The 144,179-nt window shown below is 36.3% G+C and overlaps 1 protein-coding gene across 4 annotated transcripts; it reads left to right on the forward strand.

Annotated features, from left to right (window-relative positions):
- Positions 1–58,129: 58,129 nt before the first annotated feature.
- IBTK (inhibitor of Bruton tyrosine kinase) lies at positions 58,130–116,463 on the forward strand (the record flags this gene model as incomplete). Of its 4 annotated transcripts, none has more annotated exons than XM_084228593.1 (28): positions 58,130–58,450; positions 63,797–63,893; positions 64,918–65,042; positions 66,570–66,680; positions 68,646–68,816; positions 70,840–70,957; positions 71,050–71,230; positions 75,246–75,369; positions 77,690–77,867; positions 80,980–81,157; positions 82,338–82,937; positions 83,719–83,805; positions 84,800–84,882; positions 84,966–85,003; positions 85,380–85,476; positions 90,334–90,435; positions 91,757–91,874; positions 94,364–94,424; positions 94,969–95,090; positions 96,345–96,457; positions 100,033–100,181; positions 101,946–102,109; positions 103,457–103,549; positions 104,045–104,185; positions 109,762–109,905; positions 114,696–114,767; positions 115,153–115,279; positions 116,332–116,463. In XM_084228593.1, the coding sequence occupies 28 exons, from the start codon at positions 58,130–58,132 to the stop codon at positions 116,461–116,463; spliced, it is 4,047 nt and encodes a 1,348-aa protein (XP_084084719.1). The 4 variants fall into 4 exon arrangements, with proteins under 4 accessions (XP_084084719.1, XP_084084718.1, XP_084084720.1 ...); XM_084228592.1 differs by having other exon boundaries at positions 80,983–81,157; positions 104,045–104,212; XM_084228594.1 differs by having other exon boundaries at positions 80,983–81,157.
- Between the last annotated feature and the right edge of the window lie 27,716 nt (positions 116,464–144,179).

Here is a 144,179-nt window from a genome sequence, read left to right on the forward strand (position 1 = left end):
AAGAGTTTTAGTTCAAAGAAAACAGATTATTAATCACATAGTGTTTGGTTGTAGCCTATGCTATGTATGTGCAGATTCTTATACCACATATGGTGCCCTTTCCTTTCTCTCTAGCCCCTATTAGATATTACTTCTTTGCTGCTTGTTTTATGGTAACTTATATGCAATGCTCTTCTCCCCTACTTGATTGTACGTAAGAGACTGAGTTTTACTCTCCTTTTTGTAAGTCATATCATTTTTTACAGGCATTATGTAATCAATGTCCTTTGAATATTAAATTGTTAATTTGTCTAAATTCAAGTATAGAATTATGATGCCAAAGGCAATAATCAGAGAAAATTTTTACTTCAGCATGATTACAAGCATCCGTAATACAATAACAAACTTGCTGTGTAGATCAATTTATCAGCAAATGTCTTGGTCTTCCTTTAGTTCATTTTCTTGAATAGGCAGCAATTCATTGAAGTACTTCCTGTTAGAAGGCTCTTTGATGTTTTAGCACCCTCCAGGGGCCTCCACAGTTTCCTGAAACATGTCTTTGGAGAATATGCAAATGTACTGCTGGCAGAAACCCACAATGTTACATTGGAGACACCAGGCATGTCATTGTGGGATTGAGGCAGCCTTTGTCAGAGTATATCTCAGCAGCCCAAGGACCTGCTGCTAGTTGCCTGCTCTAGGGAAACTTTAGAGATGCTGTCTCCTCAGAGATGTACAAGATGACCTTCAAGATGTGAAAAGAAAATATTTAGAATTTCCATTTACAGATTTTGCCTAAAATGTGTGGGAAAAATAATGCTTTTTTAGTGGTACTTATTACATAGATTGCCAAAATCTGTTCCTCATTATATCCTCACAAAAGAATGGGAGAAATGGATGCTGGTGCTCTTTGTTTGCCTCAATTTATCAGGGTTTATTGACCTCAATTCCAATCCTAACCATCGCCAGGTGTCGCACTGTAGTAACCATCCTCATGCTTGCTGGTTCTGCCTGAGTTCATTGTAGGTGACTTGAACAGTTTGCAACATGCTACAATTTCCCACCTTTAATACCAGCATCTCTCGGGGCCTCCCCGGTGGCGCAGCGGTTGAGCGCTGGGTTGCGAACCTGCCCGCGGCCTCAGCGGCGCCGGTTCGATCCCCGGCTGCTCCCCGGCCACCAAAGGAGGGTCCCACATGGCGCGCAGACCTCTCCTGCCGCCCGCTGCTCCCCTCAGCAGTGTACCTTGGTCCTTCTGCCTGCTCTGCTCCCCGCTCTGGCTCTGGTGAATTCTCTCACCCTCCCGCGCTTCTGACTGTACCCAGTGCATGTATAAACAAAACAAACAAATAAATAAAACATGCCTCTATTAAAAAAAAAAATTAAATAAAAAAAAATACCAGCATCTCTCCTTTCCAGATTCTCCAGCACCATGGAAATTTGTTCTACAAAAAGCGGCTGTACCCAGCAGTGAAGGGAGTTAAAGCTGCTGGGGACAACCATTAACCAATAGGGGATGAGAGCTGGACAGGGCCCCCAGTCACCCATCATCTAGATAAGGATGATACTGAGGTAAGTCATACATGGCTTCTCAGAAGGCTGCTATTTAGGACTGGCCCTCCAGCAGCCATGTGCTTGTTGTTGTTGTTTTTTTAAGATTTTTCTATGCATACGAGAACTGAGGTGTAGGCTAGAGATGTGAGGAGTGAGAGGATTCACCAGAGACAGAGTGGGGAGCAGAACAGGTGGATCTACTGAAATACTCTGCTGAGGGGAGTAGCAGGCAAAACAGAAGAGGTCTGCTGAGCCAGGTGGGTTAGCTTCCTGGCTGGGGATCAAACTCACGCTTCAGTGGCTGGCGATAGCGTGATAACACTGAGAATTTAACCCCACACCCTGCATTTCCCTGTGCCTACCTTTTGCTTGTGCTTCCTGGTGTCACCTTCCATGAAGATGACTTGCATTAAATCCTTCTCTCCAGGGCTGCTATTAATGTAACATAAGAAATTAGTTGAGGTGGATTTATGTGCTATATTATCTGCTTAACCAAAGCACTCATAATAGATATATTTTCAAAAGATTTCTGCAAAGAAACTTCATAATGAAAATAACAGTGATACATAAGAATGCGTGAACAAGAAACTGACATTGCTGACACTTCACTGAATCCAAGAAAGAGTTCTTTGCTAGTCAAACTGCAAAATAAATGTAATGAACAGCTAGTCATATCTAACAAGAAGTGGGGGGAAATCAAAATTGTGAAGGACTATTTGAAACAGGCTGTAGGGTAAGGTAGAAGGTATCAGGCTTTTCTGCCTTCCCGCCATTAGGATAGATGACGAAACCCTGTGGTCCTGAATGCATGCCTGATGGCAGGCACCAGGAGTAGGGTGTGGGCATGCGTAGGTGGGTACACTTGAGCTAAGAGACTGGTTTATAAGGGTGGTGCAGCAGAGTGCGGTGTGGTGGTAGTGTGGTGTCGAGAGTGGAGGAGTGGAGTGTACGGAGGAGTACAGCAACTACAAACAACAGCGAAGAGCATGTGGCTGCTAGAATCGTTCATAAACCTACCCGGAATGGGTTGGTTGCTTTACACAGGCGTTTATATCCAATAAATGACAAAGCTCACCCCACCTATATGTTGTTGCTTGAGATACTAGTTAATGATACTATATCACAATTGACAAGATTTTTAACCATATTATTTAATTTTGTTTAATCTTTATTTAATTACTTTTCTATTTTTCTGTTTCATAACATACTAAATAGTAAAGTGGTACATATACAAATTTATGCATTTATAAATAATTGATAAACTTGTCCTTGTATTACTTTCCTAAATGGGGGTGCTGGCTCAAATTTCTTTACTAAAAAGATTAGACATTAACACCACTGGGTAAAGAACACTAGACATTATAACTACGTAATTATCAGAAGTCACCATATTGAAATCTATATTTACAGATTAAAAAAAAGTGAGCTCCACATGGTTTAAGTAGCTTTTTCCAGGAGCACACTTCCACCTGATGGTAATACTAAATTATAATACAGGTCTTCTGACGCACAATTCAAAAAATCTTTCTCCTCTCACAGAGTATAAGATATCTTAAATGACTTTACCTTGTTTTGGAAGGCACACATTCTCTTCTGTCATCTCTGGCCTTCTTTCATCCATGACCCACCTTTACTCTCAATTTCTTTGTATTCTCTACCTTTTTATGTTTATTGCCATTAACCTATTCTTCCATGTGTGTCTCTCTCTTTTATCTTCGCTCACCAGGTCTGGACTATCTGTTTACCTTTCCTAAATGCAACTCCAAGACAAACTCCATTTGTTGTGTCTTAAGCTTTGTATTTCCAACTCAATGCTAACTGTGATTTAATGTGACAAGCTAATACTAGGAGGTCCAAATCTTGCCCCCAAGATCTAATTTTGCTTTGAGTTATAGGAGCAAAGGTGGTTTTTGGCATTTCATGTGTGGTTGGTCAGTGGACCCTTCTCTAATCTCCAGTTTCCCTTCAAGCTCTGAATTAATTTTGATTCTGAATTGCTCTAAGATTAGATGAAGTGTTGGAGCTATGAATATGAATTAATTTCTAAATCTACATCTATAAGCTTGGGAGATTGGTAACCATTATATTTTCATAGCTGTAATAGAAAAATAATTAGGACATCAGTATAATGCATAGAAATAGAGCAAAAGACAACCTACAGAAATTCAATTGTTAAAAGTATGAATTTTAAGTTAAACTGTGATATAAGCCAAGCCTTACTATGTTTTAGCTGTATAAATTTGGGTGAGTTCACTTTTCTATGTCCATCTTCCCATCTATAAAATAGAACTAATACTTGTTCTCTCTTCAAAAGAAATTTATGAACATTAAATAAAGTAATATAACAAAAAGTTTTAGAATATGTTTGTGCTATATAAGTTTTAGATAATAGAGTAACCATGAAAGACAAGTGATTGGGAGAAATTCATCTATTTACTCTCAACAAATTTCTAATGGCCTATTTCTATATACAAAATTGGAGAGGTGATTGCAGTGTCAATAATAAGATACAATACACAATGCTTGAGCTGCAAAGGGATAAGATAGAATGGGGGTCTGAGGTAAATCAACAGAAATGGTAATAGATATGAGCGTACATAAATTTAAATTTAAAATATTGAATACACAGGATATAGCAGCTAATTAAATGTGGGAATAAAAGATGTAAAAAAAAAATCCCTTTTTCTTCATCCTTCAGCTTGTATGTTTATATAACCTATGTTTTAGAATTAAGTAGGAAATGCAAAAGGAGGAACAGACTTTGAATGAAAGATAATGAGGTTGATTTAGATATTTCTAGCTTGTGATGCCTGTAAATAGAGAAGAACCTGGAGCTCAGGAGAAAGGGATGCTAGAATTAGAAATGAGACGATAGTTGAGTACATAGGAGTCCTTGAGCTTACCCAGGGAACACATTTATAGGAAGAAGAAACTTCAGATTAGGGCAACATCTAAGAAAACAGGATAAATCAGCAAAGTAGGAAAGAATAGTTAGAAATGTGGAAGCAGGGCCTCCCTGGTGATGCAAGAGGTTAAGCGTCAGCACTCTGAAGTGAGTTGGATCTCGTGCCAAGGAGCTGACCCACATGGAGACCCACATGGAGTGCAGCAGAACTGTCCTGTCTCGTCCGCTACTCCCCTCAGCAGTGTATTTCAGTCAGTCCATCTGTTCTCCCCCACTCTGACTCTGGTGATTCCTCTCCCTGCACCTCTGGCCTACACCCCAGCTCTTGTATGCAGAAATAAATAAATCTTCAAAAAAAAAAAAAGTGGGAGCAACAACATGGTATAATATTGTGGAAATGAAAGATGGAGAAAGATCCAAGAATCCAACTGCTCCAAGAAGACTAAGATACATCTTAAAAATAAACCTTTAGATATTCTAATTAGGCAATAACTGGTTACAGTGCATTGGTGGAGACAGTACACACTGTGAATAATAGCATGGGTTAGACAGGCCTACAGGACAAGACTGGAGTTTCTATGTTGCCACCCTCTCTGTTGGACAACATATAACATTCTTTAAATCTCAGTGTTCTCATTTGTATAAATAGGGCTACCAAAGATACCCACTTCATTGGATTCTTGAAAGATTTAAATGAGCTAATACATGTAAGCTGCATATTGTCTGACACACATTATTCTCTCTGCAAATATGAGGTATTATTGTTGATAATGATATTATTAAATTGGTAAGGAGCACATGAGAGTTTAGAAACTATAGACCTCTCAAGGAGTCCACAGAAGAGGAGACACGAAATATTTACTTGAATGGGAAAGTGGTCTAGACGGGATTTTTTTTAAATTCCAGGATGGAGAGCTTGCGCATGTTTTTAGGCAGAGTAAGAGCCAGTGACTGAATAAAACAATACTAGCATAATAATGGAGGGTTCTTTCTATAGAGAAAATTTTCTCATAACAAATGAATTTCACAGATAATGTGATAAGCCCAATACATAATAAAAGAGAGCAATATTTGAATTGAAATTTCTATAGGTGAATCTACTTTGAAACACCTACAATTTGCTGGCTATTCTCAAACATAAGTGTTTCCCCTATGGAGTGCTTTCAATTTATAGTTCTTTACTGCTTCAGGATGAATGTGCCTTCCCCAAAGATGTGGCTAAAAGTTCAGGCAGGTTTACCTAGATGGAACATCATTCTTTCCAACAATGTTTCTAATTATGTGAGAATTGGAAAGATGGGGGCAGGGAAGTGGGCAGACAGGGAGAGAGAGAAAAAGGGGTAGAGTTAAGAGAAAGAGAATGACAGAAAAAGCTCAACAAACCAGGCAGCCATTACCCCAAGCAGATCTCAGACTGTAGAGTATGAAACTACGTTGTTGACCTTATAATATTCAGCAAAGAAGTCAAATAGACTTCCAACAGAGCTCGAGACTAGTGACTTTCATAACGATCCCAGAAAGTGGAAAACAGAGGACAGAGTACTTTCATCCCAGTAAGGAACTTGGTTCAACACTAGGCTCTTCCAATATTGTGTGTGTAAGATTGTGATAAACCACTTTTGACCACCAGGGACCATTTTGAGCTTTGCCAGAATCATCTTTACACGTGTCATGCTAAAAGCTTAGAAGGCCTTAATAGATACCTCTCCAAGATTTTGCCTAGAGTTGATCTTACAGGTAAGGAAAAAAAAAAATTTTTGAGTTCAATTCTCTACATGGCTCAAGTCCCAGTACTTCCTCCATTTAAGGAAGCTCTGCTTTCTTATTCTGTGGGAAGAGTGAAGGAGAAATGTTCCTCAGATTTTCACTCTCCAGGCAACAGTAATAGCTCACAGCTCACGGTTGGTTCTCACTTTCTTCTTCACCATCTACTGTTAGTAAGGAAAGAAACTAATAGACCAATTCATGCTGAGTTGCTGATGACTGATAATGGTTTATTATGATAACCCTTCAGGCTATTTACATTTGAGTAAGAAGCAGCATAGACTATGAAGGTAGGAATTTTAAGTACTTTGGAATGCTCTAGGGAAGATGTGTGAACACTTAGGACTCTTCTTAGCACTTCACCCATTATATCACATAAACAACATCCTACTCTTAGCTTTGACAATTCTTGGCAGGCAATAGGACTGAGGATACTAAGAATAATAGCCGTGTGACCGAGGTCTCAATTCTAAACTCTGCCTAGAAAGAAGTCTTTACAACCCAGGAAGACATTGTGAAATTACCTCCTTCCTTTAGCTCTCATCGTGGGTTGGCTAGGACAATTACAAGAATCTTGTATTTAAGTTTTCTCATAGATTGGTTAAAAATCATCCCCAATAGTTCATCAAATCTGAAAAAGGAGAAAGAATATGTACTGTATAAAAGTAAATCCTAAGGCCACCTTCAGGACATAAAGAATTTTCCTTGATGAAAACTTTAGTATACAAAAGCACTGAATATATCAGTCACATAGTAACATTGTAGAAAAGACATATATGCTAACTGTTGTAAGTAAATATAAAGGAGGAGACAGCAAGAAACTATTAAATACATGGAAACAAATGTGAAAATAGATATATAACCCAGTGCAAGAGAGAGAGAGAGAGAGAGAGACTCTGTTAGAATGAGGATGAGGGCATATGGAGTTATCAAACATTGCTTTAAGACAAAGACAGTAGCAGTGTTGTCTTTTTGTAGGGAGATCACTTTTCCAATATATTTTTTTATCTGATCTTTACAGCCACCCTAAGAACTTAATTATTAAAACCCTAAAATCTCAAGTGCAGCAGAGATCCAGAAAAGAGACTTGTCTAAAAGGTCAGGTAACAGGTTACAGTTGGGAGAGGGATGGGAGTGAGGACAAAGTCTTGCCATTTAGAAATTTAAGATTATAAAAGTCACAATAATTTTTCACTTGTTCTATACAAAACATATTATTTCAATTAAAGTATTCACCACTCCTTTATATTTAATCCAGGATAATCTCACACATATGTGAAATGACACATGCACATATCATTTATACATTATTTTTAATGGCACATGTTTGAAAACAACCTAAATATCTATCTATAGAAGACTGGGTGTGTGTGTGTGTGTGTGTATTTATTATATATAAATAGAATGAAAAGTCTATAGCTATGGAAAGATTTCTGATATTGTTTGATAGGGTTACTGGAAAAAAAGTACCACAAACTGTGTGTCTAAAGCAATAGCTATTTACTGTATCACAGTTCTAGAAGTCTAGAAATCTATAATGAAGGTGTTGACATGGCCATTTTCTTCTGTAACTTCTGTTGGAGAATACTTCCTTGCCTCTCCCTAACCTCTGGTGATTTGCCAGCCAGCCTTGGCATTCCTTGACTTGCAGCTGCATTATTTTAATCCCTGCCTGTTGTCTACTGTCACATGACATTTTCTCTGTGTATCCCTGTGTGCTCTTCTTATAAGGATACCAGTCACATTGGATTAAAGGTCCATCCTATTCTAGTATGAGCTCATCTAACTAATTACATCTATGATAATCTTATTTCCAAATAAGGTCACCTTCTGAAATACTGGGGTTAGAACTTCAACATATCTTTGGGGGAGGGGGGTAGATACAATTCAATCTCTAACAATCTCAAAAATAAATTAGGTGAAAAAAGCCAAGGTACCTAGCAGAGTATATTATCATGATACCTTTGTGTAAAAGATAAATGCACAGGGCCTCCCCAGTGGTGCCGCGGTTGAGCGCTGGGTTGCAAAGCTGCCCTCAGACTCTGCAGCGCCTGTTCAATCCCCCGCCACCAGGCGAGGGTCCCACATGGTGCGCACATGCACATGGACCTCTCCTGCCACGCCCACTGCTCCCCTCAGCAGTGTATTTCTTCATCAGTCTGCCTGTTCTGTTCCCCGCTCCGGCTCTGGTGAATTCTCTCACCCTTCCGTGCTTCTGACTGTAACCAGTGCTTGTATAAATAAATAAAATCTTAAAAAAAAAAAGATATATGCACATACATATTACATAAATGTTTATAAATGCATTAGAATATCTCCAGAAGGACTCACAAAATGCTAGTGGCTTCTTCTTAACAGGGAAACTGTATTGCTGGTAGAAACATTATAGAAGAATCATATGTTTTAGCTTTTGTTTAATTACAGTTTTAAAATTGTGTGTTAAATAATTTTCAATCCCCTTCTACAACTATTCTTTAGTTTCCTTGGATCTATTTAAGATTCAGTTCCTCAAACATTAGGAAAAGGTATTCAGATCTTTTCTTCTAAACTGCTCCGGCAGATAAATTTGAGAGCATTTACTCACTTTAATGCCAGTCCAAAATATTAACAAGTAGAGAGAGAGAGAAACAGAACCAAGATGAGAGACTGGGCTCTGCAATATACAATCAGAATCTGAAGCAAAGCTAATAGGGCAAAAAGTGAGTTCAGAGTCTCCAAAAGGATTATCATGCACGTGAAAGCAAAGTGGAGGTCATGCTCAAAAGTGACCAGGGGAGCCCCACAGTTGTGACTTAAAGTACAGTATCTCCTAAGCCCGCCAATCCTAAGAATCATCTTTTCTTTTCTTTTTTTTTTTATAGAGGCATTTTTTTTTAATTTATTTATTTTTATTTGTTCGTTTTGTTTTTGTTTATACATGCACTGGGTACAGTCAGAAGCTCGGGAGGGTGAGAGAATTCACCTGAGCCAGAGCGGGGAGCAGAGCAGGCAGAAGGACCGAAGTACACTGCTGAGGGGAGCAGCGGGTGTCAGGAGAGGTCTGCGAGCCATGCGGGACCCTCCTCCGGTGGCCGGGGAGTAGCCGGGAATCGAACCAGCACTGCAGAGGCCGCGGGCAGCTTCGCAACCCAGCGCTCAACCTCTGCGCCACCGGGGAGGCCCAAGAATCATCTTTTCTTCATAAAGATTCCTAAGCACCTCCTCTGGTTCAATTACAAGGCTCTGGCCATTAAATCTGACGTTTAGCACATGCAGAGAAAAAATCTGGACAACACTAATGAGCAGAGAGAGCACTCAGTGAGTGACCTTGGTGTTATCTCCCACTGCTGACTCTGCCTTACAATGACTCCTGCTTCTAGGGCATCAGCAAGACATTCAGTTCAGGACTGTTTGGATGGCCACCACCTCCCACTGTTATCTTTTATTCATTTCTGCTTTCCCCCAATAACTATAATATATAAAGTTCTCTGACACAGGATTTATTTCCCCCTGCATCATTTAGATCTGGTATTTAGCTTGGTATTCCAGAAGTTTTCAAGAGAGACTAATTCTGAAAGATCAAGATTTAAAATGCAATTGGTAATGAGAGATATGAAGTTATCTTTTAGGACAAAAATGAGGCCTTTTATAGATATTGAAATAGGAAATATAGTGTTGATAAAAAAACTTTCCAAACTGTTTTGTTACACATGTTTTGTAAGAAATAAATAGTACCCTACTAAACAGGATTGATAGTAAAGCAGATTTGAAAATGCTAATAAAAAATTATTCCATTTTAAAGATTCATGATACATATTAACATAGACAAGGCTCTAAGAATTTCTTAATGTGGATGGAAATTAGACTTGAGGGGGTAATCATCAGGTAGTATATGCAATTGTCTGACTATAATGGTGGACACCAGAAACTTACACGATGCTATAAATCAGTGTTACCTCAATTTAAAAAAGGAAATTCATGATATAAAGAAGTTTTTTAAGTTCATTGAACTAGGGTTTATAAAATTTACTTAAATATAAATTCTTGCATTTTACTTATTAAAGTAAATCTTGAAAACCTGAGGTTCCTAGGAACACAGTTTGGGAAACATTAATGTAAAAATCTTAACATCTTCTTTTGACAAGAGTTTGGAGAGTAGTATGGGAAAGAAAATATTTTCATAAATGTGAAGTCAGCTGAGTATATGAGATAAGACTATGGGAGCATTTGTTTATTCAACATTTATTGAACACCATTTAGAAGAATAAACAAGACATGAAACCTAGAACCATAGGAATTTTTTACAAGCACCTTTACATACATAATTTCAAAAATTTTGGTTTTTTAAATTGCAAACATTTTCTGATTTATCCTACTGCACAATATATTCACAGATTAATATGAAAATAAATCAAATTGTTAGGCCAACAAACAATGACTTATTGGCTCAAAAAAATAGTGGGTTATGAGAACATTAAGGCATTAATTTTTAAAATGTAGTACAACAACTGTTTGTTTTTGTAATGCATTCATTTAAATGCCATTAAAATATTGGAGTTAAAGATAAACATAAAAAATGTCAAAGGACAAGATGACACTTCCAATCAAGCATGGCAAATTGAGCCTGACTGTTTATTTCTGTGCTCTCCTAAAAGCCCTCATAAGTGGCAGCAAAGAATTTTTTTAAAAAAGATATAAACCCATTATGACAAAGAGGACAGTGTAAGTAATAATAGCAGCTAAGAGATATACAAAAGATTTTACACAATGGAAAGTAGATGGATAAGTGGTTAAGCTTCAGAAAATAACTGATGTCTACCTGCCTGCAATGAGAAAAGCCCTCAACAAGTGTGCTAGTTGAACTATAAATGCCATTTAAAGACATTGGCTACCCCTGATGAAGCAAAAAGGAAGAGAATTAACTGAGAGGCTATCTGTAGGAGTTAAGGCACCCAAGATCATCTCTTTAGCCAAAAAGTGAAGCACACCCTTACAGTACCTAGAAGGCAAGATAAAGAGCCAGTTACCAGAGCCTCCGGTTCCCCTCTTACACAGATCCCTTCCAATGCCCTGTATTTAACCTTGCTTCATAATTTTTATCTAGAAGGAAATCCCCAAATCATTTAAGTTCTAGGATCTACAAAACCTAGATCCACTCAAGACAAGGTAGAAAGTGTGGACCAGGAGACACCGCATTAAAAGGAAGGAAGATGTGGGAGAGTCTGCGTGAAAAACACCTGCCACGCCTGCCATAGTTCAGCTCCCAAAACACTGGTGACCAGGCTGATTTTCCCAGACAAGAGACTGGAAAGAAAAACTGAGCAGTTCAAATCAAACATCCACAGAAACTGACAGTTCGAGGAACCTATCAGTCTCTTCAGGGAATCCTCACCATTACCTGCTACCTAACCTCTCTACAGCAAGGTTTACCAGCTGACAAAGTCTCAGAGCTTAACAGCCTCGATTTATTTTATTTTATGTATTTTTTACATCATTTTTCATTTTTGCACAATGTATGCATTTTCATTTTGGTTATATTCCCCATACAATTGCACCCCGCCCCCCCCTTTTTTTAAAATAAATTTCATTTTTATATTCCCCATACAATTGCAACCCCCTTATTTTGACCCCAATCCTTCCTCTCCCCGCCCCCCCTCCCGGTAGTATGTCTCTGGTTTATAGTTGCTTGTTGATTTTGATTTTTACTTTGTATTAATTAGTCTTTTTCCTGGTCCCTTTATTTAGATTTTCTAAATTCCTGCTATGAGTGAGACCATCCAGTATTTTTCTTTTTCTTTCTGACTTATTTTGCTGAGTATGATCCCTTCTAGCTCCATCTATGTTGCTGCAAACTGCATGAAATTCAATATGAATAGACAGTCAAGAATCACCTGATAAGAATCATTAGAGAAAAGTCTCAAATGTAAAAGATAGGGAAAAAGCCAAAGAAAACTTCAACAACAATAACAAACCTTATAATAAACATCTTAAAGAAAAATACTGCATCCATTAAAAAACAATTATGTGTATATAAATACATAATTTTATGCATAAGTATACATTCAGAAAAAATAAAAACAAAAATGCAGACTATTTAAAATATCAGAGTATATGGATCGAAATATAACATTGAGGAAGTTTCATTAATTACAAGGAGTCCAGAAAAAAAAAGTATGGAAAAAATTATCCAAGAAACAGCACAAGCACATGCTCCAGCTGTGATAATCTGAGTTTCCAGTGAGAGTCTACTAAATGCCCAGCACAATAAATAATAATAATATTAGCAATAATAATGATGATAGTGTTTACAGATGGCTTGTTTGTTATGTGCTTGACACCTTTCTAAGCATTTTTAAGTATTATTACAATCCTCCTTAACGCCCCATGCTGTGAGTACTAATATTATCCTTATTTTATAGTCAAAAGAAGCACAGAGAAGTACAATAAACTGTCCACTGATAGACCCAGTGGTCTGGCTCTAGAATCTGTGTTCTTAATCATCACATATTTCTGCCTTTCCAGAAAAAAAAATCCATGAAAACCAAATTATTTTTTAAAAATTAGAACCCTAAGGCTTTCAGTGGGAAAAAAATTGGTCACATACCAAGAACTGGAAACAAGAATGGCATCAGAATTCTTAATAGTGCTCCTGAAAGCAAGAAGGCGATAGAGCAGTGCTTCCACATTTCTGAGTAAAATTAATTTCCAATCTAGAATACATATGCAGACTAGCTATCAAAGGTGAGAGTAAAATCAACAAAACATTTTCAAATTGCGTATTTGCAAAGAGAATCTGTTTCCTGTGCACTCTTTCTCCAGAAGTTACTGGAAGGCTAAATCAAGAAAGAGGAAGATGTGGTAGCCAGGAATGGAGATCTCCCAAGGAGGGACAGAGGGAATTCCTAGGAAGATATGAAGGGGACATTGTAGCTGTGCTGCAAACTTTGAAAGCTACTACCCTAGACTGGAGCAAGAGGACAGAGGTCTCCAGAAGAAATAATAAAAGAGAAACTGAGAGACTAGCTGTCGTGTTTGACCATATTGAGAAAAGTCTTAGAGCTCCAGCAGTGTGTGAGGAATGAATTAGTTCTCAGGACATGGAAAACTAAACAAAGGCGAAAACATGGCAATTATAGACTCAGATAAAATAAATAGTTGTATAATAAATGAAAGGTAATCATAGTACAATTTATGCTTTTGGGTTGAGTAATATTTATCTAATCATACCAATGAAAACATCAAAAATGTTATAACTATATTGGGTGAAGGAAGGGAGTATGTGTCCTTCCCTTTTCTATTTTTTTTTCCATATCATGGGTTCTTTCTGGAATTATATTATTCAACTCTTTGTCTACTTATCTATTTTTTTTTTGACTTTTTGCACCAGAATGAAAGTTTACAGGTTTGAGAACTTTGTCTTGTCCACCAGTATCTCCACAATTATATCCAGGAAGGAAAAAAGCAGAGAGTTTAAGTGGGCTAAATCCACATCTGTTAGAGTAAAAAATCAGCAGGCAATGTTTAGTATTGAAAAAAAATCTCAAAATAACAGTACCATTTCAAATAATATCAGAGAAATTTAGTTGGGAGTGATTTCCTCTAGGGAGCATAAATTGGGAACATGAAGGGAGAAAGCAGGCATGAGTTGGGTTTCATTATAGGCCTTGTAATATATTTTATTCTTAAAATGTGTATGTGGATGACTTTGATAATAAACTTCTGAGAAGAGAAAAATATAAATGGAAGCTATATAACTATGTATCCCCAAATGAAGTTTTATTTTACATTAAATCATATTACAATAATATTTTAGAATGACTAATCAAAAGTTACGAGATTAGAGGGGGGGAAAGCAGAAGGAAATTTCAAGATGATTCAAATGATAGGTGATGAGACCCTGAACTAGATAAGTATCCTGCATATTAGACAATGTTTGGGAAGTTAAAAAATATTTAAAAACATATCCAAGAAACCCACATACTCCATAACCCTCATTTGTAGCCAGACTCATGTACTTTTTCAGAATTGTGGAACTGAGTACAATTCTGTAATTTAAACACTTAAGTTAAAAGAAATCAAAGGTTACCCTTATTTATTGCAATAATTCTTCAGGGCATTTTGTAGTTCTAGTGTCCATAAGGAGCCAAGTTTTTACAATTCTTTGGTACACAAGGTAGTCCCCAAATTATAAGCTGGAATTTTAGTATCCGTATCATATTATTGTCCACAACCCCATAAGTACAGTACTCACTAGCTTCCAGAAGTCAACACCCTCTGATTTTAAAGTGTCAACTGCCATATTCCTGCTACAGATGTTACTTCTTAGCCTTTCAAAGTATTAAAATACCTTGTATTTTTCTTCATATAGCATTTACCTTATTCTGCCTTGAATAATTTTGAATTATTTTCATCCCTCTTATGAGCTGATAAGGCCATTTGGACCAGGAATTATGCCATACTTGTATGTGCTCAATAGTCTTTCTGAGTTAGGTATTCATATATTTGTACATGAATAGAAATTATAGGAAATTAATTATTCTCTTTAAAACAAGCTCAGTTTCCTCACTGAATAAGGAATTAAACTAAATGAACTATCTGCACATTAGAAACATCTGAGGAATATTTTTTTTAATTATGGTACCTAATCAACAAAGTCTGGGTAATTATTTTTAATTCCCTTGTTGACTCTAACAGAGACTGAAAATTACAGGATTAGTTGTATAGCTTTGATTCCCAAACTTGTTTAAGTATCAGAATTACCTTAAAAAGTCCCCTAAAAATGCATCCCTTCCAGCTGTAAACTCTATGATTATGTCTAAGTGGCCCTCAGTCCACTACTAATGATTTTCTCATTCAGTGAACTAGACTTGACAACTTACAGAAGTAAATAGACTTAAGTTTGGACTTGTGTACAGGAATTGATGAACTGGCAGGGAGAGTGTCACTATCATTTACCTCTACTCACATCCTCCTTCTGGACAGAATGTCTCTCTCCTCCTTCCATTTGGCCTATGTGCAATGGAGGTTTGGAGGTTGGAGCAAGTAGCACCTATAGACTTGTTCCAAGGCCCTGAGGAAGCAAACTGAATAGTATTCCTGAGATGCTTTATGTAATGCTATGCTTGCAAACTATTTACAAATGTTATTCTTTCACCGGAAATAGGTATTATTTATTGGTAAATAATGGTTGTGTAAAAATTACCTTTTTGTATAATGTGGTAAGCTATCCTTAATACTATTTTCACTACAAATAAATATATCAATTACTAAGTAATAATACTGATTTTACTCAATAATTTCATAATACATGCTCATTATGACAATCTGTTAGATAGGTTTGGGTATCACCCCCCATTTTGTACATCAACAAATTGAAGTTAAAACTAGTTATATAACAGCCAACAGGATTTTTGTCACCTGGTTCTAATCTTTGTGATCTTTCTACTCTAATATATTCACTGTCTTTTGTGAAGAGGGTAGAAATTTTTTAGACTCTCAGACCCCCAGTTCCCTTTTGAGGAATACTCGCCTTCCAAGAAGAAAGCAATTAGGCAATCAGGTACTGGATATCCCAAGCAATCAGGCCAGTACAATTTGTACAATAATTTTATATGTTGTGCATATTTGTCTTTTTTCCACGTGGAAATAAATAGCATATTTAAAAGCTGTAAATTTCCAGTAAAACTGTACAACTTAGATACACGTTTTTATTCTATAAAGACAAAGAAGAATGTGATAAGCATCAAAGGACTCTTTTCCCAGGTTGGTGAGGTAGGTATTTAATATCCGGTTCTGGAAAACAATCACCCTCTCTGGTTCTGGAAAACAATCACCCTCTCTGGTTCCAGTGTTCAGGATGCATGCACCTTGCTCATCCTGCATGTATCAGAAGACACATTTGACCTTGTTGTGCAGAAAAAAGGAAAGATTGTATGTGGAAGAGCCAAAAGGAGACTAGAGTGGTTATACAGAGAGGTCTAATTACAGGTATTTAAAACATAAAATCATTGTTTAGAATCTCTTCACAGAGAAAAGCTTGTCCTCTACCAGCTGTATTTTTCCTTGCTCTTTTCTGCTTTTATGGAAATCAAGTCCTTTGTTACCCTTCCAAAATGTTTAAATAGACCGGAGCTATATTTTGAGAGACAATTAGAAACTCTAGAGCCCTACAAAAGGTTAAAAAAACAAAAAGAGCTTTTCTAATTAATGCTCATAATTTTACTTCATTTTAGAGTGTAAAACTGGGCAAAGAAAACCTGAATGGGGAGTTGAGACCTTATTTCTAGCCCTGATTCTGCCACAAGCTTGTTATAATACCCTTGGGCACATCATCTAACTTCTTAAAGTCAGTATTTCCTCATCTGTGAAATGAAGGCATTAGACTAGAATGATCTTTGTTCCCAGCCTGAACATTTGTAATGCTAAGTTTTACAATTCTCAAGTTTAATCTTCTTTCTACATTGAACATATCTGAAATGTAAAATGTTTTATAGATCCTCTCTTCAGAAATTTTGCAGTCACTAACACTGTTTTTCAAATTATGGTCCTCAAACTTCCTCCTAGCAGAGTCACCTGGAAAGATTAGGACCCTGACCATGCTCACTAAATCAAGACCTTTAGGATGGGATCTAAAGTGGAGCAGCAGGACTGTGTTAATAAATGCTGTATTTTATACTTGAAAGTTTCTAAGAAAATAAAAAAAATAAAAAAGAAAGTTTCTAAGAAAATATATTTTATAACTTACACACACACACACACACACACACACACTATCGGCAACTCTGTGAAGGGATTATCTGCTATCTGCCTTACTGAGGACATTGTTCACTATATATATGTATATCTCAAATTACTCTTTACCTCTTATACTTAGGCAATGTTATATGTCAATTGTATCTCAACAAACCTAAGGGAAATTTTTAATTTAAATTTAATTTAAATTTAAATCATGTTCCTGAAAAAAAAAAAATCTTTAGCATAGGAGGAGGGAAACCCTAATATATGTATCTAGTGAGCACTGTAATAATCCTTATTACCCCTAAAGGCTGAGAATAACCGAGAAACCAGGAATACAACATGAAAGTGGGAAGGGAAGAGTGATGATGAAATAGTGATAACTGCTACCTAGATTTGGAAGGGGAAGAAAGAAGCATAGAGGACAAGAGGGCGCATCGGGATGGAGAGGCTGCTCAGCGCCCCGCCCCCGCCAGAGATGGTGGCTCTGCTAACTTGGCTCACATTGGCCTCGTGTTTGAATTGACTGAAGTCAAGTCTTGTTGGTGAGAAGTGGTTGTGTGACCTCACAGTCATAGCATCGACTGATACAAAGCGTCCCTAGCTTTGGTTTTCCATGATACTCAAAACCATACAAGTAGCTTGTGATCAGAATATACCCTTGACTACAGAAAATAAAGGGCCCACTTTTTGGACAATAAAACATGGCAACATTATAATAAGTATTGTTAAATATTTTGTTAAAGATTTATTTATTTATGCATACAGGAACTGGGGTACAGACCAGAGGTGCTAGGGGTGAGAGGATTCACCGGAGACAGAGTGGGAAGCAGAACAGTTTCACTGAAATGCACTGCTGAGGGGAGCAGCAGGTGAGACAAGACTCATGCTGCAGTGGCTGCTTATAGCTTCATAGTGCTGTGCTTAACCCCTTACGCCACAAGGGAGGCCCTATTATTAAATATTTTGATTTGGAACTATCAAATCATTTGTCTGTTTTACTGCAATTATCTGTTAAGAAGTAAATTACTTTTGGATTTTTCTCATTTGAAACAATAAACACATGCAGCAATTATTTTGTTCCAGGTACTATTCTAAGCACTTGGAAAAAGTTCCCATGTGGCAGTGTAAATGAAAATTTTTCAAACTCAGAAACAAACTTTCATAGATAATGTTATTATTTTTATTTGTTCTGACCATGACATAAACTGTACATGGCCATTTTCCTGCCTTCTGGTGTTAACAGTGAACATTCATCACAATAGGCTTCCGTGTAACTGAACAGCAGAATGCAAAATGCAACCTGACTGTTATAGCCAAGATTATCCTCCAGTTCGCCAACCTTCTGAGGCTGTTTCATTTCATATCCCTCAAAATGAGTCAAGTCTTGTCTCTATTCTTCAATGTCTCTTTTTTGAGGACATCATTTTCCTTAGGTTTCCTAGCTTTCCAGGCTCCACACTTATTTCCACCTAACATTCTTCTCAGTACAAACAGGCTGCCCTTCTCTTGGAAGTGCTCCACCTGGATCCTCCACTGCTTTTCTTTCATGCCTCCCAGAGCACTGTTTTCACAAAGCTGTTACCTGTAGTCAATTTTTATTGATGTTTCAAGGGAGGGATGCCAAAGTGGGGGATGAGGTGAAAAGAACACAGTAGCGGTAACTTCAACACAGAACAGAAAATAATCTTAAACAATTTTGACATCACTCTTTCTGGCATTTATAGCCATTTTCCTCCATTAGAATTCTCGCTGCCTGTTTTTTGCTGCATCTTGAATTTCCTCTCTTCCATGATCCTCCTTGCCTTTTCACCCTTCTCCCTGTTTCCCAGGCCCTTTACTCATTTGCTCATTTGCCCATTCCTCTTTTCAAGGTTTTTTCCCAGAAAGCAATTTCCTCTCTTCCTCTCTCTCTCTCTCTCTCTCTCTCTCTCTCTCTCTCTCTCTCCTTTTTCAACCAAGATAACTATGCCATTATGATCCTTTTCAATTGAAAGGGCACTGAGAAAACTTATCATGAAATTGTGTGGGCAAAGCAAACAAATTTTTTAAAGTAATGATGCATCAGAATCCTGGCAAGAACCAAAATTCCACTCCAAAAAAAATTTAATTAAGGGACTGAGGTGTGAGGCAGCTTTGAGAAACCAGCAAGAAGCATTGAGGCACCCAGGGAGCAGCAGCCACCCAAAAGGAAACTTAATACTTCTAAGTCTGAAAGAGCAAGAGAAGGAAATAGTGTCTCTGAGCCTGGTGAGAGTAAGAACTGCAGAAGAATGAGTGAGAGTTGTTATTTTAGGGGTCAGCACACCAAAGCAGGGAGAGAGTAGAGGAAGAAATACCCTGATCTCTCGTAGCTCTAGCCCACCAAGCTCCTGCAGTCACTCCCTATGGGCTGAACCAAACCAGAAGTGAAAGGGCAGGGGAGCCTGGTGAAGTAGGCTGCAGAGATGGTCCAGAGCAGATTGGGTGAGGCTGGGTAATGGCAAATAACCAGAACAGATTGTTTATTTACTTAGGGTAATACTGAAAGCAGAAACTGGAAGGTCAGCCACTGCTGGAAGGCAGAAGCAACTGCAATCAAACTGTTGCACTCAGAAATTTTGCACTTCTCATACACTGGAAAGCTTTTGTGGAGACCAAGGTTAGAACTCACCTTCTTCCCTAGTTCTGGAAAAGTGTCTAAGTTAGAGGCAGAGCAAGCACAAGGAAATGTTCAAGCAATATTCCCTGTGTTTATATTGTCAAGAGTCCTACCTCCTTTTCTCCTACCACAGGTATGCTCTATAAGAAAAAGGAAAGCACTTTTTGAAGCATAAAAAAAATCTGTAATGACCAATCTAGAAATTTAATTAAGTACCAGGAGAAGCCAAACACAACTGAGGATGTATACTTTTTTTTTTAGATTTATTTATCTATTTATTTATACAAGCACTGGGTACAGTCAGAAGTGCGGGAGGGTGAGAGAATTTACCAGAGCCAGAGTGGGGAGCAGAATGGGCAGACCAACCAAACACACTGCTGAGGGGAGCAACGGGTGGCAGGAGAGGTCTGCACACCATGTGGGACCCTGCCCGGTGGCCAAGGATCGAACTGGCGCTGCAGTGTCTGCAGGCAGCTTCGCAGCCCAGCGCTCAATCGCTGTGCCACTGGGGAGGCCCTGAGGATGTATACTTTTGAACTCTAAATTCTTTATTTTATTTAAACTTAAGCTCTTAACCACCCATGAGAAGAGTTGACATAATTCTTTGAAATCAGTGAGGCAAAAACAGATTATCAAAAACTGGAGAGGGGATATAGGGTTGTACAGGGTTGATTCTTTCCTGAAGGCTGAATACTAATTTGAAGGGATGGGGTGTGTGTGTGTGTTACAGAGAATGGATGCTGCAATATAAAACCCTGGGTACTCTCCCAGCCAACTTGGACTTCTACTTGGAGCTCCTTCATCTGATGGTATTGCAATTTCCAAAGGAATGATGAAATAATTTCTGGAGGAGGCTTCAGTTCAGCCCAACTCTGATATGCCTCTGACCTCAATGTACCTAGATAACTATGCCATTATGATCCTTTTCAATTGAAAGGGCATTGAGAAAACTTGTCATGAAATTGTGTGGGCAAAGCAAAAACTGTGGTGTCAAAGAATGAATTCTATAAAATTTTTAAGAAGAGAGTATTGTCCTCCATAAAGATTACTCTTTTCTGACTTGAGGAATAAAAGAGTGTTGTCCTTAGACATACATATATTCTCCTTCACATTTTGGTGAAGCCTGTAGAAGAGGGGCTAAAATGACTAATGAGATAATCATTATGTTAAACTCTAAAATCTAGTAAGGACTAGTGCTTTACATCACCTCAAAATAAATCTGGAAAATACACACAAAAATATCCCTATTTTAGAAAGAAACCAGGTTTAAAGAACTGTGTTTGCACATAAACACACAACTTGTACAAGGTGTAGATGATATTAGAGCACAGTTCAAAGATTTTGCTCCTAACAACCACACGACACAGAATGAATACGTCAGGGAACTTGGAAAGAGGGCAGTGAGATGGTGAAGCAGAGAGATGGTCACAGTTGTCTTCAGGATTTTGAATCTATATACCGTAATGATTTAATTAGCCAGGAATCTGGTTAGAATTGATAGAAACAATTCAAACCAGTATAAGCCAGGGTTTGGGAAGGAAGGAATTTATTATTTTTTTTAACCTAAAAGTCCAAGAGCTGGTAGGTTCCAGTATAAAACCAGGGGCTTAAATGGAGTTTCAAAACAATCCTCTGCATATATTCATCTACTAATCTTACTTTTTTTGGTATTGGCTTTAATTTGTAGATTGGTGGTATCTATGTAATAGAGAAGTTAAGTACTGACAGAACTAGACTTACATAGCTCATGACCTCATAGATCATAACCTCAGATCAGTAACTAACATTTTCTCCCTAATCATCTATATCAATCCTTGAAAAACACTGTTTTCACTTGGATCACATGCCCATCCTTGGTCCAATCACTGCATCTGAGAGAAGTAAAATATTCTTGCTGGCCAGCCTGAGTTATAGGCTCACTCCTAGTAGGACACTAAGGCTTCCCAAATGACAGAGTTTCCAACACAAATGAAAGAAGGCTGAAGAGGAAAAAAATACAAGGAAATAAAAATGGGCTCAAAAAATTACTAAACAAACAGTTCGGTCTCTGTTTGTAGGTGACTAAATGAAGTTTGTGAGCAGAGACGAGCATATATAAAAAATATTGCTTGTTCCTTCATTGAACAAGAGATACACTGTGTTAAAAATAGCTCACTTTATCAGTGCACATTGCTCGAACAAAGATAGATGTTTTCTTGTTCTTAAAATGTAGACCTATACAACTGAGATAAGAATAAATTTTATTCCTGAAACTTGTTTTTTTCCTAATAAGGAAGTCTCCATAGATACTGAGTCGCTTATCACCCTGAGGAGTATATTAAGTATATTGAGGAGTATATTAAGTTTATTTTAGAAGAGAGAAGGGGGAAGGGGAGAGAAAGATCCAGAGATCATCCAAAGTCAATGCCTGAACACTAGCATTCTTGCATCTAGAACTCTCCAGGCAGAACAGCATTCTGAGGTGTACTTCTGAACTCCCTAAAGCTCAACCTACCTCCAGATTCAGTTTTCTAACAGCCCATCTTAGCTATCACCCTTTGGATTCTTCTTACCAGCCTTTGTCCCCTGACTGGTCAGTGTTCAAGAGGTCTTGGACTAAGAATTTGAGTTAGTTTATCGATTAACCTAGGGAATCCTCTTCCTTCTCTACTCTCCTCCCTCCTTTCTTCAGCTACTTGAGTAACTGCATTTTTAGACTGTTCAACCAGCATCCCTTTTGTGCTCACTTCTATTACAAAACTTATTTTGTTGTCTATTTGTTTATATATGACTCTTTCTCCATTTCCTCCTAACCCTCCGTCACTCACAAGATGATGAAGCTCATGTTAATTCATGTTTGTCTTTATAGCAGTTTTTATACTACCTGACATATAGTAAGTACTCAATAAATGTTGGGAGAATAGTCATTTGAGTTTTTCTATTAATAAAATGGGATCCTTGTAAAAATTAAAAAGTTATGTGCAAAACAATTAGTTTGCAGTAAATGCTAAAATGTTCTCTTTAATGTTGAAAGAAAATATATAGCAAAGGGCCTCCCCGGTGGTGCAGCGGTTGAGCGCTGGGTTGCAAGGCTGCCCGCAGCCTCTGAAGCGCAGGTTCGATCCCCGGCTGCTCCCCGGCCACCGGAGGAGGGTCCCACATGGCGCACAGACTTCTCCTGCCGCCCGCTGCTCCCCTCAGCAGTGTACTTCGGTCCTTCTGCCTGCTCTGCTCCCCGCTCTGGCTCTGGTGAATTCTCTCACCCTCCCGTGCTTCTGACTGTACCCAGTGCTTGTATAAATAAATAAAAATAAATCTTAAAAAAAAAAAAAAGAAAATATATAGCAAAAACCCTTAAAACTAAGAGAATGATATCTAATAATTATATTAGCCTAAAAATTGAGGAAAGACTAGTACTCTTTTTTTTCTATAGGAATTCCTTATGGAATACCAGTATTTCATAAGAACATAATTTAAAATGCATTATGTTCTAACAATTTTTTTACATAGTCATTGCGAGTTCCAATCAACTGACTCAAATATGAGCCTTTGGAACCCAATCCATTTGTTTGTAACTGAAAAGTTTTCCATATGTGTGCATGTAAATACACAGACATTTCCTTCATCAGATTTAGTTTTATTATTTGTGGTCATCCTTATTTAATTTTAAACTAGTGCTATACAATAATCTTGTTATCCCTTAAAGCTTCAAAAGGAAAAAAATCAGAAAAATATCCATCAGTCTTAAATTACATGATTTTGAATTATGCTAAGAAATAAGAGGTGACTGATGGTTGATCTTCATTTAACACAAAAGCAGGAACTTTAAAGACTATCAGAGCCTTTGCTGAAATAGCACATTCATTCAATAGCTAGAAACATAATTAGTAAAGAATAGGAAAATCATGGGTGAAGACAATCATCCTTGTAATCAATCTTTTATAAATTTCCCTGTGGGTAATTTATTTAATATAATACTACCAAGTATTGTAATTCCCCCCAACTATCAGGTGTTAAAATTTCCCCAAACCCAGACATATCTGAAATTCAATTCAATAACTCAAGCCACAGAATTATATCAAAAGATTTAATTAACAGAAAATTCTGCATAGCATATCTATCAAATACAAAGAGATTGTTCTCCACAGAGATGGTAGGGATTCCTGAGCCACCTCTGTCTATGAAGCCCACTCAGTTAAATCACATTCTGTCCTGAGAATCTGTGACAGACATTAGTTTGCAATCACTTTTATATTCAGTTTCCCAGGGCTTTCTGGAAAGAGTTTGTGTAATAAATCTTGAGAGTAACCAAGAATTCCCTTTTGACTCTTGGCTTGTAGAATCTTCTCTCCACTCTAGAAGTCCTTGCTCCTTTCCCCTGGCTGTTACTTATTTGTCAGTCACCTTGCCAGAAGCCATTCAACAAAAGAAGCAGTTGCCTGTGGACCCTAGAGAGATGAGGATTCTCTATGCTGTTGCAAAATGGAAATGAGCATATACTCTTGGCTAGAGATCACTACGTTATTTCTCTCTTTTTATTTTTTTTTTGGCAGGGAAGAAGTGGGGTATAGGCCAGAGGTGTGTGTGGGGGGGGTGAGAGGATTCACCAGAGACATAGTGGGGAGCAGAACAGGTGTATTTACTGAAATATATAGCTAAGGTAAGCAGCTAGTGAAACAGGAGAGGTCTGCTGCTATATGTGGGTTTGCTCCCTGGCTGGGGATATAGAACTCAGGCCTTAGCAGTGGTAGGGCTGAGACTTAACCCCTAGGTCACCAGAGAGGCCCCATGATAACTTTCTTATCTTAATAATATCTCCTACCCCTATCCACTGAATCTTCCAATGGTTTTACTATCTTCTTATTTTTGCAATACTTCCTTTAAGGCATACCTGCATGACAACCTTATTTTCATTGGTGTGCTGGAACATACCCAAATGGGAGGGAGAAAGCCAGCTTGCATAATAATGACCTAACATCAGTGAAGAGAGAAACAGTGTAATCTAGTCAATGTTGAATATTAATGAGGAATAAATTAACCAACATCCAAACCAACAGCCAAACTCTGTTCTCAACTCTCCTAGAAAAATATGTATTGCTGTCTTAGTATTGTTTTTTCTCCTTTCAGATATGCTGTTTTTCTTCTCTCTTTGTTGACTAAGAGTTAACTCAGTGATTTAGGGGGCAAAACTCCTTTCCTGCCCCCTTCCTAACAAAATATTTCCTTCCATATTCATTTCCTTCATCAGATTTAGTTTTATTATTTGAAGATATCCTTATTTAACATGTAAAATGTATATATATTTAAAGATACAGAGATAATGATTTTAGATAGATGATAGATAGATAGATAGAGCAATAGATAAAAAATCAGAGACAGGTGGATTAAAAGTATTGGGTATTATTTTAGTGAGGGTATATTAACAGAATTAGATTTTCTGATAAATCCAAGATTTCCTAGGATTTGAAATGTTGCTAGTTGATGGGCTCAGAATTGAAATACTGAATTTTTTTTTTTTGAAACACTGAATATTTCGATGGGATAGTTTTGGTAAGTCAGCCAGTTCTCTAGAGATCATATGCTGCAGCAAATCAGCATGTGGCAAGATTTCACTCATTTCCAAGGCTACATCATATTCCATTGTATACCTATACCATGTTTTGTTTATCTATTCATCCATCAATGGACATTGAGTTGTTTCTACCTCATGACTATCAATAATGATGACATAAGCATGAGTCTCATTGAGTCCCTTCTTTCAATTCTTTTAGATTTATACACAGTAGCGGGATTGCTGCATTTTATGGTACTTCTATTAAGAATGTTTTCAAGAACTGCCATTCTTTTTTCCTTATCTGTACCAGTTTATAATGCCACAAACAGAACATGAGGGTTTTATCTTGCCATATCCTCACAAACACATTATTTTCTGTTTTTTTTTTCCCCCCACTAATAGCCACTATAATTAGTGTGGGATTTCATTATGGTTTTGATATACAGTTTTCTAATAATTAGTGATGTTGAGCATTTTTATATTCTAATTGGTCATTTGTATATCATCTTTGTAGACATGCCTGTTCAAGTCCTTTGCCTAGTTTTTAATGGGAGTTATTTGTTTTTTGTTGTTGTCATTGAATTATAGGAACTTTTTATATATTGTGATTATTAATCCCTTACAAATAGATTTTTTCAAATATTTTCTCCCATTTTCAATGTTGCCTTTTGCTCTGTTGATTCTGTCTTTTGATGCACAGAAGTTTTAAAATTTGATATAATCTTATTTGCTTATTTTTGCTTTTGTTTACCAGTGCTTTTATGGAAATTATTGTCAAATTCATTATGAAGTTTTTCCCATTCTAAGAGTTTTATGGTTCCGGGTATTACACTTAGATACTTAATTTACTTTGGGTGAGTTTTTTTTTCTTATTTAGCATAAGAGTCCAGTTTCATTCAATTCCATGTGGATATCCAGTTTTCCCAGCACCATTTATTTTTTTGTTGCTGTTGTTAAAGATTTATTTATTTATGCATACAAGAACTGGTGTACAGGCCAGAGGTGTGGAGGGAGAGAGGATTCACCAGAGACAGAGCAGGGAAAAGAACTGACAGATTGACTGAAATACACTGCTGAGAGGAGCAACAGGCGAGTCAGGAGAGGTCTGCGGTACCATGTGGGTAGCTCCCTGGCCAGGGATCTAATTCGTGTTGCAGTGGCTGCAGATAGCTTCATGGGTTGTGTCTTAACCCCTTGCACCACCAGGGAGGGCCCCCAGCACCATTTGTTGAAGAAAGAATATTCCAATGGATGTTCTTGATACCTCATATTAAAGATTATTTGGCCATGAATACAAAGGTTTTTTTTTTTTCACTCCAGCTTATTTTGAATAAACTCAATCCTACTAAAATTAGGTGCCTCTGACTCTGTACAGAGATTTAAATGCGTCTCTTGTATAAGTCAGCATGAGTGTAAGTTCTCCATCATTTACCAACAATATGATGTTAGATAATTTACCTTTTTCTGGTCTTATTTTCCTTATCTGTAAAACAGGAATAATGATATTACCTTTCTTAGAATAGGATTGTGAAGATTAAATACAAATAAAATTTGTTAGAAAGCGCCTGATACAGAGAATACTCAACAAATCTTGGCTTTTATTATTGCTGAAATTCACCTCTCACAATTTTCCTGGAACACATTCAACATAATTATACCTCTCTAAGGATTTTCAAATCCTAGTACTTCTCAATTCTAGATGCCAACATGATTCATTCCTATCATGCACTCTCCATTATGTTTCAACACTTCAGGGGGAGGATATTATTTACTTTATCTTAACTCCATAAGAACACTTGGATTGCAGATTTCTAACCATCCTGTACTTTCTCTGAATGCAAGAAATGGAGAATGATCAATATTTGAAAAATATAAAGAGAGTAAAGGTGTCTGTAGTTTCTCAAAGTTGGTGCTCACTATGTATTGATCTGAGGACCTAAAATAGATTTGAAAAGGATCAGAATCTCTGCCCACCCCAGTCCCCATTATTGTGTTCTATTGTGAAGTGAGCGGTGTCAGGTAGGGAGCTCACTAAAGTTCTCTTTATAGCATACTAGAAATTGACAGGCAGCTACCACAAAAATATACCTGATTCTTATACTGCTGCACTGCCCAATTCCTTACCAACTGACACAGCTGGTTGAATAAGAATAAAATAAAATTATGTTAAATAAAAATGAACATATTCAGTATACTAGCTGCAGAGTAAGTCAGAGCAACCAAGGAATTTGCATAAATCTAAGCAAAGGTGAAAGTTAGTATTTGTTGCATCCACCTGGGGTTAGTCCCATCTCTGTGCTTTGAGTCCTTGGATAATTTTTTTTTTGCTAGAACACAAGTTCTTTCCCTTATTATTTGATCACTATCTTTTTCCATATTAAAAGGTATGATTCAGAGGTATAGGGTTACACCCTTTCAGATTTATGTTACCATACCACACCCACCACCAGGGTCCTCCACCCTATTCCATTGGGACCCCTACACATTTTGTTTTGCAGGTCTCCTCTGATCCCTCTGGTAGCCTTGAGCCTACAGTCAAGTTTCTAGGGTGTGTGGTTGGTTTAATTTTGTCTGACCATTTGTTCTGCTTCTCCACATTCCACATATAAGTAAACCACCCAGTATTTTTTTCCCTTCTGACTTATTTTGCTAAGCATTATCTCCTCTAGTCCCACCCATGTTGTCACAAATGGCAAGATTTCATCTCTGTCTATAGCTGAGAAGTATTCCATCGTGCGTGTATACTATTGTCTGAATCTTCTCATCTGTCACTGGGTACTTCTCATCTGTCACTGGGTACTTAGGTTGTTTGCATAACTTTGCTATTGAAAATAGGGCTGCAATGAACATGGTGTGCAGATATCCCTTCAAATTAGTGCTTTTACATTCTTTGTTAGATATTTAGCAGTAGAATTGCAGGGTCATATGGTAGGTCTATTTTAATATTTTGAGAAATCTCTATACTGTTTTCCTTAGGTGCTGGACAAGTCTATATTCCTACTGACAGTGTCCAAGTGTTCCTTTTTCTCCACATCCTTGTGAACACTTATTGTTTCTGGTCTTTTTGTTATGAGCCATTCTCGTAGGTGTAAGATGTTATCTCATTGTTTTTGTCCTTTTCACTAGGAACCTGACTTCCTGGGACTACCCCAGCTTCTCCACATGTATGTCCCCTCAGTCAAAAGTGTGTTTCATGCTACTCAGCTCTCCTCTTCCCAGGGCCACATGCTGAACGCAGCAGCTCCAAGGTTTGCACCATCGCCTCCTAACCCTGGACTGAAGCCTCCAAACTTCCCTTCCCATGAACCTTTTCTTGAGTGGAGGTGAATCTCATCAGTGTCCAATCTGGTTCAGTCTGGACTGGTCTCTCAGGGCAAAGAGGTATTCCAGTTTTGCTCCAAGTCACAGGACCCTCTGGATTTATTTAGCACCCTTCTGGATAACATTCAGATTATCCTCCTAGTTGTGAAGCAGGAAATCTTCTCCGATGCCATCTTGGCAGGAACCTACACATCACTTTCTATTAAAATGAGGCTGTAAGTCCTTGGAATCTTTATAAACTTTTTTTCTTCTTCTGAGTGTATTCCTTTTCATAGGTAGAATTCCTCCAGGAATATTTATCTTAGACTTGATAGTCAGCAAAAATTCAATGAAATACTAGATGGATAAAGACATTGGGAACCCCCATTAAGAGAAATGAATTTAGCAAATGGGGAATAGATTACATTGAATGCTTAGGAAGACCCTAGCAACGTCACCATAGTACATGTGAAGTTATACCTGGAGTTGTATGGAGATTAGGTGATTAAATGTTTTTGAGTATATGAAAAGATAATTCTGACAAAATCTTAGCCTGCAAGAAGCTTATTGCTCAATAAAAGATAAAGCTGTATATACAAACCAAGATAAAGAAAGCTGGAGAATAACATGAAACTGGATCTGAAGTTTGGATAAGGAGTGTCTTAGAGGGTCAGGGACTTCCTGGGATGACAGTGTGGAAGAAGAAAGAGAATCACAGAGAAGCAAGAAGTTCTCTACAGAAGCAAAGTGAAAAATTCACCTGATATCTTAGGCCCTGGCTCAACAATTGAAATTGTGGCACAGAGACTCAATTCTAAGCTTGGCTTTCTCTCCCTCAAAATTTCACTCCCACAGAGAGTTCCCAGGACCTTCAAAAAATGTGCTCGCTTGGAGGTAGTTGGACCACAATTAAACCTTTTTTTTTAAGATTGATTTATTTATGCATACAAGAACTGGGGTATAGGCCAGAGGTATGGGGGGTGAGAGGATTCACCAGAGAGAGAGTGGGGAACAGAACAGGCAGATTGATTGAAGTACACTGCTGAGAGGAGCAGTGGGTGAGTCAGGAGAGGTCTGCTGAGCCATGTGGTCTGCTCCCTGGCCAGCTGGGGATCGAACTCGTGCTGCAATGGCTGCAGACAGCTTCATAGGTTGTGTCTTAACCCCTTGCGCCACCAGGGAGGCCTCTAAACTTTTTATTTTTTAATGGAGTCAATATACCAATATTTTCTCACTTGAAAAACTTCTTTGTGTTGCCAAAAGGGGGATAGTTGAGCTAGCTGTGGATTCTTTAGTAACTAGCCCAGTGTGGTTATTAATGCAGTTTTATTTTCAAAATGGATCTGAATCATAATTGATAACAAATTCTAACTTCATGATTTCTCTTTTCCAACTGCTGGTGACACCCACTTTCTGGCTCTGAACTCCCTAAACTCAACCATATCGTTTATCCTTGTTCCTCTTCTGCTCCCTCCTCCAGTATTGCTACCGTAAAATGCAGTGTTCACATCTCATTTCTCAGCAAAATTATGAGATGTGTTGAATGACTTTACATTAACAATATTTTTGCTAGCAATACTGAAGCGTCTACACACCATTTACCAAGGAAACTAAATTATTTCAAATACATGTGTCAAAATAAATGAACCAAGGCTTTAATGATGTAGTAGCCTTTCATTTCATTGTGCGTATAAACACAACTCACTAATCGCCAAAACTCAGCAATCTTTTTTTTTAAACATTCTTTCTTCATTAGTGGGAGTAAAAAATGATCTGCTATAGATTTTTCTCTAACTTTAAGTGGTGGAATAAGGTATTTCTTCCCCAAAGTAATTCAAACTAATATGAAACTCTTTTCTAATATAAAAGTATCTTTAGGACATCTTAGAGTTATTGCAAACAATAAATAGAATTTATTAAGGTTATGAATCAAGGAGAAAGAAATGCTCTGTGATCTTGTCATTAAAAAAATTTAGAGGTTAATTTTTTCTCCATTTTTTTGCTTAGCAATGGCTATTTTTTTTCCTCTCTCTCTAATAGGTTCTTTTTGGTTCTAAGGTATCCCCAGCTGCTGAAAGCCACAAATTCTGTCTGAATAGCGTGGTGACCTTTTACAGAGAGGAGCAATATTTGTAAGCTAAAATACAAAGGTAGAAAAAACATGTACCATATGACTGTGAAGAAGAAATCTCATTCAGACTGTCCTGTCTCAACCCCACTCCCACATCCACTTGAGTATTCCAACTTCTTCACCTATCCATTTTTCCCTGACCTTGCTGGACAACTAGAACTGCCAGCTCCAGGGACATGGGAGTCCACTCATGCTCTTCAATGTCTTTAAATTTCTGCCTCAGTGCCCTTTGTCTCTTGCCAGGAGGAAGCAGCATCTGGCACCTGAGTTCCATAGAACATAGCTGACTGCTCCTGGGAAGGGGAATTACCAAGCTGCCTACCTGCCTTACAAAGACAGGTGACCTGAGGTAACCCTGCTCACTACCAGTCACACATGATGTTCTATCTGGACCAGATGGCCTCAGGTCCCTAGACCTGAATACACTTAACTTTGATTCTCCAAACTGCTTTGCTTTCTTTACCTCCTCCCTTATCCCCTTCATTTGTAGCTCTAAAAAAAAAAAATCACAGACACTGCAGTTACCATACATCTTCTGCCATATCTTTGCATACCTTTTTCAAATGTTCTCTTTTCTCTCTCTCGCTTATTTTTAACCTCACAATTCTGCTTTTTGTCAACCAACCAAAGATATCTCTGTGTTACTTAAAAGAAATATTATGAGACAAACCCTTTCCTGGTACAATAGCTACAGAATTATTTGCATTTATAATGTCTTCCTCTGCCTCCTGCTACATGGGCCTTTATGTCTCCAATCCTCATGGTGTAACAAAAGAATAAATTATGGTACTGCTGATAGAACATTAAACTGACAATCTTCTGAGGCTCTGGCAGTTTCCGGGCAGTTTTAATGGAAACCAAAGAAAATTCAAAATTATACATTTTCTTGTAAATGTATTTCTTTTTCCTGTCTGCTGCCTCACATATTATCAATTTTCTTGCCTTCTTATTCCTCAGTTTCTTATAGTCCAAATAACAAACCTAAAGCTACTTTGTAGTCAATCTCTCATCACTGAAACTGAATTTTATGATAGACAGTTAAGGCAAATCAATTAAAAGATATTTAAGCTTATAATTTAAAAATTAGTTGAATCAATTAATGATAGCAATTTCAGAAGGACTAAATAGATTACTTAATATTTTGCCACCTTTGCGACTACTTTGGAAAGACAGGAAAAGTAAAAATAAAGGTGTTTATATAGTGCCATCTAGTGGCTAATATGTTTTAAAACTGTTTCATTTAGTTGTGTGTGTTTTTTTTTTTAATTGTGGTGATAACATTGGTTTTCAACAATGTTTGTGATCCAGAGGCTTAGGATCACACCTTCTCAAATGCATGTCACCTCACCACACCCACCCACCAGAAGCACATCCAGAGTCCTCCACTATAGTCCACTGGGTCCCCTCTATAGTTTTTTCTCTATCTTTCCCCTTTCTCTGATAATTTTAATTCTAGAGAAAGATTTCTAGTGTCTGTTATTGAATTGGCTTTGATTGACCCTTTGTTTTATTTACTTATATTCCACATGTCAGTGAAAGCATGTGATATTTGTCTCTTTCCTTCTCACTTATCTTGCTTAATATTATCCCCTCCAGTTCTACCCATGTTGTTGGAAGTGGTAAGAATTCTTCCTTTTTTTTTTTTTTAATCACTGAGTAGTGTTTCATTGTGTACATATACCACATTTTCTTAATCCACTATCTGTCATTGGGAACTTAAGATTATGTCCATAACTTGGCTATTGTAAATAGGGCTGCAATGAATATAGAAGTGCAAAAATCCTTTTGAATTAATGTTTTTTGCATTCTTTGGGTAAATATCTAGGAGTGGTATTGCTGTTTCATATGTACTCTTATATTTTTCTAAAACCTTACTTTCAATAACTAAGTTATGAAAATAGCCTAAGTGCCCAAGGACAGATGAGTTCATTAGAAAAATGTGGTATATACATATGACAGAATACTACTCAGCTATATAAAAGGAAAACTCTTGCCATTTTTGATAACATAGATAGAAATGGTGAGGATAATGCTAAGCAAAATAAGTCAGAACAAAAAAAAAACCAGATTATCTCACTCATATATGAAATATAGAGAAACATAACAAAGGGTCAGTCAAAACCAAACCAATAATAAACTCTAGAGAGTTTATTATTATTAGGAGAAGGGTGACAGTGTATGTGAGAGGAAAAAAAGGGCCCAGTTTTACATGGTAGAGAATTTTTGGGGCTCTGGTAGATGGCAGCATGTGAAAACATACACCTGTATGGGGTTTAAACCTATCACTCCCAAAGCAGATACAACAATCTAAAACTACTTTTCCTCAGTAAACATATTCTTTTTAATTAAAGAACAACACTAGCAAAATCAGAAATGACTGTCCAATATAATGTATTTCCAAGGATCTTCTTGCCCTTTCAAAGAGTGATCACTAAATTGTACTTGTGCCTGACTTTGTTTTGAGTGAGGTACTTAACAGCAGCAAGTCTATCCTAGCTCATACTTTCCAGCTATTATTTCCAAAGCACTTCTGCCTTTTTCAGCATGGCTCTCCTGCACTGAGAGGCTGAGGGAATCTTCATTTGACAATCATCACCCTCTCTCAAAAGGTGACAAAGGTAAATTCTTACCTTGCTTACTCCAGAGGCTTCAAGTTTTTCAAGATCTCTTCTTGTGTATTCTTTCAGTCTGCCATGGTCTTGCGAATAAACCAACAGTTGTGAAAGCAAATTGAAATATAAAACATGCTTAGCAAGTAAAAGATGCTTTGAATATAAAGAGATAGTTGGGTCCTCCCTGGTGGCACAAGGGGTTAAGCACTACACTATGAAGCAATCCGCAGCCTCTGCAGCACAAGTTTGATGCCTGGTCGGCCAGGGAGCAACCAATACGGCGCAGCAGACCTCTCCTGTCTTGCCTGCTATTCCCCCCAGCAGTGTATTTCAGTCAGTCTGCCTGTTCTGTTCCCCACTCTGTCTTTGGTGAATCCTCTCACCCCCTGCATCTCTGGCCTGTTCCCCAGCTCTTGTATAAATAAAAAAATAAATCTTCTTTTAAAAAAAAGAAAGAGATAGTTGAATGAATAATTCTCAGACCACATGAGATATATCTGTTGAATCAGGGGGCTAAATACTAACTTCACAAAACAACTTGAAGCATGGAAATTTCTCCTTAAATTAATAGGTCACCGTCTCATGTTTCCTTAACACAAAAGAATTTCTTTGGTTTTAATGTTTTATTCATTAAAATACTACCAACTATGAAAACAAACATTAATTTCCAGAATGCTGGATTTTAGGACATTGTAATTTTATAATGTTAATTAGAATGACAGTAACTGAAGGAGGTATACTTGTCTAAAGCAGTCTCAATTAAAAAGAACTCAAAATCTCTGTTCTTAACTTCAGTTAACTACAGAATTTTTTTCTTTCACAAACAGAATAGTAATCTCTTTATCTCTCTGGTTTCAGTGTCCTTCACCCCCCAACTCAAATGCTTCCATTTTATTGATATCATTAGCAGGGATTTCATAATTGGTAGTTAGAATTAATATGCAGTGAAGTGTAAGTGGTTGTTAGGATCTTTGTTGCTTAAAGATTTTTTAATTAAATACCAGTTTAGTTTCTGGTGTTGTTTGAAAGGCCAATCTTCCTCAGCAGGAATTTTAGTGGAAGAATGCCAAGCAATGCTCTTAGTTATGTCTCACTTTCAAACCTCTTTAGTGGTGCCAAGTTTGTTATGGGTTAGAAACCGAATAGGATCAAGCAGTCCATTTCTAAAATGTCATTATTTACTTTTCATATTTTTTTATGAAGGCAGTTTAATTATTTCATAGTTACATAACCAGAACATGATATGATGCAAGGATTTGATAAGTGCACTATTTGAGACCATAAGTTAGGAAGAAAATGTTAATTAAGTCATATACAGAGATTCAAATAAAGTAATACATAATCTGTATTAGCATCTCTTTCCTTTCCAGATGGGCATTAATCCAGTTTTCATGGGGCTATGTAATATAAGCCTTCCTTCTCTGTTATTCTGGTTTCTCTTAGCCCTTAAGCTTTCTGATAACTCTTAAGACCCTGTCTATATCACTCTGAAAAGTGGAATAAAAAGATCCAATAGTGGGCCTCCCCGGTGGCGCAGCAGTTGAGCGCTGGGTTGCGAACCTGCCCGCAGCCTCTGCGGCGCGCCGGTTTGATCCCCAGCTGCTCCCCAGCCACCGGAGGAGGGTCCCACATGGTGCACAGACCTCTCCTGCCGCCCGCTGCTCCCCTCAGCAGTGTACTTCGGTCCTTCTGCCTGCTTTGCTCCCCGCTCTGGCTCTGGTGAATTCTCTCACCCTCCCGCGCTTCTGACTGTACCCAGTGCATGTATAAACAAAACAAACAAACAAATAAATAAACATGCCTCTATAAAATTTAAAAAAAAAAAAAAAAGATCCAATAGTAAGAAAGAGGAGCAACGATTTATTAGAGGACCCTCTTCCTGGAACTGGTTTTTTTTAAAGATTTATTTATTCATGCATACAAGAACTGGGGTACAGGCCAGAAGCACGGGAGGGTGAGCAGATTCACCAGAGACAGAGTGGGGAACAGAACAGGCAGATTCAATGAAATACACTGCTGAGGGGAGCAGCGGGCAAGACAGGAGAAATCTGCTGCTCCATATGGGTATCTCGCTGGCCGGCCGGGCTCGAACCCGCACTGCAAGAGGCCACAGACAGTCTCACAGCGCTGTGCTCAACTGCCTGTGCCATCAGGGGAGGTCTTCCAGGAACTGTTTATCTCTGCTCAACTTTTGTCAGTAACATGCAAATAGAGCTGGAGGGAGGGATTAAGCTCACAGCACACCTCAAAATAACTACAAAAACAGGCATGTTTGAGCTGTCCAAAAATATTTCTAGATTATTTAGATCTGATTGAAATTTCATGGGTGTTATGGACATAATTAAGTGGCAAAATGATGCTTGTTCTGAGACAAACTCAATCTGAGAATTCTAAGGTCACAATAATCCGTTTTACTAGTTTTCCTTATCCTAGGAAGGATTTTTATATATCAGGTACTAAAGAAAAGAATGAACGCAAACAAATATTTGTATTTCATGGTCTAGAAATATTTGTATTTCATGGCCTAGAATTTATAGTTGTGAATATGTTGTCAATGTTCTGGAAATGACCTTTCCCTGGTCTAGCAGACAAGGAACAAAGCCATCTGCATAGACTTGAAGTGAAGCAGAAATGTAAATCTGCTGCCCATGGACAAAGCCAGCCTTTGCAACCTCTACTAAAGATTGAGGAGCCAACTAAAGAAAATTTAAACAATGGATTTCCAGTCTTTGTAACTTAACAGTACATTTCCTTAGAAACCAAGATTAAAAACTCCACTATTTGCCTTCCTCTGTGCGTAGATAGCATCAACATATCTTTAAGTCAAAATAACTTAGGATCAGAAGCCCATCTCTGAAGAATAATTACATTTTTGATGTCCATGATTCACTGTTCCTATCTACATAGGAATCAAGCTTGTGATTACCGGGACAGTTCTCACAGAGTAAAATCTGTCAGATTGCTTCCTGGGATTGAAGTGTCACTGTGATTATCTAATAAAGTCTGTCTAACTATTGTTGATACTTTTATCCCAGTTAATAAGTCTATACTTATATTATCTAAAGAGACTCTATCACTGTATATTTTTTAAAAAGAGACAGGGTGATTCTGATACTAAGCAGAACCACAGGGAACCAAAACTGATACCAAGTGAAACTGCAGGGAACCAAATCAATACTGATGAAACAAATGAGTGTCCAGGTACCCCAAAGTGTTAAGGGGAAAAACCCATGTTGCCTGTCCTAGAGGTTCAAACCACCCACACACATAAAGACAGGTAATTAGACTCTAGTGTACTCAAGGATTTTTAACAGAGAGAGGGGAAAGGAGTAGGGGAGAAAAGGATTTCAAATAACAGAACCCCATCAATCTCCAGAATCACCCATCCCTTCATGGGCAAATGCCCAGGAAAACAGGCAGGGTCCAGAGCTGAGCAGCAAGTCTCTAGGAAAATGAGTACAAGGCACTCATTCCGGCAGGAGAAAATAAGAATAGATTGGTCAGGGCCTCCCCGGTGGCGTAGCGGTTGAGTGCTGGGTTGCGAAGCTGCCTGCAGCCTCTGCAGTGCCGGTTCAATCCCCAGCTGCTCCCGGCCACCAGAGGAGGGTCCCACATGGTGCGCAGACCTCTTCTGCCGCCCGCTGCTCCCCTCAGCAGCGTACTTCGGTCCTTCTGCCTGCTCTGCTCCCTGCTCTGGCTCTGGTGAATTCTCTCACCCTCCTGCGCTTCTGACTGTACCCAGTGCTTATATAAATAAATAAATAAATAAATAAATCTTAAAAAAAAAAAAAAAGAATAGATTGGTCAGAGCTCACGGGTCAGGGAGAAAAGGAAAAACCTGATGTTCAAAATGTACCAGCTAAGCTGGAGGACCATCATAGGGTCAAGGTAACAGCTGCTATTGTCTCTGCAAAGAGCCAGATCCAAATTGCTAAAAGCACAAGAAGCAAGGACCAGGAGTAGCCTGCTTAGTGTTTCTTCTGTTTTTCCCTAGTTCCCCACACAAAGTCCATGACCCTCCTTTCTCCTTCCCAGCAGACTTCCATTCACAGCATGCTGGGAGTGCTAGAGTCAGAAGTTAGTGGCACAATGACAAGGACAAAATTTATAGTGTCACTCTGTTTCTGAGTTTGCAAAACCCAGCCTACTTCTAACAATTCCTATATGTGAGGGTAAGAGTACGAGGAAGGTGTGTGTGGAGGAAATGGGAAGGACAGATGTTACACACCCACATTAGGAAAGAGGCCTAGGTCCTTTAGGACATCCTATTCTGTAAGAAGAGACTTCAGTGGAGTGGGAGAGGTAATGACCTGATGTTGATAACTTGAGCACCAGGGTTGTGGCACCAGGAGTCTACTTGAGGTTTCTGGATGAGTCCTCAGTTGTGGGCAGGACTAGACTGCTAACAGAGAACTGCATATCTATGAGCAAGAGTTATTTGCATTGCTGTCAGTTATCTCCAGTTTATAGGGTTGTAAAATAGTTCAAAGACAGTGGAAAAACCCAGCCACCCCATAGAATTAGCTGATTCAACTAGTTTTCCATGAAATTATTTGTAATTTTTTTGAACCATTTCAGATTCTTTCACAATTTTTCCCTTTGTTGGCAAGCATGGAAATAAGAGATTGTTTTCAGATGCTCCACAAAATCCTACTCACCTCTAAATCTTTCACAAATGACTCTACTTTGAAGTTTTGCTGATTCCCACATCTGATTGTGATCTCTTGTTTTTATATTTCCACAATTCTATTGTCTCTAATGCCAGTATTTCTTTTTACCATCAGTAATAGATATGTCTATTTTAATTCCTATGATGAATTTTTAGTAGCTTTTTAAAAATCCTCTATTAGAGGGTCTATATATGTTATATGTTCAAAAGATAAGTTTTAATGAATTAAATATGATTCTTACATCCATTTTAGCTTGTCCTGATTAGATTTGCTTATAGGTAAAGAATGGTAGTTCCTGCAAAGTATATCTCAGGACTCAGTCTTCATCTCCTCTCTCTCTCTCTCTCTCTCTCTCTCTCTCTCTCTCTCTCTCTCTCTCTCTCTTTCTCTTTCTCTCTTACTGTTATGAGTACCTAAAACATTTTCACCACAAGATTTAATAATGAATAAAGGCATGATCTCTAAAGAGCTATTTCAGTGTCCCACTAAACATTTGCTCCCATTAATAGATCAACATGGTATAATTTATCAATTTGATTGGTCCCACAAAACTGGTAAAGAAGAGGAAATTTTCCCCTCTGATAGTAAATGAGAAAATAAAACATTTGGAGTTGGGGAATCCTGGGTCATAATTATTGAAGATGAACAGAAGTTCTTCATGGCCATCTTCATAAGAAAACTTTACTGCTCCTTTCTTCAGTGAAATTAGAAACTCAGAAATATATTTCCATGGGAAGTATGAATTAAAAATTTTAAATATTTTTAAGGCTTCCTCTTATTTTTTGTAGTACAAGCTAGATCACGATCATCATATAATATGTACAATATGATAATATTATACCTTGAATTCTTCTTTATGTCACTGAATATGTGAAAACATTAAGAAAGTCTAAATCTTGCCTTCAAAACTAAAAGTTATTCCTCTGGGATAACCCAGAAACTATTAGCATCCTTGCATAAATGACACTTGGTAACAAATATCAGACACTACATTGGTCTAGAATTCCAGATTAAATTATCCACAGTTTTGATTCAATTAGCCTTTGATTCAGTGCCTTTGTCCTTATTAACAAAGTCATTCCAGGAGAAGTTGAGCCCTGTTAAAGTTTTACCTAGCTAAGATTCTCCTGAAGGGAAGATGTGAGTTACAGAGTACTTGCACTGGCAAATAAAACCACAGTGCAAGTCTGCTCCCTGTGGATTTTAATTTGCAGCAACAATAAACTGCAAGTAATGGGCCTTAGGTTGGATGGTTTAATGCAAAGTTCAAATCAGAATTAGGAGATCTTGTCTTGAAAAAGGTGAGGTAAATGTCACAGGCCAAATGGTCTGAGAGTTTTATAAAATGCTCCCTTTCTCATATCTACATAGACTGGTTTTACATCCCTCCCCAGATAACTTTATATAATTCTTTTCACTTGAATTTGTTCTTTCGACTCAGGTTGCACTTTGCACTTTTAACCCCAGGGGAAAGGGATAGCAAATCTGACCAGGAGAAAATTTTAGGCTGTCAAAACATTAATCTCCCAATTGATACCTGCCCTTTTTATATACTTTTATCTCTAATTGTAATGTGCATGCTGCTTTCTCCCTCTATATTAATTCATTAATTTATCCTTTTATTTTTATATTATTTTACTTATTCATTGATGTTCATTTATTCTTTCCTTCAATAAACCAACATCTATTGAGAGTCTACGGTGTTTCTTAATGGAGATGCTATTTGGCATTTTGGGGAAAATAATTCTTTAAGATAATTATTTGTATAAGATGGTCTAGTATATTGCAAAACATTTATTATATCTGGGTTCCATCCACAAAGCACTTCTTATTCCCTAAGCAACCTAGCCTTACTCTTTACTTCCATTTCTAAACATCACAGAAAAGAACCTGGGTATAATCTACTGTCAGAGGCTATCAGGATGAATAAGACAAAATTGTGGAACCACAAGAAGTTGTTATCCTCACAGGAAAAACAAATAAGTAAATAATATAAAGTGTGATATATGCTGTGAGAGAAATAAAAACAAACTGGTGACTTTCCGCCAAGACTTCTCAACGAAGGAAATGCTTGAGTAAAAATGACATATATTTTGATGATATATTTCTAGGCATCAGAAGAGGTCCAAAGGCTATGCCAGAGTTCAGAAAAAAATGTTTTGGAAGAACTGCAAGCAAATTCATCAGGGCTGGTGCATGGTGGTTTTCCTGGCGAGGCGGTGACTAGTAAGACAGGAGGTGTGATTGAGAGGAAGGTGTCCCAGGCCAGGCTAAAGTATTTAGACTTTATTCTTAGGAATATGGGGGCATGAAAATGAGCTGTTCAGGAGTTTTAAAAAAAATCACTCTGGAAAGGACTCTGGGATCTTGATTAAAGGAAATAAGAATGAGAACAAAGCATCCTATTGACTATGTTAGACTATTTTATATCTGAAAGTTTGTATCTTCTGACTCTCTTCACCCATTTTGACCACCCCTCACCCCCTGCTTCTGGCAACCACCAATCTATTCTCTATTATCTATGAGTGTTTGTTTAATTCCACATGTAAGCATAAAGTATTTCTTTTTCTCTGACTTATTTCACTTAACATAATGCCCTCAAGGTCCATCCATATTGTCAAAATGGCAATATTTCCTTCTTTTCATAACTGAATGATATTCCTTTGTATACTCATATACACATTTTCTTTATCCATTCATCCATTTTTGGACACTTACAGTCTTTCTATATCTTGTCTATTGTAAATAATACTGCAGTGAACATGAGAGTGCATATATCATTTCAAGTTAATGTTTTCATTTTTTCTGGATGAATACCCAGAAGTGGAATTGCTGGATAATATGATAGTTCTATTATTTTGGGGGGTTTCTCTATTTTTGCCTCTTCTCTTATTCACTCCATACTGTTTTCCATAGTATCTGCACCAATTTCATTTCTACCAATTGTACAAAGGACTTCCCTTTTCTTCAGATTCTCACTAACACTTGTTTTTTCTTATCTATTTAGAATTAGCCATTTTAACGGTAATATCTCATAGTGGTTTTGAGGTAATATCTCATAGTGGTTTCGATTTGCATTTCCCTGATGCTTACTGATGTGGAACGCCTTTTCTTTTACCACTTCACCATCCATGTGTGTTTCTCCTTTGGAAAAATGTCTGTTCTGATCCTCTGCCTAGTTTTTAATGATTTTTTGCTAATAAGGTGTATGAACTTTTACATTTTCTGAATATTTAACCCTTATCAGATATATCACTTACAAATATTTTTCCCCATTCCATGGATCCCTTTTCATTTTGTTGATGATTTTTCTTTTTACTATGCAGAGCTTTTTAGTTTAATGTAGTCCCACTTGTTTATTTTTGTTTTTGTTAATGTTTGTTTCTTATGTTAAATCCAAGAAAATCATGGCCAAGACTAGTTAAGAAACTTAACATCTATTTTTATTCTAGGAGGGTTTTTTTTTTGTTGTTGTTTCACCTTTTTACACTCAAGTTTGTAACCATTTTAAGTTCATTTTCGCATATGGTGTTAGATAATGGTCTAGTTTCATTCTTTTGCATGTAACTTTTCAGTTTCCCCAGCACCACAAGAGATTGTGCTTTAGTTTTGTAATATAGTTTGAAACCTAGGATCATGGGCCTTCCAGTTTGATAATATAGGTTTAAATAAAGGATTATGATGCCTCTAGGTTTTTTCCTTTTCAAGATTGTTTTGACTGTTGAAGGTCTTTTGTGTTCCAGAAACATTTTAGGATTGTTGTTTGTATTTCTTTGGAAAATGCCATTGGAATTTTGATACAGATTGTATTAAATTTGTAGATTACTTAGGGTAATATGGACATTTTAACAGGATAAATTTTTCCAATCCATGAACACAGAAAATCTTTCCATTTATTTGTGTCTTCAATTTCTGTCATCAATGTTTCAGAGTTTTCAGTGTACAGATCTTTCATCTCCTTGATTAAATTTATTCCTAGGTATTTTATTCTTTTTAATTCAATTGTAAATGGGGGTATTTTCTTGATTTATCTAATTTCTCATTAATAGTGTATAAAATGCAACTGATTTTTGTATATTGACTCTGTGTCTTATAATTACTAAATTCATTTATTCTAATTATTTTATTTTTGTTGTAGTCTTTAAGGTTTTCTGTATATAATATTATGTCATCTGCAAACAGTAACAGCTTTATTTTTTCCTTTCTCATTAGGATACCTTTTATTTCTTTTCCTTGCCTAACTTTCTCACCAGGACCTCAAAAACTATGTTGCATTAAATTTGGTAACAGAAGGTATTTTTGTCTTATTGTTTATCATGAAAGAAAAGCTTTCAGCTTTCCATGAGTCAGTGTTTGATCTCTTTTATTACTATTTATCAGCAGATATAAAGGAAAGTAGAGGGCATGAGTTAGTTATTTCTGTAATATCTATTTCCCTTTTTCCATTTGGCTACTAATTTCCATTTTGGAGCCATGTGATTCTACGGAAATTTATTCCACTTCCAGCTCCAATATGAAACACATAACTGAATTTAAGCTTATTAATTTATCCCATTTATCTGGCTAGAGTGATTGGTTCAATGATGGTAGAGATGGTCACACAATAGAAACTAGAAACAAACCGTACTGAAAACTAGGATACAGTGGAACAATTCCTGGCCTCAGAATGAGGCCAACTCTGGGAAAGGTAAAAAGAAAAAAAAAAAGAAGGGGCCTCCCTGGTGGCTCAGGTGGTTGAGCGCCACACTGTGAAGCTGTCTGCAGCCTCTGTATCTCAGGTCTGATCCCAGCCATCCCAGGAGAAACCCACATGGCACAGTAGACCTCTCCCATCTCGCCCTGTCTTGCCCACTGCTCCCCTCAGCAGTGTATTTCTTCAGTCTGCCTGTTCTGTTCCCTGCTCTGTCTCTGGTGAATCCTCTCACCCTCCCACACATCTGGCCTATACCCCAGTTCTTGTATAAATAAATAAATCTTAAACAAAAAAAAAGAAAGTTGGACTTATTCACATCATTTGCCTTGCAAGATCAAACCTCACTGGAAGCCAATTTTTTTTTTTTTAATCTTTGGACCTTTTAGTTCAAATACCATTTATTATTTATGCAAGTGTATGTCAATCTTTCTGTTGTTTGTAACCTTGTCACAAACTTAGCCAATGTAAGGAATGAAGAAAAATTACTTGAAGATTGATACAGGAATATAACTGAAGTGAGCAGGTGCAACAAGGTAAAAGGAATTAAATGTGTTGGTGAAAAATGGTTAAAATGATGGTGATGGGCTCAATAGGCATGAGTCTACTTCCACCAAAATTGTTCTTTCTCTCATCATCTAAGGACCAAAATCTGTTTTTTCATGATATTATCTAATCTAATTAAATTCAAACAAAAAATTAACTGTAAACATTGCACTGTGCTAAATTTTGTGAGAATGCAAAAGTCAGGTTCCAGTTTCTAAAATTTAAATCATATAGAGTGCACACACATACCATACCATTCACCCCCTCGCTTATTAAATTCCTAAAAGCAAGATGAGACAAAACAGGAGGAAGAACTCAAGTGAATTGTACAGATGGCAAGTGCAATAGGATTTGAGAGAAAGTGGAAGGCAGTCTGTGCTATTCAGTTAATGTGGGGTGATTAGAGGAAATTCCCCAAGGCTCTCTTTTCTCTCAGTTAATATGTTAGCATTAAAGAGGGTAGCAGGCTTACTCTCTTTCTCTGCTGAAAGAGATGAGGGATCTTTTTACAAGTTCTGTGACCTTGAGCAAGTCACTGAGCCCCATAATGCATCATTTTTTTTTCATTTTATACACTTAATGATAATGTAAGACCCTACTTTTTTTTTCTTACAGTTATTGTAGAGGATCAAAATCATAATGGGAAATAATGTTACAGTACTCTGTAAACCAGAAAGCATTAAAGAAAAGTAGAAAATAACAATAATTGTAGAGGTGGCCTTGACAGACTCAGAACAGTCCCAACTTCTCTAGCTTTTATTTAGTTTTGCTTTTTGTGAAATCTAATAATGAGGTGGAAAATTTTGAAAATGTAGAGGATACCTCTGAGGCTCATCATTGTCATTTCCATTTTGGAGCAGTCCTGTTGGGCAATTATGTAAAAATTTTATAAGTACCTATCTAGCTACATTGTACTCACAAATATAAAACTGACTACAATGAAGTCAATCATTTCTATTTTGGACCAAAAAATATCCCACTCAAATGAAGTTATTCATGTAACTCTGCTTTTGTAAACTTTGCAAATTAAATCCTTTATATTACAACATAAGTACATTATGTGCTAGTCCAAGGAGCCCACAAATTTAATATAAAGCAGTAATTGAAGGAAATACTGACTATGGGGTCCTAAAAGATCCTGCATCTCTTCCATTTTCTTTTATTTAGAACAAAACAATTTCTATAAATCTTATTCATTTTCTCTTAACTACATGCTTTATTCTTTTCTCTTGCTTTCTTCTCTGGTCCTTTGCCTGTCCTCTGTCCACTCCTGATCTTCTTAAATGCAGGATCATGATAGATTTCCCTTCAACATCCTTCTTTCAGAGCTCTTATTGAAGTTGTACTTAAGAGCAATAAGATTTTCCAGGCATCATCTTCTTCCCTCTAAGAACTAGTATGGGCCACTCTTAAGAGAATTTGAGAGAGGGCAGAGCTGAGTATTAGCAATGAGGTATAGAAGAGAATCTATGCTCAGTCATTCTTGGTGGCACAGGGGTTAAAGTTTCAGCACTATAAAGGTATGGCCAGCCCCTGCAAGACTAGTTTGAAGACTAGCTCCTCCTGGCCAGGGAGCTAACCCACATGGTGCAGCAGACCTCTCCTGGCTCACCTGCGGCTCAGCAGTATATTTCAGTGAATCCACCTGTTCTGCTCCCCACTCTGACTCTGATGAATCCTCTCACCCTCTGCACTTCTGGCCTACACTGCAGTTCTTGTATGCATAAATAAATAAATAAATAAATAAATAAATAAATAAATAAATAAATGTCTTTTAAAAAAGAGAATCTATGTTCTAGACATAGAATTACATACAAACCATGTTCTGGTTTCCTAGGGATTTCAGAGCAACAAAACCCCTCAGAAAATAAAAGCCATCAATAATAGTAAGGCAAAGTAGACTCTGGTTCTTTCTGCTTCTAGAGTTATAATCAAGCAGCTATAATCATGCTCTTAACAAAGAAATTCTTGGGGAGTATTTTATATCCATTTATTACTTTCTAGCCTGATATCAATTTCATCAATGGTTTCAGTGTGTAGGTGTACCTTTTAGCTAAAAGTTAAATTTATCACTGCTCAAAATTCCTCAGTAAATAGATAGGCTATTGGAATAATCAGAATAAGAATCAGCCATTATTCAAAGCTGCAAACAACAGAGCCCGCATTGTCTAGTTAAGCAGAAAAGGAATTTATTAAGATGTTGGGCAGCTTACCAAATCTCTGTATAAGTGGGCCTTAATCCAGATTTACAGGCTTCACGGCTTGTAATAATTAGGCTACTGGGCTTCTCAGTGAAGATTCTACCCCTCCTGCTTCTGGATGCAGGACTAGGTGCTTGCACATTTGCACTGTCATTACTGGATGTGGGATTCAACTGCTGGGGCCTCTACCTTAGCTGCCTGGATGAGTTTTTTAAAAACTTTATTTCTATATTATCACTTATTAGAAAACCTTTTTTATTCTGAAATAATTATTAATTACCCAAAAACTGTTCAGAGATGTCCCTTCTATCTTCACCCACTTTCTCTTACTAGCTATATCTTGTATAATTATAGCATAAATTCAAACCAAGGAAAATGACATTGGTACAATTCATAGACCAGGAGTTAGTATTGCACTGATTCAAATAAAATGTGAAGACCTTGGTATTATATTGATTGATTTACATCCCCCAGCTTTGTTCTTTGGGCTACAGTTGTCATTTATAGTGTCTATATGTAGAACCACAGGCAATATCATGGCATATGCTTTGAAGTTATAGGTATTCAAAGGCATTAATAGGAAAATATAAGCCTTTGTATTTATTGGATCTTATTTGCAGTAGTTTTATGTTTTATAAAGTTGTCACAAACACAGAATTAATGTATACTGACCCATCGCTTCAAGGAGATCACACTAGGTTCCTGGGAACCTCTGATCACAATGTATTTATGAACTGATCATTACATAACCTTGTTTTAGGTATGTTTCTGTTTAAAGAGATCTTATGTTCATCATTGAACTAATTGGTATAACAGCACTGTAAGTCATGCTTGAAGGAAGCTTATCTAAGAAGAAGATGTGAATGTGCTGATGAGAATGTGCTGGGAATAAGTATACTGGGCAACTCATCATTTTTGCTTTCCTGCATATGTCCTTGAATGACTGAAAACACTATATATTGATTTGGGGGTGACAATTTTTAGCTAGTAGGTGAATTCACAGATGTGGAATCTGTGAATAATGAAGACTGAATATATTTCCTTGAGTATTTCCCATTTCTCATGTTCTTTCTTTATTCCCCAAATTTTGAGTTTATGGCAGTATGGCAGTCACCTCTAGATGTGGAAAACTTTCTGTGCTGCTACTATCTTAGTAGGCCTGTCTTGTTGCTTGGGATTGTTACTCTTCTGTCCAATCTAGCTTCCTGTCCATTATTCAGAGGCTCTTCATAGGTCCTGACATCAACAGATACTTTTTTCTTTCCAAAGCACATATCAATATAGCCATTTAAAATATTCCTTTCCTGCCAGAATTAGGGGTTGTCACATGAAAGAACCCTGTAGAAAATAGCCAGTCTGCCTTTTTTAATTAAACTTCATTTCAATCTTTTTCTTTCTTTTTTTTTTTAAAGGAAGCAGTGGTGATAATAGCTTGATTTAATTATTTAGCTAGGAAAAGAAGGAACATAAATTATTCTAATTTAGAAGGGTTAAGAGAGGGTATACTACAAACCTTAGACTTACCAAAGAAGAGAGATTTTAGGGAGTTCATATTGTTCTGATTATAAAAGAATACTAAGCTTATGAAGTTTGTAGGTTTGATTTCTCACTTGTTTCATATGGGCTTTGAATTTACCTTGAATTTTTCTAGTCTTTGCCTTACATTTCTTAAGATTTCTTGACCTACTCTAAGTATCCCAGGCTTGTAGAGTTCTAAATTTACATACAAACACTGCCACCTTGTGGGCCATTTCTTGTGTCTCCCATTCCTCCCCCAAATGCAAAAATATTCATCTAGCAAGGTCAACTTTTGTTAAGGGCTAAGGGCTGTACTAAGACCTTTACGTATATCAGCTCATTTAAACTTCACAAGAACTTTATGAAGGAAGTACAGTATTACTACTTCTGTGTTAGAACTGAGGAAGTTGAGATCTAGAGGGGTTATGTAACTTACCTGAGGTCTCACAGCTAGTAAGAACAGGAGTAAAATTTCCTGTGTGTAGTTTGCCTCATGAGTCCTTGTTTTTACTGCATCCATGCGTGAAACTAATAAGTTAAAAAAATAATACCATGTGACACAATAACTTGTAGAACTCGTAGAGAAGAGAGAATGACTGTTCTGAGTACAGTCAGAAGCGCGGGAGGTGAGAGGATTCACCAGAGCCAGAGTGGGTAACAGAACAGGCAGAGTGATGAAATACACTGCTGAGGTGAGCAGCGGGTGTGGCAGGAGAGGTCTGTCGCGCCATGCGGGACCCTCGCTGGCGGTGGGGGATGGAACCGGCGCTGAAGAAGCTGCCGGCAGCTTCACAACCGCTGAGCCACCAGGGGAGGCCCGGATTTACCATTTTTTGAGAATGTGGTCTCCTCTGAATGTTTGGAGGATAGTCTTCACATAAGAATGCAGCTGGGACCATATTCCCCCAGATCTAATTGTATAGAAATACCTTATCGTTGTTTACTTTTTGTCTGCCCTGAACCTTTTAGTCTTGGGAAGAACTACTTACTTTTCGTCAAATATGAGATTCTAGCAGAGATAGTCAATCATGATATTCTTAACTCTTCACCTAGTCTGAGCTAATATGATTACATCAGGGGTCCCTGGAATTTTTGCACTTCAGAAAGAGGGTTCAGTAATATCTTCTTTAATGGTAAATTTGAGGTGTGTCTGAGAAAGTTGCTTTCAGCCAAGCATTTACACATTATAAGATAATCTTTTCTTTTAAGTCTACTTTAGAAATTCCGGTCAACTATTTTTCTATACTTTTATGCTCTTGATTTAAATAGATCAGTTAACATTTTGTAAGAGAGCCCCCAGTCTCATGGCTGCACCCTCTGACTTCCCTCATGAAGGCAACTGGGCGAAAGTTGGAAGAAAATAATGAGTTTGCTGCTCCACACGCTGGTGTCTTCAACTGGGACAGGTCGGTTCATTGTCAGTTCAGGCAACTTAAAAGAGAAACTTGGAGCCAGCACTTGGCATCTTCCCCACAGGTGTTTTTATAGTACAAAGGGGAAACAAGACAGCAGGAAGAAAGCAAGTTGGGCCCCCTGCAAATCTTTATATGCTTTTTCCTCTGGGCTTTCTCTGGCGTTCTCTCCGGTTCTCTTCCTCTCTTTCTCTCGTGCTCCTCCTCTCTTAGTGATGCTGCCTTCATAGCCTCAGCCTCCAGACTCAGGTGTGCACACTCACTCATGCCCACACCATACTCCAGGTGTCCACCATCAGGCATGTGTGCCCTGAGCCCATGCTCCCAAGCATCTCCATATCAGCACAATCAAAGGCACAGGTGAGGGCCTCCCTGGTGGACAGGCAGTTGAGAGCTGTGCTGCAAAGCTGTCTGTGGCCTCCGCAGTGCGGGTTCCATACCTGCCAGCCTCCGAGCAACCCACATGGCAAGCAGACCTCTCCTTTCTTGCCTGCTGCTCCCCTCAGCAGTGTATTTTGTCCGTCTGCCTGTTCTGCTCCCCACTCTGTCTCTGGTGAATCCTCTCACCCTCCCGTGCATCTGGCCTGTAGCCCAAATCTTGTATAAATAAAATCTTTTAAAAAAAGTCACAGGTGAGAGCTACAGAGGCCAGCAGTGTAGAAGCCTGACCAATTCACTTACTTTAGAGGGCCCCTGGGTACCTCTTGTTTAAAAAAAAAAAAAGCCTAATTTTGATTTTTACCTCCCCTAACTGCTTCTACCACACATTTTTCATTCAACTGTACTTCATTTATACTATTCCTAGTCATCCCGACATTCTGTCTGGCAGATAACCAGTATCTTTGAAGGTACCTGAGTTTCCAGGGAAGTGGAGAATTATTCTATGATCTTGCTTTATCTAGTTGTTTCCTAATCATTTTTCAGATTTTAATTCAATTATTACTTCTTTGGGAAGTTAGATTAAATTTATCATTGCATTATTTGCATTACTAACAAAGCTGCAATCTATTATGAGTGGGAATATCATTTTTGCTCACTTTTGGTTTCCCAGTGCTTATTACAAGTATCTGTCATTTGGCAATTGTTAAAATGAATGACTGCTTGGAATAATTCTACTGTAAAGGAAATATTTATAAGGAGTAACACTTTTACAAAGGCTATTGTGTGCTTGGCTATATATATATCTATATTGTTGGAGGGGGCAGCAACCACCCCATCTAGGTTGTTCTAAGACTTGATTGATGAGCAAAATAACATCAGATTAGTAAGAGAACAAGTCAAAATTCAATAACATACATATGGAGACTTTACCAGGTGGTAAATGCTAAGAAATAATGGAAGTGACTGGGGATTTAGGGACTTGAGAGCACCAAGGAAAGGTCAGTTACATAACAAATGAGAAGGGTTATCTCATCCTTACTCTGAGAGTAAAGATGGGATTCTTAGGACATGTTCACTGGTAAACCTGCAAGTGTTTGAGACCCCTCCTCACACAAACTATATTCTCCTAGTTTATAAAGGGGAGCAGGGATTTCCTTTTTGATTAGGAAAATAGCAACAGCTTAGTCCTGATGCTCTGTCCTTTAATTAGGGAAAGGTGAAAGGTCTGGGTAAGGACAGAAGCTTCTCTACCTCAAAGGATTTCATTGCTTTTTGCTCAAAATACAGTGCATGCCAGAGCCAGGGTTTTGAGGAGACCAGTTCTGACAATTTTGGGGTGGTTAGAGTTGGGCATCTTCAATTTCATTACATTTCACAACCCTAAGCATTATTGTTTTTATTTTACAACGAGGCGTCAGGAAAGCTAATTAGCTTACCCAGAAAAACAGAAAAAGACAAACGGTTTGAACTCAGGTGAATACCTTTATTTATATTATTGGTTTCACTTGCTACTACTGGCTTCTTTATCCATGCATTTAAAAAGTCGTTACAGTTTATTTTCCAAATCAGTTTTTACATTGCACAGTGCCTTTTGTTAGGTGTCAAAGTAAGAAACGGCAAGAATAAGGGGCAAAGAAAGAGACAGAAAATTGTATTGCGGAGGGCAGCAGGATTAATAGTCGCGTAGCCTCGGACTTGCACAAGGAAGACTACAAAAAGTAGAGTGAAGCTGAATGGGCCAGTCTCAAAAAGACTTCTAGTCCGAATTCTAAAAGTTTTATCTATGAGAATGACTAAGCGGTTCGCATAACTGCCCACGTGGCAAGAGCTGTACAGCCAACTCCTACCCCTTTGTTTGTTTTGAGCGTTCCTTGAACGCTTTAATGCGTGCTTTCTGTATTACGCATTCCGCTGTATTATGTTTTGATCTCTTAGTGTCGATTTCTGGCTACTTCCGTCCTTTTGTTTTCACTGATCACTTTCAAAATGCTCTTAGGACGCAGTTGGCGGGAGGGGGGCAAGCAAGTAGGTGGGCAACACAGTGCAAGCCCGGAGTCAGGCGCTGAGAGGCGCGAGCTGGGTTTGCAGCTGGCCCCTCGGTGGCGTTCTAAGAAGACACTGACGCCTTCCGACCCGCCGAATGACTCCCGGAAAATCTGGGCAGAGGTGCGGGTCGGAGGGGCTTGGCTGTGTCTCTGTAACCCCGCTGGCCGGGAGAAAGGAGGAAACTTTTCTCCTCAAATGCTTAAGCATTTGGCGTCTGCTTTTTGGCGACCAGGTGCCTGGAGAGCGTCTTTTCTACCTGGCCCTCGGGGGACTGCGCAAGGGGTCACTTTCAGCGCCACTGCTGACCTGGAGCACCCAGCTCCGCTGCTCTCCGCCCCCAGCTGGCGCCCAGAGCCCCAAGGCCGGCAGGGTCAAGCTCCCTCCGGGCGCCAGGGAAAGGCCACAGTTTAGGTGTCGCCACGCGAGGCCTTCTGGGCAGACACCAGCCAATCCGCAAGCGGCATACACGAGCCCCAGCCAATCAGCGCCCTACTTATTGCTCGGTACCGCCCGCGCCGGCCCTTTCTCTCAGCCCCCCTTCCTGCTGCCTCTAGTCGCGGCTGTCGCTGCCGCCGCCTCCAGAGCTGACCGGGCTCTGGGGACTGGTCCCTGCTGGCGCCGTTCGCTTTTTCCTGTCGCCTTCACTGAGGATGAGTCCCCGCGCGACTGTGCGCTCGCCCCGCGGAGACGACCGGCGCTTTTTCATCTAGCGACTGGTGAGGGAGCGCTCGGGCGGCCCGACCTGGCGGAGGCGACGGCGTCCCTTCAGCCGAGGGGCGGGCGACTGCGCCGCGTTCTGGAGGGCGCGGGCGGGCCGCGGGGAGGCCGCCGGGTGGCGCCCGGGCTGCCTGGCGTCGCGGGTCTGGCCCAGGGGCCGGTGTCCCGGCCGCTGCCCCCCGCCGCCTCCCCCGGCTTATGAATGGTCTGTGGAGGCGACGCGCGGCGTCCTGCCGGGCACGCCCTCCAGCGATGTGGCAACGCGGCGGTGTCCCGTGTCGCTTCTCTGTAAAGCTGGAGTTCGAAGCCTTTTCTGGAGGCGCCCTTGTGCCGTCTCCCTCCCGCGGGGTCACACAGTTTGAGTTCACTCGGCATACAGTTTGTGACAGTTGTGTGAAAAGAGAGCGGTTCTTTTTGGGGGAGAGAGAGAGGATAGAGGCCTTTTTTTTTTTTTTTTAAATCTTGTCAGGTTCTAAAAGAAAAAGTTTTAGTTAAGTGGCGAAATAGGTAACGCAGGGTCTCCTTGACTCCTCTTTCGCAGCGTAGTTAAAACAAAACAACAAAACCTTCATGTGCTAGCCAGACAAGTTATTTTTCAGGAAGGAGGGATTAAGTAGCATCTTTTTATTCTCATGCCTCAAAATAGGGCGTTTGAAGATCAGAATTTATCAGAAATACTCAATGTGACTCTTGAGTGTCCTGTTTCTGTGCCCATCACATGTAAAGTCATATCCCTTTATAGCCCCTTGTTGACCTTTTCACTCCTTTTTCTATTTTGAATTCCTTGATTTTCGTTGGTTTTACAAACTGATATAAGATAAATGAGGGCAGAAGAGGCTATTTTCTAGAGAATTATAAGTGTATGCAGAAACTTTATTTTTAAAGATTTATTTTTGCATACAACAGCTGGGGTACAGGCCAGAGATGGGGGGTAGGTGAGAGGATTCACCAGAGAGAGAGTGGGGAGCAGAACAGGCAGACTAACCGAAATACACTGCTGAGGGGAGCAGTGGGCAAGACTGGAGAGGTCTGCTGCACCACGTGGGTAGCTCCCTGGCCAGATGGGGATTGAATTTGTGCTGCAGAGGCTGCGGATTGCTTCATAGTGCAGTGCTTAACCCCTTGCACCACCAGGGAGGCCACCAGAAACTTTATTTAAAGCTGAGTTCAAGACTTTTTATTTTAAATGGCTACTCTATTATTTAAAAATAAAAACCTTGTATTGGGGATTTTGAGGTTGATAAATTCTGTGTCAGGAATTTATTGCATTTTTAACTCATGTTTCATGTCCATAAAAGATCATGTGGTCATGTAGATATGTAATATTCCTATTACATCAAGGAGTGCAGTATTAGTTGATTAATTATTAATGATATCAAAGTTATTTTACTGTCATTAGTAGGGCAGTGATTCTTTGCCGCATCTAGAAATATGCTTGCCCTCTAAAATTTGGGGGATTTTTCTATTGTAAAGAATTGAAGTTTCTATTTTGTGTACCTAGAGAATATTTAAGATAACATTAGAGTAAAGCACAATATTGATAAAGCTGAATAATTAATTTCCTAAAGTGGTATTTGTGTTTTATAATTGTTATGTGAACTATTTTCAGTACTTACATAAGTTTTAAATTTTACAGATTCTTCCAGTATGAGTCACTATAATTTGTAACTTTGTAGCAGTTGTTTTAATGTAATATTGATACAGGGTTATGGGAGATACCTTGGCTTTTGAGAGCGCTTTAAAGAAAACCCTACTCATTGAATACATACTACATTTTGTGGAAAACATGGAGTATGTTATCCTCTCCCTCCTCCCTTAAAGAGCTTAAAATCTTTATTGGTAGGCAATGTACACATTTCCAAGGCAGGTTATTTTGCAGATGAAGAAATTGAGGATTAGGGAGATTAAGTTACTTGGTCAAGATAATAGGATCTTAAGCCTTATAATTACAAATAAGGGTAATTTTTTTTCTTTTCTCTCTGAAGAATTCTTAATTGCATTTTGGGTAGAGTAGGTAAATTCATAGTACTCATTTCAATCTGTTTAATTTTTGATAGACTACTTACAATTTCGCTAGACTAACAAATTCGCAACAATTTCCCAATGTAAAGTGTAAATAGTCATATACACAGGGCTATAATGAAACTGAAAAAGGATTAAATTACTTAATTTATGTAAAGCAATATGCTTGTCCATATGAAATTCAAAAGATGGTATGTATGTAAGTCATGAGCAAATTGGCAGCCTTGTGAAGATTTGAGTGAAAAATATTCAAGCAGAAAGGACTTTAATATAGTTATGCCATTTTCTGACCTACATACCAGTATATCTCTTTTCACTCTTTTTTCTTAACATTTTTTGGGTGCTCACATAGAAATGTATTTTTCAAAACAACTCAGGTGATAGCTGTTTACCCTCTTTTTACAAGTGAGAGAATTAAAACTTAGGCAATTGTGCCTAGGTCTTTGCCTAGTTATAGGTGTACCCTCCTGGGTTACTTACTCAGGTATTCTGAATTCAGGTAAACTTATATGCTACCTAGTCTCCAGATCTAACTGGAATCCTCTCTGAGATGAGGCTTTGTTTATACCTTCCCACTCCCTCAAATTCCCCTCCACCCTGAGTATCTCAGGCAAACATGTGCTCGTGATAAATCTTAGCTTATACATCTTTTGCAAGAAATCTTCCCTGTATCTTTCTTGTCTACTCTCCATTCCTATGAATCGCTTGTTTTATCTTTGCCATTGGTTTCTAATCATGCTGGGTTATTTGCTTAAACAAAAATCTTTCTTCTACAGAACTCTGATCCTTTGATGGTAGGTACTGTGTAATAGATAATAAATTTTGTTCAATAAATGTAGCTGTTAAATAAGCACTACTTTCACTTAAGTATTATCTGTGAACTTGTACTTTATCATTTTATCCAATATATTTAGGTTCTATTTATTGTACTCCCAATACTTGTGACCTACTGTAGATACATTGGAAAGGTAGTCTAATGTAATGTAGCAAAATTAACTTGGACTTTAGGACTAAATAGATGTGTGTTTGAATTCTTACTGGTTTGGTTACTTATGATTTCTGTGATTTAATGTCTCTGATGTAAAATATTCATTATGTATTAGATACTTAATGAGTATTTGCTTTCTTCATCTTCAATAAGCGATTGTTGGATGCATAAATAAGATTTATACTAGGCATTGAAACTAAGGGCCTAGGGTTTAGGAGAGACACGAGGACCAGTGATCGATTGAGAATTAGGAGCATGTAGGTTAAAGTTTGACATGGAAAAAATTGAAGTTAGCTGAGGAGAATCTAAAATACAGAGGAAAAGAAAACTAAGAAAACCACTGTTGTAAGGCCAAGGGAAGGGATAATGCTTTAGTATGTCGTGGTTGGAGAGAACTCATGCTTTAATGGCTTAGTGGATCTCTACCTTTTCAATGTCTGCTTTCTAGATTCTTAGGCAAATACAGTATTTACTCAAAAGCAAGGAAGTCAAGTAAGAACTGAAAAGTATTCAAAAGTATTCAGCAATTTGGTGTTCATTGGTAACATTAATGAGTATGGTTTCATTGGAGAAGTATGCAAGGAAACCAGGTAGTTGAGATATTGAAGCTGAAACATGAACTTTGGGATTAGAATTTGTTACTTTGTGTTACTGAAGAACTAATAGTAGTAAAACTACTATTTGTTGTATGCTTGTTTGGTGCCAGGCACCATGTTAAGGTGGAACCCTTTAAGGTTGCTCCCATTCTTTCCATTTTCAGATGAAGAAACAAGGGTTTAGAGAGCTTATGTAATTTTTAGTTACATAACTGGTAGCAGTAGGCATTGCTATATTTGAGTCCATATATGTGTGACTCTAAGAAGTCCTACCTCTTAGTCACTTCCATATTTATGTTCATAGTATTCTGTATGTAATTCTTTCCATACATAGTATGTTATCATTTTTATATTTTTCTTCCCCAACTCCCCTTAAATGTTTACATGGAATAACAGATTAGTAAATTCTTTTCTGTTGTACCTTAATTTTCTTATGTAGGGTTTCAGTGACTTACCAATAAGTTGTTCCTTTCAGGTATTATGAATACACTGAACCTACAAAAATGGCAGAATTTTATAGCTTGTAAAGAATAAAATTGCACATGACTGTGACCACTTCGTATGTTTTCCAGTCTTGATGTTTTAAATTACTTGAGGCTTTGGTACTCTTTTCTTTGTGTCAACCCAGCACCAAACGTTTTTTGTTTTGTTTTGGTTCAAATCATCATATTAAGAGGAGGATGATTTTTATAAGTACTGTATATAAAACAGATTGGTAGAAAAAGAACTGGAGCTAGAAGGGATTAGGACTCATCTAGTTCTATGTTGTCATTTCCAGCAGGGAAAATCAGAATGGGTAAAACAGAAAACTAGATACAGTTAGGACTTCTGACTATTAGTGTGGTTTGAAATGGGAGTAGACAACGCAGAATTGGGATGTTTCATATCTATGTTTGATAAGCACAAGTTTCTCCATATATACAGTAAATTCATGTATATCCTTAATAGATTTAATAAATTTTTGGTTAAAGTGTATGTTTTAAAAATCAATGAAATAAAATATTTTAGGAAATTTAAGTGTTTATGATAGTTTGATACCATGAAGAAGAGAATTACATAAAATTTTTACTATAAAAGCTTTACAATCTAGGCTTATGAGTGGATTGAGTATGCATTTGAAATCCAGAGGATAAAAATACTAAAAGAAGATAAATAGGAAACAATAAAAAGTTGGAAATGTCAGTAGTCCACTTTAGATAGAAAATTTCTAATATATTGGTGGTTAGGGTTCCAACAGGAAGTGAAAAAAATTGAAAGTAGTTTATCAAATAGCTGACAAAGTGTATAGCATTTTTCTGAATCAGAATGATGCAAGGCAGACAGAATAGCATATGGGGGAAGGAAGCTAGCTAGAGGTTCATACCTGATAGTTGTTTATATTTTCCTGTGATCTATCTGATCAAATCAGACCAAGAGGATGAAAGTCAAATGTGACATTTCTCCAAAAACAAGAGGGAATTTAAATGTTTCATTAAAATGAAACACTTAACCTCACTCAAAAGAAACTCATTTAGAACCACAATGAGATAGCATTTTCAGAACAGGGAGGCTCAAAAAGGTTGATGAGGACCTCCCCTCAGCAATTGAGCGCTGCACTGTAGCTGTCCGAGGCCTCTGCAGTTGCCGGTCCTGGCCGATCCTGGCGGGCTGGTGAGGGTCCTACATGGCACAGCAGACCTCCCCTGTCTCGCCCGCTGCTCCCCTCAGCAGTGTATTTCAGTCATTATGCTTGTTCTGTTCCCCACTCTGTCTCTGGTGAATCCTCTCACCCTCCGGCGCATCTGACCTGTACCCCGGTTCTTGTATAAATAATTTTTTTTTTTAATTAATAGGGAAATAGGGCCTCTACGCCATTGCTGGGGAGAAGATAAACTAGCATCACCTCTATGGAGAGCAAAACAGAGTAGCAGGAAAAAGGGGCAGAAGGGGCCGGGCAAGTTTCTGGTGAAAGGAGCAAAATTAAAGTCAGGGTAAAGGTTGCCATTGTTAACTTCCCCACAGGTCTCTCACCCACGTCTGTTTCAAATGTCTCCTTTCATGTCCCCCAAGTCCTGTGCAAGTGCAACTTCTTCACATGTCTCTCTCTCTCTACTCCATGTGCCAATATCAGGTCTCATTCTCGATTTCCATCTCTCTCCGCTTACCCTCTCTGCTCACTTCCATCCTTCCTTGGGCAGTCCAGGGAACCTGGAACCTCCCCTTGCCCAGAGCCCATCCTGTTTACACTTTGAGATTATAGAAAAAAGAATATTTTCTTCTGATGCTTATGGTGTCATTTGTTTGTCTTTGAGCCATTTGGAATTTATAGTGGTGTGAGGTATATAGTATATACATAAGTATATACAAAGTCTCCCCCCCTCCCCCCCACAGCTGGAACAATGTTTTAACATTGTTTAAGTATCATCTCCTCCTATGGTGAAGGACCTTCTAGGCAGAGAGAATAACTTTAGCATAGTATCTGGTATTTAGTAAAAACTAAACAAATCATGAGAATGTTGTTACTGTGCTTGTGCTGGTGATGATATAATTTCCTGGGGGGGGGGGTGAAGGTTTGGGGTGGGATTCATATAAAGATGGTAGATCTAAGTGTGTTTATTGTCAGTGATAACTAATGGAATGTAAAAATATAGAAGAGAAAGAATGAAGGTTCTGGAAGGAAAGAGGTGGGCTCCATAATATAAATACAGATACTATGCAGGGTCAAAAGTTGATAGTCATTTTTTTTAAAAATAGCAATTAGGCGCATATAAATATGGAGATAGTTGTATTTGAGGAGAGTGAGAGATGGATTTTGTGTTTTTTACTTTCTCTTCTTTTTCACTTCTTTTACAGGTCACCCTTGCAATTATGGATATTTAAAAGTATCAGACAGTGTGGAGGGGGAATTCCCCTCCTCACTCCCCCTTGGTGCTTGACTCCAGGAATAATTTATATATAAACTGTGGAAAGTTTTTTTTTTTTAATAAAGAACTTTTACTTGATATAAACTTTATAGAATTATTTATAATTTTTTGATTTCAGTGCCAAAATAAATTGTACAAAGATATATAGTTTTATATGATAGCTGTGAGGATTTTAAATTATAATCCTAAACGGGTCATTTATTCTCTATAAATCTTCATGAATAGCACCTTTATGTCCTGGGTTTCTAATTTTTTTAAATTAGTCTTTACTATCCTGAAGAAATAAGCAGTAGAAAAAACGGTTAGGATGAATTCTTCTATCCCTGACTGCACATCAAAGTGTCGATCCCTGAAGCATGCTTTGGATATCCTTTCTGTGGTAACAAAGGGGAGTGAAAACCAGATTAAGGTCTTTCTCTCCAGTCATTGTTACAATGCTGCAACTATCAAGGATGCCTTTGGCAGAAATGCCCTTCACCTTGTTTCCTCCTGTGGAAAGAAAGGCGTGTTAGATTGGCTTATTGAGAAAGGAGTGGATCCTTTGGTGAAAGACAAGGAGTCAGGATGGACAGCTTTGCACAGAAGCATTTTTTATGGACATATTGATTGTGTTTGGTCTCTTTTGAAGGTAAGTGTCATTTGTTTATTTAAAACTACTGCATGTGGTATATGTTTTTCTTAATCTGCTTCATAGATTCTACTTACATTTCCCAAAAAAATGATTTAGGGATCTTACTTGATATCATTTACTATGTAACCATATTTATATCTTTAAAATTCAAATCCTATATATATCTTTTTTATTTAAACTTTATATGATGTAAAATTTTAAACCTATCAAAGTTAACAATATTTGGCCAATTTTGTATTATGTATACCCCTCATGGACTTTCTCCATCCCATATTTTAAAGTAAATCCTAGACAATATCATTTAATTAGTGCTATATATCTTTTATTTTAAAATGTTTACTTTTATATAAACATTATCTACTTTAAAATGACACAAGTTACATCACTTAGGTTTATTGTGTAAATCAACAGTGAAGTATTTTCATAACCTCAATATCATTTCACTGCAGATTGCAATTTAGAAACGCAGTGTCAGAAGTCATGACATTTAAACTTAGCAGTTTTCTTTTGTATGGAAAGTTTATCATGTTTGTGGAAGATCCAGTGAACAAAAACAGTTTCTGTCTTCAAGGAACTTGTGGTCACATTAGGGAGTTTATCTTTGAAGTGGTCATCTTTTTTGACTTTTTAAAAATTATTTATGTAATGGTGTTTAGGTAGTAACATTTACTGATAAAATAATTTTCATCATATATTAATAGAAAAATAACCTTTTTTTTTTTTTTTTGGAGCTAACCTTTCTATGTTTACTACTTGTTATCTTGGACAAGTTTCTAAATGTTGACTTTGGTATTATCTATGAAGAGATCCTTCTTCCTCACCTAGCGTGTTTCAGTGAAGAAAAAAATCGTTAAGTGTTAATAGCATTGTTAATTTTTCTGACTATTTAATTCCCCCACGTAATCTCTGTTATAGGTAAAGCTAACAGTAAGAATTAAAATATCTGTCAGCTCTTACCCTTTCCTGACTCTAAAACCTCAGCTTATATTCGGTTTGTGCTGGAAAATTGAATGACTGCCAATCATGTTGTATTTGAGAAGGTCCATGGATTTTCTGCTATCCTTAGCAGTTGCCATTCAGATGTAAGAAGTTATAGCCTCAGTTTGAAATGGGGTTGAACCTGAATTTTGGAGCTTTCCTCCAGTTGTCATTTCATTCCTCCTTAGAAATCATCAGTCTTTACTATCATGGCTAAGAGTAGTGAGGAAATTTTGCGTTGGGCCACCTTGTCTTTGCCTTGACTATCTTTTATTATCAGGACCTTACTGATCTATGATAGATACTTAATAGTGGATGCATTCTGCTGATAGTTTTCCCACAAAAACCTCTTTTGTTCATTTAGTATTCTCATGTTAGACAATCTGTATTTGTTTTATCACAGTCTTGTCTTGTCTTTGGCCTTCCAATTCTTCTTTATAGGGAATGACTGCAGTGTTAGGGGTGTTCATGTCAGTTTCATATTTGGTGACCTCTGTAGCAGTAAAGGTATTATGCATTGATGGGAAGCAACTCTACAGAAGTACACATTTTAAATAAGTTGCATTTGATTAAAACTTTATAGCTCTAAAATATTTTGAATACCATAATAAAATACATAATTATATAATCATACTCCTAGTTTCTCATTGCCAAAGATACAAAACCTTAGCGGAAGCTTGTTGTCTAACAACAGCTAATGTACAAATAGTGTATCTTGCACAGCTTTTCTCTGATTCCACAATGGGGTACACAGCGGGCAAAGACTGTTTACATTCGTTGTGTCCTTTTATTATTATAACATTGTTCTTTAATACTGGTGGTTAGTCTTCTAGGACTATGTGTGCTATTTTTCTCCTTGTACATGGAAGAGCTAACCGAATCTTGAGATTGTCTGAATTAAATTATAAAACATTTGTAAACTCTTTGGAGCAAATTGTCTTTTGAGTACCTGTTATGTGCCAGGTGCTGTGGAAATTGTAGTGAGCAAGACAGCCAGATCCTTTTTTGGGGGGTTTTTATTCTAGTAGGAGGAGATAGATCAAAATCAAATAATTAATAGGAAAGTGCTTAATAAATGTTGGTGTATTAGAGCTCTTTTTTCATGCAAGGAAACTAATGATGTTAGCATAAGCAAAATATAATAGAGGGATATCATACCACATAGATTAGAGAACCAGAAGAATGCAATTAACTGTCAAATTATAAACAAGACAAATCTCCACAAACTAAAATACAATAACTAAACAAAATAGAATAACTGATCTAACCTCTCCTCCCCCACCCTGTTAAAACCTTATCATTTGAATATAATAGAATGTTTGCTTTTTCTTTTTTTTTTCCTTTAAGTAGGCAGACATCTAACCAGTTTATCCAAAAATACTATCAAAGCTTTAGAATAAGCTTGAAAGGAGCAGTATACATCTTTATTTTATCCCACCGGAGATTATAATCTCAACGTATTCTTTGATTTTGACTTTTTTTTGGCAGTACATGGGCAGCATTAACTATTAAATTCATTCAACTTAGCTTATAACCAGTTTGGAAAGATGAGTGCATCAGATAATTGTGCTGAACTATTTCATGTCATTTTGACTTCCCTTATTATTCTAAAACCAACTGTGGTAACCAGATGTGCACAGGCTTTTAGCAGCTTTGTGTAGGTGTGATCTGCACCTGTGTTTGGCATGTACTGCATGCCTCTTATTTTGTGCCCCTAGGATGTGGCACTCATACATGATCAGCCAAAAGTAATGGAGAGCTAAAGCCCTTGGTAGAGCAACTCTTGGCTAATGAAGAACGGGAACCTGTGGTAAATACTTTTTAATCCCCCTTTTATGCCTTGATTGAACAATTCTGTGATTCTGTGACAGTTACTCTATATTTCATAAGGTTCCCAGAATGTCCTGGCAGGATCATACAAATGTCCTTAGTAGTGGTCCACTCAGAAACATACCCTGGTGTTGAATTTTTCTTACGTCCTTGGATTTTTTACTCTCCTAGTTCCTCACGACTGCTCTGTAAGATCTCTTCCTAAGGAAATTACCTGCATGCTTTATCTCATGTTTTGTTTTTGGGGCAGACAGTCAAAAACAGCTTTCTATATTTTCTGGTAGACATCTTCAATTAATGTTACCAGTGGTTTTCAGTGGAATAGCTAAAGTCCACCTGCTTCTTGCATGAAATGCTCACACTTCTAAGCCTTGTCTGTACTTATATGATATTTAATAAGCTAATGAGTTTGCTGTTTTGGGTAAAGTGTTGATCTTTAATAAACAAATTGGCCCGATTAACTTTGGAGTTGAAGATGAACAGATTACTGTCAGAGCCCATCATACCTGAAAGATTTAAAGACAAAAAAAAACACAACTTCCTAATCCTGTATGCAGTGGGGGAGGGGTGTAAGGGAGTACTTAGGATAATCAAAAATATGTAGCTTTACTAGGGTCCAGTTGGTTTATATATAAAGTTTAGGACAAGTTTATAAAACTGGCAAAATAAAATCTGCAGGGATCTAAGTTTCTGGGATCCCATTTGGAACACTGTGCCCCAGTTTCAGCCTTTTTTACTCTTAAAAGACCATACCCAGGTCTTTCTACATGGATTTATATTATATCTAACTTTTTGAAAATAGTAACATACAATTTTAAATTTATTTAGATCTTAGATAACTTCTGATTTTTGTTTCACTTCTTGTTAACTCACTAATGTGGGTATAATTCTATTCATTGACAGTTCTTGTGAAATCAAATGTTACAGCCTTCTAGAAGACAGAATTTTAATTTATTAGGAACCGGTTGTTTCAATGTAAGAGAAGATTTCACTTTCCTAAGTAACACAAAATAGCATTTCAACATGTCACCATTAGAATTTAAAGTATATTACTATGAATTGAATGTTCTTTGTTATGTCATTATAATTTTTAAAATATAAAAGATACTTTTAATATTCAGTAATGCATTCTACAATTATAGATTCATCTCTATTTTAATTGATACAAAATCATCACCTTTTTTTTTTAAGATTTATTTATGCATACAAGAACTGGGGTACAGGCCAGAGGTGCGGGGGTTAAGAGGATTCACCAGAGACAGAGTGACTGAAGTACACTGCTGAGGGGAGCAGCAGGCCAGACAGAGGTCTGCTGCGCATGTGGGTAGATCCCTGGCAGGCTGGGGATCCAACTCGTGCTGCAGAGACTGGATAGCTTCATAGTGTTGTGCTTAACCCCTTGCGCCACCAGGGAGACCCCCACAAATCATCACTCTTCACACAATTTACGTGGGCAGTTATAGGCTGAGATGAACCATGAATGTTTTGACATCTCCCTTTACCACCGTTATACTTTGAAAGACAAACAACTGTGGTGATAGAGGTAGGGTGTGCTAACTGCTTTAAAAAAGTCGGACAGAGGGCCTCCCCAGTGGCGCAGCTGTTGAGCACTGGGTTGCGAAGCTGACCTCAGCCTCTGCGGCGCCTGTTCGATCCCCAGCTGCTCCCAGCCACCAGAGGAGGGTCCCGCATGGCGTGCAGACCTCTCCTGCCGCCCGCTGCTCCCCTCAGCAGTGTACCTCGGTCCTTCTGCCTGCTCTGCTCCCTGCTCTGGCTCTGGTGAATTCTCTCACCCTCCTGCGCTTCTGACTGTACCCAGTGCTTATATAAATAAAATAAATCTTAAAAAAAATAAAAATAAAAAAGTCGGACAGATAGTGTTCTGTTTTGCTTGAATTTGAATTGTGGAGATAAAAAATGACATTACTTTTAATTCAACCTTAAAACACACAGATTTTTTAAAGATAGATTCTAATTATGTGATTTGTAAGCCCACAATTACATAATGGTATAAATATTTAAGTAGAGACATGAAAATATATGACACAAATTGATATATTAAAGAATAGGATTGTGAATGGAAATAACTATAATGGAATTCAAGGCAAATAGAGACACAGCATAGAGGATCACATTATATATGTAAAAGTAAATTCCAATATAAACTTTGTTCTGTTACTGTCTTGAAATCTTTATATTTCTTAGGTGGGTATAGGGTATGACTTTAAATAGAAAAAAAAGTATGTGTGTGTATATACATGTACATACAGGCACGGATCCAGATCTAGGGCTTTCCTGGCAACCATACCTTCCTTATTGTGGACAACTTTCATGTCCAGTTAGTTCACTTTATTTCTTCATGTTTTCTGGCCCACCCTTATTCCAATGTGTATTGCATATTTGTTTTCTTTTAGCTGTTCATTTTTAAAATGTATTTATGGGCTTGATCATATGACATTTCAGTATATAAGAAGTTACTCATATGGAAATGGTTAAGATAATAGTTAAAATACATGTATACTTTTTTCCTTTTAGCATGGTGTTAGTCTGTATATGCAAGATAGAGAAGGCTTGTCAGCTTTGGATCTTGTAATGAAGGATAGACCAACTCATGTAGTATTCAAAACTACTGGTAAGAAAATTCTACAAATAGATATTCTATTAGGATTTTGTGTGTGGATATGTGCAGAGGATTTTTACTTTGGCATATATTGATATTTTGGTTTTCTGTTTAGGATATTTTGATTTATTTTGCATTTTTCAATTTCAGTTTCTTATATAACAGTAAAAACATAGCCTAAAGTGGGAAAGCATTTAGAATTGTGACTACTGCAATTAATGTGCATCCGGAAAGTCACATCAGTATTTGAGGTAGTATTTTTATGCACAAATTTTTCTAATTTCACTAACCCCTCCAATTTGTTTGCCTTTTTAAGCTTTGGAAGTGGAAATTGGAAGAAAAAGAGGTTTTAATGAGGCATTCTAATTTGCATGTAATGAGTGAGTTAAGGAGACAGTCTCATTTATTTCCACTTTGTATGCTATTGCAGGTTACAATTATAACTTCATTCAGTAACTTTATAGACCTTCCCAAATAAAAGTGAAGATTGTCATGAACTTAGCTGTAATTAAGTTTTATCCCCTTTATTTTGGTACTACCCTAATTGAAAGTGTGATTTTATATCTATCAAGAACAAACTATTGTAAGCTAATGTTTCTGTCAAAACAGGGCCTTTCCATTCATGTATTAATAATATCTTACATTTAGAATAGCTATATTTTATGGAAACTAAGTGGATATGACAGGTGGTATTACTTGACAGTTAAACTTGAGCTGTAAAGAAACAAGGGAAAACATGTCAGTTTGCTTACATTGAGACACATCTGTGCTGATTTGGATTTTCTTATTTCTATTCCTAGAATTATATATTAATATATATATTCATGATTTTAAAGAAGCTATTGGCAGCATCTTTAAAAATATGGTAGTTAAATTAGTTCCTGTAAGAAGTCATTTTAGGTAAAATGATTAGTAGAGTATGTCTATATTGGCACTAAATTGATATTTATTTTAAAATATCAAATTAAAATTTTTACTTTAAAATAAAAATTTGTTTTAAAATATGAAAGAGTATAAAAACTGATTTTCATTTTAGATCCTACAGATGTCTACACTTGGGGAGATAATACAAATTTCACTCTGGGTCATGGAACCCAGAATAGCAAACATCATCCAGAGTTGGTGGATCTATTTTCCAGGAGTGGGGTCTATATAAAGCAGGTATTTTTATTATTTGGATTATGTTAACTGTTGAAGATACAATAACATTTTAATGAAAAAATTGAATCTATTTTAGATTTTCTTAGCCTTAATTGTATTTATACTGGATAAAATTCCATAAATGAAGATATTTTGCAAGCAGTATTAGAAATTAGAAGGCATTATATAGACATTTAATTGTAAAAAGGTACAACTTAGCTCAAATTGTTTTCAAGTGATTTTGTTTTGGTTAGTATTATTACCTTTAGATAAGTGAACCTGAGTTCTTAAGTAATCATAAAATTTTAATTGATATATATGTAAAGGTTTGGTCTTCAATGTTGTGTTACTGTGCTGGATAGTATTTTCCACTTCCATGGATTTTGTTACTGTTGACATACTTATCTTTTCCTCTATGTGTGCAAATGTATGTAATTTATATCTAGCCTCAGCCTTTCTTTGAGCTTTATTGCAGTTTTATTCTCTGCATTTAAATTTAACATGTATGAAGTGTGAATTTTGCTACTCCTAAATTTTCTCTACTTAGAGATGTAAATCTCAGTTTCTCAATCTTGAGGCTTATATGTTAGAACCTGTCTATTGAGATCATCTCTATTTCCCTTTTCAGCTCAAAAATATTTTAGTGATACGTTATATGCCATCTATTTAGGGAGCTGTATTTAGGGCTCCCTTGAATACTTTTTTTTTTTAAAATAACAAAAGTTATTACCTAATATATCACAACTAGCAACTTTTAAAAAATGAAATAGAAGAATTAAAGTCTAGTGAATATTAAATTTTGAGACGCCAGGAATACGAACCATAGGAGTGAAGAGTGACTAGAGTTGTAATTTGTAGAGTTGTATCATGAAATCTAGGATTCTGGTGAGCCATCTAAATGGACCTTGGGATAATGAAAGAGGGTGGGACAGGAGTCATAAGCCTGGTGTCAGAGGCTTTCATGAATGTGAGAGAGTTGAGCAGCATGGTAAGCAGTTGCAGCAGGGCTGGCAAACGTACATGTTGCTCACACCCTGATTTAGTGTAGAGCCTTTGGTAGATATTGCTAGTCAGTCACAGCATATATCCCCATTACCCATATATAGGTGATGTTACTGAAAATACTCTTAAGGTATTTCCCCAGTTTTCATTAATAACATGTTACTGTTTGGTAATTTTTATGCATCCTCTGTTACTCTGCTCATTGTTACTGTTTGAGATTTTAAAAGATTGGACTGGCTACTCCTTTTATATTCTAAGACTTAAGACTTACTGATTCTCTTCTGTTAACACATACTTAATTCCTTCATTGTTTTTTTTTTTTGCCATATATCAGTGTTTTTAGACATAGTTTTAAAATAAAGCATATATATTAATTTTATTGCAGAAAACTTTAAATATATATAAGTAGAGAGAAAAGCATACTGAATTTCCATGCACACATCTTCCATCTTAAACAAATGGTAATATTCTGTTATTTTTTTTGTTTTTTAATAAAGGATATTATAGTCAGAGAAGTTTAATAGCATTTTCTTGTTTTTTTCTCAGGTGGTGCTTTGTAAATTTCACTCAGTGTTCCTCTCTCAGAAAGGGCAGGTTTATACCTGTGGTCATGGTCCTGGAGGCCGTTTAGGTCATGGAGATGAACAGACATGCTTGGTAATTAAAATCTCATTATACAGCCTAAGTAACTTAAGTAAAAATTTAATAAACTGGAGCTTTAGGTAATAAAACCATTTTTTCCATAACCAAGTATAAGGAGATAATAGATTTTAAAAAAATTGATTGCTTTTTAAACATACTTTCAAATTAAGGATTTAACTATAATACAAAAATTTAAAGCGTCAAAGAAAACTTTTATTTTGCTTATAGCAATTATAAAAACCCTCTTCCTGATGAAGTCCAAGTTTTTATTGTTAATTTCTTTTTTTTTTTTTATATTGTTAATTTCTTATGGAAGTATTCATGGTCTAAATATTGAGCCAATATTTTCATTTTTTATTCATAAAATTGATTCTTATATTACTAAAATTTAATGCTAATGAGAAGAAACTAATCATTACATACAATTGCCTGTTTCTAAGGTAAAAAAATTTTTTTGAAGGGACTACATTTATATTTATCATCAGAAGCACTTGTAAAGGAAGGGAAAGCTATAATAGCTTCTGGTTTTTTTTTTGAGGTTTTATGATGTTTCAGCTATTGTTTATGCTTTTCATGTAGTGTCATTACTTTAACTTAGGCCACACAATAGTGGTGATAGGTATTTATTTTCCTTGTTTTGTATGCAATGACAATACTAATAGCCATCATTTATTAATTGCTTACTCCATGTTTTATACTTCCCAACTGATTCAGTCCTTTCATCAGTCCTGTTATCTAAAATACTGTTAATAAGGGAAGCAAAATAGGCACAGAGAAGTTAAGAAATTTGGTTGACTTATCAGGGCCCTGCAAATCAGGGCCCTGCAAATCAGAACCACAATGAGATATCTCACACTGGTGAGAATAGCCCACATTAAAAAAACTAGAAATAACAAGTGCTTGTGAGGATGTGGTGAAAAAGAAACCTTACACTGCTTGTGGGAATGTGGAGTGTAAATGATCCAGGAACTGTAGAAAGCTGTGTGGCAGTTCCTCAAATACTAAAAGTGGATCTACCATATGATCCAGAGATGCTACTCCTAGGAATCTACCCAAAGAACACAAAAATGTTAATTTGAAAGGAAACCTGCACTCCCATTGCAGCACTATGATATGGAAGCAACCTAAATGCCCAAAACAGATGAGTTTTCAAGAATATGTATTGTTGTGTATGTATATATTCACATCAGAATACTGCTTGGCAATCAAAAAGAATAAACTCATGCCATTTGTGGCAACATGGATGGACTGGAAGGGATTATGCTAACCCAGATAAGTCAGAAGGAAAAAGATAAATATTGGATGGTTTAACTTAAATGTGAAATACAAAGAAACTGAACAAAAGGTTAGGAAAAAAGACAAAACTTGCATGCTGACCATAGATCTGAGGCATACAGCAGGGGAGGGAGAAAAGGAAGGGTCAAAACATGGGAGAGAAGAGCACAGGGAACTATGGTGATGGATCACAGGTATTGCGGTGATTGAACTATGGAGACTCCAAAGAGAAGAGATATCAAATACTATCTAAAAATTAACAGCAATATAAGGAAATAAATAATAAAAAAAATAGGTTGCGATCAAATGGCTAGTAAGTGGTAGAATTAGGTTTTGAATCCAGGGGAGGAAACTTCAACAGAATGTATTTTATATTGATATTTGGTTACTAACCAATTATCATTTTTTTCTATACACTGAGTACCTTGGCTGCAGAATTCTTTATTCACACCAGCAAATTTGCACTTAGGTGTTTAAGGGCTCAAAAATCATGTTGAATTATTTTATTGAAATGCCCTGATGAGATTTTATATTTTACTAATAAACCTGTATCCATATCCTAGTAAAGTCTTCTGCCTCTTTCCAGAGTACCTGTGATAGATGCAGTTATATGTCAGTAGTGGTGATGTAATTTTGTACATAGTATAAATATATTTTATTTGCATTTCTATATAAATGTTTACTGTATTTAATTTTATTTTGTAGGTCCCTAGACTCGTGGAAGGACTAAGTGGCCATAATTGTTCCCAAGTAGCAGCTGCTAAAGATCATACTATTGTATTAACTGATGATGGATGTGTTTATACATTTGGTCTAAATATTTTTCATCAGTTAGGAATTATTCCTCCACCTTCCAGTTGTAATGTACCTAGACAGGTAAAAATCTCTTTTTTAAACACTAAGATGACTGTTGGCTATAAAATCAGTATAGTCAAAAAGATGGAAGATATTGATGGAGCAACTTATTCTACTTATAGTCAATGGTATATACTTCTTCAGTGGCAGGTATTTTATTTTTCATAGAAATAATCATATTACATACTGGATTTACTTGGAGTGAGAAAGAAATCAGTGGGAAATTAGGCACCAAATTGCTCTAGATTCAGCTTTTAAATATTCCTAAGTAGAGGGGAATTTTGGGGCTGTGAAACTTTAATTTTGAGTGTCTCCTTAAGAAAAAATATGAGGTTTATAAATATGAAGTGGGCCTTCTAAGTGAGATAACTAGGAGAGACTAAGCTTATTGGTTTCATGGTAAGAGTGCCTCTGCACAAAAATCATAACTTGGCAAGTTACTATGAGAGGAACTAAACCCAAAAGCCACAATATGTGTTTAACAAAGAATTGTCTTTGTATCAAAGAATTGTGGTTATTTGCATAACCACAAAAAGGTGCACTTTCCTCAACTTTAGGGACCTCTAGTTCCCAGAACTGGGACTGCTGCTAAATTAATGTTACTAGAATCATTTCCCCTAACATATGTTTTCAGCACATAAAAATTTGCATTTCAGAGATTTATTTCTTTACTGATTTAATTCTTGGGATTTAAGATTATTATTAGATCTCTGTATTTTGTTAATGAACATCTAAATCCAGCACTTTTCCGTTCTAAATGACTAATGACTCAGAAAGAATTAGTCTCTAATTTGTGATTGTTTTTGGAAGATATATTTTCTGTAATCAACTATGGAATTTGTGGTTAATCATTTTTTAGATTTTATTCTTATTTTTTAATTCTCATCATATGGTCACTTTGGTGCTCTGGGTTGATGTGGACATGTAGAATATTCTCACTTGGGGTCAGTGTGTCTCTTAACTCCCCCCAACCCCAACCATTTGGCAATGTCTAGTTGGATTTTTATTTATTTTTTAAAGATTTATTTATTAATGCATACAAGAACTGGGGTACAGGCCAGAGGTGGGGGGGGGGGTGAGAGGATTCACCAGAGACAGAATGGGGAACAGAACAGGCAGACTGACCGAGATATACTGCTGAGGGGAGCAGTGGGCAAGTCAGGAGAGGTCTGCTGCGCCATGTGGGTTGCTCCCTGGCTGGGGATTGAACTCATGCTGCAGTGGCTGCGGATAGCTCTTTAGGTTGCGTCTTAACCCCTTGCGCCACCAGGGAGGCCCTCTAGATGGGTTTTTAGGTGTCTCAACTGGGAGCGGTCGGAATAGGGGTGGTAGGAGTGGGATCTAGTAGGTAGATTCTGGGGAATGCACTAAATGCCTTACAGTGCACAAAACAGTACCCCACAGAGCCTCCCTGGTGGCACCTTGGTTGAGCGCTGGGCTGCAAAGCTGCTCGCAGCCTCTGCAGTGCCGGTTTGATCCCCAGCTGGGTGGTGAGGGTCCCACATGTCTAGCAAACCTCTCCTGCCACACCCGCTGCTCCCCTCAGCGGTGTGTTTCGTCAGTCTGCCTATTCTGCTTCCCGCTCTGGTGAATTCTCTCACCCTCTTGCGCTTCTGACTGTACCCAGTGCTTGTATAAAATAAATAAATCTTAAAAAAAATAAACAGTCCCCCACAACAAAGAATCCCTGGACCAAACATTAATCATATCACTATCGAATGACCTTGGATGTATCAAATTTTCAAGTACTGTTTTTCAAATAAGAATGAATGCCTATTTTGCTTGTTACGTGTTAACAAAATTAAATGATTTGTTTTTTATGCTGTGCCAACTTTATGTTAAAATTGTTGACTTAAAGTGTTCTGAGAAGAGTCAGGGTGTCAGTATTAATGCTGAGATCTATTGGTGGTAACTGTCAGTACTTGAAGGGGGCACTGGCTGTAATTCGCCATATACTTAGTACCCCTGTCTACTGGCTCTTGGCAAAGTTGTGCTATTTCATAGTTACATAGTAAAGTATAGCTTTCTTTATCTTTTTGAATAGATTCAGGCAAAATATCTAAAAGGAAGGACAATCACTGGAGTAGCAGCAGGCAGATTTCATACAGTACTATGGACTAAAGAAGCCGTTTACACTATGGGACTTAATGGTGGCCAGCTGGGTGAGAAATCATTGATATGACTATCTCTGAAAAATAAATAGGATCCTTAAAAATGGATATTTTGTGATTTGTTTTCTTGTATAATTTTTTAGGGTACTTGCTAGATCCCAATGGAGAAAAGTGTGTAACTGCTCCTCGTCAAGTCTCTGCTCTTCATCATAAGGACATTGCTCTCTCTTTGGTTGCTGCAAGTGATGGTGCCACGGTCTGTGTTACTACAAGGGGAGATATTTACTTACTTGCAGACTATCAGTGCAAGAAGATAGCTTCTAAGTAGGTCTATTTTGTGAAAGATAACTAATAATCATTCAAGTCTTCTAGCAAATAATCTGAATAGCAACTTTACACTATACTCTGAAATACCACTTCTTGTATGAGGGAAAGTCAGGAATTTTTGCCTTTGATTTTTTTTTTTTTTTTTTTTTTTGGCAAGGATCTTGTGACAAAAAGTTGTTTGTAGGTTGTAAAACAGTATTTCTGAATTATGTTTAACAAGTGGTTAAATATGACCTATATATTTTCTTTTTTTATGCTTCAGATGCACAGCACTAGATTAATCATAATTCTTGGTTTGTGACAATGTCATCATTGGTTATATGTGGCTTTTGTTCTGCTGTGCACTGACTTATTTAAAAAAATATATAGCCGATCTTGTACAATGGACTCAGTCTGTGTTTATACCAAACTGGGAACTTTTTATCTTTGATTTTGTGTAGCCTGTTATCATCTGAAAGCATGTTACAGTAGCATGCAGTAAACTGGCAGATGACTAGCTAATCAGAAAGTCAGAAATCCTAAAGTTAAGGGTTAAGTATTGATCAATTCACCAAAGTTCCCTGAATTTTATGTATAAACCAAACTTAAAATGTGATACTGGGATTAATTTTGAGCAGTTTTATGGAGCAAGTTGTTAAACATTTGTGAGAAGTACAGAATCTTACATTTTTCATACATTTGCAGTCTTGTACAGTTGATTACTCCATGTCTGATTTAATAATAGTTTTTGCTCCACATTGTGCTATTCCAAACTACTTAACCTTTATAGAAATCATCCTTCTGAGACTGTTAGACAAGTTTATTCATTTTATATAATTGTAATAAATATGAGTAGATGCAGTTATTGGCACAAATACAATGATTACTGTTATACCCATACTGTAATCAAGAGTAGTGTGATAATTGGAAGCAGTGGTGTTCAGAAATTCTAGAGAGTAGCTATCTAACTTTAAATGTATTTGGGGATTTAAATTGACATTTAAATACAACAAAATGTGCTTTTGCCAATGTGGTGAGTTGGTAACTTCACATACAGATAATACCCATGAAATTACCTCTTGACAGTTACAATGATTTTCATTTTATAGTAAATGGCATACAAATCCAGTATGCAAATACATATTCTGATATAATATCTAAAAGCACAATGCTTTTGCTGACAAGGGAAAGAAAAAAGCCAAAAATTTAGAACAGACTACAATAACTGCAAACAAATAGACTGGTGAATACCAAATTCAACTCATACTCAGGGAAATTCAACACCAGATCCTCAGGTCCATGATTACCCTTAATAATTTATTCTTTAATAATTTACCAGAGGAGACTAATGAGATGATGTTATCCATGCTGATTAATCAGTTCCCTGGTTTCAAAGAAGTATGTTGGATACCCAAGAAGCATGAGATTACTTTTGTAGAGTTTGAAAATGTTGGACAGGTTGGAACTGCCAGTGGTGTATTACAGGAATTTAAGATCATAACCATTCCATGCCATGAAGATCACCTATGCCAAGAAATGACTTTGGAATTGCTCTATTAAAAGGATTTGGTATTATTTATAGTGTTTGTTTTGAAAACATTTGGCCAAGTCATTTTAATAGTTGGCTGGGGTGGAGAAGGTGATGGGGGAGAGAGTGACTTTTTGTGAAAGATTAAAAAAAATTTCCTAGTATTTCTTAAGCCTTAGTTAGCTGTGAAATATTAAGACCCAAGTTTTGTAAAATGAATTATTTGTATTCTTAAAAAAAAAAATTTCTTCATGAACAGAAAATGTCCAGTATCCATTTGTCACAGCTTCTATGCATAATGCTTGGGAGGTTATCAGTTATAGGTTATATTCAGTTATAAAAAAGGTGAAAATGTGAACATAATTTTTAGCACTGACTGGGTTGTTCACTGAGTATGAGGTGATTTGTGAAATACTAAGATTTGTTTTTAGCTAACATGAAATTTGCCTGGGTAGCTTTAAATTATGTAAATAAGAGTTATCAAGTTTTCACTAAGGAAATTCTTTTGTTATGGATTGTTACATCGTTACATCGTAGAAACTTTGAGAAGAAAAATAGCTCTTTTAAATGCAAGCAAAATATCTGAAATTTAATACAGAACAATCATTAGCATAGGCAGGCTTCATAATGCTGTAGGCACGTTGTGTTTGTTTGCATTGTAATGAAGTATGTTACTAGTGGGTAAACTATTAGCAATAGTGATGTTTTTCACGGGAGCTGTGTTTGTTTAGGGTTGTTCATATTTGACATTTTGCTAAATTTTTTTTTGCTAAAATACAAGTATACCTAGGAACTTTTTAACAGTCATTTAAACTTAGACTGAATTAGCAAGCAGGGCAGGGGATTTAGGCATGTATCTGTGTGAATAGAAGTATGTGGGGCAATTTGCTGCAACATGGATGGCGCTGGAAGGGATCATGCTCAGCGAAATAAGCCAAAAAGAAAAAGAAAAATACCGGATGGTCTCACTCATAGCAGGAATCTAGAAAACTTAAATAAGGGACCAGGAAAATGAATAACTATAAGAAAGTGAAAATCAAAATCAACAAAAAACTATGAACCAGAGACACTTTTAGGGGGGCGGGGGCGGGAGGGGAGGGATTGGGGTCAGAATGGGGGGCTGCAATTGTATGGGGAATATAACAATAAAATTTATAAAAAAAAAATAATAAATAAATAAACAAACAAACAAATAAATAAATAAATAAATAAATGATAAAATAAAAAAAAAAAAGTATGTGGGAAGGAAGGACTTGCTAGTAGGGAGGAAGCTTTCATTGTATAGCTTACAGAAAGGGACTAAGGTTACCAAAGACTAAGTCATCTTGCCATTCATAATAATTGCTTTAGATTATTGTTCAAATAGTAATTTTTATAAATTGAGCATGCGTTGTGGGGATACAATTAGTATAGCATCATAGGAGCCAGTTTCTTTTCAGGTTAAATATATACTTACATATGACCTAACAGTCCCACCATCAAATATTTATCCAAGTATGAAATAGGAGCTTATGTTTACACAAAAACATATACATGAGTATTTTTTTTTTAAGGAGTTTTTTTTTTTTTTTTTTTTAAAGAGGCATGTTTTATTTGTTTGTTTATACATGCACTGGGTTCAGTCAGAAGCGTGGGAGGGTGAGAGAATTCACCAGAGCCAGAACAGGGAGCAGAGCAGGCAGAAGCACCGAAGTACACTGCTGAGGGGAGCAGCGGGCGGCAGGAGAGGTCTGCGTGCCATGTGGGACCCTCCTCCGGTGGCCGGGGAGCAGCCGGGGATCCAACCAATGCTGCCGCTGCGCCACAGGGGAGGACCAGCATGAGTATTGATAGCAACTTTACCAAAAACTAGAAACAACCAGATGTATTTCAACTTCAGAGGCTAAAGAGCTATGCTACAGATATAATGGAATTCTGTTCAACCATAAAAGGAAATGTGTTTTGCTAAATGAAAGGAGCTAGACCCAATAGACTACATACTTACTGTATAATTCAATTTATAAGACTTTCTGAAAAAAGCAAAACTGGAGAACAGAAAACAAATAAATGGTTGCCAGGGATTGGGGGTAAGGCCATGGTTTGCTATAGAAGGACTTCAGAGAATGTTTTGGGGTGAAAAATCTTTTACATCTTTATTTTGGTGGTAGGTACATGATTACACTTTTGTCAAAATTTATATACACCAAAAAGTGAATTTTACTGTATGTAAAATTTTTAAATGTCAAAAAGGAATCAGTATTTAGAACTGTAAAGAAAGCGTAGTGTAGCTCTTTAAAGGTTAAGGAACCTGCTTTCTTTTTCATTCTAGCCTCATAGAATGAGTATAGGTATATTTAATGCTTGTTGAAAGTGACTTTTTTTCTGCATCAGCTCATAGTATTTCTATGTTAATGTGAGACCAACTAGATTTACCAAATTTTTTAAAAAAGCACATAGGAAAAGAAAATAAGTTTAGCATATGTATTTTAGAAACCATATTAATCTAGCATTTTCTTTATCATCCAGACAACTAAACTTGAAAAAAGTTCTTGTTTCTGGGGGATGTATGGAATACAAGGTTGATCCTGAACATTTGAAAGAGAATGGGGGTCAAAAAATTTGCGTTCTTGCCATGGATGGAGCTGGGAGGGTAAGTATGTGTATGTAAAAGTGTAATGAACTTGTTCTCAGTTGATAGCTTCAGAAAATCTGATAATGCTGTGATGTGACTCTTTGTATTGACTTAGTTTGCTTACTTATTTTTGACATCCAGTACTAATTAGAAAGGAGCTAGTATTTCAAAGTGACAGTTAACCTAATGTGCATATTGCTTTGTTGAACTACAGTTTAAAGTTTCACTTACTGTGCTTAATTAAAATGGAAATAAGGGATTTTAATGGCTTATATGATGTATACTTGATAATATTAAATGATTTTAAATTGCATATATAGGAGATATATAACCAACTTCTTTAAAAAAATAAAAGCTAAGCAATATTAAACATTTATCCATAATTGGAACATTCCCCTCATTTATTTTTATCCAAATATTCACATATGCAGAACTAACTATATATATAAATGTGTAAAACAGATTGTACTACTGAGACATAAAATATCTCATCTCTTTTCATTTGGTTTTAATTTTAGTTCCCTCTGCCAACATCAGTTCATTTCTCTAGTAAGATTGTTAATTTAAAAGTGTATTTTATACATTAATGACAATGAATAATTTTATACTCTGGCTAGATAGGCAGATTTTTTGGTTTTTGTTTATAGACTAGAAATAGTATGTTTCCTGAGGTTTCTAAAAGTGCTAGAAAGTTTGATATTTTAGAAATTTAATTATTCATGAAATTCCACTCACCTAGTACATTGTAGGCATAAATCTACTGTGATCGATAATTGTAATAGAGGAAGCTGTATCTTAGAAATAGAACTTCAGTTTGTACTAATGGAAGGAACAAAGGCGTGGGATTACATTACAAAGTTGAGCATAGGGGCCTCCCTGGTTGCGCAAGGGGTTAAGTCTTGGCACTATGAAGCTATCTGCAGCCACTACAGCCAGGGAGCTAACCCACATGGCGTGGCAGACCTCTCCTCTCTTGCTGCTGCTCCCCTCAGCAGTGTATTTCAGTACATCTTCTGTTCTGCTTCCCACTCTGTCTCTGGTAAATCCTGTCACCACCCTGCCACGCCTCTGGCCTACACCCTAGCTCTTGTATGCATAAATAAATAAATCTTTTTAAAAAAAAAAGTTGAGTATAAAAAATTTGTTTGACTTTGAGATGTGTTTCACTTATATTAATAAGGATTGTATTGTTGTAATTTATACCTCTGGATATTTACTTTCCACAAAATTAGCCTTATTATGAAATCTGAGTTCTAAGGAATCAATACAGTCTTTTTGTGTGTACATAACATTTTTTGTTTTGAAGAAGAACTGGGGTATAGGCCAGAGATGTGGGGGATGAGTGGACTTACCGGAGACAGAATGGGGAGCAGAACAGGCATATTTATTGAAATATGTTGCTGAGGGGAGCAGTGGGTGAAACAGGAGAGGTCTGCAGGACCATATGTGGGTTAGCTCCCTGGCAAGGGGATCAAACTCAGGCCTTCAGGTGATAATGCTGAGACTTAACCCCTAGGCCACCAGGGAGGCCCTGTACATAACTTTTGAGTAACCTTGATAGATAGTATTTTGTGTGTTTATTTTTTATTTATGAGGGAATTGAACTCTTAAATTAGCATATTTTTCAAGTGAAATTTTCTTGGAATGCTGATACATGAAAGAAATGAAGGGGTTACTACGTTGCATGAATCTGGATTGGGAAGCCCAGTACTCCATCTCTCATTATTCTGTCTCTCCCTAAACACTAGCCCCTGAACCATTTCTCAGGAACAGTAAGGTTTGTAAAATCACTCAGAAGTCATTGAAGTCTGACAGTTATTTTTCTGTCCCTGATAATTTGTTTTTATTACATAATTGAGTTATGCCATTGAAGTCTGACAGTTATTTTTCTGTCCCTGATAATTTGTTTTCATTACATAATTGAGTTATGCCTACATTTCCTTTTTTTCATGAGAGTGAAATTTATTTTTTTTGTGTGGGGTAATTTTTCATTGTACTTTAAATAAGATGGTGCTACAAGTCTGACATTCAGTTTTAGCTCTAACATTTTTCTTTTTCATTTGTATTATAGTAGATATGTTTGTTCCAAACAAATGCTATTGACAATTACTTCTTAAGAACATCTTTGAAGAATTTTTAATGCTTCATATTTTACAAACTTTTTGAAAGACACAGTTCTTTAAAACCATCTTTTATAGTATCTTTTTCCAGTGGAAAAAGAAATGTATTTATCAGAGCTTTTATTTTGAAGATGTTGCTTGATTTCAGTTTATTTCAGTTGTTGGTGATTCAGATACTGTATTGCTTTGTATTCCAGTGTTATTTGGTTTTATTTTAGGTATTTTGCTGGAAATCAGTTAGCAGTTCTCTGAAGCAATGTCGATGGGCCTATCCCCGCCAAGTCTTCATTTCTGATATTGCTTTAAATAGAAATGAAGTTCTATTTGTCACACAGGATGGAGAAGGATTTAGAGGGAAGTGGTTTGAAGAAAAAAGAAAAAATTCTGAAAAGAAAGGTCAGTTCATTTATGTGAATGGTACTAAAAGTACTTTTCAGTGAATTTCAAGTATTATTAAGCTCAATTGACAGGTGTTAATAGTTTACTAGGTTTTACCCTTTATGTCTTTCCTTTTGATTTTGGTTTGTGTGTGTGGAGGTATACAGAGGGATTTCAGTCCACTTATGTCTGTACTTTTCAACCTTAACCATCTTAATATACCCTGAGATCATAGTACATTCCCATTAGTAACCATGGCTTACTACTGCCAGTTGCTAGCCTTGGTTCTCAGCAAAGGAACGTGTGTAGTTAAACAAAAACAAAAAACCAAAAATACTTCCTAGACTGTTTTGACATCTTCTACCTTCCTTTTCTTGAGATTTCATTGCTTATGCTATATGTATATGTACATTTTTTAAAGCTTATTTGTGTATATGAAATGAAAGTTTTAGGAGGTACATCTTATAACTTGGAAATCACAGGAAGAATAATGCTTTAAGAATTGTTAAGAATAATGTTAAGAATTCTTAAAAGTACAGTAATTTTATTAAACAATTGTTGAATAATTGGAAACACATTTTATTTCATTCCTTGGTGAATATAAAGGATAGCTTTAATTAAGATGCTACCTTTCAAAATAAGAAGTTATATATTATGTAGTTCATTTTAAATTGTCTGGTTAAAATTTATAAACTTGTGATTACTTGTTTTTTAGTTTGTTAGTCCATTTTTCCCTGCCATTCATAATTATCCATTCAATTAGTTTTTTCCAGAAAAACTAGAGTTCATGTACCTCTTTTCATCTGATCGCTCCTACCCTAGCGCAAGCTATGTGAACTACTGTCAGAAAGTTCTTTTATTTCCACACGTGTCTCATTTTAATCTATTCTCAGCTGATTACCAGTGAGCTTTTAAGATCTGATCATAACATTCCTGTATTTAAAAAACTCTTAATAGTTTTCTTATTTCATTAACATTATTTATACGGTCCATGCTCTGACCCTTATATATATATATTGAATATATGAACTGATTTTGAGTTCTCTTCCTTTTACTTACCACTCTTCAGTCACATTGACTTACATATTTTTATTTGTTTAGCTATGATCAGTCCCAAAATCTTTCGTAATTTTTCACATCTCAGCTTTATATTTCATCAGATTTTTTCCTAATTTTCAATCTAAATTGAGTTACCTTATTTTGCTTTTAAGAGCACCTTTATATTTTCATCATATAGCATTTCTACTTGTTAAATATATTGTTTTTCTGTTTTATTATTGTGATTTTTTTTTTTTTTTAAGAGGCATGTTTATTTCTTTATTTATTTGTTTTTTGTTTGTTTGTTCTGTTTACACATGCACTGGGTACAGTCAGAAGCGCGGGAGGGTGAGAGAATTCACCAGAGCCAGAGCGGGGAGCAGAGCAGGCAGAAGGACCGAAGTACACTGCTGAGGGGAGCAGCGGGCGGCAGGAGAGGTCTGCGCGCCATGTGGGACCCTCCTCCGGTGGCCGGGGAGCAGCCGGGGATCGAACCGGCGCCGCAGAGGCCGCGGGCAGCTTCGTAACCCAGCGCTCAACCGCTGCGCCACCGGGGAGGCCCATGTGATTTTTTTTTTAATGGTTGTTTTGAATTAGACTGTAAGACGTCAAGGGTCATGACTGTTATACTATATCCTTAGCACTTGCCATTTCCTGGCATATAGTAGTATGCTAAAACTATATATGAAGCACATTTACAAATACTCAAAAATAAACATTTTTCAAAATCATAAAGCCACAAAGGAGTGACCTTACATGATTAAGTATTTATAGTTCATGGTGACAAAACTATTATGCACATAAGGTTTTTGAAAGCATAGAACTTGGAATAACTGAACACTGGGAAAATGAGATTTAACCTTTAAATAGTGAATTTGAGAGACTAAGCAGAATGCAAGCTCAATCTGTAAATGTTGGATGGCCTTGTTAGTCTTAGTCATATATATAATAGTCTGACTTGAATTCATGTTGTCATATCCACATATCTGTTTTTGAGCATTTTCCAACAAGTAAATGCTTATTTTTGATTCCATGTTTTCTTTGGCCCCCTGCATCTAGTCAATCAAAAAGTTTTGTCACTTCTATCTCAAATATTTCTGAAGATTTCCCCCTTTCCTCCATTTGCATTGCTATAACTTCAATCACATCTTTTATTTGGGGTGGGGGAGCTATTAAATGGTCTTTTAAAGGATCTCTGTACTTTCTTTGATAGCCTTGATCTGACTTACAATGATATAAACCATTTGTTTAATGTCTTTTTCTGCTCAATTATATATGCCAAGAATATAGGGAATATTTACCTTCTTCCCCACTATATCACTAGGTATAGACTAATGATCACTGTATCACATAGCAGAGTATGGTCACAAATATTTGCTGAAAAGGTGAAAGGGGATGGAAGGAGGGAATAAGCAGATTATGAAGATACTTAGCTTACCTTTTTTTTTTTTTAATAGAAGCATGTTTTTTTTTTTTTAATTTATTTGTTTGTTTGTTTTGTTTATACATGCACTGGGTACAGTCAGAAGCGCGGGAGGGTGAGAGAATTCACCAGAGCCAGAGCGGGGAGCAGAGCAGGCAGAAGAACCGAAGTACACTGCTGAGGGGAGCAGCGGGCGGCAGGAGAGGTCTGCGCGCCATGTGGGACCCTCCTCCTGTGGCCGGGGAGCAGCCGGGGATCGAACCAGCGCCTGGGAGGCCGCGGGCAGCTTCGCAACCCAGCGCTCAACCGCTGCGCCACCGGGGAGGCCCCCTTACCTTTTTTTTTTTTTTTTTTTTTAATGCAAGCTGAAGAATTTTAAGAGTTGATATAATGTTAGATTTGCTCTTTAGAAAAATAACTGGTTGTAGTGGAGAGTATTTTGTTGAGAGGGTTAAACCATGGATAATTGAGAATTAACACACCAAGATTTTCCCCTATAATATAATCCATGTATATAGATTGCAAACTGTGTTGGAGAGGATGTATTTCTTCAAAAGGACTTAATACATATGAAATATTTCCATATTTGTTTTTTAATTCCACTTAATTTTAAATCATTTATGCTTCAATAAAACCTTGATCTTATGGGAGTTTTTATTTTCTTTTCAGCAGAGATTTTATCAAACCTACATAATTCTTCATCAGATGTGTCTTATATCTCTGATACAAATAATGTATATGAAAGAATCCGACTTGAAAAACTTACTTTTGCCCATAGAGCTGTTAGTGTCAGCACAGATCCAAGTGGATGCAACTTTGCAATCCTGCAGTCAGATCCTAAAACAAGGTATACTTGTATGTATTAAATTTCATTGTTAACAGGAACAATTACTGTGTCTTATTTTGTTTTCAGTAGCTTGTGGAGCAACTCTAATTGAAGAGCTGTCACCAAATCATGTAGAGACTTTAGTCATATAATCATGTTACAGGGTAACTTAGAGGTGGAATTTGTAATACTGGAAATGATGAGTGTTCTATTTAGTTTACAAACTAATATTTATTGAAAATGTTGAAGTGGTAGGTGATGTAGTCACCTGTAGAGCAGTAGGAATCCTCTTGCAAATTTCCTAAGTCACATTAGAGACATAACAGGTTAAGTTAAACATCAAGGTGCTATTAAAGAGGAAAGAATCCTAGAAATAATGTGACCATCCATCCTTTGTTGCCCATATCTGTCTCACTTTGAGCATTGAAAATCTCTTCTGGGAAACTGCAGTCTCAGGCAAACTATTAAGATTGGTGCCCATATCTAGAAATATAGCTTGGGAAGGTATGATCTCCTTCCTACAATACTGAACAATCAGGGTAAAATACTGATTGTATATTTGAGTATTTACCTTTATATTCTAGAGTTTCAATTTGAGTTGATCCAAATTGCTCCTTGAATTTATTTATTTATTTGTTTATTTATTTATTTATTTTGTGGGACCCTCACCAGCGGCCGGGGAACGAACCTGCGCTGCAGAGGCTGCAGGCAGCCTCGCAGCCCAGTGCTCAACCGCTGCAACACCAGGGGAGGCCCTTGAATTGATTTCTTTTGGGATCTTGCACTGGAAGTATTTGGACACTGTATTCTTCATTTGTGAAAAATGTGAAAGAGGAAAAGGTTGAGAATTGTACTCCTTTTTGAATGTTTTTAAATATAAAATAAAAAATCTGTATGAAAGTAATTTGAATTTAATTTAGCATATTCTTGTGGAAATAGAGAATATTGCTTTCAAAGGAAAACTTAATTATTATAATTTTAGTTTAGGAGAAAATATATAAATTTAAAAAGGAATAGAAAAAAATTGAAGTGTGATACAGTAAGGTTATGTCCAATCTTCTTTCTTTTTAGGAAATACCAAATTTAAAATTTTCTAAGCTTAATAAAAAAGAAATTGTACTTTAAAAGCAGAACTGACTAGTGATGCTTTTGTTGTTTTCATTTTATTGAAAGTGAAAATTGATTTTTGTTTCATTTCTAGCCTTTATGAAATTCCAGCTGTGTCCTCCTCATCCTTTTTTGAAGAGTTTGGCAAACTGTTAAAGGAAACAGATGAAATGGACAACATCCATGATGTGACATTTCAAGTTGGCAATAGAATTTTTCCTGCACATAAATATATTTTGGCAATGCGTTCTGACTTTTTTCAGAAATTATTTCTTTCAGATAATGCTACTTTAGACTTTGCAGATGTTTACCGGAAAGATGAAGATTCTGCAGGATGCCATCTCTTTGTAGTAGAGAAGGTTCATCCTGACTTGTTTGAGTACCTTTTGCAATTTATATACACAGATAATTGTGACATTTTAACTCATGGCTTCAAACCAAGAATAAACTTGAATATAAAATCGGAAGAATATCAAGGTTCTCCAGATTCTCATTTGAATAAAATGAATTGCCATGAAGAAAATCAGAAGTCAGCTTTTGAAGTTTACAAAAGTAATCAAGCTCATAAAATTAGTGAAATGCAGAAAAGTAAACTTAAACCTTCTAAAAAAGGAAAAAATGTTGGGGAAAATGATCCTATAAGAATGTTGCAAAATGTTGCAAAGAAATTTGGTTTCAATAATTTGAGTAGCAGGTATGGTTTCATCTTAATATCTGTTCTCTGTACCTCAGTATGTCCTTTTAAAAATTCTTTTTTTTAATGATCCTCTTTTCTCTTTCTCCATTTCATGCTAAAGCTATCTCTTTGGGATACATTGGATTAAAACTTTAAAGGATGGGAAGGTTGTTAGTGGGTTTGAACTCTGTGGTGTGTGTAGTTGGAGGTATCTGGAGTGGCAGCCATTGTGTTGTGCTGGAAAGTATAGTAGTTTTGGATTTAGAAAGACCTGTTTTTGCCTGCTAGCTGTCCTGTATTACCTGCTAGACATGTTTCTTAGATTCTTTGAACCTGAATTTCTCTACATAAAAAATGGGAGGGATAATATCGACCTCATATTGTAGTTTTGTCATATAGCATATATAAAATGACTAACATAGTATTTGTCAGATTATAAACCAGATTATTTGAAATTCTTTTTTTTGTTATTTATGATGCTTATGATCTTAGGTGTGGATGAGAGTAGGGAAGAAAGTGTATCATGTTTTTTATTTAAAAACAATGGAGGGCTTTGTGCCATGGTTTTGATTTGGTTTTTGTCAATATTTAATATATTTTAAATTCTAAATAAAGTGAATGAGAATATCTACCTTTATCACAGAGTAGGGATTCACTGAGATACACTTGTAGGTGATATAAATTATATGTCCAGATGTAAACTAATTTGTTCAGTTTTTATTGTTTGTGTAGATAAATTCACCAATTTGTTTTTATCTGTTCTTTATAGGACCAATTTGTTTTTATCTGTTCTTTATAGGTTAGATGGAGTCAGATTTGAAAATGAAAAAATTAATGTTATTGCCAAGAAACCTGGTAATAAACCAAAGCTAAATCGGAAAAAATGGTAAGTTTGGAAATGAAGATAAACTTTTCATCTCTAAATTTTGTAAACTGTGTGGAAATAAAATCCTGCATACTCACATGTGAAGCACAATGTGTAGGTAGATAACTTCTTAACTTTTTTAGTCTTCATTTCTGTCAATATTGGAGAATTGCTGAGGTAAATGAATAAAATACTAATTAAGACACTGGAGTATTTTTTTTTTAAGATTTTATTTATTTATGCGTACATGAGCTGGGGTACAGGCTGGGGGTGGGGGGGGCACACAGAGGTTTGACAAGATTCACCAGAGACAGAGTGGGGAACAGAACAGGCAGACTGACTGAAATACACTGCTGAGGGGAGCAGCGGGCAAGTCAGAAGAGATCTGCTGCACCATGTGGGTTGCTCCCTTGCTGGCTTTGAATCGTGCTGCAGAGGCTTTGAATTGCTTCATAGTGCAGTGTGTAACCCCTTGCGCCACCAGGGAGGCCCCTGAAGTAGTTTTTATTAGTTACTTTTTAATTGAAGAAAAGATTGTCAAATTTTGATTTTTTTTTTCTTATCTGAATTTAGTATCTTGTTATAGGAAATGATGTTAACAATCAAATTTAGCGTGGCAAACCTATTATCGAAATAGGTTTGATATTAAATATGTTAAAAGTTTTTGGTTTTAGGTGTTTATACTTTGTAGGTGAAACGTTTTGAAAAACTAAACTGATATTCTACATTGTGCTTAGCACAGAATAAGGTATACAAATAAGTGAATTAAAGAGGTTTTGACTATATTGTCACTGTTTTACAAGCATCTGGCCTATAATGAGAAATAGTAGGAATTTTTAAAAAATCTATATTCAGTTCCCTTTTCAAATGTTGTCTTTGTTGTAAGGCCCTAATCTTTCCTACAGTGGAGGGAGATGAGTACTTTTATTTGTGTATACCCTCTGCTACTTTTAATTGCGAGAAAAACAAAGGTAAGCCAAATTCTCTAAAGCTTCAATTGTACTCTTTTTTGCAGTTCATTTCTGTGTGATGTAACCATGAAATCAATGGATGGAAAGGAATTTCCTTGTCATAAATGTGTTCTTTGTGCTAGACTTGGTGGGTATAATTTTTTATTAGTTGCTGACTATACATTGTTTCACTATACAATTCTTACTGAGTTGAACTTTTTTTCCTTTCAGAATATTTTCATAGTATGCTGAGTAGCTCATGGATTGAGGTAAAATTTAAGTAGAAAACACATTGGCTGGTAGCCACACTTATTTTTTGGGAAATACAGTAAAGAAATTAAAAATGGGTACCTGATATTTTAGCTCAGTTTCTCTTTTTATTGGGCTTCATGTAAGCCTTCTGGAAAATAGTATCACTTAGAAATAAATGTTACTTAAAAGTTAATTCAAAATTTCCCCATTGTTATTTGGACATGTATTGGGAATGTAAGTGTGTTTCTTTTCCTTCATTCTTGATCCTTTTTTATGTTATAAGTGTGATGTTATTTTACATTTGATTCCTGTTCATAGTTTTTTGTACCAATAACCTAAATCTGAATGTAATAGTATTCTGTTGTTTAAAATAAATTATTTTACTTCATTTAGGCTTCCAGTTGTGCAGGTCTGGAAATGCCAATACATTCTGACATATTGAAAGTTATTTTGGACTACCTCTATACTGATGAAGCTGTGGTGATAAGAGGTATAGTAGTAAGAATTAAGATATTAAATCTTTTAGATGTAGTAATGGTAAGATCAACATGAATCTTAATTTCTACTTGAAATAACCCATCAACAGACTTGATTTAGAATATGTAATAGTATTGAATAATAAGGGATGATTACTAACAGTATCCTCTACTTTCTTTTGAGTTTTTACATATGATTTCCTTTAGTTTATGGACATATTTATATAGCTGATTTATTACTAATAGCTCTGTGTCTTTTTAATTGTTTATTGTGTTATTTTTATTGCAGTAATAGTTTACAACATTTTATAAAATTTGAGAGTAGGTTCACACCGCTTCAGTTGTATGTTACAACACCATGTCCACCATAGAAAAACACCCATAATCCTCCACCATATTCCATTGGGTCTCCTCCCTCCTATTGCTCCCTTCTACTCATGCTCTTCCCTGGTTGCTTCACTTCTGCAGTCAGATTTCTAGAGTTTGCTTTGGGATCCATTTGCTTAACGGATTGATTTCCAACCTGTTACTTAGAGCCTTTGTTTATCTTTGGAGCGCAAGTTGTTATAATGGAGACTGCAGAAGCCACTCTGCCTTAAAACTGATCAGTTCAGGTCATTGACTTTTAGGAAGATTATTGATACATAAATGTTAATTGACATTTTGCTGTTTATTTTCTGGATGTGTTGCTCTTTGTGTCTGTCTTTTGTTCTTACTCTCTTCCATTGTATTTTGAGAGCTGCCTTTTGTGTAGTGTTTGCATTCCATTTATCCTCTTTTCTTCAGGTACTTTTCCCCCTAAGGTTACCAGGTAGCTAATATATAGGGTTGTGTATTTAAAATCAATCTTAAGTTTAAATAAAGATAATTTTTGGTTCATTTCATCAGACCCAATTTTTATTTTCCTTCCCTCTGTATTTATTGTTTTTGCAGATTTATTCGAAGTGTTTTTTTTTTCCCTATTTTATAACAAACCCTTTAATATTTCATGCAATACTGGTTTAGAGAGATGAATTCCTTTAACTGTTGATTTGAAAAGCTCTTTATCACTCTTAAATTTTTAGTGTGAGTGTTAGCCTAACTGGATAGTGGATTCTTGGTTTGAGTCTTTCAGATCTTCGAATACCTCATACCACTACTTTTTGGCTATGAGATTGTGCTGAGAAATCTGCTGATGGTCTTATGAGCATTCCTTTGTATATGGTCTTTTATTCTTGGGGCTGCTTTTAGAATTCTTTATCTTGAATTTTTTGCTATTTTATTATAATATGTGTTGGTATACATCTGATTGAGTTTATCTTGTATGGAACTCTTTTGAGCTTCCTGGATGTCTCTTTCCTTCTCTGCTTTGGGGTTGGTCTCAGCTATTTTATTTCTTCAAATAGGATTCCTGCCCCTTTCTCTCTCTCCTACTTCTGGAATCTTTTTGAATAGGTTGTTCTTTTTGATGTTGTCTCATATCTCTTATGTTTTCTTCATTCCTTTTCTTGTTTTTTTTGCTGATATTTTTTAGACGATTTCTACTATCCTATCCTGCCCCACTGGGCTCCTTAGCCTCTTTGAATCTACTGGTGAGCCCTACTATTGCATTTTTTATTTCAACTATTCTTTATCTCTGTGACTTCTATTTTGAACTTTTTCATATTCTCTATGTCCTTGTATTTCTGATTTTGTCATTCATTGTTCTCTTAATCTCAGTAAGAGTCACTAATATTGTCACTCAATTCTTCTGGAAGTTTGGTTAGATCTGTTGAAGTAGCTTTTTTTTTTTTTTTTTTAAACCAGGGTTGTCTTGCCTCAATGATTGGGGTGATTTCCTGTTTCCTCATTTTCTTTTTTGTATGGTTTCTATGGAATAAGCTAGCTTGCTTTCCTTTCCAGTCTTTATTTAACTGTCTTGAGTTAGAATTTTAGGTGTTGGCCTTGGTTGTTGTGCTTTCTGTTGTTGTGTTGATTCAAGTTATTTCTTCATTTGAAGTGATTGGAGGACATGAGTCATGGAGATCCAAGAGTCTAGCCTTTTCTGTGTGCTCTGGGGATGCAGGTGTATGGAAATTGTTGCAGATTGCCATGGTCATATGCCTCCTTCAGCACTGCAGCTGCTTGAGGGAGTGATATGTAATCACTTTCTGGTCAAGGGTGGACAAAGCAGATTCCCCCCATTGGTGCTTCGGCCTGCAACTAACCCTTTGGCTGCAGCCTAATTTAGTTTTGCATGTTTGATAGACTGTGCCTTTCCCCCGAGGCTCAGGCACATGCACAGGTGGGGGGGGGGCATATGTTGTTGGCTCCAGCCCCAGCCAAGTACTGTGTGTAGCTTTAGACTGTAGTGTTCAGGTTGTCAGAGGACCTGCCAGAACCAAACCAGTATCTAACTAGTGCTTGTTGGACTGCTAGATTTAGTATCCTGTAACAGTTGTGCTTTTTGTTCAGTAGGGTGTTCTCTTGGGGAGTTTTATACTCTTCAATACAAGTTCCCAATCTTGTACTGCACAAGCTGGGAGCCGAAAGGGAGCCTAGATGTTGCATGTAGGAGAGGCAGTTTCTTCTTGCCACAAGGCCATCCCCAGGTAGCCCGAGTACCCCTTGCTCAGCAGGCTATGCTTTCCCCACATGTCCTGCGCACTCTGGCTACATAAGGTAGTAGGGAGGTCTGAGGAGGTCCAAGAGAGATCACTGGGGAGAGGCAGATGCCTCTTTCAAATCCCAAACCCAGTCAGTCACAGGTAGCCTGACTGTTCTTTGTTTAGCTTGTGTGTTTTTTTGTGGAAGCTTGCAATTTCTGGCTGCTGAGCTGGTAGCTGGCCCCATAGAGAGGCAGGACCCTCTTTCAGTCACCAAACCCAGCTAGCAGGAGCCACCTGCTAGCACCCTGTGATCTTCCCAGGAGGCTGTAGTAGGGAAGCACTAGGGATGATTTTGGGGACCTCTGCTGACTTCCTGTGTCATGCACAGATAACCTGAGAGTCCTTTTGTTCTGCAGACTGTACTCACTGGGGTGATTCACACTCTGGTTGTACATTTTGAGAACTACCTGGTAGCACAGAAATTCTGTGTGGAATCGGTGAATGCTTCTCTACTGCTGAAAGCAGTCACATGCTACCTGGATGCCCTTTGTTCAGCAGGGTACGCTTAACAGCAGAAAGCTTATACTCTGTGGCCATGGCTTGGGTACCTGCAGGAAAATGCACATCTGGAAGGAGAAGGGTGGTTATCACTCCCAGTGTCTTGGCATAATTACTGACACACTGTGTCTTATTCTTACCCACCCTTCCCAGTGTTTCTCTTTCCTTCCTGTGCAAGCAGTGGCCTTTACTTCCAGCTCTGCTCCAGATGTAGTTGCTCCTTATTGACATTGATCCATGATGTTTGTGAAGGAAGTGATGACTCCAGGATCCTATCAGTCTACCCTCTTTTTTCTGCCTCAGTAGTTCTGAATATTATTTAGGAGCAGTTTCTGTTGACTTTTTTCCCTTGTATGGCCCATACTAGTATCTTTCAAAATTTTTATTGAAAATTGGACATTGTACATAATACAATGTAGCAACTGTTGAAATCATGTTTTTAGCCTTCCTTTGGAGTTACTGCTTTTGCTGTTTGTGTAACACTTCTTTTTTTTTTTTTTTTTGTGGGACCCTCGCCGGTGGCCGGGATTGAACTGGTGTTGCAGAGGCTGCCCGCAGCCTCTGCAACCCAGTGCTCAACCACTGCGCCACCAGGGCAGGCCCTGTTTGTGTAACAATTCTAGAATCTGTACTCTTTGTCTTATGTGATTCCTGACATCTTTATTTGGCTTACTTAGTGGTCAGGTAATAATTAGGAAAGAATTTTCTTATGTATTTAAACCAATATATCTCCCAACCTTTGCCTAGGATCTTTTTGTGTGTGTTGGGGCAAGCCTTCAGTTCTCTAGCAGGCAGCTTACCTTTGTAAGCTGTAACTTTGACTTCCTGCTTTTGTAGAGTCTCAAATTTAGCTACATGTAAGAATTTGGGACCTTCCTAAAGTATTCTTGGACAGTGCATAACTCTCAGCAGTGGACAGCTCTCAACAGGTGTGTGGTTTTCGAGACTTACAATAATATCTCATGACTTCAAAGTTCCCTAAAGAGAGTTGTATTAGTTTGCTTATAAAATATCATTAGTTGGATGGTTTAAACAACAGAAATTTTTTTTTAAAGAGACTGGACCAGGGTCTAGCAAGTTTGGTTTCTCGTGAGGACTCTTGCTGGCTTGCACATGATTGCCTTCTCTATGCCCTCACATGACCTTTCCTTGTATCTTGTGTGTGGATAGAGAGAGGGTTGGGTGCAGGTAGCTACCTCTCTAATATCTCTTCTTAGAAGGACACTAATAGTATTGAATCAAGGTCCCGCCCTTTGATTGAATTATTCTCAAAAATTACCATCTCTGAATATAGCCTCATTGGGAATTGGATTTGAACATATAAATTTGGGGGAACACAAATATTCAGTCATGACAATATCTCTTTCCCTAGCTATTCTTAAGTTGTTTTTGATTCCTGTTTTTGTCAACCATCACGATGATTTCAGTCAGGTTTAATTTTAACAGTTTCCACTGATTATTTATAATCCTTTCAGTAAAATGCTGTTAGCATTGGGCAAACATTGAATTAGGACCGATAAAGACACAGACCTGCTAGTGGGGTTTGTAGGGATTACCAGAGAGGTCAGATGATGAAAGTCCTTTGATGATGTTGCGCAAGTTTTTTCTGCTTCCTTCTTTAGTTCCTAGTTTCCTTTTCATTATTTACACAATAATTATAATCTTCTCTGTGTTAGTGTTTTAGTTACTTGAACTTTGTTTCTAGGCATGTGTTTACAAAATAATAATGACATCTCTTTGTTTTAGAATCACAAAATGTTGACTTTGTGTGTAGTGTTCTTGTGGTTGCTGATCAGCTTCTCATAACTCGATTAAAAGAGATTTGTGAAGTAGCATTAACTGAAAAACGTGAGTAATTTTAAATTAGAATATTAGTATGTGCTTGGGTTGATCCAGGATTACTGTTTTGTTTTTTTTTTTAATTGATTTTATGATGCCCTTTATTGTAAAATGGACGTTACTTTTTGAGAGTGTATTTTGTCTTCTGTGATCACATTCTTATTTCAGAGATTGTTAAATATGCACATCTTAGAATTAATTTTTATTAAAATGACAATAAGACCTGGAATAATAAAGATGATGTGAGATTTACTTTGGAATTTTAGGGATGAGAACTAAAAGTTAGAAAATTTTAACCCTTGTACTAGTTTGTCTTGGCAGAAACTATGTTTAGCTACCCATTTCCTACAAATAGCAAAAGCTGAACATAGTTCTTATTTTTTTGTGTGTGATGATGTGTTTTAAAATCCATTTTTGTAGCAGTTTTCAAATATGAAATACAGTATTAACAATAGTCACCATGCTGCAAATTGTACTGGGTTATGCAATGTAGATGTATTTCATAGAATAATTTTAACATTTTCTTATCTTAATTTTACAGAAGAGAGAATAAGTGTGCTTTATTAAATTAAAAGAAATTTAGGCCTCCCTGATGAACTAGGGGTTAAGTTTCAGTTCTATCACCTCTACAGCCTGAGTTCAATCCTTGGCCAGGGAGCTAACCCACATAGGTTTGGGAATTGAACTTGAACGTATAAATTTGGGGGGACACAAACATTCAGTCATGACAATATCTCTTTCCCTAGCTATTCTTAAGTTGTTTTTGATTCTTGTTTTCTTCAGCCCTCATGATTATTTCAGTCAGGTTTAATTTTAACAACAGACCGTTCATCTCACTCTGCTGCTCCCCTTAGCAGTGTATTTCAGTCAGTCCACCTCTTCTCCCCACTCTGTCTCTGGTGAATCCTCTGAAACGACACAGCCTCCTCCCCCACCTCTGGCCTACACCCCAGTTCTTCTGTGCAAAAATAAGTAAAGAAAACCTTTAAAAAGAAAAGTTGTTTATCATTGAAAGTTAAAATTGTTAGATGGGAGATTATTCTAATTTGTTTGCTTTTTAAATGATATGTAATGCTCCTTCTGTATTTTCTTTAAACTGTTTCTATGTGTGCTTATTTTTCCTCATAATCAATCATTTAAAATTACTCTGGCATATTGGGATAGAAAACTAGTTCTGTATTTCCCCTAATGTAAATTATTTTTGCAAGAAAGTATTTTCAGTTTTCCTTGTTCTAAATGTTCAAACCTGACAACTTTAGAAGTAAGTATATTTCATTGTTTCATTGTTAATTTGCCTTTCATCTCATGGTAAACTTTTCTTTCTTTGTAGTTACCCTTAAAAATGCTGCTATGCTACTGGAGTTTGCAGCAATGTATAATGCTAAACAATTGAAACTGTCTTGTTTACAGTTCATAGGACTGAATATGGCAGCTTTACTTGAAGCAAGGTAGGTTGGATACATGTATTATATGACTGTTGGCAAAAGCAGTTGTTTATATATAATAGTGGGTATGTTAGTAATTTAAAAGTAAATGATGGTACATTCCAACTATGTGGAAATGGAAACTATATGGAGATACATTTATGAACAAAATAGACAAAAATCTATGCCCTCAAGAGAGTTTAGGTTCTGATTGAAAAGTTGTGTAACAGTGTTACCATACATATTTTTTTGAATGTATGCATATTTCCTTTTTTATTTAGGTTGGTAAGTAGGTAATTGTTAGCTTTAGTTTGGCAACTATGTTTTACTATTTAAGCTAGCACTTCATTACCTTACATGTAAGCAAGCATGGAATTTATTACTCATTTTCTGTTTTCTTTTAGTATTTAACCTCTTTAAGATATTTCCTATACTATTATTGATCTTTGGTTAAACTTAAGCTGTAGGAGATAGTCTGAAAAATTTGTCTAGTTTGTTGCAATTTTATGTATGAGAAGCTTTTAGTAGAAATAAATGTAATGAAATTATTATGAAAAAATGACACATTTTACATAAGAAATTAGCTAAATATATATATCCTGTTTGTAAGCTACTGTTTCTTATTGTTTGATGTTTACTTGGATGGAAAGATGATTTTGAAATCTTAGACATTTCAAAATTAGAGGGATCTTGGAAATTTCATTGTTTTCAAATGTTTCAATAATACAATTTGTAATGATATGAATTTACAATAAAAACTTGTAATGTAAAAAGTCCAAATTTGATTAACTATGAAGTCAAAGGTGAGAAAAATGAGTGTTTTGGTGAATATAATATACATTTGAGACTAGTATTATTATCATTGTACATTTTCAAAGCTTTATTCAGTTTATTTCTATATTTTGTTTTATAATACTGTGATAATAGTTACTGGTAGTACTAAATAATAGCAATAATGATAAATAATACAATAATGATAGTAATAAATAATGCCAGATAACATTCTTAAAGTAATTTCTAGATTCAGTTAATTTTCATGAAAACTTTATGAAATAGGTTCTGTTTGCAGCTTCATGTTACACATGAGAAACTCCAGGGAACTTTTTTTTGCAAAGAATCAAGAGAGTCTTGATCTATAGAGTTTATTATAAATAGTAATTTTTTTGAGAACTTACCTTTCAGAGAAAATTCTAATACATGATTTAAAATGTTCCACTATTTGTTTAGAAGTGAGTAGCTAACAGATCTTAATTGATAGTTAGAATTCAATTTATAGGAAATTCTTATAACATTTTAATGCATTGGTATTATGTGAAAAATGCTTTTCTTTTTTATCATCATTTCATAAAGTTTTAACTTTAGCTGAGTCATAATATAGAAACTTAAATTTATTGAGGCAGATGATACTGATTTTTTTGATACTTTAACAAATTTTATTGACACTAGCAGTCACTAACTGCATGTTTTTATACAAAAACTTGAATTTATTTTCAACATTGTAAAATGAGTATAAGAATATATACAAATACAATTTAATGTTATGAGATATTTAAAATGTCATTTTAAAATGCCTATGGTATTTTAGTGACAGAGCCTGGCTAGAGTTTCAGAATGGTTTCATTTCTTCATTGACATTGCATTAGTAATTCTGGTTATTTTCCTACCTTGTATTTCCAAATTAAACTTATTTATTTTGTTAGATAAGAATCAACCAAAATGTAAAACAAGTATCAAATCTAAAATATTGGAAAATCTCTCACCCTACTGTTGTTAATTACTGTGTTGTGACAAGTTTGTCGGCAGAGTTGTTTAATAAAGGATGGCACTTGTGCTGTGGTGATGATTTTACTTGTATAGTTTTAAGTAGACATGCATAAATTGTTTTAAAATAAAGACATAAACTTAGCCATTGCTAAATAAAGAATCGTTTTGCCAGAAGTGTAAATAAATCTGCACAGGGATATTAAAAGGAGGACAACATTAAAATTTTAGTAACATCAAAAGTTAATTATCCTCAAAGTTATAAAAAGTAGTTTGGTACAGATTTGAATGTGCGTGTGGTTTTGTATTAGCTTTCAGATTGCAAACTTGGTTTAAATTTTCACTGATGCCTTTAAGTACTTTTTTAGAAACTAACTAACATCCAAAAAAGTAAAGTAAGTTGCCCAAAGGCATGCAGGTTATTTTCCTAGATAGAATTCAGGTATCTTGATAAACTTTCATTCTGTTGATGTAGTTGTTCTTCTGTAGTTAGAGTGTAATTTGAGGGGCATGAAGGTTGGAAAAGGAATAGTTGCCATTTTGTTATGCCATTTATAAGAGATACTTGACTTATTCAAGATATTTGTCTAACATGTTTGCTGTTTATTAGAAATATATTAACCACACAAATTTTTAAAAATTTTAGTAGTGTAATGTTAGTACTTCCAAAATAACTTGAAAATTGAGTTGTTTGAAAATCTTGACGGGTATTAAGTTATTGAGTCTTTAGAATTTTGTATTTTATATTTTAGGTCTCTTGATGTTTTGAGTGATGGCGTTTTAAAGGATCTTTCTTTGTTTTACCGTAAAATGGTAAGGTTTGTATTTGTTCAGTGAGATTGGCTATGGTATTATCAATAAAAGTAGTATATTAGGTTAGACTTCTTAATGGAAACTTTTCATAATGAATTCTTATACATTAATGTCTTAAAATTGAGGACATAGGATTTCTTTATAGATCATAGAGATGTGTGATAATCAAAATTTACTATATTTAATAATAAAATTAGTATTTGATTCTTCTACAAATAAAGGTTATAGAAAGCTTCAGATGGTCATTATTTTCATCAAAGCTCAGGACTGTAAAACATTGATTCACATAACAAAGAAATGAACTAATCTGTATTTGCTAATAAAGGGGAGGTTTTTTGTTTTTTGTTTTTTTTTTCTTTCAGTTTCATGGAATAAGCCAATCAGTCGAATCAAATTTTTGTCCACTGTACATTTAGGAAATGATTGAGCATCCCCAACTTTTTCTAGTTAATGTCACCACATAGTAAAACAAATGGGCTATTATACCTATTTAAAAAGAATCTTTATAAATTTTATGTTTAAAAAGTGACATTTTTTCCTATAGATTCCAGCAATGGATAGACGACTCATCACACCTTATCAGGATGGACCAGATATTAGCTATTTGGAAGTAGAAGATGGAGATATCTTTTTGAAAGAAGGGATAAATATAGAACAAAATTATTCGTAAGCTCTTTTTCCCCCTTCCTCCTTTTTTTTTCTTCTCCACTCAATGCATACACCGTGATCTTAGACACTTTCATATTGATACTTAAAAAAATTGAAAACCTGATATGTATTTATCTTCATTCTTAACTTTATTTTAATACAAAGAATATGCATAATTAATATTTGCAAATATAAGCAAATGTAAATATCAAAGGACTATAATTCTCACGTTAAACATGTTGGGGTATTAAGTGCATCTATTTAGTCACTTTTGCAAACACTACTGAGATTATACTTAAAAAATAAATATATTGCATTAGGGTGATTTAGAAAAGACGATTTTTTTGTGATTCTTTCAAAGAGCATTGATCTCAACCTATAACCTATTCAATTAAGTGATTACCTTTTCTTTACTTAGACTAGAAATTTGCCCTCTAGAGAGGTTAAGCCAGAGATACTCCAGAGAGGAGTATATCAGCCACTTCTCAGCATTCTTTAGATAACTGGTTTCAGTGATATGATGTGCAGTGACTGACATTTGGAAGTCCTCCAACAAAATCTCACATAAATATATATGCCACTATGGTTATATAATAGTCAAATGTGTAGCTTGCTGAAAAACTCTCTTTGGGTTTCTCTTTGGGTTTTAGTGATCTTTATTTGAAATCCCTTTTTCCTAGAGTTTGGTATTTGGCATTTGGGATATTTGTAGCATAGGTATCTGACTTAGATGTATGACATTATATTAAAATTTATAATAAATTAACGACACTGACAAATACTTTGGCCTCTACAAAATAATATTCACAATTGACCTGCATAATTGTGGATAAAATACATAATGAGACCTCTAATTTTCAGGTAAAACAAAAGTTTCAGTCTACATAATTTTAATTTTCCTTTAATTCAAAAAATTAAGCTTTTCCTGAAATGCTTTCAAAATTACCACCAAATAGTTCTATTTCAAGATCACAGTTCATAATAGCTTGTGTGTAAACATTTGTAGTATTTTTCTTTTCAAAGTATTTTCCTATAGATATACCATCTTGTTTGTTACTTTCACAGAAATGCTAAGATTAGAACAAGTAATAATTTAAGCTGATGTGAAATTAATTTGCTACAGACCTCCTAGATAAAGGTGACTAGTGTGTGTAACCTTATATGTTTTCTATTTCACTGAAATGCTACAGTCTTTGATTAAAATGTATAGTTCTTCTAGAGTCACATCTCTAATTTGTATGTAGAAAATGACTTATGTTTGCTTTTTCCTAGGGAGAATATGTTCAAGAAGGCAAAAACAAAAGCAAAAAAGAAGCAACGTAAGCGTTCAGATAGCTCTGGAGGTTATAACCTTTCAGATATTATTCAGAGTCCACCATCTACAGGTCAGAGTCCACCATCTACAGGTTAGTAGGATCTATTTTCTGATCTGCTATTTCATATCTCTATTCATTATCTAATTCATGTAGGATGTATTAAATACTGTTATATGCCTTCTGCCTGGGCACTGAAATAGCAAATAGCCCTTGTCTTAGGGCGCTGTAGAAAATGGTAGTACGTTATAAGTACTGTTAAGTTTTCATTGGGTGTACAAAAGTGTTACCCAAACTTGCCTAAGGTCAGGAAAGACCTCTAAGAGGAAAGTGATACCTGAGTTGGACCTTTAAGAATGAAGAGAAATTGTCAAGCAAAGTAGGCAGAAAATATGTAAAGGGAACAATAAGTTATAAGTTCAAAGGCATTAGAACTGTACCTTTTTTGTGCATATGGTGCAACTTAGCCACACAGGGTTTGTGTAGGTTGGAGATGACTTTGAGAGGATCAGACTTGAAAGCTTATTGTGTACGAAAGTAAAGAATTTAAGTTTTATTCTAAAGGTTATCAGTAACTTTGGTGAATTTTTAAATCAAGGTACAACTGGGTAAGTTTTGTTTTCGGAAAGACTTCCTTGCTCACTATGGTACAGGGAAGTGTTTATCCTGGGTAAAAACATGACAGATATTATCAGGTGAATTCAATTCATATACATCAGTACTTCAAGTGAGATGCCATTCTTGTGCATAGAAGGTTAAAATCTAGTAGTAGACTGTAGCTCATTTTGTATGTAGACGTGAGCATCTTTGAAAGTAAAGGTGATGTATTTTTCTTGAATTTTTTCCCCAGCTTTTTATTTTGAAAATATTTCACTTACTGAAAAGATGAAATAAAAATAACATGAACATGTATATAAAATACCCATCACCCAGATTAAGAAGTCTTAGGAAATTTGCTTTTTCCTGCAGACTTTCTGTTGAATACATAGTGTATATTGTACATAGACAATAATTGTTTTACTGATTCACTTGGAAGTTGTAGACATGACCCTTTCCCCAGCTCTAAATTTCTTAAGAGTAAGGGTATTCTATGCAACCAAACTACCAAACCTAATACAATTAGCATTAATTCATTAATATTATCTGCTATTACATTCTGCATCCAAAGTTCCGTAATTGTCTCCCAAATTGTTATAAAGCTTTTTTTGTTTTAATCTTAAAAAATGTCTAGTGTTCTATAAAAATTAAACTTGCCTTTTGCTTGTTAATATCTTATATAGAGCAGCACCCCTCACACATCTTTTTGTTAACCAAATTTCAGGCCAATAGTACTATATCGCTTTCAAGATTCATCTAATTAAATGCAAATGAAAATGTCTAACTTTTGAATAGTATTTTTTTAGATAAAAACATGAAGTATGACAGTAAAATCATGAAATTACAATATGGCTTTGAGAAATGGTAGATACATATATAGTAGTTAAAACATAACCTGGGTGCAATTTTTTTCAGCAGTACTTTCATAGGCATCCTTCATACAAGCAACTTTGAAAAATAGAAGCATAATTGTTTTGTATTCTTGTGGAAAAAAAAATAGCTATTCAGCGCAAAGAATATCTTTTTATATATAATAAGATACTTCAAGTGAGGTATTTGACATGTTTAAAAAGCTCAAATGGAGAAATGTCAAGAATAGTTGTTTCAGATAACAAATTTTTATTTATTTTTAAGATTTATTTTATTTATTTATACAAGCACTGGGTACAGTCAGAAGCGCGGGAGGGTGAGAGAATTCACCAGAGCCAGAGCAGGGAACAGAGCAGGCAGAAGGACCGAAGTACACTGCTGAGGGGAGCAGCGGGCGGCAGGAGAGGTCTGCGCGCCATGTGGGACCCTCCTCTGATGGCCGGGGAAGCTGGGGATCGAACCAGCAACTGCAGAGGCTGCAGGCAGCTTCGCAACCCAGCGTTCAACGACTGCGCCACCAGGGAGGCCCTCAGATAACAAATTTTTAAAAGATAATATACATGGTTAATTATTCACTAAAGATAGGAATCTGGTGAGGTAGTAAATGGGTAAAACTTATCTTAGAATCTTTCAAAATTAAATATCCTTTGAGTTTGTTTTCTGTGTTGTAAGGATTACCACTAGTACTTGGAAGGAGCATAGTTGGGTTGATGGAATGATGAATGAATGGATAGACAGCAATGAGATTAGTAATTTTCCAGTAACCTAGAAAATTTAAGGAAAAAGCAGATATTTGGTTTGTTTTAAATAGTGCTATTGTTAGCACATGTGTTAGAGTCTTAGCATTTCAGAGCTGGAGGAGACATTAGTAATGAGCTAATTTAGGATTCTTCCTATAAAGCTGCGGAAATAAGCGATTCGAGGTAGTGAAAGAAATAAGTGGAATTTCTTGATTCCAATTCCATATTCTTTCTGCTGTACCATTCTTCCTATTCTTCCTTTGGCCAAAGCAGATAATGATTACACAGTTAAACTTAATTGGAGGCCATAGAGATTCTTCTGGAAGAAAATTTAATATGAGGCAAATTTCATCAGTAGTATGAAGGCTTAGCATTTGTCTTAATCCTTGAAGTAAAAAGAGTGAAATTGTTTTTAACCACAAATCCTCTTTATTTATTTGGCTTTTGGGAGCATTCCAGTATTAAATATACTTTCTTAGAAAAAATATTATTAAAAGATTGTGGTTAAAAAAGTTTATTTCCAAACTGTATTAGCTATGAAGTACAAAATGAACAAAGATAGTATATTCTGTCAGTTATTTGCTTTAAAGAAAATAACATTTATTTGAATGTTTGAGATAATTTAAAAATAAAATTACTAATTGTAGAACTTTTTTTATGATGAAATTTTACCTTTTAGTTACAGCTCATGTGATATTTTCTTTTCCTATGTCATTTAGAATTTACTAAGTTTGAAATATGAAAATAAATGCCTGAACCTTAGCAAAAGTTTACTTTTCACTCCCTTTATATTGAAATTATTCTGATCTGCTAATAAAGCTGGATAACCAGGTATGGCAGAGAGATAGTTGTTTAGCTTGCATAAGGGAAGAAATGATATATACATTTAATAACAATCCTTTTGCTTTCTTTAGGCAATAAACTAATTGAAAATAGCTTTCAATAGATAATATTTTTTACAGAATGAAAAACCCTCAAACAGGCCACAATTTGCTTCAGTGAGCCTTTGCTGGTTGGCCACTGTGCTGGCTACAGGAGAGTTAGAAGGCTAAAATGCTTCTAAGAATACGTAATGGGGGACCAGATCCCCTCTGCCTAGTATGGAAATTTCTATACAGAGAAACAGATGAGAAATAGAAAGTGAAGCAGGCTGTAGTTAGTTAATTTTGTCTTCTTTATGGAGTGAAAAGTTTCTGAATTACTCTTTTAGTAGATCCCAAAGAACTGTCTTCCTTAGTCAATTTGTATATAATTAAAATGAATAAAACATAAGATTTCCATTTCAGATTTTCACATCAGCTGATTGCTTTCTTCTAGCTGGTTTACAGTGAATATAATTGTTATTAAATCAGGATAAATGGAAGCTTTTAGCTTTATTTGGTTTTCAAATATATATTTGTTTAATATATCCATTGAAATTTTTGAAATTTTACCTTTTAGGATTATTAAAGTCCGATAAGACCTATTCTGTGGAATCTCTTCCAGAACTGTTAACATCAGACTCTGAAGGAAGCTATATAGGAGTGGGTAGTCCTAGAGATTTACAGTCTCCTGATTTCACAACAGGATTTCATTCAGATAAGATTGAGGTTTGGTTTTTTTTTTTTTTTTTGCTAATGCACTGTTCTCTTAATTTTAGGTCTATAAATAAGTTTATCTTAAGTTTTTTGTTATTTCTTGCTCTGACTTTTAAACACTTTCCCAGCTGGTTTGTAAGGAGATACTAATGATACAATAAATGGTAGTGGTAGTTTTGTCAGTTTTACATAATGTTTCTAGCTTTAAAGATTTTAGTGGCAGTTCTGAACCTTTTATGATGTTATATTTTTAACCTTTCTGCAATTAAAATATAATGTTGATATAAAATATAGCAACACTATACATTGAAAAATATATAGGTAAGTCAGAATTTTATTTTGAAATGTCAGTTAACATAAGCTACACACTGTCAATGAAAGTTATTTTGAAATTAACACTGATGTCAAATTCTGCTGTCTTTCTTCCATGTTAACTGGCAAAACAATCTGAGTTCTAGTCTAACTTACTCCGAGTTTTGCTATTTTTTCTTTTAGATATCTCTTAACATTTTATTTCATAATTGTTGATCTATAGGGAAGGAAATGTATAACTTAATAGTTTTTTTCTCTGACCCTTGTACATCTACAAAACATACTAGGGCAATAGAATGTTACTCTGTCTAGAATCTTAGAATCTTTGCATTTTTTTTTCCTTTTAGTTTTTATTATGCAAAAGTTTTGGGGTAATTCATTTAACACCGAGTTTGGTCTGGAACACATTGAAGTTTAACAGAAGATTGAAGCAGGTTATGAATGCCTGGCATTAACAGAAGAATTTATCATAACAGTGAACTTTTTTTTTTCCCTTTATTTTTTTAAAGATTTGTTTATACAAGCACTGGGTACAGTCAGAAGCGGGGGAGGGTGAGAGAATTCACCAGAGTCAGAGCAGGGAACAGAACAGGCAGAGTGATGAAATACACTGCTGAGGGTTGCAGCAGGCATGGCAGGAGAGGTCTGCGCGCCATGTGGGACTCTTGCCAGCGGCTGGGGATCGAACCGGCGCTGCAGAGTCTGTGGGCAGCTTCGCAGCCCAGTGCCCAACCGCTACACCACCAGGGAAGGCCCAAAAGTGAACATTTTTAAAATAAATTCCTTGATATATTGTAGCAACAATATATTTTGTAGTAACAATATATTCAGGGTCTCTTGAAGTATTTAGTAGTTACTTTTATTGATATTTATATTCAGAATGAAACATGACATTTATACTTCATTATCTTTCATATTAAAGTCATGGACACTAATTTTAGGGTTATTGCTTCACATCTTATTTGAATGACTTACTAACATTTTGTTTAATGCTCATGTGCATTTTGCACAGTAAGTACAATATGCAAACTTATTTCTCTGAAAATTATTTCCCAAATTCACAATTACTGGATTAGTCACTTGTACAGTTTGAAAATTGGTATAGGCGCTACTTTATAAAAGAATTGAACCTGATGTAGGATTTTACTTTTTTAAAAAATACTTTGATTTGCTGATTGTTTACATAACTGAAGATTTTACTTTTTAACATAGTGTATCTATATCATTAACCCTTTGCACTCCAAACCATTTTATGACATTTTGATTTAATTTCTTGTGCCATTTCAAGATAAAACTTCAGGGAAACATGCATGTCTCAAAAAGTTGCGTTGAAATAACCTCAATTCCCCATAATCACCAATGAATTCCGATGTCCCCTGAGAGGGGACAGTGGAGTGCAAAGGGTTAAGTACTATATATTAACTACTGTACTAGGCGTCTATTTACTTGTTTTTCTCCTCTCAGGGGAAAGTTAAACAATACATTAATGGCACACCTCCTACATATTCTAAGGAAGATTTAAAACCATGGGAAAAGTCACCAAAACTTAAAATATCTGCTCCACAGCCTATTCCCAGTAACATATTCGATACTACAAACTCTTCCAGTTGGGTTACTAACTCTCTGAGGTAGGATTTTCATTTTGTTGTGTACTTGTTCATCTGAGAAATATAATTTTTAGTCAAAAAAATTTAAGGAAACATTTGAAAAATATTAGTATAAATATTAGTTTTATGTAATAGAAATTTATGAATATAACCTAAGTACATATAAATAGCTAATCAGCTAAAAGAGGCTTTTTTTCCCCCTAGACTGTCAAGGAATCCTAATACTCAGCTTTTTTTTTTTTTTTAGGATAGTATAGAGTAGTTAAAACTCCCATTTAGGAAGACCATTTTCTCATTTCTTGGCATACTTTATCATTTTTTTTTAGTACATTAAGGTGTTTAATCAAGATCATGGTTCCAGAGTGCATTTTTGTTCAGGTATTCATTTAATGTTACACTGTGATTTTTAACTTGCCTCTTTTTAAAAAATTTTTAAAGCTGAAGTAGATATAACTGAAACATAGTACTCTTGAGTTCTTGTTAAACATTTGTACTATCTAGCCACTTGTGAATTATGATGCCCAATTTATGTGGCTTCATTATCAGGTAGTTCAGAAATTGGTCATCATTGTGCTGCCTGTCTAAATTTCTATTTTCTAAAATTGGAGCATATAAAATTTGTGGGGATACTTAGACGCAACTTCTAATTGCTAATTTTAGAATTTTTTTGTTAAACATGTTTTAAGAATAACTTGGTGTAAAGTCAGCAAAACAATTTTGAAATTGTTTATTTCAGTACAGTGTCCATTGATAAAGGGCTTAGCAATATGTGCTAAGCATCCTCAGTATGAACATATACATACATATTTCTATATCTGTTCTGAAATATCTAATAGAAATTATAATTTTTTAGAGAAAATAAAACAGGTTATACCTTAATATGTAATCGTAGACTTCATTTAGATCAGAAACTATTTCTAAAAAATATAGAAATTTTTTCTTCTTACAGCTATCTCTGGTGAGTCTTTAGTATTGTTGAGCATTCCCAAGTTTTTCCATTAACTGGTCATTTTTAATTTCATTAGGGTTAACATTGGTAAAAATTGTTAGAAATAAAGGAAAAAAAAAGGAAAAAATAGAATTCTCAAGTTTCATTTATCATAAAGGATGGGAATTTAAATGGAAGTTTAGTTGAGTTTCTGCTGTATCATTTAATATTATGAGCTTCACTTGCATTTTAGTATTTATGTATATATGTAAGAATGACTTTCATTCAAAATATGCTTTTTTAAGTTGGCTGCAACTGATAGATCTAAATTGCTCTCACATTATCAGTCTTACATAAAATTTAACTTTTCAGTAAACTTTGGGAATTAGGTTTCATGGATAAATGAATGTGTTATAAAGTAACCTTTGTATGTGTTTTAGTCCTATCAGCCCGCCTGTTACGGATCTCAGAACTATCATGCAAATTGAAGAAAATAGACAAAAGTGTGGAGCTACACCAAAGACAAATTTGGGGTTGGTTAAAAATCATAAAATAGCAAAGACTATGTTGTGTTATATTTCTGCCCCAAAGAATTGAAAGATGTGTACTGAAATTATTCCTATTTTTTATATTTGATATTAATGATAAGCCCTTTTCTAGAAAATTTTGCCTTGTAACTTTTTTTAAATATATGAAGAGTGAATTGGGTTGACTTGTATTCTTGTGGAACATAGCATTCCATGTCAGAAACTTGTCTCTAAAGTGATCACTGTGGACTATTTTTGATGCAAATGTGTTAGTAGCTGGACTGATAACAGATATTGGTTGATCATTGTCACTGTTGAAACTTGTCATTTTGATCCAATAATATTAAAATTACATTAAATGCAAAGAAATGTAATTCCCTATAACCTTCATTATGCAGAAATTAATCCTAATAGGTTTAATTTCTAGCAACATGATTTCTCATAGAGTTAAAATTTTTCAGAAGCAGTGAAACTAATTGGTTAATTTAACTTTATTTCTAGGAAAATGACGTCTCATGGTAAACTTTCTCAGAAACAAAGAAAAATGATTGCAATGATTACCAAAGAAAATAATTCAGGAATGAATAGCATGGAAACAGCTTTAACCACTCCTTCAAAATCCCCAAAACCAGCAAATGCATGGTATGCTTTAATTTTCATTATAAATAAGTACAGATCTGTGCATAGCTTTTAAGATAGTTTTTTGATTTCTGGATTCCACCTCCCTCCCTGTGTTTCTAAAGTCTTCTAAAATATTTCATTCCCCTCTTTGCTTTTAAAAAAGTTAAAAATTGGAACTTGGGAAGTGAAACTTTGTTTTGACATCTACATCATAATTTTCAAATTTTTTTGTGTGTAGATAAAATTTTTTAAGTGCTCTAGTATGTTGCTAAAACAATTTTAAAAAGCAATCTCTTTTCCCCCATTTTTATAAAACAGAAAATTTTTATAAACTTTTTTTAACCTTTATTTCTTTGTCTTTTTTTGTGCATTATGAATATCTGTACAGGGTTTTAGTCATAGCTTGTTACTTTTTTAAGCAGATACATTAATGGATATTGCATTAGATAAACTTTCTCAATCTGAATGTGGCCGCATTAATGGGAATAATATCCAGAGATCACATAACAATTTTGGAACATGTAAAAATAGGTTGCACTTCCTGCTCCCACCCTCCCTTTTCCTTGTAACTTATAATAATTGGAAACCAGTTCTAGAGAAGTATTTGCATGATGTAAAAGGCAAAGTGAAGAGTAGAGATCAGAGGAACTGTTTCTTCCACAAGTATTACACAGTATCTGAGAAGCAGTAACTTTGGTCTGGGGAATCACTTCATGGCTTCTAGTGTCATATTTTCCTTATAAGAGGGAATAATTTTCTCAATTGAAATATAAGTTATTTTGAAGAGTGGCAACTCTGAGTATTTGAGTGCCACCACTGGCACAAAATTAATGTAATGTCTGTCAGAGCCACTACTAGAACCAAAGCATGATTGTAGAAAAAGTAAAACAGGAGCTTGGAAACCCAAAGAAAAAAACAGTAAAAGTTGAGATTTGGGGTTTAATAAAATATTTTTTAACTATCAGTATTTGTTGAATACCTTCTACATGCCAGGTACTCTGCTAGTTCTGCTGATAAGGCAATATACAAGATTAATTTGGTCAGTGTAGATTTTATGGAATAGCTGCTACAAAACTGAATTGTATTTTTTTCTTAACAAAAAGGATAAAAAAGCCAAAAAATTATAGATTAGTTCTCAAGATATTAAATATATTGCAATTTTGGAGAATTAACTAAGCACTGAGGAAGCTCTGGAGGGAATATTTGGTGTGCTATTTAGGAATTTACATTTAGCCTAAATGGAAATAATTCTTATTTGGCTATAGAATAATTTATTGTATATTACTTTTTTTTTAAAGAATTATTTATACAAGAGCTGGGGTACAGGCCAGAGGCGTGGGAGGGTGAGAGGATTCACCAGAGACAGAGCGGGGTGCACAACAGCCAGACGGTCCGAAAGCACTGCTGAGGGGAGCAGTGGATAAGACAGGAGAGGTCTGCCACACCAAGTGGGTATCCCCCTGGCTGGCCAGGAATCAAACCCGCACTGCAGAGGTTGTGGACAGCTTCACAGCACTGCGCTCAACCCGCTGTGCCGCCAGGGAGACCCATATTAATCATAAATACATACAGTGTAAATTTATGTAGTATGTGCTTGAGGAAATTAAAAATGAAATAGGTTTCCCTCAGAATCTCCCTTGTAAATGTCGGTCTGTAAAATATTGATAGAATTTAAATTTTACTCTATATTCATTATCATAGTGATTTTAATTTATCTGCTTTTTTAATACTTCATAAAAATATATACTCTTTTGAAGAATCATTTGATGTAATTTTCTTAGATGTCTTTATACTATGTTTATCTAAATAGTAGGGTTAATAGGCAATTAGCAAATCACAAATTAGCCCTCTTAGTTTGTTTTTACTTAACATTCATTTACCTAGTTTATATGACCCTCAGTGTATAGTTGTATTTTGCTCCCTGCGGTTAGGTGTGGCAATGTTAAGTGTTAAAGATAACATTTTCTTGAATTAGAGTTAACCAGTTCAATTTTAAATCCCAAATCTATAGGATTTGGCCACTTTTTATTGTCAAGTGTTTTACTTGAGAAATGCTATACTATTTCTCCAACTCATCTGGAGTTAAAGAATGCACAATATTTGTGATCAGACTTGATGTATGAATTAATTCTTGAAAATTTCATTTCAAACTAACCTGTAAGTTATACACCAATTTCAATTATTTAACTTTTTAGAGCAAGAAATTTTATTCATTAAAGCAAAATTTTCATGATTGTGTTAGCTATGGATCACATTTTTGATTAATTTTTTATGTGGCTACAAATGCTTCTCCATAAAGTTTCCCTGATGCTAAGCTGGAAAATATAGCCAGTCTATGAACTGGGAAAGTAAAATTGTGGGATAGTTATCAGACACTATTTTCAGTTGTGCCATTATCAGTAGAAAGAATAACAATTCTTTTAAACAAATCCGTATAACACATTTTATAGGTAACTACATGATTCATGAACATGTGAGTTTAAGGTATTTTATAAACACTCTCACCTATATGGAGTCTTAAGGAGATAATATTACCACAATTAGGAGGCTTCAAATTACCACTAGGGGGAATATAATAACTTGTGCTTTTTTTATACAGATCATTACGAGTTTCAATGTTTAGAAACGTGAATTATTTACAGAAGATATTCAACAGATTTTCCTGGCAAGAATATTTGCCAGCAGTGTTCCCAATTGACTAGTGATATATTGTACTTTATACAATATTTGTTTGCCAATAGGAACTTGGAAGTATGTGTGTTTTATGGGGGAGAGAGTTGGTAAGGAAATGAGTGATTATATTTATATATATAAAATATATATAAATGTAATTTTTTGTTCTATGTGTGTGTCTTTTGTATGTGATAATGTCTAAGTCGTTAGTTCCATTTGAAGAATTTTTAATATGAATACATTAGTAGGTCATGTTTCTGATACAAATCTATAAAGTTCATATGATTTTAGATTTTACTTAGGGTAAATGACTTAAATGTGGGCACAACAGTAGAATAGAATGATTACGTTCTAAAGTGAATCTTTGCCTGAACTGTGGCTCTATTACTTAGTAGCAGTATGAGCTTAGATTAGTTATTGTCTTTTGTTGTCAATAGGGCTGAAAACAATACCTGTTTCACAGGTGTTTTGAAAAGATTGCACTGAATCATTGCATGAAATACTTTTAGCAAAACATTTTCAGCATTGTACAATCAAATACACAAATGTTAGCTGTTATTATTTAAATAAATTGTAACTTAATTTATAATGATCTTTACATAGTAATAGTTTTCGTGAATTTTTTTAAAGGAAAAGCTTATATGAGGCAGACAGTTTACATTGTTGTAACCTTTGAGTAATTAGACATTTCTAGCCAATTTTGGTATGAATAGATGCTTAGCTCATACACTAATAAAACTAAGTATGAATCATCATTTTCCTCCCATCTGTTATCTTTGGCACTTTGTAATATTGTGTTGATTCATTTTGAAGGGCAATGGTAGACTAGATGGCAAAGGAAGAGTTATAATGGTCATTAAGAACTGGATTTGCATTCCAGCCCTGCTGTATTTCTGAAATTTGGTTGTTCTTGCCTGTTAAATATAAATGGTGACAAAAATACTCATCTTTTAGTATTGTTATAAGGGTAATAATGCATGTATAAGTATCTTATAAATATGGTTTGGTGATTAGAGTCAGGTACAAATGAGCTATTCAAACAGGCTATAGGATTTTAGAAGACTGCTGTTTTATAGGGTACCCCAAATAGGTATGAACTCAACCTGGGTATGTATTTTATGGTTTCTTCAAAATATAAAATAAACTTTTTGGGAAATTAGCTAGCAGTTGTGCTCACTAAGATGACTACATCTTCTAAGAAATAAAGTGGGGAAAAAATTAGGAAATTTCATTTTAGAATGAAGCAAAATTGTGAAATAGCTATGATAAAACAAGTATCAAAAACATTTTCAGCTTTCATATAGTACAATATTAAACTTTAGGTGTTTGCAACAAATTGACAATCTTTAGAGAATTTAGCCTCCTAAAACAAAAGCCACATAAGATTAGTTAAAATCTTTCAAAGATTTTTGTTTAAAATGAAGAGTATCAGTTTTAGCAAATTCAGATTTTAAAAGAACTAAATTATTTTTTGTTCATACAGATTTTTTAAAAAATGAATTTGTTAGATTTTTATGTAAGAATAGAACTGATAAACATAATGTCTCAACTAGTACCTTTTCTTACTAATTAGAAACAAAAGATCACATTTTTCGCCCAGAGATAAATAAGGGGTATTTTATGTGAAGTGAAAATCAACAAAAAGCACATAAGTAATAATACAAATTACACAATTGTCTCTTTTTTTATAGTTTAACATTCACATATAACACTGCCATTATGGGATTTCCATAGGCTTGGGGGAAAATTTCTTGGTGTCAGATAATGTTTTGCAAATACCTTGTTATCTTAATGATGTCTTCTGTGATGCAGTTTTTAATTTAAATTCTTTATTTGATGGTTATTACTGTCTCGCCCTAAGAAACCTTTGCTTACCAAATTATAGTCTTTTTCTAGAATATTTAACTTTTGCATTAGGTCGATGATCCATCTTGATTTAGTGTGGGGTGAGATAAAAAGTCAACTTATTTTTCTTTCTAGAAACCCTTATTATAGAAACACTTCCCACTGAATTGCTTTGGCAATTCAATTATCAAAAGTAAAATGGCCATATAGGTGGGTCTGTTTCTAAGCTCTCTGTTGTGTTCCATTATTTGTTAATCCTTGTCAGTTTCACGTTGTCTTAATTACTGTACCTTCTTCCAAGTTTGTATTTCTTTTTTAAGAATACATTGGCTAATATAGGTTTTTGTATGCCCATATAAATTTTATAATCAATTTGTAAATTTCTACAATACCAAGATTGGTGAAATTAATTCAATTTTATGAGTATATATAGGTCTGTACAGATTTAGTTTTATTTTTGGTAAGTTTTTTTTTTTTCAGGATATTCGTCCATTTCATGTAAATTGCCAAACTATTTGCATACTTAAAATTTTCAAGATTTTCTTGTTAGCTCTAGTATGCTTTTTTTTGTATTTATCTTTTTGGGGGTTTGCTAAATTTCTCAAATTTTTAAATTTGTCTTCCATCAAATTTAGACATTTTGGCCATTGTTTATTTAAATATTACTGCCATCTCTTTTCTCCTTCGGAACTCCAATTATACTTACAAAAGTCCTTTAGATAGTTATCAAATAAATTGTTTTTTAAATATTGTATTGTTTTTGAATTTCTATTTTTGTGTTTCATGGTATCTTCCTCTGCTGATCTTACTTCAATTTGTTCTGACTATATTTTTTGTTGGTACCTGAGGCATAGTTATAAATAGCTGTTTTTAATATTACTGATTTAAACATCTGGGTTATATCTAGTGTTGTTCTTCATTGATTGTTTAGTTCACAATTGAAAGCAACAATCTAACTGCATTGAAAACTGTATAATATTGTAAAATTCTTGGTGTATCTTCTCCATTGTACCTTTGTAACTTTCAGCAATGACCTTTTAAAAAATATGTTTTCACATGATTTGTCTTATCTGTTACAGGACATCTCTACATTCAGTTTCACCCAAATCATTCCAGGATTTCTTAGAAGAAAAAAAATCTATTACTGATCACAGTTCAGGAGATCATGTCAAAAAAGTTTGTTTTAAAGGAATAGAAAATTCACAAGCTCCAAAAATTGCAAGGTAGTAAAATTAACTTATTTTCTATCTTAAAATGTTCTGAAATAACATTTAAAAAGTTATGAGGCAGATTTTTATACATTTCTTACATTTAAAATTAACATGTCTGTTCTTTTTTAAATTTTTAAGCATCATTGTGGTATAACTTAAACTTTTGACATATGTGAATACCCATGAAACCACCAAGAACTGGGTATAACTCATTCTGAAGTTTCCCCATACCTCTTTGTATTTATTGTCTTCCTTTTCTATTTAGATATTCAGAAACTCAAACTTTCTTTAAATCAAACAATATTTCCCTCATAACCCTCTTTGAAAACAAAATTAAAAATATAGACAAAGCATAAAACAACTCATTCTTCCTGATTTTCCTTTCTTGGTAAATGGCATTTGAAAGCTTCTTGCATGTCCATCTTCCTCATCTATCACAGGCCTTGCAAGTTTTATCTCTAATATTTCTTAAATTTATATACTAAATTATTTTTTATACTGCCATCAACCTCACTCAGACTAATGTGAATTTTTATCTGGGCCAACTGAATGACATATGTCTGGTCTTGCCATAACTTTCCCTCCTTCTGGTACATTCAGCCAGTGTGTTATTTTTTTTTTAATGCAAATATTACTGCTCTAAGTGTTCTTATGTGGCCTTCAAGGCCTATAGTGTGGTTCCTGCCAACTTTTTGAGCTTTATCTTTTAACATGATCTCTATTCTAATCACCTTGACCTTCTCATAGTTTCTCAAATGCCATTTACTTCTTACTTACCTACCCATTAACTAGTTGACTCTGCCTTTTTCTTTCAATCCCTGTGCATTGTCATCTGATCTACTACTACAAGTTTTTTTAATGTCTATTCAGTTCTATGTTCAAGTGAGAGCAAAGAAGATTGAGTTCTTTGTTCATCATTGTATCACCATGCTTAGAATGTTTCCTAGCATGTAATAGGTGCTTGGTGAGTGGTAAATGACTAGATGAATAGAATAAAATTGTAGCTATTTTTTAGTAACATTTGTTTTTAATGTAGTAAGTTATATACTTGAGATACATAAATATTAACCTATTTTGTTATTATTTTTACACTTAATATTAACACATTGAAGTTTTCTTTCTTCGGATAAGTATTTTTTTATATCTTAAAATATTAGGATCTGTGGTTTCACAGTTGATCACTAGAGTGTGCTGTAACATCAGGGCTCTTAATTGTGAAAAGTGGTGTGTGCTGTTATACTGCTTTGGAAATATTAAAGGAGTATAATAGTATCATGCCGCTCATAACTTAGGTGTTTGGTAAGTGGAAGCTCATGTTGTAAAGAGCTGTGTATTAGCTGATCACAAGAAAACAGCTTGAGTTTTGATTTCATCATAGAAAATACAATCATAAGTAACCCTTAAAAAAAGGAAATAGTAACATAACAGATAAATATTGGTTCAAATTATGGGGTACATGATATTAATGCAGTATTCTATGGGCTTTTCTTGGGTATTTGTAAATGTATAATATGCAGGCCCGGCCTTCAGTGTGCTTGATATCTAGTTGGTATGTCTAAATAGGCACATGGAAGTAAAATGACAGAACAAGAATAAAATTATAGTACAATATAACACTATTAAAAAGATAAGAAAGGGCCTCCCCAGTGGCGCAGCGGTTGCGAAGCTGCCCGTAGCCTCTGCAGCGCTGGTTTGATCCCCGGCTGCTCCCCAGCCACCTGCGAGGGTCCCACATGGCGCGCCTACCTCTCCTGCCCCGCCCGCTGCTCCCCTCAGCAGTGTACTTCGGTCCTTCTGCCTGCTCTGCTCCCCGCTCTGGCTCTGGTGAATCTCTCACCCTCCCGCGCTTCTGACTGTACCCAGTGCTTGTGTAAATAAATAAATAAATCTTTTTTTTTAAAAAGCACATTTAAAAAAAAAAAAGATAAGAAAGCACAATAATATATGATTAAATTCCAGATGAGTGGTTCAAAGAAAATGACCTATGGGTTACAGTTGTCAGGGAAAGTTTCATAGAGGAAGGAAGGACTTGTATATTATTTACTTAAAAAAATATTATTGATCCATTTAATTGCCACAAGCCTTTGAATGTAGAATGGACTTTTTTTTTTTTTAATTGGAGCATGGTTTTATTTATTTATACAAGCACTGGGTACAGTCAGAAGCACGGGAGGGTGAGAGAATTCACCAGAGCCAGAGCGGGGAGCAGAGCAGGCAGAAGGACTGAAGTACACTGCTGAGGGGAGCAGCGGGCGGCAGGAGAGATCTGCGCACCATGTGGGACCCTCACCAGGGTGGCCGGGGATTGAACCGGTGCTGCAGAGGCTGCGGGCAGCTTTGCAGCCCAGTGCTCAACCACTGCGCCACTGGGGAGGCCCTTTAAATCTCTTAAAATCTGAATTTCCCAAGATTGATATTTGTCATTTTGAACAAAAAAATCTTTGAAAGATTTTAACTAATCTCATGTTGCTCTTATTACAGAAGGCCAAATTTTATAAAGATTGTTGCAAACACCTAAAGCCTAATATAGTACTTACTATATGAAAGCTGAGAATGTTTTTGATACTTATTTTATCATAGTTCTATTTTTAAGATGAAATTTTGGCAGACTGAACATTGGGTACATTTAAATTACTGAGATTGTCCATTGAAAATCATTAGCTGAAAGAGTCCTGGCATAATGCTGGACAATAGATTTGAGTTTAAGTTTATTATTTACAGTAGCCCTCTGTGAACCTGTTTCATATATGAATAGACAATATTAGTGCCTATCATATGGATTTATTATAAGGCTTAGATCAGATTAGGTGTATGAAAGTACATTATAAATTATAAAGTGTTACATAGATAAGCAGTGAGATCTGAAGTATAACAACTTAACTTTGATGTAGCAAAGCCTGTATAAGGTACTTTAGTCCTGATATTCATTTAGCCACTGACAGACCATTTTCAAAGAAAGAGCTTCATACTGCTTCTTAATAATTTGGGTCTACATTATTTTTGCATTTCTTTGAAAGTGTCAAAAACACTTTAGATGATCCCAAGACCCCAGGATGATATCTGAGCACCACTTTAGTCATTATCTGTGTTCTATGTTATGCTTTAAAGCTTCATAAGGCCTCTTAATCTCTAGCCTTAGACTGACCTTAGACTTTAACCAAGGGAAGCTGCATTTAGTATCTAAAGTAATTTATCTGTTCTATCAGAATAGATGTAGAATTTTTCCATTTAGGAGTCATCCCAGTCTAGAGTCTCATCTAACAGTTTATCACAATACTTTTCTAGTTCATTTCCTTGACTTCATTTTTCTTCTGGCTGAAAATCTTTTACATTGTCCTGGAGACTACTTTTATTATACTGCAGGTTTAAAGTCTTAGAACTTGAAGCTAAGAACCCATAACTAGACCTACTTTGTGATTCAGTACCTACATCCAAAAGAAAAATGTTTTAGTAATTCAAGGGGATAAGGGACTTTTAAAAAGCTTATCCCATATTTAAAATCTTTTGACTTTCTGTTAAAATCTTTTAACTTTCTGCTTTAACTATTTATTCTCGAATTACCTTTTTACAACTATGTTGCAGATGTTTTGCTGGACATTAAGATACAAAGATGAAAGAAATAGTCTTAAACCTTGAGAAACAGGCCTGTAAATAATAACAGTTTGTAAAGCTCTATAATAGTAATTGAAATACTCAGAAGGAAGATGATATTGATAGTTGGTACACTACTTAAAAACTGAGAAGACATTTAAAGTTGACTAATGAGAATAGGAGAAATAAAGGCAGCTTTGTGACAATAGAAAAAAAAAACAAAACAGCATTTTAAGTGAAAGGCCCAGATTTGAATTGTGAGTCACACAAATTCTATAACATTCTTTGAGTCTTTACTCATTACTGCAGAGATTAAATGAGACAATGTAAATGAAAACACTTCTGATCTAAACAGTTTGACTTTCAGTATATTTTGGTTGCACCTTGACACTACTGTTTTCATTTTTTCTTCTAATTTCGTCCATACCCCAATCCAGTCATTCTGTTTGTGAAAGAGAACAGCCACCTTTACTATGCTACCAAAATCTTTTACATTTCCAGTTTCATGTATTTGTATGACCAAAACGTGATCTCAGTGTTTCTCTCCTCAGCTTTTGCAGTGAAGCCTTCCTCCACTGTATGTCAGTTTCTCTTGTGCATCTGTAGTACTTTGGATATTTTAGGTATAGTTACCAGTTGTAGTATTTGACTATCTTTTGTGAAGCCCATCTAGACCTGCATTTACTCATTGCTGAAAAAGGGCTTTGGATCTGTGTAGGTAATCTCTTGGTACCTTTCAAGCTCTAAAATTCCATAATTAGGCTATTTGCTCTAGTACCTTAGTAAATTTTTCCCCTAAAGGACTATTTCTACTCCCAAATGTTCTATACCACTTTTACTGTCTTTTCCATGAAGACTTCTCAAGTGACTAAAACTTTCTATATATTTTGAAACTTAGTGCTAATTTGTCACTTTCATAAAACATTAATTGAACATTCTTTACAAAGTTGTAATTACTAACATTTATTTGATTATAATAAATATTATTAGCAAAATAATTTCTTGTAAAATCTTGTGGCATAAAATATCATAGAGGAAGATCTTATAACTACCCATAAATTCTTTATTATAATTTCAAAGGTAAGGCTGACTGCACACATTAATTTTTCTCCTAAGTCAGAAACTTGCAACTCCTCTATATTTCGACTGGCAAGCAGCTTTACTAATGTTACTAGAATCTTTAATCTCCAGTTTTGGCATTCGTTTTGCAGATGCTCTACTCATGGCACCCCACGACCAGAAGGCAACCATATCTCAGATTTGACACTTCTAGACAGTCCCAAGTAAGGTTAATTGTTTAGTTTTGGAGTCTCTAAAGCTAGGGTGCTACATAGCTTTGAAAACAATATTAAGAAATTGAGAATAGTAAGATAACTTAATAGAATGTATTATCTGACTACAGTGCTGTACAGTTTGAATTACTTTTCTGTTATAGTGCTTTTGTTCCATCTCATTTTTTGGTGTTTTGAATTTTCTCTGCTGCATTATCTAAAAAAAAATCCGTTTTCTATTTCTCACTACTGTATAAATGGGATGCAAAAGTTTCCAGTTACCCTTGTATTTATATTGTAGATCACTGGGAAAATATACTTTTAAAATGTATTTGAAGATATTTTATGTGCAAAATTTGGGAAGATGAATGAAAACTCATTTTTTTTTTTTTTCCAGTCCCTGGCTAGTTTCTTCATGGACCTCTTCTGTAGCCCCCGTCACTTTTGCATCTATTGTAGAAGAAGAACTACAACAGGAAGCAGCTCTTATCAGAAGTCGAGAAAAACCCTTGGCTTTGATTCAGGTAAATAATATACCTATAAAGGTTTTAATTTAGGGAAGACTGCTATATTTTCATCCTTAGGTCTTAAGAAAATTATGTCTGGGGGCCTCCCTGGTGGCGCAGGGGTAAAGTCTCAACTCTATCAAGGTATGGCCAGCCACTGCAGCATGAGTTTGATCTCTGGCCATTGGCACAGCAGAGTGTGTCAGTAGATCCGCCTGTTCTGCTCCGCACTCTGTCTCTGGTGAATTTTCTCACACCCCCACCCCCTACCTCTGGCCTACACCCCAGTTCTTGTATGCATTATAATTATCAAATTAAATTGTAAATTCAATGTAAAGTAAAACTGAGGCAGTCAGCAAGTTAGGTGTTGATTGAAAATATTCAGGATAATTACTTTGGAACTAATAAACTGTGATTAAGCCATTTTTTTTTAAGACTTGTTTATGCATACAAGAGCTGGGGTACGGGCCAGATATGTGGGGAGGGTGAGAGGACTCACTAGGGACAGAGTGGGTAACACAACAGGCAGATTGACTGAAGTACACTGCGAGGGGAGCAACGGGCAAGCCAGGAGAGGTCTGCTGCGCCATGTGGGTTGCTCCCTGGCCGGGGATCGAATTTGTGCTGCAGAGGCTTTGGACAGATTCACAGGCTGCGTCTTAACCCCTTGCACCACCTGGGAGGCCCAAAGCCAATATTTTCAGCACTGTTATGCTTTGTACTATTTTAATTTTTAAAAGTGACCAGTAAAGAACTTGGCAATATCTCAATCTGCATTTGGCTTTGGTTTTGTTCTCAGGTGGTAAGCAGTAGATACCAATTCTGGGTAACTTAAAGAAAAGGAGAGGTATTAAAACTTAGTTGAAAGACCAGAGACAGGACTCCATAGTTGTCCTGAAGAATTTAGAAGAGTTAGAGGACATGTACAATAACAATGTAAGCATCTCACAGAATAAAGTGATTGGAATGAATTCCAGCTGTTATTCTAGCTCTGGCCTTAAGCCTTATTGTTACCAAGAGGATACTAGGAAACCTAATTTAATGCTGCTATATATTTTTTTTCCTTCCAGATTGAGGAGCATGCTATACAAGATTTATTGGTTTTCTATGAAGCCTTCAGCAACCCTGATGAGTTTGTCATTGTTGAAAGGACACCACAGGGACCATTGGCAGTACCTATGTGGAATAAGCATGGATGCTAATTCACCATAGAGAGATGTATTTTTCATAACTTCTGATAGTTACGTGGAAGAGTGTACCTACATATTTGGTAACCTATCATTCTACATAGACTACATAGACTAAGAGGATCTCACTTCTTTACAATTTAAGCACATAATGTTTGTATGATTAAAAAATTCCTTAGAATTGTGATAATAGTAACTTACTGTGAGAAGTTAAATTGAAATAGAATTATTTCTTTGCATAGTTTAAGAGGAAAGCATGAGTGATGAATAAAAATAACTTTTCCATTTGAGAACTTGGGGTAGTCACTCTTTTTAAAATATGACATTGATGAATAAAGTAGGAGCATCAACCATTACTTCTGATTTATTAATGACCAGAATTTTGCTTTTGCTACAGTAGTTATGTTTCCAGTTTGTTTGCTTTTTTCCCATCAGGCTATGACTGTTCTAGGTCTTTTTAAAGTACGCACACCACAGAGTTTGGACAGCACATTCTCCATGTTGTATTAAAGTATGGAGTACAATGGACAGAAAATTACTTTCTAAAATTTGGAGCCATTGTGGGTTGTGTTTTGGTTGGGAGGGGAGATCTTACAAATAGCCTAATTGTGAGAGAATTTATCAAAGTGTTAAGTTTCTAAAATAAATGCTTACTATGTATAAGAATAAATAGTTTGGAAGAAGGTTTTGTCTTTTAAAATTATGTTCCTAAGTTACTGAATAGACATAAAAATTTTCAGCTCTCAAAAACAAAGCAATGTTAAAACTGCTTCAGTATCTCGACAAATTGGAATGTTAATGTTCTAGTTTCTGGGACATAAATCTAGGAGAGAATATAGTCAGTTCACTAGTTATAATATAGTTGATGAAAATATGACTGAAACTCAGTGTTTCGAATTTAGTTATACCCAAAAACAGCAAACTTGTAAGCAAATGTGCAATTAAAAAAATGTCTTCATTTATTTCACTAATATGTTATACTGATAGACTGCTAGAGCCAGAGTTTAATTTGATGCTCTGTCCATGCTTGGCTTAAAAAAGACAGTTTTCCTAAAATGCACTTGTGAACAGTTTTATATAGTATGTAAGTAATTTGAGAAGAAATGAATTTTATGTTTTATTGAGAAATGTTACAATAAAGTTGCTTTCTAATTGATTGATTTATTGATTTCATTTGAAATTTTGAATCTGCCATGTAGGCATCTTTAGTATTTAAAGTGCTATAAAGTGGTGATATACATGTGTACTCCATACCACCTAGGAGCTTGTATTGAATGGGTTGTGAAGGAGGTAAAGCGTCTTAGAAATCTCAATCAGCAGTTGTATTCTTTTATTTATTTATTTATTGGAATAAAAGGCATCCAAATTGCAAAGGAAGAAGTGAAACTATCACTACTAGCAGATAGCATGATCTTATTTTATAGAATAGCAAAAAATTCAAAAGCTGTTAAGAACTAATAACTGAATTATGTAAAATTGCAGGATAAAGAGTCAATATACAGAAATCAGTTATTTCCATACTTCAGTGTGGGATCACCAGCACCACTTGTTCTTGGGGAGATTGTCTTGGTGCCCAGAGTTCCTGCTTGTCAGCTAGGTATAGGGTCATGCAGGGGGTCTCTCACTAAGGGCAAAAGTCCTGGTATGAGGAACTATTGGGAAACCAGTATCTGCTGAAAACAGGCAGATAAGAGGAGATAATCTTTGACCTGCAGGAACAATGAATGGAGCCCCCCAGGCAATAGCCCCTGGTCACTCTACCCTAGGTTATATCCCCAATAACTGCTTCCCCTCAGGTACTTTAACTTGCCCCACCTTTGTACTTAATGTTAATACAGACAAGACTGCCTTTGAATGAGGGTAAACATTACTTCCAGGATAGCCCCTCTAGGCTTCTCATTGCTCACATGTGGACTTTGAGTAATCTTTCCCTCATCTAGAGATACTTCCCATACTGCCACCCCACAAGGCAACACACCAACAATGAACTATCAGAAATCAAGAAAACCCATTTATAATTGCATCAAAATTAACAAAATACCTAGTAAAAAACTTAGCCAAGGAAGTAAAAGACCAGGACAACGAAAACTCTCAGATACTGATGACAAATGTAGAAGACACGTAAGTGGAAAAGCACTCCAGTTTCATTGATTGGAACAATATTGTTAAAATGTCCACACTAACCAAAGCTACTTACAGATTCAATGCAATCCCTATCAAAATTTGGATAGCATTTTTCACAGAAATAGTAAATCCTAAAATTTGTAGAGAGCCACAATGGCCAAAGAAATCTTGAGAAAGAAAACTGAAAAGCTTACTGATTTCAAACAATAATTACAAAACGATAGTAATCAAAGCTGTGGTACTGACATAAAAACTGACACATGGAACAAAAAGTTTAGAAATAAACCTAACTATATGGCCAGTTAATTTGTGACAAAGGAGACAGGAAAACACAATGTGGAAAAAACACTCTTCAATAAATGTTGAGAAAACAACTACTACATGCAAAACAATGAAGCTATCTTATACACAAAAATTGACCCCCATATGGATTGAAGATTTAAAGACCTGAAACCATAAATTATTAGAGAAAATACAGATAGTAAGTTTCTTGACATTAGACTTGGCATTGTTTTTCTGGGTTTGACCCCAAATGCAAGGGCAAGGAAAGCACAATAAAAATAAAACGAGGACTACATAAAACAAAGGCTTCTACACAACAAAGGACGACACCGAAGAATGAAAATGGAAACCTACTAAATGGGAGAAGTTATTTGTAAATCTTATATTGGATAAAGGGTTCCTATCCAAAATATACAAAACTCATGCAACTTTTTTTTTTTTTTTTACTTCAGAACAACTTTTTTTTTTCCCCAATTGTCAAGAATTTTTTTTAATTAAATAATAAATTTTATTTTTATATTCCCCCATACAACTGCACATGCCCCATTCTGACCCCAATCCCTCCCCTCCCGGCCCCCACCCCCCAAAAAGTATCTCTGGTTCATAGTTTTTGTTGATTTTGATTTTCACTTTCTTATAGTTATTCTTTTTCCTGATCCCTTATTTAAGTTTTCTAGATTCCTGCTATGAGTGAGACCATCCGGTATTTTTCTTTTTCTTTTTGGCTTATTTCGCTGAGCATGATCCCTTCCAACGCCATCCATGTTGCTGCAAATTGCATGTGTTTATCTTTTTTGAATGCTGAGTAATATTCCATGGTGTATATGTACCACATCTTCTTGATCCAGTCATCTATTTTTGGGCATTTGGGCTGTTTCCAAAGCTTAGCTATTGTAAATAGTGCTGCTATAAACATAGGGGTGCAGGTGTTCTTTGGAATGGATGTTTCTGTGTCCTTTGGGTAAATACCTAGGAGTGGAATTGCTGGATCATATGGAAGCTCTATGTTTAGTAGGTCCAGAAATCTCCACACAGCTCTCCATAGTGGTTGGAGCAGTTTGCATTCCCACCAACAGTGCAGGAGAGTTCCTTTTTCTCCACAACCTCACCAACATTTGTTGTTGCTAGTTTTTTTAATATGTGCCATTCTCACTGGTGTAAGATGGTATCTCATGGTAGTTTTGATTTGCATTTCGCTGATTACAAGTGATGATGAACATTTTTTCATATGCCTGTTGGCCATTTGCATTTCCTCTTCAGAGAAGTTTCTTTTTAGCTCTTCTGCCCATTTTTTGACTGGATTATTTTCTTTGTTGTTGTTGAGTCTCATCAGCTCTTTGCAGATTTTTGTGATCAGTCCTTTATCATTAGTGTTGGGTGCAAAAATGTTCTCCCAGTTGGTGGGGTTTCTCTTTGTTTTTGTTATTGTCTCTTTTGCTGTGCAGAAGCTCTTTAATTTGATGTAGTCCCAGCTGTTGATCTTTGCGTTCACTATCACTGCTTTGGGTGATGTGTCTGTAAAGATGTCTTTGATATGCAAATCACGTAGTGTTTCACCTATATTTCCTTCTATGTATTTTATGGTTTCAGGTCTTATGTCTAGTTCTTTAATCCATTTTGAGTTGATTTTTGTGTATGGTGTGAGGTAGTGGTCAAGCTTCATTCTTTTGCATGTAGCGACCCAGTTTTCCCAGCACCATTTATTGAACAAACTTTCTTTGTTCCAATGCATAGTCTTTGCTCCTTTGTCAAAGATTAGTTGACCATAAATCTATGGGTTTATTTCTGGATTTTCTATTCGATTCTATTGGTCTGTATGTCTGTTCTTGTTCCAATACCATGCAGTTTTGATGATTATGGCTTTGTAGTATAGTTTGAAGTCTGGGAGTGTGATGCCTCCATTTCCTTCTTTTTTTTTCAGTACAGCTTTGGCTATTCGGGGTTTTTTGTGATTCCATATGAATTTCATCAATAATTGTTCTATTTCTTTGAAGAATGACATTGAAATTTTGATTGGAATAGCATTGAATCGGTATATTGCTTTTGGTAGGATGGCCATTTTAATAATGTTTATTCTTCCAATCCATGAGCAGGGGATGTCTTTCCATTTCTTTGTGTCTTCTTCTATTACTTTTATCAATGTTTTATAATTTTCTTTGTATAGGTCCTTTACCTCTTTTGTTAGATTTATACCCAAATATTTGATTTTTTTTGTTTCGATAATAAAAGGGATGGTTTTTTTTTATTTCTTCTTCAGATTTACTGTTTGTGTATAGGAAGGCTACTGACTTTTGCGTGTTGATTTTGTATCCTGCCACTTTACTGAACTGATTGATAAGTTGGATTAGTTTTTCTGTGGAGTTTTTGGGGTTCTCTAAGTATATTATCATATCATCTGCAAATAGTGATAGTTTGACTTCTTCTTTTCCTATTTGGATTCCTTGTATGTCTTTCTCTTGTCTTATTGCTCTGGCTAGGACTTCCAGTATTATATTGAAAAGCAGTGGTGAGAGTGGACATCCTTGTCTTGTTCCAGATCTTAATGGAATTGCTTTCAGCTTTTCACCATTGAGAATGATACTGGCTGTTGGCTTGTCATAGATGGCCTTTATGATGTTGAGGTATGTTCCTTGTATCCCAAGAATTTCAAGGGCTTTTATCATGAATGAGTGTTGCACTTTGTCGAAAGCTTTCTCAGCATCTATTGATATTATCATATGGTTTTTATATTTCTCTTTGTTGATGTGTTGGATAATGTTGATTGATTTTCGGATGTTAAACCATTCTTGTGTCCCTGGAATGAATCCTACTTGGTCGTGGTGAATTATCTTATGGATACATTGTTGGATTCTGGTAGCTAAAATTTTATTGAGGGTTTTTGCATCAGTGTTCATTAGGGAGATTGGCCTGTAGTTTTCCTTTTTTGTGTTGTCCTTGTTCGGTTTTGGTATTAGTGTAATGTTGGCTTCATAGAACGTGTTTGGTATTGTCCCTTCCTTCTCAATTTTTTGGAAGAGTTTGTGAAGGATAGGCACTAATTCGTTTCTGAATGTTTGGTAGAATTCATTTGTAAATCCATCAGGTCCTGGGCTTTTGTTTTTGGGAAGGTTTTTGATTTCCATTTCAGTTTCGCTGCTTGTAATTGGTCTGTTTAGGTGTTCTATTTCTTCTTTATCTAGCTTTGGGTGATTGTAGAGTTGTAGGAATTTGTCCATCTCCTCTAGATTGTTGAACTTGTTTCCATATAACTCTTCATAGTTGTTACTGATTATTCTTTTGATTTCTGCTGTGTCCGTTGTGATTTCTCCTCTTTCATTTCTGATCCTGTTTATTTGTGCTTTCTCCCTTTTTTCCTTTGTGAGCCTGGCTAGGGGTTTGTCGATTTTATTGATTTTTTTCAAAGAACCAGCTCTTGGTTTCATTGATCTTTTGGATTGTTTTTTTAGTTTCAATTTCATTTATTTCTGCTTTGGTTTTTATTATTTCTTTTCTTCTACTGGTTTTGGGGATTTTTTGTTGTTTTTTTTCTAGATCTCTGAGCTTCGAGATTAGGTTGTTTCTTTGAGTTCTTTCTTGGTTTTTGATGTGAGCTTCTATTGCTATATATTTTCCTCTTATTACTGCTTTTGCTGCATCCCATACATTTAGGATATTAGTGTCCTCCTTGTCATTCAATTCAAATAATTTTTTAATTTCTTCTTTGATCTCCTCATTAGTCCAGTGGTCTTCCAGTAGTTTGGTTTTTAATCTCCATGAGGTTCAATAGTTCCTTGCCTTCTTTTTATGGTTTATTTCTAGTTTGATGCCTTCATGGTCAGAAAAAATGGTTGGTATGATTTCAATCTTGGTGTATCTGTTGATGTTTGTCTTGTGCCCCAGTATGTGATTGATCCTGGAGAATGATCCATGTGCGCTTGAGAAAAATGTGTACTCCGGTTTTTTTGGGTTTAGTGTTGTATAGATGTCTGTTAAGCCCAAATGCTCTAGGTCCTTATTTAGAGCTTTAGTTTCTTTACTTATTTTTTGTCTTGTTGATCTATCCATTGTTGATAGTGGTGTGTTGAAGTCTCCCACTACATATGTGTTTTCTCTGATGTCTGTTTTCAGAGATGACAACAGTTGTCTGATATATTTTGGTGCTCCTTCGTTTGGTGAGTATATGTTAATGAGTGTTATTTCTTCTTGAAGTATTGTCCCCTTGATCATAATGTTGTGACCACTGGGGTCTCTTTTTATTTTTTTGAGTTTGAAGTCTGTTTTATCTGATATAAGTATAGCTGTTCCTGCTTTCTTTTTTGGTCCACTTGCTTGTAGGATTGTTTTCCATCCTTTAACTTTAAGCCTATTTTTATCTTTTGTAGCTAAATGTGTTTCCTGGAGACAGCAAAAGGTTGGGTTTTGTTTCTTAATCCAGGCTTCAACTCTGTGTCTTTTTATTGAAGAGTTTAGTCCATTTACATTTAGAGTTAATATTGATATGTTAGCATCTGTATTTGCCATTGTATTTGTCTTTCCTTTGATTTTATTTATTTATTCTTTTAATAACTTTTTTTGGTCTTCTTTCGTTGTTATTCGTCCCTCTGAGGTTCTGGCTTTAGGATTCCTTGTAGTATTTTTTGGAGTGGGGGTTTAGTCGTAATGAAATTCCGGAGTTTCTCTTTGTCTGGGAAGGTCCATATTCTTTCTTCAAAGAGGAAGGAGAGCTTTGCGGGATAGAGTATTTTTGGTTGGCATCTGTTTTCTTGGAGTCTGTTGACTATGTCCCTCCACTCTCTCCTTGCCCGTAGTGTTTCTTCAGAGAAGTCTGATGTCAGCCTGATTGGTTTTCCTTTGAATGTTATCTGTTTCTTCCCTCTTGTCAGCTTCATTATTTTTTCCTTGTCCTGGATTCTTGGGAGCTTTACTATTATGTGTCTTGCTGTGTTTTTCCTTTCGTCATGGAAGTTTGGTGTTCTTCTTGCTTCTTGTATATCAATTTTCAGCTCCTTCTTCACATTTGGGAAGTTCTCTTCAATTATCTCCTGGAATATTTTCTCTGTTCCTACATCTCTCGCCTCTCCTTCTGGAATTCCTATAACTCTTATATTTCCTTTCCTCATGGAGTCAGATAGTTCCCGAAGTCTTTCTTCGTTCTTTTTCCTTCGTACTTCTCTTTCCTTTTCTGTTTTGGTTCTTTTTATTTCTGTGTCTTCAAGAGTACTTATTCGTTCTTCCATTTCATCTATTCTGCTTTCATTGCTTTTCCCAGAGTTCTTTAGTTCCTCCATTAATTCTTTGATCTCTTGCATTTCTTTTACTTCCCTCTTTAGGGACTCAATTTCATTCTTCTGACCATTGTTTTCCCTCTTTAGGGACTCAATTTCATTCTTCTGACCATTGTTTTCCCTCTTTAGGGACTCAATTTCCTTCTTCTGATCATTGTTTTCCTTTATGACTTCTGCCACTTTTTTAATCAGGGCAATTTTAAATTCTCTTTCTGGAAGGCTCAGAAGTTCTTCCAAGTTACTGTTGTTGCAATCTGGAGGGTGGTTTTCTTTTTGTGGTGTGCTTCTTTCCTGAGGCGTTGTTAGGTTGCGTGTGGTTCTTCTACTCCCTACTGTCTGTTTTCTAATTTGTCGTATGCATTGGGACACTGTGTTGCTCGGACTGGCCGTCATCTTGGGTGAACTTCTCCGCTCCCCTCTGGCTCCTCCAGGAACCATCTCTGGCTTCTGGCGGGGGGCTTTCTGCTGGTTTTAGTCAGTCTTTACTGAAGAAATGTCCCTGTTCTAAACTGGCGAAGCGGGACGCAGTCCCTGTGCATCCGGTCTCAGGCACACTCTTCTGCGTGCCCGGTCTGCCCCGGACATGGGTGCCTGCTCCCTCTGTGGGCTCAGACTGCTAGTTGGAAGGGGCCTGGCATGGTCTAACTTCCCAGCTGGCCACTGGGTCCTCTAGAAGCCTTCTGCCCTTTTCAAGAAGTCTTAAGAAATTTCCCTGTTCTATGGGGTGTTAGTGACTTTTTTTCTGGTCGCTAGGTGGCGCCAGAGATCTCTCCTATTGTCCTTGGGGGGCTGTTTTTCGCCTCCCCCCACCCCCGTGGGACAGGGAACAGAGAGCGAGAATGGTAGGGTAAACCTCAACGGCTTTGGGGTGCTGTGTCTGCCTTGTGCCCCACTGTCGTGGAGAAACCACGCCCAGAATTTCGTGTCCCGGGTCTCAGTTCAAAGCCCTCAGGTCCAGGACGCGGGCTGTAGCCCAGTTCAGTGGCGCGGGAATGGCGCCTTTTGCACCCGCTCCCGCGCCTGGTTCCTGCTTACTCAGTGAGGGACTTTCACCCCCGTGAGGGCCTCCGTGCGTCTCCCCGCAAGCCTAGGTCGCAGGCACGGGGACCTGGGCAGCCAGGATCCCGGTCCGCGTTTGCTTTTCAAGCGCGCCAAGTGCGCTGCTTTTCCGCGCAAGCTTACCGGCAGCCCGGGCTGTGTGCGCGTCTCCCGGGGTCTTTCACTTCAGAACAACTTTAAATATACAACCTGTCTTTTACAGATGAACAGCTGAGACAGGCTCTGAATAAGGGTATTTACTTTGTGAAAGTTGACTGGCAGCTACTCCGATCCTTCACAAGGTAGTACTAAAATGCCATGGCCCACACAAATGAAAGGGGAAAGACAGGAACCAGATCATGCTGGGCCTTCAAAGCCATGATGAGTGTCTTGTGTTTTATTTGAACCACGTCTGTTTCAAGTGTCTCCTCCTTCCAAGTCTCTCAAATCCCTAGTACAAGTCCAAGGCTAAGAAGCAATAGCAGCTTCTTCACAGGTTTCTCCACTTCAAGTGCATCTCGCAACTCTTAATTTTTAAAAATTCAATCAAAAAATAGGTAGAGGAATTGAATGGGCCAAGAGGCACATGAAAAGATGCTCAATATCACCAATCATTAAGGAAATGCAGTCAAAGCTACTGAGGTGTCACCTCCTGTTAGAATGGCTACTACCAAAAATTAAGAAAACAAGTGTTGGCAAGGATGTGAAGAACAGTGTTTTCTGCATTTGATTTGTTACCATGTCACCTGTAATACAGCTTCTGGAAACCTGAGAGACAGATTTAAAAAGGTAAATAACATGTTATGAAAATAGTTTTGATCTTACCAACTCGTGAAAGGTTGAGAAAGTGGTTGAGAATAATTGCTTTAGTCCCTTGACTGTTACTCTGTCTTCTTGTTGGGTCTAATCCATTAATCTCTAACTCCCAAATGGTACTTCCAAAGTGTATGTCTTGCCTCATCCTGTTCTGAAAACTTAAGCTACTCCCTCTGCACTTTAAGTTCAAATTTCCTCACTTTGGCCTTTCAAGTATTTTTGGTTCAGGAGGGGGTGGAGGGTGGGTAAGTTTGATTTGTTTGCTTATTTTTTTTGGTCTATAAATTTAGTGCCAAACTCGGACCTGCTTCAAGCTTTGTTCATTAAGCTCTCTAATTTTTTTTCACCTAATAAAAAATTTCCATTATTGAAGAGACCCAAATAGTATTTCCTTTATTGTTTTTCTCCCTCAAAAATAAAAATTTTTTTAAAAAGTAGAATATACATAGACTGTGTTTTTTTTCCTCTTAACACTTCATACTTTCTAAGGTACTTGTCATATCCTGCTACTGTTGTTTTTCTATTTCTCTTACTAAATTACTTTTACTTTGAAGCTACAGACTTCACATTTTTGACCAGATGTGGTATTTCTGTCTAGACTTGGCATTTTTTGTCTTCTTGTATGTATGTAAATCTATAAAAAATTGAGCACAAAAATGTACAAGACAAAAATGTTTCAGTCAGGGCCTCCATGGTGGGCTAGAGGATAGTCTCAGTGTTATCACCTGAAGGCCTGTGTTCAATCCCCAGCTAAGGAGCTAACCCACATAGCTGCAGCAGACCTCCTGTTTTGCCTGCAGCTCTCTTTAGCAGTATATTCAGTAAACTGACTGTTGTTCTTCCCACTGTCTCTGGTAAATCCTCTAACTTACCCTGCACAGCTTTCTCTCCAGATTCTGATAATTGTTGCTTCCACTCAGCCATTCAAGTCTAGGAATAGTAAGTGATACATTGTTTTCAGGTCAGATTACTGCAGTATTCATTGTATTCCTTACATACCGCCCAAACTTTTATAAAGAGTTCATTAATAATTCATCCAAATTGACAGTGCCATCTGTATCTTGCCAGGACCCTAATTAATTCAGAAGTGACCTGGGTAAGTGAAGGAAAAAATAAGAATGTAGAGGATTTGGTTGAAGGATATTTTATCTGGAAATATGGCACTGAATAATAGGTAAATGCAGAGAAAAAAATGGTAGTTAGATGGGTTACTCATGCTTTTAAAAAATTTTAGTCTATACACCTAGAGGGTAGAAAAAGAAGTCAATGTGTATAGGAAGAGATTGGATATTCTGGAAATAAAGACAATTGCAGAATGGGGATCAAGACAATCAAGAATACAAAGTACAACTACTTGGAAAGGAAACAAGTGCTCTTTTTCTTAAACTGAAGGGAACAAATTGATAATCATATCCAGTGGGTATAAGTTTGATTTCTAGATTAACAATATTAACATGAGTGGGAATGGAAAATGCAAATTATTAAGCTCCACTCTATTTCTGCTAAATCAGAATCTTGGGAAACGAAGCCTGCAAAGCATTTGCTAAGCCCTCTAGGTGCTTCTGAAGCCTGCTAAAGTTTAAGACCCACATGATGGAAGCAAGATATTTTGAGGTAAAAGAATTTGCTCGGACTTGATAATTTATATTATTTTCTATAGCACAGAGGGTTAGTTACTGGGAAAGAGTAGAAACCATATCTGCTATATAAATTAAAAAGTTTTAATTTTGCTTATTGCCAAATGGGGTTTTCTTTGATAGCAAAGGGGGGATACTTATAAATCACTTTTTTTTTTAAATCACAGAATTTACTAAGGCTTAAAAAAGATTTTGAAATTTCCTAAATTCCATTAGTCTAGTAATTTTCTACTAGTCTTAAAGTCTACTGAACCTGTTTATATTAAATAATTTATATATAACCTGTTTATATTAAATATATAATTTATACATAACATAATATACACAACTTTTATTAAATATATTTATAGACCATATATATTTATATAACTTATATAAAATATATCATAATTTGTAATACATATATAGCTTGTTAAGAAAATTAAAGTTTTCACAGCTACTTCTCTGCTAGAAAATGAATATTAAATGGTTCAATGACTGTGTGAGAGAAATACTAGGGCCAAATTCATTTTGAAATATTTATTTCAGACTATCAGTTTCCAAGTAATCAGATACTTTGTTTTATAATCTTTCCTGAAATTATTTTTGGATATAATTATGTGCATAGGGCTCCTTAGATCTCATACCTGGTACAATTATCTTTGAGTTAAATTTTCACAGAAAATACAGAGCAGGGTACATTATTAAATTTTTGTGACTCCTATTATTCAGCATTTTCAACATATAATGTGCTTTAGCTGCGAACTCAATTGTGTATTCAGAACTCCTAAAAAATCCTGTACAAATGCTCCTTTTAAAATAGATGACTGGGCCTCCCCGGTGGCACAGAGGGTGAGCGCTGGGTTGCGAGGCGCCTGTTAGATCCTGGCTACTCTCCGGCCACCAGAGGAGGGTCCCACATGGCGCTCAGACCTTTCCTGCCTCCCGCTGCTCCCCTCAGCAGTGTCTTCGGTCCTTCTGCCTGCTCTGCTCCCCGCTCTGGCTCTGGTGAATTCTCTCACCCTCCCGCGCTTCTGACTGTACCCAGTGCTTGTATGTATACATACATACATACATACATACATAAATCTTGTTAAAAAATAAATAGATGACTTTTGAAATTGATGGAAAAAATGTATGCTCTTTTAAAAGGTAAGCTAAAAAAAATTAAATGGAACTTCCAGTCTCTGCACATAAAATGATGAACAAAAGATTTGGAATTGATAGAATTTTTTACACGACAGTGCGCTGTAGGATTTCCAGCTGTAAAACAGCAGAAAAAAGACATCTTTGGCTTCCTTTTAAAAATCATTGCTAAACAACAAGAAAAGTAAATGCAAACTTCATCTCTGATCAAGCCAAGAGATCACTGTTAGACTGAACCACAGGATAAGAAGATGGAAGGTGAATGGGTCCCTTCAAACCTCAAATAGAATAGCCTCCAGGGTTACTAGTTAAACATAACTATAACGGCACTTGTTCTTTACCTATTTTCCTCTTTAGCTAATTCTGATTTGAGCTCTTTTGAGTCCAATACTTATTGTGCATGAATAAGTGGACTTACTGTGCAGGATAGTGCCCACAGCTAATAGTACTATACTTGTATGCTTAACATTTGCCAAGAGGGTAGATCTTGTTTGTTTCTTTTTATCTCCTACCCCCAACACACAAAATAATAAAGTGGTGGGAGGAAAGTTTGGGAGGTGATAGATACGCCTATGGCCTGATGTGATAGTGCCACAGGTGTATACTTATTTCCAGATTCACAGCTTTTACATAACAATCACCTCAATAAATTGACATAAACCATTGAAAGAGCTGAAAATGATTGCCTCTGAGCTGGGGCAATATCTGAGCACAAATCATTTTTATCAGTATTTGGTGTTCTTAAGCTCTGCAAATACACTTTTTATAATAACTTAAGACTTTTTAATTCACTGTAAATCAAAATGTAATAAGTAGGTAGAAGGCTTTGTAGAACAGAGGGCCAGATGTAATTCTTGCTCAGCATAAATATTGATTTCGTTTAATTTTAACATGGAAGTCTATAAAACAAGTACCCTGAATTTGGTTAAATGAAAGCTCTAATCTCAAATTTCCTTCTTAAAATAAGCCCCAGTTTTAGAAAATGTGAGTATAAACCATCTATCTTACTCTGTGCTACAGCTAGCAGATATTTTAAGAAATTGTGTAGCAGAATGTAACATGAGCATTTAAGTTATGTAACTTAAATCTTGGTTCATAATGGAATATTTTTTAGACTTTTAAAGTAAACTTTTAAGTTGTATGTTGGAGGATATGGAGAATAAAGTAAATTGTGTACTTAGATAAATTGCCAATATATAACGCATAATTATAGCAATAGACAAATTTGAACAAACCCATTTCTTAAAAAACATATCAAGGCTGGGCCTCCCTGGTGGCGCAAAAGGTTAAGCACCGCACTATGAAGCGGACCCGCAGCCTCTGCAGCACGAGTTCAATACCCAGCTCGCCAGGGAGCAACCCACATGGCGCAGCAGACCTCTCCTGTCTCGCCCACTGCTCCTCTCAGCCGTGTGTGTATTTCAATCTGCCTGTTCTGCTCCCAGCTCTGTCTCTGGTGAATCCTCTCACCCCCCTCATCTCTGGCCTGTACCCCAGGTCTTGTATGCATAAATAAATAAATCTTTTTTTAAAAAAAAATACATATCAATGCTGGGTTTTCCTATATAAAGAAAGTAAATCCAAAGTTGGAATTAACAAAATCAGTTAAGGTTTATGAATATTTTTGTTGATTTCTGTTAGAGTGAAAACATTTTTAAAATTGATTTTAGTTGTGTGCTCTGTTTGCACTTCAGATTCCTTAGAATTTTGAGATTTTGTCTTTTAAGAACTTGTGAATCCTAAAGGTTTTCCAAATTTTAGAGCTTTTTTACAAGTTACTAGGTGTTCAGAAGTTGAAAATTTCACACTTCAATGTAATAAAAGTCTCAAAATGAGGTGATACCTTTCAGTTTCATAGCAACAGATGACATATTAGTTTAGAATTTTAAGTTATATCACAATAGTTAGCTTAAAAATTGAAAAGGTTAAATTCTGTTTTCTTTATAAAAATATTTAAAATTGTTACATGAATGGACATTCAAACAATTACACAAAAGTGCATTTCTCAGCTTATTTTCCCTTGTTTTCTATTTACTGGAGCCAAATAAACTTAAAAGCCAGAAGGCAAAATGAAGGTTTTTTTGTATTTTTTTATTTTTAAATCAAGTCATGAACTTCAAATCAAGCTAAATTCTGTTCTACTCTGGAGTATAACTTACTCTAATGACTAGTCTGAAAGTTTTGGGTAACAATATGTTCTGGAATATTATAAAAATATATTTTGTGTACTTTAGGATAGAACAGAATATCCTCACTGAAAAAATTTAATAAGACAAAATAATTAAGGTCAATCATAACAATGGCCTGACACTATTTAGTATCTTACTTTAGATCATTTATTTGTGTGTGTATGTGTAGGTAGAAATTACAGATGTTTCTATTAAGAATAAAGAAAATGTTAGTTGTAACTCAATTCTGCATTTCTTGACTAAACTTATCTTCATTTTATTTTAATAAATGTTCAGAGAACATGAGTTTTTAGCTAACATAGCTCTAAATAATTTTTTAAAGATTTATTTATTTATTTATACAAGCACTGGGTACAGTCAGAAGTGCGGGAGATTGAGTGAATTCACCAGAGCCAGAGCGGGGAACAGAACAGGCAGAACGACAAAATAATACTGCTGAGTGGAGCAGCGGGCAGCAGGAGAGGTCTGCTGGCCTTGTGGGACCCTCGCCTGGCAGCCAGGGATCGAACCGGCACTGCAGAGGCCGCGGGCAGCTTCGCAACCCAGCGCTCAACCCCTGCACCACCAGGGAAGCCCTGTTTTTTTGTTTTTTTTTTTTTTTTTGCAACTGGGTACAATTAAGTCATTTAAGGGTTTTAAAAATAGTTTCAAAAGAAATTACTAATTATACTTATCAATAAAAATAGAAAAGCATTCAAGATTTATAAGTCTAATATTCCTTTCATTTCTAACCCCAGTGAAATATAAATAGCTAGAATGAAAAGATTAATTTTCCTTTTCCTTCCAAGAGTAACAAGGCATTGACTATCCTAGATTAGCTTATTACTTTGATAGCAAACAGTGTATTTCACTCATTTTGCCATCATTAGATATAAATTCTAGGAAAAAGCATTCAGCATGATTACATGTTAGATGTATGTACATAATTATGTATCTAAAAAGTATCACCACCTGGTGAACTTAATGTAGTATGTGCACATTTTGATTTTCAGTGATGCACACGAGATGTAATTTAGTAAGGCAATGTTACTTCAATACAAATAGAAATAAAACCCCTCCAATATCACACACAATGCCAAACATTTGTTTAAATAGCTGACCTACAGAAGCCAAGTCATAAAAAGTATAGTTCCTCCTACCTAGGCACTGACATTGGAGCTGAGAGTGGCAGAAAGTAACAGTCTATTCTAAAAAACCTGTAGAAATACAGATTATACATATTAGAATTAAGGTTAGTGACTGAGATTTAAAAAAAATTCTTTGGTTGTTAAACAACATTTATTTTAAATCAGTTAAATAGAGTTCTCAAAATGACCTATCTTAAACCTTTCAGAATAGTATACTATTCAAGGCCAAAAGCAAGCTTATTAGGAAGATTTATGTTGACTTTAGTATCACTTGCCCCCAGAGTTATTGGTCTAAACTTGCCACTCCTGCAAGGATATCTTCAAAGGCCTTTGGTTCCTGAAGACATAGCTAAAATTTCACTAAGTTTGCCACAGGATTATAACTTTTTTTTTTTGATTATAAATTTCATTGGTAAGATGAAATACTGCCATACAAATGAACTATTGGTAGGGTTTTTGTGAAGCTAGCATTTTGATGTCATAGCAAGATTTGCTGGTTTACAGAAATACCAAGCATTTTGAAACAGGGTAGAATGTATGTTCAATGCAGGGTACCCAAAAATGTTTTCTATGGGATGCTAATTTTGAGGGGCGCAGATAGTGCTGTATGAAAAGTCCTGTGGTTAACTTAATTTGGAAAATGCTGGGTTAAAGCCTTCAAGACTTCTCAGAAACTTTATTTTGCTCATATACATTGCAAACCCTCAAGAAGGGAGTTAATGTGTTTAATTTTAAAATTCATATTCACTTCATTTAACCGATGAGATCTTTACTTTTGAGCAATCTCTAGGAACAGGAGTTCTGGATCACACTGGCATCAAAGTTAATTATAAAAGATCTAGAGTCATTTTATATCTTTGAGCCTTGGGTTCTCAACTACACATTAAGAATAATAATTTTTACCTAACAAGGATAATTAGAGCTTGTAAAGTGCATATTTTATTATAAGCACTAAAAAATGATTACCAATATAATATTAATTGGAGAAGTAGAGATTACAAATGCAGCCATATAATTCCTCAGCAGAATTTGGTAAACCCAGAAACACTGAGCAGTTGTCACTGAAGACAAATGTGAAACAAAAGGGAAAACTGAGCTATTTTATATTAAAATATAAATTTTACTTAGATACATGATTTATAATTGGATCCCATAATTGATTTACAATTATTTTCATATACATTATCTTATTTAATCTTCATAAAAATATTGCTGAGATATTATGTCTATTTTTACATTTAATTTTACAGATGAGAGAATGAAGTAATTAATAAATAGCTTTTCCAAGCTCTAATAACTAATGCTGAAACTCTGTTCTGACTCCAAAGCCCGTGTTCTAAATTTTAAATATACTTATGTATTTAAAATCTCAAATATGTAACAAAAAGCTGAAAAGCCTCACGTCCTATTCCTCCTACTCCTGTCCATATCCTCCAGTTACCATTGTAGATTCGCTATGCTTTGATTACATTAGGAGTCCTTTATGCAGAGTTAAGTATATACAAATACATGCACTTCAGTTTCTCCTACAAATAGAGTTTTTAGATATTACATCTAAGCCATGATCCATAGAAGAAAAAAAAAATCAATAGATTTAGTAACTTTTGTCTTGAATGACCCTTTCAAGAGGATGACAGATAAGCCACAGATGATATCTAGGATAAAGGAAAACATGAACAAAAAAATATTTTTGTTCAAATGTATGAGTGTTTTGTAGTACTTGGATATTAGCCCCCTTTTGGATGTATGATGGGAAAAGATTTGCTCCTATAGAGTGTCTTTTCAATTAATGAGTTTCTTTCACTGTTCAGAAGCTTTTTAATTTGATGTTTCATTTATTATTTTTGTTTGTTTCCCTTGCTTTAGGAGTTGAGGCCAATGTCATGGAGTGTTTTGCCTATGCTTTCTTTTATGTATTTTATGGTTTCCAGTCTTACATCTATGTCTTTATTCCATTTTAAGTTAATTTTTGTATATGGTGTGAAATTATGGTCTAGTTTTATTCTTTTACATGTGGTTGTCCAGTTTTCCTAACACCATTTCTAGAAGGGCATTTCTTTCTCCAATATATACTCTTTGCTCCTTTGTTATAGGTTAACTGTCCATATACATGTGGGTTTATTTCTGGGTTCTCAATTCTATTCCATTGGCCTGTGTGTCTTTTTATTCTGCTACCATGCTGTTTTGATTGCTGTAGTTTTGAATTATATTTTGACATCTGGGAGTGTGATACCTCCATTCTTCCTTTTTGTCGGGTGGTTTGTCTATTTGGAGTCTTTCACGTTTCCATATAAATCCAAAAATGGGCAAAGATATAGACACTTCTCCAAAGAAGACATACAGGTTGCCAAGTGCATGAAAAAATGCTTATCAATTATTATGAGGGAAATGCAAAGCAAAATGATAGTAAGATACCATTTCACACCTGTGATGATGGCCCTTATCAAAAAGTCCAGAAATAAGTGGTGAGGAAGTGGAGAAAAAGGAACCCTTGTACACTTTTGGTAGGAATGTAGAGTGGTCCAGCCCCTAGGGGAAACAGTATATGGAGTTTCTCAAAATATTAAAAATAGATCTACCATTTGTTCCAATAATTTCACTCCTAGATATCCACTTGAGAATATAAAAATACTAATCTGAAGGGATATATGCACTCCTATGTTCATTGTAGCACTATTTACAATAACCAAATTTTGGAAGCAAAATTTATATGCCAAAGGAAAGATGAATGGATTAAGAAGATGTGGTATATTTATAAAATTGAATACTACTCAGCTGTAAGAAAGATGAACTCTTTTGACATTATTCAACAAAAACAAAGCAAACAATTCAGTCAAAAGATGGTTACAAGAGCTAAACAGACACTTCTCTAAAGAGGAAATGCAAATGGCTAACAGGTACATGAAAAAATTTTCAACATCACTTATAATCAGGGAAATGCAAATCAAAATTACAATGAGATACCAACTCACACAGTGAAAATGGCACACATTAAAACAAAACAAAACAAAACAACCTGGCAACAACAAATGCTGGTGAGGATGTGGAGAAAAAGAAAAGGAACTCTCCTGCACTGCTGGTGGGAATGCAAACTGTCCAACCACTATGGAAAGCTGTGTGGAGGTTCCTCAAATTACTAAAATGGACCTACCATATGACCCAGCAATTTCACTCCTAAGAGTCTACCTAAAGTACACAAAAACATTAATTCAAAAGGAAACCTGGACTCCAGTGTTTATTGCAGCACTATTTACAATAAGTAAGAATGGAAACAACCTAAACGTCCCAATGGAATCCACAATGGAATACTATTCTGCAATCAAAAAAGATAAACTCATGCTATTTGCAGCAACATGGATGGAGCTGGAAGGGATTATGGTCAGTGAAATAAGTCAAAAGGAAAAAGAAAAATATTGGATGATTTCACTTACAGGAGGAATATAGGGGAACCAAATAAGGGATCAGGAAAAAAAAAAAGAAAACTAGCAGGCAACTATAAATGGGAGACATTCAGCAGGGGAGGAGAAGGGAGAGGGATTAAAATGGGTGTGAAGAGCACAAGAGTACATGGTGGTGGTTCTCAGGTGACTTTGTGGTGGAAATTCTACGGGGATTTCACCTGAGAAATCAAATATTGTACAAAAATGAACAATGATATATTTATTGTACAATATATATATATTTTGTACAAATATTGTACAAAAATGAACAATTATATATATAATTGATATGTATCATATATATCTAAAAACAAAAAGGAAGATGAACTCTTGCCATCTGTGACTTGGTGAGTGGAGAGCAAAATGCTAAGCAAAATAAGCTACAAGGAGAAAGATAACTACTGGATGGTTTTGCTCAGATGTGGAATATGGAGGAAAAAGACGTCAAACCAAAAACAATTCCTAGAAATGCTATAAAACTGAGGCCACCAAGGAGAGTTCTCTGCAATTCTATAAAATGAACAAAGGATGTAAACAGGTATTTCATCCTAGAGCAGTTATGGATGGCAAAGAAGCATGTGAAACTGTGTTCCAACATCATTAACCACTAGAAACATGTAGATTAAAATCACAGTGAGATAAATATTATATCTCTGAGAACAGGTGAAGTGAATAATAGTGACAATACCAAATACTAGTCAGGGAGGCTATGGAGAAACCAGGTCTCTCATTACTGGTGCAAACAGAAAATGGAAAATGCATGTATTTTATGAGCCAGGAATTAAACTCTTGAAATTAAAACATACATTCACACAACACTTGTATACAAATATTCATAGTAGCTTCAATTGTAACAGCAAAGTACTACAAGCAAATCAAATTTTCAGCTCAAATCTAGATTCTGGGTGAGAACTTCTTAGTCTTTGTGCTTCTCTTTACTTGGCTAGAGAACTTTGTAACAAGATGGCAGCAATAATGCCTCCGACCCAGTATTCAATTGAACAAACCCTGACACCTCCATACAATGGAACACTACTCATCAATAAAAAGGGACTGTTGATGCAAGTAGCAGCCTTATGAATCTTATGCTTAGTACAAAAACCAGCAATCTTCTAAGATTAAATGCTATATGACTTCATTTATATGTTTTCAAAATGACAAAAGTGTAGAAGATAGAGAACCAATTAGTGATTGGTAGGGGACAGAGACTTGGGGTAACAAGCAGTGACTGGATGAGGGGGAACAAAGGAGTTTTTCTGTGATGATGGAACAGTTCTATAACTTGATTGTGGTGGCTGTAAGTGAATCTACATGTGATATAACATTGTATTGTACTGCACACATAAAAATGAATATAGGTTACATAGTGCTAAAAACGGAGTAAGTTCTGTAGTCTAGTTAAACAGTAATATACTATTGTCAATTTTCCTAGTTTTGGTATTATCACTGTATATTGTATTATGATTTTGATATCATAGCATTGCTATACTTTTGATATCACTACTTGTGGAAGGCTACATGGGACTCTACCATTTTTGTGTAAGTCCATAATTATTTCAAAGTATAAACTTAAAAATAAGTACGTGTGGGATGGCAGTAATTAGTGCCACCATCTTGGAGACAGGAGACACTGTCCTCTAGGTAAGTAAATAGTGGCACAGAGACTGAGAACCTGGGTGCTTGGATTCAGCAATCAAGAGTCTTGATCCCAAATGATCTGCCCATGTGTGGTCAAGAGGTTGTGGCGGGAGCCAGCTCTAGCTATGGGTTGATGACCACCATTCAGGCTCCATCTCCATAAACTTAGGCTCAAAACGTAGGGCCTGTCTTTGAAGGGTGGGAGTCTAGTCAACAGGACAGCTGACTGATAAGTTAAATGGACACCTCAGCAGAGACCCAATCCTGAAAAGCAGACCCAACCGGAGGAAGGTGTGGCCACCTGGGGTTGCAGATACTGGAGGAGTTGGCAGCAGGGGGACATGAGCTAGTGGCTCCTGAGCTGCAGTGTGACGTCAAATCCTACATTACCTGCTTCAGAGGCAGGTAAAATGCAAAGACTGTTAAAAAACAAAACAAAACAAAAAAAACTCTGGGCCTGGGACAGGCCCACGCTCACAGAGGCCATCACGTAAGGAGCTGGAGAATGTAGATCATGGAAATCAAGCAAGGGTCAAAGCACAGAGAGAAAATAGGCACTTTACTTTCCCAAGGAATCTGAAGTTATGCCCTTTCCTTCCCCATTGCATCTCTGCACATGTTTTCAATTAGGAGAAGACTGCAAAGTACTATCCTTATTTTAATTTTTTTTTATAGAACTAAGATAATGATTTACCTAGAATTGTTCAGGCTATACTTAGAATCAAACCACACATGGTAACTGAAGTCGTTCTATTTCTTTGTGGTTGGGGGGGTTCTGAATGGCAGTGTGCTTTGAGGACACTGTCTTTGATTTTCTTCATTGAACAGAAAGAACTTAAAAAAAAAAAAAAAAGCTCAGTGTATTCCACAACAATGTTATGTCAACATATTTAAGTATTTGGCTTTAAAATTATCCCTGATTGACTGGGTCTCTTGCTCACTCTTCAGGTATAAAGGCAGTTATTTTCTCCTTCATTCCGCTGTACCCCAGAATATTGGGTTATACAGTAGATTGAGTTCATGTTCCCATTAGTTGAGAAAGGTCATGTGTGTCAACACTGATCATTTGTTTTAGAGTCCCTGCTTTTCTGCTCCATCCCTGAGAAGAATGTGTTGTATAGAACTAATTTCACGGCCCTGCAGGTGCCCCACGCGGCGCTCCTATGCCTGCACAGAGCTGCGGCCCACTCCCCTGTCTGAAAGCTAGAAATGGCAGGTACTGATCACACTCCTGATGCTGCGTTCGTTAGCACCTAATTTGATTTCCAGAGTTATCCAGACTGCTTGGATTTACACAAACCATATTTAAAGAATCAATTTTATAAGTCAATTATTATACATAAACACACCCACCCACTCACACACAAGAGGCTTGTTTTCACTGACTACTGAATAAACAGTGCTATAACATCTTGGATTAGCGGGAGATACTATTTAAACGTATGCTCTTAGTTAAACAAAATACTTGGATTAGCGAATTTTGAAGCAATTGTGAATAATAGCTTGAGAGATACTTGCCCTCGCTCAGTTGTCCTTATGACTTTTAAATTTGGATTCATTTTATACAGCTTTTTCCATTAGAACATAATTCCAATGACTGTATTTTAACAATGACAGAGTGGCAATAAAGGCCAGGATTTCAATTAGCCTAAGATTTATATATTAATTTAACAGGAGGAGGATGATTCTGAATTTAGTTTCACATACTGAGTTAGTATGTTGCATGAAAGCAGGAAGTGTGTTTCAGTGGGAAGCCAGGCTGGTGGCACGTCATAGGCTGGAAGTGATCGCAGATGCTGAACCCCAGTTGTTCTGTCATCCTGCCATTTGCTGGCTGACACCACCCCCCTCCCCTGCTAGTGCGGTGATATTCCAATAAGACTCTTGTTGACACTCATTCCTGTCTCAGTGGATGGCCATCAACTTTTGTTTGAAAAACAAAAACAAAACACTGCAAAGCTTTTTGAGCTGTTCTGACATAAATGGCAATTACACACCATTTTCTATTCTAAAAGGGGCTGTTTGGAAAAGCAGGACCTGAAGTCTGGGTACAGGTCCTAAGCATAGCTCACAGTCCCACACCCTGATTTGTAGAAAGCCCAGCCCAGCCCTGACCAGGAGCACAGAACACCTCAGGGGACATTCAATATTTTAAACTATCAGAAGGACAAAAAAAAAAAATTTTTTTTTCTGTGTCAGTTGAAGGGATCTGCAAATATATTTTACTAGAAAAGACTATTCCTATGAGTAGCCTAGTTTTATATTTGACTGAGCCTTGGGTGTATGACTCTTGCCTATGAAGGATATTGTGATACTCTCCAAAAGATCTGAGTGACTGCGTACGTGTGGCCAGGCTCTGATAATCACTGTGTGTTTTAATTACAGAAAAAAAAAAATCATGGATTTTCTTTGCATCCTGAAATCAACAGGGAATCAATCAAACTTTGCCCTGAGCATTGAGTAAAAAGTGAGAAACCAAGCAGGGAGTGGACTGGTGTTCACTAACATACCTTCACTGAGGCCACTTACTTGGGCCTAACTCCGCACAGAAGATGTGGAGTCTGATTTGTAGAACAGAAGCTGTAGAGAACATTTTGGCTTAATGACATAACAATATCATCTTTGTCATTACGCTCTGTAATGACTCTGCAGTGGATCTTGTGGTGAATTTGCCAGCCTTTCATTGCAAGGTAATATGGTCAGTGGTACAAAACAGGAACTAACACTCCTCAGTATATGCTGACATACTGTAGGTTGTCCAGAGTGACTTAAATTTTCAGAAAACCTCCTATTGATGGCAAGTCCTTCATTAAGAAATATGTAAGGAGATGAAGAGATGTCAGCAATACCTAGTATGGGTGAAAAACATGACAGAACTCTGGGAAGACTGAAGGCCTTTGCTGCGATGGTGGTTTTCTTTGTGATAATTAAGGCCAGAGGGACTGATGACGTGGCTTACGAGGAGGCCGCTCTGCCATCTGCACAATGTCTTTAGGACTCCCTACGAGAACTACTGTCTTCCCCTGACTTTATGCCACATCCCTTAAAACTTTAAGTGGGGGCTTTGAGTCACATTATCTGTTTGATCACGTCATATCACAATAAATGGTGGCCACAAAGTTAGGGCAAAAGGCCTGGAGAGGAAACTCAAGCGCCCAAGCAACCCAGATAGTTTGGCCTCTCTAAGGAAGTATTCAGAGGGCCCGTCCTGGGCGTAGAAAGGTCAAGGACGTCCCACCTCCCACTGACCATCGCTGATAGGTGCCTGCCATCCCCTCTGTCCATCATCTTGAGAGGGCACAGATTAAGAAGATGTGGTATATAGACATGATGGAATATGACTCAGCTATAAAATAAAAAAAGATGAATTCTTGCCATTTACAATAACACAGACGGAACTGGAGGGAATATTATGCTAAAAGAGCCAGAAGGAGAAAGACAAATACCAGATGATTACAGTCATATGTGGACTATAAAGAAGCAAAGCAAAGAAACAGACAACACTAAACCAAACGAACCCTATAAACTGGATTGTAGAATTGAGGTTACCCAAGGGGGAGGGAGAGAAGCAGAAGGGGGAGAGGCCTAATGGACCCTGGTGGAGGATTACGAGTGCTTTGGTGGTGGGTGTGGCGTGGTACCCCACATCAAAAGAGGAATGAGCCTGTGCTGCTATATCATGCTCAGTGTTGTAAATCAGCATCACCTCAATAAAAAAGCGATATAATTTGAAAAAGAGAGAGACGGGCATAGAAGCATGCATTTGGGGTGCTTTCTGAGTCCCACTGATGGAGCCAGGGAGGATGTTATTAGACAAAACAAGGCTTGTCAACCCTTTCTTGCATTTAGGAAATTTCCATAACCTGTTATAAATTGGGCAGCATCTTAGACCTCCTTCCTCGGCCCTTACAATAGCATCCAGTTCCTCGGCTAGCTAGTTCCAAGTGAGGTGAGGAGCTATGGTAAGTGGTAGCGCGGTCTGTCAGCCTGTAAAACCAAGACAGATGGGATAAGTTAAGAATGTGCTCTTGTGACTGCGGGTTATAATCACCAGTGATGTGAGAAAGGCCCCTGTTTACCAACAGCTAAGAGCATTTGTGTTTGGACTTCAAACTGAACTCCTCCTGGCTTCTGCTTAAACTTGGCCTTTAATTTCTTAAAGTAGTTTCAGAATCTATAGTTGAGACAGATTGTCTTTGTGTTTTTAAACTGCATATGGCAATATTGGAAATTTTTTAAACATATTTTAGTATTCAAGCCTAGAAGAGACAAACCCAATCAGACTATGCAAACTTTCCCACTGGGTGTGTGTGTGTGTGTGGGGGGGGTGTGTGTGGTGTGTGTGTGTGTGTGTGTGTTTTGAATGTTTTCTGTTAGGGTTTTAGCTATGTAGGGCAGATCAGCTTATTTACACTCCAGCAGGGAAAGCAGCAGTAAGTCCTGTGGTTCCTTTGGATCTAGTAAACTGTGATTCTGTGGGAACATTTATAATATCACATTTTCTGTTTCTCTTCTCCTAAAGGGCGAATGAGGGAACCAAGGTCCCTCTGGGCCTGCATGAGTCAGTCAGCCCTGCTGCTGGCCTGTGAGCTGTTGGCAGCAACTCGTCACCCCTGCCCCCATGCTAGGAGGCACATCTTTATCACTTCCATGCATTTCTTATTGTATTCTGAGTTTTTTCCTTAAAAGGGTGTGTGTGTGTGTGTGTGTGTGTGTGTGAGAGAGAGAGAGAGAGAGAGAGAGAGAGAGAGCACGCGCGCGTGCGAGAGCGCGAGCAAGCAGCGCTCCTTGAGAGGGAGGTAGAAGAAGGAGTAATTGATGCACTGCAAATTTTCTTCCATTTTACAGGGGGGTCAGATGCTGTTTCCAAGACAGAGACATCCTATGAGAAACAGATTTTATTAGAGAGTCTGAAATGACAGGAATGGTTTAAATTTAGCATTGGGGAGGGAATACTGCCTCTAGGTAACCTACATCTAAAATGATTCCAAATGTTTTATCTGATGCCAGCTGTGCGGCCTTCTGGATAAATCATTTCACATAGTACACTTCAGAGCATTTAGCGCAGATGGATCCCTGGGCCACAAAGACCCATGAGTGAAAACAAGCAGCCGCTACCACCCCAAGGAGCTGCTCGCTCGCCCCCACCCAGGAAAACATTTCTAGCACCATCGCCTCATGCCTCTAGTTCAGTGAAGAGCTCAGTGCTGTGAGGCCAATAAATTCTGCCTGCTGGGACTGAGTTTCCCTGGGCACACTAGCGATTCACTCCTATTTATTTTCCTTCAGACCCGGTGAATCATCTTTTGTACCGTCTTACGTGTGGTGACTCATTCCGGGCTATTTTCTGCCCAGTCTCGGCCAAGTGGCTCAGCTCTGGAGAAGGCCCTTTCTCATCTGCTAAATGTCATGAATCACAACATTGCACTTCTTAGAAATTCCACGCAGCTCCACCGGAGATGAACGTACTTAGACACCAAGAGTATGACAGAGAAATTGTCTTTCTGGGTGAAGCTCCCCAGGATGCGCCAGAGCTTAGTTTCAGGCCATCATTTGCATATTGCTTTATGGTGATGACAAGGTTGGACTTTGTAAATTGCTCTCTTTGCTTTTATCAAGAAGCAGATGTGTATCCAATGCAGATTGTGAAATCAACATCTGCTCAAAGAAGTTTCAGAACAAATGTGACCGGTGGTCGCGTCCATCTTCCCAGTGCTCGCCTCCCCGGCCCCTCCCCTCTCCACGTTCCCTTCCTCACGGACATTTTGGCGCAAAGATATTTTCCTCTCCTTGCTTGCTCTTTCTGCTTTATGACAAAAGTTCTTCCAAAGGAAGCACTGCTTAATCAGAAAAATTGCTTTGTTCAGTATTTTTATAATTGATAAAATTTCGTATCCCTTGGAGATTTGAGAAGGTTTTGGTGTCTCTCTGAATATCGAAGAGACTAAGAATTATCATTGTTTCCACGGAAGGGCCAAGAAGAAGAGGCGGCAGTGTCTGGAGCCTGGTTCAGGTGTTGGGGGCTCGGCGGCCTGCCTGCCTGGCCTGACCCCTCTCAGCCAGCACTGGCTGGGGCGTGGGAGGGCAAATGTTGAATCTTCTCAGCAGAACAAAGGAAATCTTTTCCCAACTGTTTGACTTAATTGCTTTCTTTTCTTTTCTTTTTTTTTTTCAGGGCAAAATTTAGATTTATTCAAGGGTAAGACTCAGATTTTCCTGGATTAGGAAACACATTCTAAAATATTTTGCTGGGTCAGGACAAGAAATACCTCACCCAGAGATGAGCTCAGGATCTTGCTCAAAGAACAAATGCCTCGAAAGTGTAGGTTTGAAGAAAACATGAGTGAGTAAAATGTCGCATCTCCACCTAGCTGTTTACCTAGCAAGCAAAGAGGCTTGGGGCAATCCACGCAAAGGCTCCTGACCCCACAACTGTAGGTTCAGAAATGAGCAGCTCCTTCCACAGCTGCAGCCCAGAGGATGTAAGGCATGGCATGCTTTTGCGATGTGTTTTAAATTAGCTTAGTCAAGCTATAAATATTTTTGGTAATTTCTAAAAACCGAAATGTTTCTGTCTGAGCCAGAAGACTGCGTTGTGCAACACAAATTAACTTCTTATGGAGGTGGGGTCAGAAAAACAGGATGGAAGTGTGTTTCTGCCCTGCCTGGCCCAGTAGGGTTGTAATATAATCAGTCTATTTGCTCTGAGGCTTTCTCTGTCACCTCAGGCATGAGATTCAAACTCCTCTCTGATGGAGGACAAGACTAGAAAAAAAACTGAAAAGGAGGTGCCACAAGACCAGAAACCTGGCTCACACAAGGAGGTGGGAGTAGAAGAGATTAGCATAGCCATTGACACAGCTTTGGAAACCAAGATCCTTAGGCACAGACGACACAGCGGAAACTAGTATCCTTAGGCTCAGCCGCCTAGGTTACAAAGCAGAACATCCAAGCAGGTATCTGAGGGCACAAGCAAAGGTAAAGATATGGAGATTGAGCCCACTGTACACTCTCTGGTCCCTTTCAGATTCTACTTAGTTATCCAACATTA

The sequence above is a fragment of the Talpa europaea genome, assembly GCF_964194135.1.
Source record: "Talpa europaea genome assembly, chromosome: 2".
NCBI classification, from domain to species: domain Eukaryota; kingdom Metazoa; phylum Chordata; class Mammalia; order Eulipotyphla; family Talpidae; genus Talpa; species Talpa europaea.